The 144179-nt window shown below is 41.7% G+C and overlaps 1 protein-coding gene and 2 long non-coding RNA genes across 3 annotated transcripts; 1 reads left to right on the top strand and 2 right to left on the bottom strand.

Annotated features, from left to right (window-relative positions):
• Positions 1-16795: 16795 nt before the first annotated feature.
• On the bottom strand, positions 16796-26505 carry LOC142107001 (uncharacterized). Its single transcript, XR_012679841.1, has 4 exons — positions 26272-26505; positions 17865-17924; positions 17178-17276; positions 16796-16993 (listed from the first exon to the last, which is right to left on the bottom strand). It is a non-coding gene; the product is annotated as an uncharacterized LOC142107001 (long non-coding RNA).
• Positions 26506-50355: 23850 nt separating this feature from the next.
• Positions 50356-114584, top strand: LOC142107952 (uncharacterized). The gene is made up of 3 exons (XR_012680052.1): positions 50356-50442; positions 61021-61151; positions 114274-114584. It is a non-coding gene; the product is annotated as an uncharacterized LOC142107952 (long non-coding RNA).
• A 16823-nt stretch (positions 114585-131407) lies between these two features.
• On the bottom strand, positions 131408-135100 carry RNF26 (ring finger protein 26). The gene has a single exon (XM_075191619.1). It carries the CDS (start codon positions 134559-134561, stop codon positions 133224-133226), a length of 1338 nt encoding a protein of 445 aa, XP_075047720.1. The 5' UTR covers positions 134562-135100; the 3' UTR covers positions 131408-133223.
• Positions 135101-144179: the final 9079 nt, after the last annotated feature.

The following is a 144179-nucleotide window of genomic DNA, read 5'->3' as shown; positions in this document are numbered from 1 at the left end:
CGGTCTCACAGTATTGGCGTCATAAGTTTGAATACCAGACATGACCTTAGCAACTGTGTGCAGCTTGTGGCCCTGAAACATTAAGGAAAGGAATACAAGAGGAACTGCGTCCAAACCAGCAGATGTTTTTAATTAGCAAGGGTGTCACGGGCACTAGGAGTCTTTACCCAGGGATCACCAGGTGATGGACTTACCAGAGCAATATAGGTGGTAATATGGTACTCTGGAAGCGGGGTGATCACGGAACAGGAGACAGCAGATGGTGGAGAATGCTCGAGGAAAGTCTATGACTAGCAGCACTGGTAATATATACACGAGGAACTGAATGGACAAAGGAAACGTGAGGGTAGTCAGTGGTCTGCGGATAGCAAGTTGTACCACTGCTATAGTGAGGAGGAATGTCCAGAAATAACGAGGAGGTGATGAGAGTCAGCGGTCTGCGTTAAGCAAGTTGTACCGCTGTCTAGGTGAAGGAATGGAATCCTAGGTGGAGGTATCCGGAGAGTCAGTGGTCTGCGTTAGCAAGTTGTAACAAGGTAACACAGTCAAATGATGGCAATAGTCTCAGTGGATAGGCAACTCCAGAGAAGAATAACTCAGTCCAGCAAGGTATGCAATACACGAGCACAGTCAATGATAAGTATGCATACCGTGGTTCAGAAGAGCAGGTTGTCAGAAAGGAGTGCAGGGATACCTGAGCGGCAGGAGGCCGGCAGGATGCGAAGTCCCAGGGAAATGGAAGCGGAATCCAAGTAGGTGCAGCGCACAGGTAGGTAGACCAGCAACGATGGAAACAATACTCAGGAAGCAGTAGTATATAGGACTGGTCGCCTGGAGATCACTGAAGAGTAGAAGTGGTATGGCAGAGAAGACAGCAGCGGAGCGTTGATCCAATGCAGTCAGGCGAGTTGACACAGGCAGGAACACTGTAGAAGCACGGAGAGCGGATTAGCTGGCTGCAGACACGAGGAGTACTGTAGAGTAGCGATAAGCAGGACACTGCAGATACACTGAGGTAGCGGATAGGAATCAGCAGGTGCAGTCACGATGAAACACGAGAGAGTTGAGGTAAGCTGGAACTGTTGAACACGGAGATAGCGGATAGGAATCAGCTGGTGCAGTCTCGATGAAACACGGGAGAGTTGAAGTGAGCTGGTAACTGTAGTGCACGGAGGCAGCGGATAGGAATCAGCTAGAGCAGTCACGATGAAACACGGGAGAGTTGAAGTGAGCTGACAACTGTAGTGCACGGAGGCAGCGGATAGGAATCAGCTGGAGTAGTCACGATGAAACACAGGAGAGTTGAAGTGAGCTGGTAACTGTAGTGCACGGAGGCAGCGGATAGGAATCAGCTAGAGCAGTCACGATGAAACACGGGAGAGTTGAAGTGAGCTGACAACTGTAGTGCACGGAGGCAGCGGATAGGAATCAGCTGGTGCAGTCACGATGAAACACAGGAGAGTTGAAGTGAGCTGACAACTGTAGTGCACGGAGGCAGCGGATAGGAATCAGCTGGTGCAGTCTCGATGAAACACAGGAGAGTTGAAGTGAGCTGATAACTGTAGTGCACGGAGGCAGCGGATAGGAATCAGCTGGAGAAGACACGATGAAACACAGGAGAGTAGAAGTGGTCTGGAAACCACAGGAGAGTTGAAGTGGTCTGGAAACCACAAGGGAGTTGAAGTGGTCTGGAAACCACAGGAATCAGCTGGGCTGAATACACGAGGAAACACAGGAACAGCTTCAGAGGCTCATGGGGAATGAGACTCCAAGATCAGGCAACGAGGTATAGACAGCAGGTACTTTAAATAGGGAGTGTTGCCTGATCAGCCAATTAACTCAAAGGAACAGATACTGAAGGTTTGAAAGGGCTGCACATGCGCAGACCCTCAGGATGGTGGACGGCCACGGTTCCTAAACATACGGGAAGAAGCACTCACAGTCTGGTGAGTGACAAAGGGGTAGTGTTCGGCTATTACTTAGCACAAAACAGAAGTAATGGCTTTTTTCATGCAACACACAAACTCAAAAAATTTTTACTCTGACATTCAAAGTTGTACTACAACATGCTATATTCCCATTATATTTCTGTCCTCATATTTTACATTTATCTCCCCCGCAAATGCAAGTTTGTATGCTGCATGCTGCCATCTATTTCTATGAATTTCCTAAGTCTTTTGGAGGGTAGGGGGTTGATTTGGAGGGGACATGCTCTGTTGAGGTTGATGCAATTATTGTCTGCAAACCTTTTATTTTGTATTCATCTACCGCTTGTATGTTATGTACTCAGCTTCCCTACAAATCAATGCAGACAACATTTGAGCAGCACAGTGACTTAGTGGCTAGCACTTCTGCCTTACAGTGCCGGGGTCATGAGTTTGTTTCCCAAACATGGCCTTATCTGTGTAGACTGTGTGGCCAATTAAGCAATGTAAAGTCCAAAATAGAGGAAATTTGAATCTTGCAAAAGTCGGGGAAAAATATTTAATTTTTAACCACCTAAGTAAACTAATGGCTGTTTTTTCAGGTACCACACAGATACATTGAAAGTTGATCTAGGACATGCCTTACCCCAATTATAAATATATATACCATCTTTTTCAATAGACTTCCAATCAAAAATGCTCCTTTTATTGCCTAACTTTTCTTTTTTTTTTCATCAATATATTTATTGAACCTTTTTAAAGCTATATGGGGTACAGAAAAAAAAGAGGGGAAGAGAAGAATACAAACAAAGGGGAGCACATAGGGGGTCCCCGCGCAGGGGGAAAGGAATCACTCGATTAACATAAGGCACACTATATAAACAATGTACAATTAACATTTAGTGTTAAAGGAAAAAAAAAATGATACATCAAAACATATCAACCTTCATTTTGACCTCCACATGATGTTTCTACCATGAAAGGGGTATCGGGGGGTCGGAACTGCTCGACAGGCTGGGGGTATTCTATGAGGGCCGCTGGAGAGTGAGCTGCTGGGAAGTCGGGAATCTCTTGAGGAGCCCCAGGGCCATCTGTGATGTATTCATGCCACCTAAACCATCTCATGATGGGGGCTGATGCAGATGAGGAATAGGGCGTATCTATTGTTTCCATCTCAAAACTATATTGTATCTTAGAGATGATTTGGGTAGTGGTTGGGGGGGCCTGAGACTTCCAGTTTTGTGCTATTGCTGCTCTAGCAGCTATCAATATATGGCCCAAGAGGTAGCGGTCGTGCTTCAGAATGGAAGTCGGGTAGACATGGAGAAGAGCCAGGGCTGGGTCTAGGGCAAGCGGAGTCTTTAAGACAGTTGAGATCAGAGCAAATACCTCACCCCACAGCGGCTGAATCACTGGGCAAGCCCAGAAAACATGGAAAATATTGGCTATTTGGGTACATTGGCGCCAGCAAAATTTTGAATGACTTGGCCAGAACCTGTGTAACCGCTCCGGGGTAAGGTACAGCCGGTTGAGAAGTTTGACCTGCATCTCTGTATGGTTAATGCATTTGGACATACGGTAGGAAGTTATATATATTCTTTCCCATTGCTGTTCAGTGAGCCTTAGGTTCACATCCGTTTCCCACTGGGTTTGTGCAGGAGTTTTAGCAGGGGGAATCAGAGAGTACATGTAGTGATACCAAAACGTTATTCCACCTCTACCACTACCCTTTGTCAGTCTATTTATGACAGACGATGGGAGCGAAATAAGAGAGTAGGGGGTCCTAGAGACAGTTCTGACCCAATGTCGGATTTGCAAGTATCTATATGTTTCTGAGGATGGCAAGCGATCTTGGATCTGAGAAAAGGAAAGAAAAAGGTCTTGGGCAAACAAATCTGATACTGAAGAAATCCCTCTGGCTTTCCAAACAGCAAGGTTTAGATCTGAGATGAGTTTACCTACTGCCTGGAGAGAGAGATTACGAGATTGGAGTACAAAGTTGGCACGCAACCCAATGATTCTATCCCATACCTGCATGGCATCCGAGATGGACCGTAACCTGTATACAACAGATGGGCGAGCCGGCCCAGGTGTCCAGAGAAGATCCAACAGCGGGTAGCTAGGGCACAAGGCTCTCTCCAAATCCACCCATGGCTTAGAGGTAGGAGGGAGTACCCAATTCCGCAGTTGGCTCAATATGCAGGCCTCTTGGTAGTGAGTTAAGTTAGGAAGCATCAGACCCCCGAGTTGTTTAGATAGGGCCATACGTTTATGGGAGAGAAGGGGGCGTTTCTGCCGCCACACATATGCGTATGAAATCGGGCCATCAATCTTTTAGGTACAGTATAAGGAATAGTGCGAAAAATATACATCAGTTTAGGTAGTAACATCATTTTAAAAATAGCTATGCGACCAAGCCAAGAGACCTCAAAGTTAAGCCAATTTTTAGTTAGGGAAGAAAGCTGCAAAAGTATTGGAATGAAATTAGTTTCAAATATAGTGGACAAGGTAGGGGGAACATGTATACCCAGATACGGTAAAGAATCCTTTAACCAGACAAATGGAAATTTCTTTTGCAAAAACAATAGTGAGGATTGCGGTATATTAATAGGTAAGGCTTCAGATTTAGTGATATTTAATTTATATAGCGAGGCCGAGCTATAGTCATCTAGGATGCGTTTCAAGGCTAGCAGTGAGGACTCCGGGCTGGTAACAAATAGAAATACGTCATCCGCAAATAAACATAGTTTGTGTGTATAGGAATGAAAAGTAATGGGCGGAAAATGGGAAGCCTGTCTAATTGTATGCGCTAAAGGCTCTATAGCCATGACAAACATCAGAGGGGAGAGGGGACACCCCTGCCTTGTTCCATTAGTAATGGAGAAAGGAGCGGATAGAAAACCGTTACTGAATATTCTTGCAGAAGGGCCCTGATATAAGGCTAATATAGCATGTAAGATGTTGCCCTGAATACCAAATTTAAGTAAAACCTCTTTAATATAGAGCCAATGGAGCCTATCAAATGCTTTCTCTGCGTCCAGAGAAAGCATAACGTTCTCCTCTCTGGTCTCAGACAAAAGGTCTATCACATCTAAAATGCACCGTGTGCTATCTGACGCCTGGTGACCCAGTATGAAGCCCACCTGGTCCGGGTGGATCAACTGTGGTAAGAAGGGATTCAGGAGATCGGCTATCAACCTAGCATAAATTTTTAGGTCGGTATTAAGTAGTGCTATAGTTTCTACAGTCGGAGTGATCCTTACCAGGTTTGGGGATCGTTATTATTTGCGCTTCTAACATCTCAGCTGGGAAGCTACCCCCCATCAAAACATTATTATAAAGATTGGTAAGGAGCGGGGCCAACTCCAACCGAAATGTGGTATAAAAGGCATTTACGAAGCCATCCGGACCAGGGGCCTTGTCTCTATGGAGACGCTTGATGACCTCCTCAATCTCACGTTGAGACCAAGGGAGATTAATCTGCTTCATGCTATCGCGATCTGACGAGGGGAGATTGAGGTGTTGGAGAAAGGTAGATATAGACAGTTCTGACGGCTGCACCGTGTCTTTGTCATCCTGGAGGTTGTATAAATTAGCATAGTATTTAGCGAATTGATTTGCTATATCAGCGGGATTGTGGATCTTATTACCCCTAAAGTCGTTCAGAGTTTTTATTCGGATTCTAGCTTGCTTACCTCTAAGTTTGCGGGCCAACAGCCGACTGGCTCTATTGCCCGTGGAATAAAATTTCTGACGCCATTTAGTAAGGGCTGATTTCATGCGGGTTATAAAAAGTGTATTTAGCTGTTTCCTAATGTTGTTTATTTCTTTTTGGAGGGCTTTAGAAGGACGGGTCTGGTTTTGTGACTCTAGGGTGACTAGAGTGGATTCAAGCTTACGTTGACGAAAAAGGTATTACTTTTTCAATCGTGCACCAATCTGAATAGCTGAATCACGTAAAACTGCTTTCAAAGCACACCAGTGAGTGGATAGGGAAGTATCCTCTGGGTTATTCACCTGAATATATTGTGTCAGTGCTTCCGATAAGCCGAGCTTGGCCTCAAAGGAAGTAAGTAAATAGGCCGGCATCCGCCATGGTCTCGGGGGGATTTTAGTGAGATTTAAATTCCAGGTCCACTCTATTGGGGCATGGTCTGACCATGTGATAGGAAGAATATTAACTGTATTAGTATGTTGTAGTGTCCATTTGTCCGTCAGAACCATGTCTATTCTAGAGTATGTGTTGTGTACACTAGAGTGGTAAGTATATATTGAACCCGCCAAACATCATAAAGATCATATTCCGCTAATAATTTACGAAAGGCTGTCGAAGGACCCAGGGTTGGATCAGGACCCGCCAATTTTAATGGCCTAGATTTGTCTATTTTGGGATCTAAGGTCAAATTGAAATCTCCCATCAGGACCAGGTGGCCTTTACGTACTTTCTGTATCTCCACACATAGTGACTTAAGGAAAGGAATTTGATGGGAGTTGGGAGCATATAGGGAGACTAAGGTCACCTGTTTATCCTCTAGAAGTCCAACCAGAATTATAAATCGGCCAGATTTATCCTCTACTTTTATCTGTAGATTAAAGCATACACGAGCACTGAACAGCACGGCCACCCCATTCCTTTTGAATGGGCCGTTAGCAAAGTATCCCAAGGGATATCTCGGGTCTCTAAGTTGGGGGGGGAGCACGGGATGAGAAATGAGTTTCTTGCAGGGCTATAACATCTGCTCTACGTTTATGAAATGTAGTAAGCACCAATCGGCGTTTATTTGGGGAATTAAGTCCCTTAACATTCAAGGAGTAAAACCGAACCATAAGTTACGGAACCTGGAAATGAAAAGATGTCACTAGTGAGCCAGTTCCATTCTTGTACTGTATAGTGCGAGTGATCCGGGGAGAAGGGGGATGAGGGTGGAACGGTACAAAGAAAAAAAAGAAGAGACAAACTAACCTAACCCGTTGAATGGGGTCAGAGCATTTGCCACAGAGGGAAGCATGTGGCAAACTAGGTACCATGTGGGGAGGTGGTGGAACAAGGATACGGTCCCACCCGTGTAACACTCAGGAGAGAGTAAACAACAAGAAAAAACAGAGGAAAAAATCCAAACAGCAATAATACAGTAACCATATAACATCAGACTAAACCTCTGGTGTACTATAAAAGGAAATATGTCCTACAATAATACGATACACACAATGCAAAGAGGGGAGAATTTCCAGCGGGGGCACCAGGCCCACCTACTGCGACATCCCAATCTTCGCAAGGGTCCAGGTCGTCCTCAACTAAACCTGATTGATACATTTCTAAAGTTAATAAGGTTTTTTAAGGCATATCACAAACGTATAAACGCAATATACTAAATATTCGATACCCTAAAAAAGAAAAGGGAAACCAAAAAGGAATTAGTAATAATTGTACTTATTAAACCAGACGTAGAAGTTGTAAGGCTTTACGGTTTTATCTGTAACATTAAACCTCAGTCTTTAGAAACACGAGTCCACTCTGATTGAAGCGGGGTCTTGCTAGAAGCGGTTCCAGGTGTAGGAGAAATATGCCAGTCCTCCAAGAGTTTAGTGCCAGCTTCAAGGTATGAGATCACATATGAGGACTCCTCATGGCGCACCAGTAGCTTAACTGGGAAGTCCCAACGGTAAGGGATGTCATTTGCTCGCAGGGCTGCCGTTATTGGATGAAGGGCTCTTCTTTGGTTGATGGTAATGAGTGACAAGTCCTGAAAGAGCTGCAGATCCCCCAGGATAGCCGCATTAGACACATCTCGAGCCGCTCGGAGTATAGCCTCCTTGATATGGAAAAAATGGACCCGAAGAAGAGTGTCTCTCGGTAGATTCCCCGACACAGATCGAGGGCGTGGAAGACGGTGAATACGATCAATGAGAAAGTCTCTATCATCACCCACTGAGATTAGTTTCTTGAACAAAGAAACGGCATAATCTTGCAGATCTGCATTAGAAACAGATTCTGGGATGCCCCTGATCTTAATGTTTTTTCTGCGGGACCGATCCTCCTGATCCGCCATTTTACCTCTCAAGAAAGCAACCTCACTCTGCAGAGATTGATGTGAGGAGGCAAGGTCATTGTTAAAAGCACACACTTCTCCCATCTTTGTTTCAAGGTGGTCTGTACGATCCCCGATATCAGTGATTTCTGCTTTCAAGCCTCCAATGGCCGCTCTCATTTCAGACGTCAGGTCAGCCCGGAGAGCAGTCAACATCTGGTGTAAGGTAGAATGTAGAACACGCGCAGTTAGTGGAGCATCCAGTGCGGCATCGGTTCCCAAATCAGAAACAGGAGAGCGTAGAGGGGGGATCTCTAACTCCGTAGCTCGAGCCACTGGGGGAGAATCTCTTGAGGTAGAAGGAGAACTTGACGCGGACTTTGGCTTTGGTTGGAATTTAAGTGGAGGAGCCAAGACAGTAGGCTTAATCTTTTTAGGAGCCATGACAGACTGTCTATTATGTAAAGCCAGCAAGGTTTGGAAAGTATACTCTGCTGAACGATTGATTACTTAGAGTGTCACACTAGGTGGGTATCCTGCATGTTAATTCAAAACTTCCATATTTGTGGCAGGGAGATGCCCGTGCTTCATACGAATTACAGAGATATTCTCAGCCATGCGTTAACAAGAATGTCAACACCTTGTAATACCAGGTATTTTACAGAAAACTCTGCAGCCGCAATATTATATTTGACCAGCAGATGTCAGCAGTGTCACAATCTTTGGGTGCAGGCAAATTTGTAGCTCCGGTTTTCAGCTCAGAATAGTAGTATATAGATAAGATTAAATCAGGGCACAAAGCTCTCATGTAAATTTACAAATACCTGGCAAAGGGATTCTTTGTTCTCTGACACAGAACCAGATAAGCCCACTGTGTAGAGGGTCCCTGTTGTGCCAATCAGATGCCAGTCAGCTTGATCCAGAAAGAGACCACCACTAACCTGTCACTGTTTAGTGATTATCTGGCAGGCAGTCAGAAATGATGTTTGCCCTTCAGTCCAAGTTCCTTGACTCCCGCAGATAGGCCACGCCCCCACCGGAAGTGCCGCACCGAGCACCACTGCCCGCACTCGAGGCCGAGGTTCGGAACCGGAAGTAGGCCCTCCGTGGATCGGGGGCCGCTGGAGCGGCGGGGGAGCCCAGCAGATTCGGCCAGAAGCCAGAGCGGACCCTCCCACAGGTGTCAATGGGATGATTCCAGCTGTGGGTCTCGATGGAGGCAGAAAGGGAGACTTAGTGGCGCGGGGCAGGCAGCCGATGGAGGGTCAGACACTGGAGCAGTGCGCCCGGAAACACTTCAATGGGACCAGCATAGTGTTGTTCTAAGGTAAGCCGTGTGGCAGGGTCCTAATTAGGGCAAATAACTCACGGAAAATGTGTAATTTGTAGCCAAGAGGGGAGAGCTGGCAAAACCTCCGTCCACACAGAATGGCGTCCAAACCACGCCCCCCTGCCTAACTTTTCTTAACGAATCTTGCCCTGTATGTTCTTACCATGTTTGCTTTTTTCCGCCATGAACTCCATTTGACTTTATCAATCAAAATGCATACTAGTTGTTTTGTTAATATACTTGTAAATCAGTTCATCAGGACACTGAAGCATGGGTGGGCACTGCTGAGCAGCCATTTGCAGACTCCGGGTACATTGCACACTGCCCCCACCCACTTACCAGCATTCCCCATGGTCTTAGGGACCATCACTAAAGATTCAAGCTTAAACATATAAGGGAGTGTCTACAAACATTAAGCATATCTAATGCAATTACATCACATCTTCTTTTCTTTAAAGATAAGCCCTGTATCCTTCAGTATAACAATTCAACAATATAACATTAAGAACATCATCTGACACGTTTCAATGAGTCTCTCAGGTCTGCGTATTTCTCTTATGGGTCTTTCACACAAAGTCTGTGTTTCGTCAACCATGTTGGACCTTTCTTCCATCATGGTTTGTTCACCATTATCAAGTCCATCAGATGAAGGGTATTCTTCAGTCGTGTTGCCATCACTATGGTTGGGTTGAGATCTTAAATCGACCCGAATTCTTCTTACTTCTGTTCCACGCTCTGTACGTACAATATAAGATCCTGGTGCTACTTGTGCTTGCACAATACCTTTCTGCATCCAAATGCCTTTCTCATGATCTCGGAGACGGACTTGGTCACCTGATCTTAGATCAGATAAGCTTTTTGCTCGCCTATCATGGTACAGTTTCTGTTTCTCCTGTTGACATACCTTACTCAGTCTCACCAATGCTGAGTTATGCGTATTAAGCAGTTCATCACTTATCGGAAGATTTGCTCTAATCCTCCTTCCCATCAGCATTTGTGCAGGAGAGAGTCCATTCTGTAGAGGTGTACTGCGGTAGATTAAAAGACTTTTGTAGAAATCTTCTTTGCCGTCTTGTGCTTTTTTCATTAGACTCTTTACAGTTTTTACTGAACTTTCCACCAACCCATTTGACTGTGGATAGTGGGGACTCGATGTTGCATGGACAAATTCCCACTCTTCAGCAAATTGTCTAAATTCAGCGCTGGAAAACTGAGGTCCATTGTCAGTGAACACTTCCATAGAAACACCATGTCTTGCAAAGGTTGACTTCATGCAACTGATTACGGCTTTACTAGTAGTTGTAGGTAGAGTCTGCACCTCAGGGTAATTAGAATAATAATCAGTCACGACAATGTGCTTTTTCCAATACAATCAAACAAATCTGCGCCTACCTTCTGGTATGGTCTCTCTGGCACTGCATGAGGACTCAGCGGCTCGACTTGTTGCTTTGGTCTGTACATAAGACACGGTTCACATGTAGCTGTTGTCTGTGCTATGTCCTGGTTCATTCTTGGCCAATACATCACTTCACGCGCCCTCCATTTACTTTTCTCTTCTCCTAAGTGGCCTTCATGTATCTTGCACAGCATAATTTTCTTAGTCGTGCAGGTATAATAATTCTATTGCCTTTGTAAATAATACCATTGACAACCGTAAAGTCAGTGCAGTACATCCAATAATCATGAATAGACAGTGGGCACACATTTTTTTCTGCTGGCCATCCTTTCAGAATGATGTCTTGTAACACTTTCATTGTGATGTCTGTCTCTGTTTCTTTTCTTATCTGTTCTTGTCTTGCAAGAGACATAGGTAGAGAAGCTACAATCAAATTAACATATGCGTCTATCTCTTTATCCATCAGACTTTCGGAACCTTCACTTTTGTTCACAGCACGGGAAAGTGTGTCAGCAATGTACATGTATTTACCAGGACAGAACAGCAATTGGACATCATATTTCTGTAGTCTTATAAGCATTCGTTGAATTCTCATGGGACAGTCATGTAACGATTTAGCCATGATAGCTACCAATGGCTTGTGGTCAGTTTCCACTGTAAACGCTTGACCATACACAAATTGATGAAATCGCTCACATGCATATGTGATTGCTAGAAGTTCTTTTTCTATCTGAGCATATCTTGTTTCAGCACTTGTCAATGCTCTTGATGCATAGATTACCGGTTGCCATGTATCCTCATGTTCTTGTAACAACACTGAGCCTAGGCCAAATTGCGAGGCATCTGCTGAAATTCTTATTCTTTTTGTAGGATCAAAGAATCTTAGTACCGGTTGCTCTGTGATGGTCCGTTTCAAGTTTTGCCAACTTTCTTCTTGTTCATGTGACCACATCCACTCATTATTTTTGTCCAATAACCATCTTAGAGGTGCTGTTTGTTCGGAGAGTTGAGAAATAAACTTTCCTAAGTAAGTAATCATTCCTAGGAATCTTCTCACGTCGTCTTTGTTGTTAGGACGTTCCATGTTTATTATGGCTGATATTTTCCTCGGGTCAGGCTTCACACCTTCCTCCGAGACCACGTCACCCATAAAGGTAAGTGTTTTCACACCAAATTCACATTTGTCCTTGTTCAGCTTTAGATTCACCTTCTTGATAAGTTTCATTACTTGTCTCAGTCTAGAATCATGTTCTTCTTTTGTAGATCCCCAGACAATAATGTCATCCATCATTGTTTCAACACCTGGAATGTGTTCAAAAATCATGTGTATCCTTTTGTGATATACTTCTGGAGCAGACAATATCCCATATGGTAGTCGAAGGAATCTGTATCGAACTTCTGGGGTATTAAATGTACACAGCATTGAGCTGGCTTCATCTAGCTTCATTTGCCAGAATCCTGAAGATGCATCCAATTTACTGAACCATTTTGCTCCCGCAAATTGTGACATGATTTCATCTCTGGTTGGTAGTTTGAAATGTTCTCTTTTAATAGCCTTATTTAAATCTCTTGGATCCAGACATATTCTGAGTTGTCCATTTTTCTTTTCAACAATTACTAAGGAGCTCACCCATTCAGTAGGCTCATCAACTTTCTGTATCACACCCAAAGCTTCCATGCGGTTTAACTCCTGTTTTAGTTTTTCTCTCAGCGCAAATGGCATTTTTCTACAGGGGTGTATCACTGGAGGAACTTGCGTGTCTAGATTTATCTTATGCTCGCCAGGCAGACAACCTAAACCTTCAAACATGTCTCTGTATTCTGTAAACACTGATTTGCATTCATCTTCTACTTGTGATGTCACCATGAAAACTTTCTTTATCAAGTTAAGCTTCTCACATGAACTTAATCCTAGAATCGGTTGTACATCTTTATCCACAATCAGTAGAGATGTTTTGAACTTTTGTCCTTTGTAGCTCTGGGTCACTAGGCATGTACCTTTCACAGGAATTTCCTCCCCAGTGTAGCCTGTAACTTTCACATTGGCTGGATGAATTTTAGGTTTTACTCTAAAAGTCTTATAGTCTTGAAACGATATCAAATTCACCTGCGCACCAGTATCAAGCTTAAAGGGAATGACAATCTCGTTCACTGTTAAAGGAACAATCCATTCTTTCTTGTCTGTACTGCAAAGTTCAATACAATTCACAAAAAAATCTTTAGACGTAGCTTGTTCAACGGCATGCACTTTGTTTGTTTCACTATTGGTTCTACAGCTTTTGGCAAAGTGATTAAGTCCACCACATTTCATGCAGGTTTTACCATAAGCAGGGCACATTTTAGGATTGTGAGTATTTCCACATCTACTGCAGATTTTCCTATTAGATTGCATTTTAGACTGCTTCATTTTAGAGAATGGTGGTTTGCTTGGCTCTGTTTTCTTCACCCCATGTACAGTAGTATCAGATTCCTTGTGTAACTGTTTGGCTTGCAGTCTAGTCATTTCTGCAGATCTGCACATAGTCATTGCCTTGTCTAGTGTTAGGTTGCTCTCTCAGCAATCTTTTTCTGAGTCCATTATCAGGTATTCCACAGACAATACGATCTCTAATCAGTGAGTCCTTTAAATCACCAAACTCACAGGTTTTGCTGCGTGATTGCAGTTCTGTAACATACTGATCAAATCCTTCTCCAGACTTCTGATCACAGGGGAAAAACTTATATCTTTCATATGTCACATTTTTTCTTGGCACAAAGTAATCTTCAAACTTTTGCATTATAGAAGATAGCACCATATTCTGCCCTTCAGCAAACTGAAAACTGTTATAAATGTCCAGCACATCCTCTCCTATCACATGGAGGAAGATGGATGACTTTGTTTTATCCTCCATTGCATCAGCTCCACATGCAGCAAGATATATATTAAACCTTTGTTTAAATCTTTTCCAGTTTTTAGACAAGTTGCCAGACATGAGCATGCCTGCTGGAGGAGACAGCCTATCCATAGTTACTCACTGTTTGATGTGACCAGAGCACAAGGCAGATATTCAGACACTGCGTGTCACAGCTTTACAGACTTCTGCAGGATCCTTTCACACTCTGAGCTCTAGCAGTCCAGTTAAAACTTCTTCTGACACCATGTTTTGTTAATATACTTGTAAATCAGTTCATCAGGACACTGAAGCATGGGTGGGCACTGCTGAGCTCTTTATTCAGCCATTTGCAGACTCCGGGTACATTGCACACTGCCCCCACCCACTTCCCAGCATTCCCCATGGTCTTAGGGACCATCACTAAAGATTCAAGCTTAAACTTATATAAGGGAGTGTCTACAAACATTAAGCATATCTAATGCTATAACATCACACTAGTAGTTGCATTTGTTGATATCAAACTGATGTACGTGTGTGTGTGTGTGTGTGTGTGTGTGTGTGTGTAAGTATAATCAAAATTATAATTGCTCAACTATATATCAGTGGGCATAAATAATTATTATATTATTCTTCCACTCATTTAATATAAAAACTATTTTTGCCCACTGATATATAGTGGAGCAATAATACAATGAGATTTATCAATAATAAGATTGATCTCACATTTTTATTTACATGTTATATATTAGCAGTAATTAACCTATATGTAAGGGTTTTTAAGAAGTATTATGATAAAGACTACAATGACATAGTGTATATGATACGTTCTTTTTCTCTTTTTTGTTATAAAATCAGTTATTCATTAAACAGTGATTAAATAGTCAAAGGTACATAAGAATTGAAAACAACAGTTCCAATAACATGCAAGATTGATTAACAAACTCATCTTACATAATCATCACAGATTATTACTCGTAATGCGAGTGATACAATTCTTTCATAGTTACAGACGCGATTTAACTAATAAAAACCACATAAAACATGAAAGAGTTGTGGTTTAATATAAACTCATTATCCATTGACAGAGGATACTGTCAATCACACGAGACACCTCTCCCTGATTGGTCCTCTAACGTGATGATATCTTGCAAACCCAGGACTGATAGTATATTAGAACTGTCAGTACACCCTGTCGGCTTGCCTCGATTAAGCACCATACAGCAAAACGCGAGTCGGTGTCTCCGCTGGGTGCACTTGACTCTCAATTATATGAAGGGTTCTTTATGCAGCTAAGTTCCTATAAGCCCAGATAGAATTAGGAGCATAGTAGTTAGTTAGCAATTCACCACCCATAGCCTGTTATTACGGATCATGGATTTGCACTTTATTGAGACCTTATAGCTTTCGCGGATATGACTCTTTCCGTGATTACTAGTCTCATTATACTCCTATTAGCTAGGAGCTACCATTAAGGAGACTGATTACCACGTCTTTTGATTGTGATATATTTATATAGACAAATAGTATTTGGTAGTACCGCTGAGAAGCAGTTGTATCATAGTATCTATGTCTCCTTTTCACTAGCTATAGTGGCGTGACCACTGCGGATACTAGTGTTTTCTTTATTAATAGCAACAGTATACCTTAATTAGTCATGAGTGCACATTAGGTATGCTTGATATCATCTTCCTTGCTTTGGATATGCAACAATAGATCGCAGGCTTTGGTATAACTGGTTGGATATAGCTATATTACTATATCCAGACCTTCTTCCTATTCATTCAAGTGGTAGTCCTATTTATGGCTATATAAGGGGCAAATATCCGTATATTTATGTAATTCATTTAATTGCATGTTCATTTGTCATTTATAGCCATTAAGCTGCAAATCCCTTATCTATATAGTTGTTAGCATATAGTGAACCCAGTGATTTTATTTTTCTTTCATTAGTCTGATATAATTTTATATTTCGCTGCCTTTTAGATTTATATGTAATAAAAGTAATGTTTTAAGAGGATGATCTCTTATGATTAATATATCGACCAGGTTGCAGTCTCACAGTTGGTGCGATAGTACAACTCCATTTCTTTCATAACATAACTAATGACAGATTAGAGAGACATTTGGGTAAGGCTTTGCAATATGGAAAAATGAGGTTGGAACTAATTTGTGAGTTGCCCACCTTCTAGTGTTATCTTAAAAATGTTTGAAAATTTATTATCAGCATGTTGCCTTAGTGGTTAGCACTTCAGCCTCATCGCACTGGGGTCATGAGTTTGAATCCTAAACATGCCCTTAACAAATTAACTTGACACATGGCCAAAAGCATGATGCATTGGACGGGGGATTGCTTTTATAATCTGTGGACAGATTGATATGTTTGGGTAGGCCATGTCCTGGTAAAAGTTTGGAAGTATTGTTAAAAATAAAGCAAGTGTTTGTATGACAGTATTTCATCCGCCACAAGTCGCTCCAGTGCCGCAGGAGTTGTACCACGGATCGCCGCCTGTTGAACTGAAATCTGCAAACCCTTTGGTTAGCCAGCAGTTTCATGTCATTTTAGATGTAGCAAGCTGCGGGCATGCTGTCCATTGCCTCGGCTAATACCTGCAGCTCTTTTCGTGCGAATGTGCTGGCTCTCATTTTGGAAATTACATGATGTATTTTCCAACAATCTAGTCTATGATTGGTTCTCAGATTATGTGTGGGCGAGCTCACGTCACTCGTGGATCTTTTCTACACATGTGCGCAAAATGTCTGCTTGTCATTCACTCAACGTATCCTAGTAAACAGGAGGTGGATCGATGGGAAATGTACTCCGCTATTCGCAATTATTGGCTCTTTATAACAGGAATCTGTAATTGCAGGCACCTGATAACATGCCCTAGATTTATATATGAAAGAAATAGGTCAGGCAAAGCAATCTACATTTGGGTGCCCTCGGCGTATAGGTGGTATTGGAGGCCAAATGACCAAATTAGTACCCCAAGACAAGGTATGTATAATATTAAAGTACAACATTTAGAAAAAAAAAGGAGCCTTGTGAGACCTCAATAGAGAGTGTAAGTGGAAGGGAGAATATGCCCGAGGTGGGTACACTATAGGAGCAGTTACAGAGGTGGGAAGTGACCCAGAAGAGAACTGTGTCTAGATGGACAATGGAGTGAAGGATGTGTAGGAGAAGAGGGTGTTAAACAGTGTCCAAAGCAGCAGAATTACAGGAGAATGAGTATTGGAAAGAAAAGTATTAATATTTATTTATAAACACAATTTCAGTAATCAAATGAAACACAAAATAAAAACAAACTAAAAATAAAAACTTCTTTGTAAAAAAAAATTACAAAAATCAAATGCAAACACATGCATGTTGGTTTTATCCCATTGGCTAGAGGTGTTGCAAGGCAGGTCATGCTGAAACCCATAATGGCTGTCTTCTTTATCTGTTTAAAATAATAGAGAAAAAGTGATCAACCTTAGGCCATTTTGAAACAAAATATTAGTTGACTGTGTACTTTGTACACACCTGTACTTTCAAGCTGTAAAATCTACAATTTGTTGCCTAAACTGTAATGCAGGTCCCCCAATAACATAAAAGGAATAACATTGTTAACTATAGATACTTACATGCTGCAAAAGGCAACTCCTTCATCTCTTGATCTTCCTCCATGAAATGATCCTTGCCACACCTCCTTTGTGTTCCAGCAGACAGCTGTGTCATAAGGTCTGTGGGAATAAATTACAAACATTTAGTTATTTACTAAAATGGTGCCTGTTTCTCGCTTATCTTCAAAATTAAAGCGAATGCAAGGTATCTCTATTAGAAAACATTGACAAATCAGTGCCTTGAAATCAATAAACACACAACACTTAGTTTATGTATTTGACCTGGGCAGAAAGAAAATTCACACAGTGAGTCAGATATATGTTTAACACAGACTATGCTTAATTACTGATATTTTTCAGGTGAGGCAGGCATGTCCCAAATAAGGCTTGGTAGTTTATCAATAAAAGCCTTTAGTTTGGTCTATTTTAACCTAAACGCTAACAATCAAGCTTCATCATTATTTTTCTAAGTGCTCTGGCTATAAAAGTCACATCTGATAATCTCAGCAGGGGCAGCACGATTTCAAAATTGCAGATTTCAAAGTTAGACATTTGCTTAAGTCCAATCTATCTGGTTCATGCATTTGTATATGTTTTGAAAAATGAAACAGGCCATTAGTTTCATCACCAAAATTTGGATTTTAAGGGTGTTAGAGAATTTTAGAGAGAGAGAAGTGTGATATAAACCATATTAGAAAAAGATTTGACCTTAAAATCAGTCTGGAACCTGAAGTGGCCTGCCTCCACAGTTTCAGGAGGGCTGGGGATCTGTTGGATTTAACATGCAACATGAGGAATTGCAAAAACACATATAAATCATCTTACTAGATATTAGATTGAAAAGCTTCACAACAATCCCCCCCCCCCCTCTCCAAAAAAAAATTTGGGTTAAAAATTATAATACAAACAACACACACATTAAAATGCACATTACATATGAAAATAGAGATGCACTGTTGTTGTGGAACATAAAATATCTTACAAACACAAACTTTTAAAGTGTTTATATAAGAAAGCTAAACTATAACTCTCAATAAAAATAAAAGTCCACTATAGACTCCACTAAGCTTCAAGTGTGCATGAAGGAGTCTTTTATAGTGGATTGTAATGAGACAAGTATATGCAGGTATATGTGGTATCAGATAACGAGATCTGATGCTGGGTCTATGCAACGCTGATTACAGAAGTCTGTTGTTTACTTTTATACTGATTAAAAAATGTGATTGCGAATATTCTGAGATGCATTAGCATAGACTTTCATATTTTAATATTTATTAAACAAACATGATCCTTTATGGCTGTTACTAAGAAGGTGTGTGCAATTGTTCATTTAATTATGCTCATTAACACTTTAGGTTGCCACTAGTGCCTGTGTTGTATGTTTGTTTCAATATGAAGTATGTTTTACTGGTTAGACAAATGAGCTGGCAACAATAGGGTCATGAGTTTGAATCCACAACCATGCCTGTATTTGTGCAAACTTTGTATATCCCAATGTTTCTGTGGGCTTACTCCAATGTGTCACTTATAGAAGAGTACGCTAGTATATGTTTTGGCGTTTGCTTTGTCTATAGCATTGTATCATACATGGATATTTATGTTTGCGAATTATTAGCCGTTAAATTTGCATCCACAGTTATTTACAATTCAAAATTACACATGGCACATTTTTCATGTCGGACAACAAGAGAATGCGTGTGTGTAATTCTTTATTGTTTATCCTTAAACCTTCATGTTGGCAGTAGTGCATGTGTTGTGTTGTCTGTTTTCTAAGAGCACTCTTAGCTTGGCTTATGGTTTATGTACTCACATTTATTTTTACCTAATAGGACTTTCAAACATGGTGCTTGTCATTCAAGTCTATTGTCACTCACCGGACTGTGAGTGCCATTTCTCCTGTGTTCAGGAACCGTGGCCGTCCGCCATCCTGAGGGTCTGCGCATGTGCAGCCCTTATGAAACCTTCAGTACCTGTTGCTTTTAATTGATTGGATGATCAGGCAACCCTCCCTATTTAAACCACCTGTGATCATTACCTGGTTGCCTGATCTTGGAGTCTCATTCCCCATGAGCCTCTGAAGGTGTTCCTGTGTTTCCTCGTGTATTCAGCTCCTGCTGATTCCTGTCTACTACGTTTGTGGTTTCCAGACCACTTCAACTCTCCTGTGTTCATCGTGCCTGCACTCAGCTGATTCCTATCTGCTACTGCTGCCGGATTCCAGTCCGCCTCAACTCTCCTGTGTTCATCGTGTCTGCACTCAGCTGATTCCTATCTGCTACTACTGCCGGATTCCTGTCCGCCTCAACTCTCCTGTGTTCAGCGTGTCTGCTCTCCGCTGCCTCCTTTACTACTGCCGGATTCCAGACTGTCTCTACTCTCCTGTGTTCAGCGTGTCTCCCCTCTGCTGCCTTCGCTACTACTGCCGGATTCCAGACCACCTCTACTCTCCCGTATTCAGCGTGCCTTCCCTCCGCTGCCTCTGCTACTACTGCCGGATACCAGACAGCCTCAACTCTCCCGTGTTCATCATGTTTCCAGTTTCACTTACTACTGCTTCCTGAGTATTGCTCCGTTGATTGTCGGTTACCTTCCGTGCGCTGCACCAACCTGATTACCGCTTCCATCCTCCAGTGGTCTCTCCTCCTGCCGGCGTTCAGCCGTTCAGGTATCCCTGCACATCTCTTTGACAGCCTGCTCTCCTGAACCGCGGTATGCATAATTTCCATTGACTTTGCATATCCGTCTGGACTGTGTTGTGTTCATCTCCGGAGTCTTCTATCTACGGATGCTATTGTTACTATTGACTTTGTTTCCTATTACCTGGATCTCTATAGTGACTTTGTATACTTCAAGCAGCGCTTGTCAGTTATTATTGTATTGTGGATATCATTGTGGGATCAAGTTCCGTGTGCCCTGTGTATCCTCTGCATTACATTCATCTCCTCGTGCCCCTCCTCACATATATATAGCAGTGGTACAACTTGCTGACGCAGACCACTGACTCCTGTTTCCCATTGACACCTGTTTCAAGTATCCTCTCACATAAGCAGTGGTACAACTTGCTGTACGCAGACCACTGACTTCCCCGTTACCTACTTGCACCTGGAATCCATTCCTTCACTATAGACAGTGGTATAACTTGCTATAGGCAGACCACTGACTTTCACTACCTCCTCTCTACTCCTGGACATTCCTCCTCACTATAGCAGTGGTACAACTTGCTGTACGCAGACCACTGACTCTCCCCACGTTTTCTTGTCCATCTGGTTCCTCGTGTACATATCTCTAGTCATTACCAGTTGCTGCTAGTCATAGTCTTTCCCTGAGCATTCTCTCACCATCTGCTGATTCTCCTGTTCCGTTGTCACCCTGCTACCAGAGGACCATAGTACCAGCTATATTACTCTGGTAAGAACATCATCTGGTGATATCCTGGGCAAAGACTCCTAGTGCCCGTGACATCTATATAATGTATGTAATGCTCAATCAACACGTTGACTTACTGGTTAGACAATCCACTTTTAATTAGAGATGAGCGCACTCGGATTTCCTGAATCTGAGCCCACCCGAACGTTGCCGATCCGAGTTGGATCCGAGACAGATCCGGGTATTGGCGCCAAATGAAAACTTGAAAGCGAGGCTCCGAGTCATAATCCCGTTGTCGGATCTCGCGATACTCGGAACCTATAAATTCCCCGCTAGTCGCCGCCATCTTCACTCGGGCATTGATCAGGGTAGAGGGAGGGTGTGTTAGGTGGTCCTCTGTTCTGGTAGATCTCGTGCTGTGCTGTTTAGTTCTGTGCTGTGCTGTGTTCTGTTCTGCAGTATCAGTCCAGTGGTGCTGTGTGCTGTGCTCTGTTAATTTTGAGTTCAGTGGTGCTGCTGGGTCCTGTGCTGTGTCCTGTTCAGTCCAGTCGTGCTGTGTCCTGTGGTCTGTGCATCTAAGGGCATAGTTATTTCCCCATTATTCCCAAGTGTTTAAAAAATTTAAAAAAAGTTATAAAAAAAAATACAAAAAAATAATTACATTTTTTTTTAATTACAACAAAATTTGCCAAACCAATCCTGCAGTATTAGCCCATTGGTACTGCAATATTACCAAGTTCACACATTCAGCAGTAAAAGTCCAGTGGTACTGCTGCAATATTACAAAGTTCACACATTCTGCAGTATCAGTCCAGTGGTGCTGTGTGCTGTGCTCTGTCAATTTTGAGTTCAGTGGTGCTGCTGGGTCCTGTGTGCTGTGTCCTGTTCAGTCCAGTGGTCCTGTGTCCCGTGCTCTGTGCTTCTAAGGGCATAGTTATTTCCCCAATATTCCCAAGTGTTTTAAAAATTAAAAAAAAGTTAATAAAAAAAATATACAAAAAACTAATTAAAAAAAAAATTAGTACCGGGGCCACCCCACTACACAGTCCAGAATTTTTTGGGGGGAAATTCAGAGCCGTGGAGGTTTTTTTTATTAATTATATTGTGGTGACCACTCCTCTACGCAGTCCAGGTACATTTATTGGTGTGAATCATACAAGTTCAGGGTTTTTAAATTATATTGTGGTGACCCACTCCTCTACGCAGTCCAGGTACATTTTTTGGTGCGATTAAGACCAGTTGATGGTTTTCTTATTATATTGTGGTGACCCACTCCTCTACGCAGTCCAGATACATTTATTGGTGCGAATCATGCAAGTTCAGGGTTTTTAATTTATATTGTGGTGACCCACTCCTCTACGCAGTCCAGGTACATTTTTTGGTGCGATTAAGACCAGTTGATGGTTTTCTTATTATATTCTGGTGACCCACTCCTCTAGGCAGTCCAGATACATTTATTGGTGCGAATCATACAAGTTCAGGGTTTTAAAATTATATTGTGGTGACCCACTCCTCTACGCAGTCCAGGTACATTTTTGGTGCGATTAAGACCAGTTGATGGTTTTCTTATTATATTGTGGGGACCACTCCACTACGCAGTCCAGAAAGATACCTCGTTGCAACATTTTGGACTAATAACTATATTGTGAGGTGTTCAGAATACACTGTAAATTAGTGGAAATGCTTGTTATTGAATGTTATTGAGGTTAATAATAGCGTAGGAGTGAAAATAAGCCCAAAAACTTGATTTTTGAACTTTTTATGCTTTTTTCAAAAAAAATCCGAATCCAAAACCTTAAATCCGAACCAAAACCTTTCGGCAGGTGTTTTGCGAAACAAATCCGAACCCAAAACATCGCGAAAATCCGAATCCAAAACACAAAACACGAGAAACCAAAAGTCGCCGGTGCACATCCCTACTTTTAATCAGTGGGGTCATGAGCTCGGTTACTGACCCATTTTGTGGAATATGCCTATATTGCATGTTGTAATTTGTGTTGAGCTACAACACAGACAAACAGCTGTTCCAAGTAAATTGAATCCAAACAAATAGAAAATATCCACAGACAAAAGCAAAAAAAAACAGAAGGAAAAAAATGACAATCAATTTTAAGTCAAAATATTATTATTATTATTATTATTATTATTATTATTATTATTATTATTATTATTATTATGTTATACATGAATTAATTTCCATAGCAAATTATTTAAACTATGCATGTACCAAGGATTTAGGGCTAGAATATTTCAATGTATAATTATAGACATTAATAAAAATTATAAAAGAAAAAAAGCTTGTTATGAGAGAAGTTCATGCTCAGCTTTTTGTTGTAGTCTATATCACAAGCTGATAGACTAAGGCCAAAATGTAAAAAAAGTGCTAGATTGAATTGTCCTTGGGCCTACCCATCCACGCATATGTTAAAAGGAACATGCACATAGTACAACAAACCAAGCACTTCAGTGACAGGGGCTGCCACTTTTGTTGCTGAAGTGTTTGATTTCTTTGGGCCCCCACAAAAGGGAACATTTTGGTTGTTGGTTGATACACATGCGAATGTCATCACTGATATAGTGCCTAGGTGATCAACGTTCTTACCTCTACTTATTTTGAAATGACAAAGGCTACAGATGCCTTGACAAATGTTGTCTGGGTTTAGATAAAAATATTTTCAAACAAAAGAGGTCCTTTTTGTTGTCTTCGGTCCTAGCATGATAATGTGCTTATCATGAGCATCTGCTGTTGGTAACATTGGTGGCTGGTGGCTGCCTTATTTCAACACAATCATCAACATCCATCTCATTATCTCGTCCATGTCCAACACATTCATTTTCAGATGCACAAAAATTTTATCTCACAATTCTTATGACACTGATCCACAATATACTTCTAACAAACATCTTTTATATTTTTTTGGGGGGGGATTGTGCTGCTCTGAGTCAAAGACAAGAACATCTTCTTTACATTTTTGGGGTGTGTAGCTGCTGCTGACCTTTACATGCAAACAACCTTTTATAATATGGATGCCACTGAAAGACTCTTCCAAAATTGACAAGTGTTGAATAATAGAAAAGATTAGAATATATAGCGTTTTTTTGGGGTGTGTAGTTGCTGCTCACTCTCACATGCAAACACCTTTTTTTTAGTATAGATGTCACTGAATGAGTCTTTCAAAATCTGACAAGCATTGAAAAATACTTGAATAGTTCAGAATATAATAATATATATAGTCTTCTTTTTGGGGTGTGCAACTGCTACTGAATCTCACATGCAAATACCCAGTTTTTTTCAAAATTATTTTAGTTGTCACTGCCCCACATAAGATTACGTTCACTAGAAAAACTTTCAATTTTAAAAGAAATAAATCTATTTGCTTTTTGGATTCTGCTGCTAATAGCAAGATAGCAAAAGCACACTATTTTTCTCAAATAAATAAAAATATACTATTTAGTTCAGAATGATATCTATCTAGCTCAGTACTAAGATATATATGAAATGCATTAATAACAACCAGTAGCCACTAGTCCATGTAAACTGTATTTAAGATTGAAATTGAAAAGCAATTGATCAACAAAATATTGTAGCTGACTATTCTCTATAAAACTGATTTAGATTGCTGGAAATGAGGTTCTGCCCTGCCTTGAGATCCGAGATTGGCGGGAGAAGTCGAGTCATAACTCGGTTTAACTTGGATCCCCAACGTCGGATCTTGTCGAATTTCACATAATCCGAACCGCTCATCTCTCTCTCTGAATATATATATATATATATTTATTTATATGTAAATATATGGCACGATAGAACTGCAGGAATTACCACTGACTGGTATTGGCACAACTAAGCAAGGAGGCGCGGAGTCTAACACACCCACGGTATTGATCAGGCACCCCCAAGTGGAGATATGGACTTGGCTGCATGAGTTGCGCAGGTCCCAGTTCTCCAAGTTAGTCACCAGTGTGGTAGCATGGTAAATGGTAAACAGGAATGGTCGAACAGGAATGGTCGAACGGTCCTTGACAAAGGCCAAACAGGAGTGAAGTACACAAGGATGATGCAGAGAATAATCAGGGGGAAGCCAAGGGTTAAACCAGAAAGGACAAAGTGGTACCAAGGATAACACGAGAGAGAAGTCTGGGAATCAAGCCAAGGGTCAGGAGCCAAATGCAGGAACAGGAACTGAAATGCTTGAGCTGGTGTTAACCAATACTCTCAGGGGCGCACGCAGGATTGTCAGGGGGGGTTTCCCCCTTCCTGACCACAAAAAACAAAAAAACACGAGAGAGAGCTGCTGCGCATGCGTTTGCGCATGCGTCTGCGCATGCGCAGCAGCTCCGTTTTGGCAGCGCTGTCCTATACAGCAGCCGCGGTGCTGCCAAAGAAGCGTCCGCGGCGGTGCTGTATACAATACAGCACCGCCGCGGATGCTTCTTTGACAGCGCCGCGGCTGCTGTATAGGACAGTGCCGATATGGTGGGCACTGAGTTAGCACAGGGGGGGGGGTTTCTGGAGACTCAGAAACCCACCCTGCGTGCGCCACTGACTCTGGCAAGGAACACTGACATGAAATGCTTTATATAAAGGGAAGTGGCTCCTGATAGGAGGGAAATGATTAGGTGATCAGCTGCAACGGGATGCGAACGTCATTGCGCATATATATGTATATATATATATATATATATATATATATATATATATATATATAAAGGGCACAGCCGAAAAAAGGGGGGGTTTTGAGGGGCTACATTTTAAAAAAGTATTAAAGCTATTAAACTGAGATTTGGCATGCGAATGAAGAACCGTCCATAGGTGCTGCATGCCAAATTTCAGGAAAAAAAGAATAAAAAATGACAAATTAGGAATAATCTAAATTTCAAAATCTCCCCGTTTATTTCCACTTGCTGTTTTGCAAAAGTCACCATTTTTCCGTTTTTTGGGGGAGAGCGTAACTCAGTGTACAGGAGGTCTAAAGAACTTGGGGTTTGTTTTATAAGAAAGCTATTAGGGCTGAGGAGTGCCTTTGAGGGTTTAAAATTTTGAGAAAGTTGTAGTTTTTTTTACAATTTGGTAAAATATGCCCCATTTTAAAGATAGGGGATTTCATAACGTTGTACATGTCAGTTAGAGGTTTGTGCTGGGTGTACTCAGACTGGCTTCACTTGAGAGCACAAACATGGCTGAGTCTCTGGCTAAGGCAGGGTTTCCCAAACCCAGTCCTCAGGGCTCCCCAACATTGCAGGTTTTCCGGATCACATGTGACATAATTAGGACCACCTGTGGATCTGTTACAATGTGTCAGTCAGTAATGAATACACCTGTGCTCCAGAAAAGAGATATGGAAAACCTGCACTGTTGGGGAGCCCTGAGGACTGGGTTTGGGAAACCCTGGGCTAAGGGATTTTCATCTCTAGGCTGAAGAAATTACCCACATTTTCTAGGCACAGGGGGGCTGGATAGTGTTTTGGGGATATGGGAGGGGCACCCTGTAGTACTATTAGCCCAGGCACTGCTCTCAATTGAGAGTTTAATCTCTCCCTGAGACAGCTGTTAGTGAATCCATTGTAAACCTCCCGCCCCTCAGTGACATCAGTTAATTTATTCAAAAGTGCTTTGTGGTACTTGTACTGATCACACTCAGTGGTAATCACAGCAGGCAGTAGATGTGAGGCATCTGGACATTAGCATCTGACATGTCCCTCTATACAAGTGACATGTACTGGAGAGAAGCTGCAGATAATCTATACTCACCCACTTCTCATTGCCTGCTGTGGGCTGTGTTTTAGTCATTGGTTCGTCAGCAGAATGTAGTATTTTCACACACACTGCTCCTCCCAGTGTTGTGCTGTACTGCTGTTTGAGAACTCTGCTGCTGAAACCATGGAGGGTTAATTCACAGCTGATCTGACAGTCCGTTTCATCACTTCCTGTCTTGGAGGACTTTTCTGTCAGAATCTCTGTAAAAGTCTGTCTGCTTTCACTGGTGACCAGCATCAACAAGGACTCAAGTTTAGGGACTGGGGAGGTAATTACAGTGCTGCAGGTGCTGGTGGGAAGCACATAAGCACAATGTGGTATATAATGCACCACATTTCTGACTGCCAGAACATGCATGCATACATACTGCACGCTGCCACTGACTGCCAGAACATGCATGCATACATACTGCACACCACCACTGTCTGCCAAAACATACATACTGCACCCTATCACAGCCTGCCATAACAAACATATGTACATGTTGCACCCCATCACTGCCTGCCAATACATACTTACATACATACTGCCCCACATTGCTGCCTGCAAGAACATACATTCTGCACCGCATCACTTCCTGTCAGAACATATACATACATATATTCTGTACCCCACCACTGTCTGCCACAACAGACAGAGAGACCCTACCACTGCCTGCCAGTACATACATACTTCATCCCACCACTGTCTGCCAGAACATACATATGCACCAAATCCTGCCAGTACATTCATATGTACCAATGGCTGCCAGAACATACATACTTCATCCCATCACTGCCTGCCTGCACATACATACATGTGTGACATGTGACAAAAGCTGGTGCGCAGGGAGTGACATTTGAAAGATTCGTTGGTGCAAAGGGGGTGACAAATGAAAATAGAGCTGGTGAGAATGGGGTGTCAAGTGAGAGACACTGGTACACAGGAGGTAACATGAGATTAAAGCTGGTGCAATCGCTGTTGACGTGTGCATGAGGTTACAAAGCTGGTGGTCAGTTGGGGATATGGGAAAAAAAGACATGCACTGGAAATGGAGGGTACTAGGTTTAGAAGAAATCTGAGGAAAAATTACTTTATTAAAACAGTAGGAGACAGGTGGGATAGGCATCTAACAGAGATGGTAGAGGCTAATATAGTAGAGCAATGTAAACACTCTTGTTTATTAGGGATTAAGAAGAACCACTTGGCCCATCTAGTTTCCACTATTTTTAACTGCTGTGAAATTCTAAGTTCATAAATATATTATTAATATTTTCACTTTACAAAAAGCCATGAAATTCCATAGACAAAAAACCTTACGGTTGTCCAATTAAGGTTCCTTATACACAATCTCAATCTACAATGTAAGAAAACGATTGAAACTCTTCAACTCAAACTGCAAAAACCAATGAAATTACGATGATTAAGGCAGAAACCTTAATGGATATTATTTTGTAGTTTTTTATGAAGTAATTCTCCTGTCCCTTTCTAAGATACAGAGACCCTAAACTACGATAAAGGTAAACTAAGAAAATATACTACTACTGTATGTGTGTATTCCAGAGAACACACAAATCTGTGAATTAGCAGCTCCACCATTTTGTGAGTGACAGCAAGCTCACTCCATGATAGTGCTGAATCTGCAGCTAACCACAGGATGTGATGGCACCATGTCTGTATTGCGCAAGAAACACGTCCATTAAGGTTTGTGCCTTAATCATCGTAATTTCATTGCTTTTTGCAGTTTGAGTTGAAGAGTTTCAATTGTTTTCTTAAATTGTAGATAGTGTACAAGGAACCTTAATTGGACATGTTAAACCGTAAGGTTTTTTGTCTATGGAATATATATATATATATATATATATATATATATACACACATATCCATATACCTTACATCTGTCCCAATTTTGGTAGGCCATCCAGATTCGAGTGATGCCAAGGGTGAGGCTTAACATGACAACGTTTGGAGCTTTGCCTAACTATGCTCACTTGAGGTTGGATATGGGCGGATCGGTGCTTGTTTTGTCCTGCTTCAGGGATTCTAAATGTTGGGGAGTGTTATATACAGGGAAAGGCTCGCAAATTTCAGTCCGGGGTGCAAGACTCAACTCAGCAGCCTATTTTAATGGTAAAAAATGCAGATGCCCCATGCCCTCCACCTCAGCCAGCCCTTCCCCTGATTTTATATATATATATATATATATATATATACACACATATATATATATATTAGGGATGTGCACCGGCGACTTTTGGTGTCTCGTGTTTTGTGTTTTGGATCCGGATTTTCGTGATGTTTTGGGTTCGGATTTGTTTCGCAAAACACCTGCCGAAAGGTTTTGGTTCGGATTTAAGGTTTTGGATTCGGATTTTTTTTGAAAAAAGCATAAAAAGTTCAAAAATCAAGTTTTTGGGCTTATTTTCACTCCTACGCTATTATTAACCTAAATAACATTCAATAACAAGCATTTCCACTAATTTACAGTGTATTCTGAACACCTCACAATATAGTTATTAGTCCAAAACGTTGCAACGAGGTATCTTTCTGGACTGCGTAGTGGAGTGGTCCCCACAATATAATAAGAAAACCATCAACTGGTCTTAATCGCACCAAAAAATGTACCTGGACTGCATAGAGGAGTGGTCACCACAATATAATTTAAAAACCCTGAACTTGTATGATTCGCACCAATAAATGTATCTGGACTGCATAGAGGAGTGGTCACCACAATATAATTTAAAAACCCTGAACTTGTATGATTCGCACCAATAAATGTATCTGGACTGCGTAGAGGAGTGGTCACAACAATACATATAATAAGAAAACCATCAACTGGTATGAATCGCACCGAATAATGTACCTGGACTGCGTAGAGGAGTGGGTCACCACAATATAATAAGAAAACCATCAACTGGTATGAATCGCACCGAATAATGTACCTGGACTGCGTAGAGGAGTGGGTCACCACAATATAATAAGAAAACCATCAACTGGTCTGAATCGCACCAAAAAATTTACCTGGACTGCTAGAGAAGTGGTCACCACAATATAATTAATAAACCCTCCACGGGTCTGAATTCCAAAAAAAAAGTTTCTGGACTGCGTAGTGGGGTGGCCCCGGTACACAATTTTTTACCGGGGCCACAATATTATTAAAAACCCTCCACGGGTCTGAATTCCACCCAAAAAGTTTATGGACTGCGTAGTGTAGTGTTCCCCACAATATTATTTAAAAATTTTGCAGCAACAGTCAACGTTGTTTAATATCTGATACACCTCTATCTGGACTGCATAGTGGAGTGGCCCCGGTACTAAATTTGCTATCGGGGCCACAATACCTCCTCCAACCATGGTACAGAGCATTCATCATTGAGATCCCATCAAGTATGTTAAAGACAGACAGGGTCGAAGTGTTATTGGTTGACTTTGTAAACCAAAAAACTGTCCCTGTTGCACATAGTCGTGCAATGAAGAGTGACTTTTTCATTTAAAGGCTCCATCTTTCAAGTGTAGTGTTTGTAAGTCATATTATACTTTTGGTAAAATTTGTTTAATTTGTTCCTCTTTATGGTAACTACTAATAGAATTAAAGTATTAAATAGAAGCGGCAGTTCCTCTTTATGGGAATTAGCAATAGAATTAAAGTATTAAATATAATTAAAGTATTAAATAGAGTGGTATAGAGTGGTAGTGTGGTATAGAGTGGTCCCCACAATAAAATAAATACACCCTCAACTGGTCAGAATTCCACCAAACAAGTATCTGGACTGTGTAGTGGGGTGGCCCCGGTACACAATTTGATACCGGGGCCACAATAAAATAAATACACCCTCAACTGGTCAGAATTCCACCAAACAAGTATCTGGACTGCGTAGTGGGGTGGCCCCGGTACACAATTTGATACTGGGGCCACAATAAAATAAATACACCCTCAACTGGTCAGAATTCCACCAAACAAGTATATGGACAGCGTAGTGGGGTGGCCCCAGTACACAATTTGATACCGGGGCCACAATACCTACTCCAAGTTCCAAGTGTAGTGTTTATAACATCTTAACACTACACTAATTCTAGCACGTCAAAACCTCTTGTTTTAAATAATGACAGGGCATTTAACTTTTGATTTAATTTATTGAAATTGTTGGCATTTTCTTTTACTTTTTGAATATGGCAAACGACTGTTGAATGGTCACATAATGCCAAAAAAATAGTTGCAAGATGGAATTGTCCTTGGGCCCTCCCACCCACCCTTATGTTGTTGAAATAGGACATGCACACTTTAACAAACCAATCATTTCAGCGACAGGGCCTACCAAACTACTGTGGCTGAAATGATTGGTTTGTTTGGGCCCCCACACCAAAAAAACAATTCATCTCTCCCTGTACAAACTAAACAGGCTCTACTGAGGAAAGATGTCGTCCTCATCCTCAACCTCTGATTCCTCTCCCCCTACAGTGTGTACTTCCTCCTCCTCACACATTATCAATTCGTCCCCGCTGGACTCCACAACCACAGGTCCCTCTGTACTATCTGGATGGCAGTGCTGTACTTCATTGAGAAATTGATTATTCATTTTTATAAACATCATTTTTTCAACGTTGTGAGGAAGCAACCTCCTTCGCCGCTCACTGACCAGGTTCCCCGCTGCACTAAAAACTCTTTCTGAGTACACACTGGAGGGGGGACAACTCAGGTAAAATAGAACCAGTTTGTACAGGGGCTTCCAAACTGCCTTTTGGAGTTCTACCACGTCACTACCTCTAGTTAATTTAGATTGCAAGGCTGAAAAAAAGCAGGCTGCACAGACTGTGGAGCTAGAAAGTGAAATTAAATGGACCACGTTACTTTGGTGGCTAGCTATGCCCCCCTCCCCCGCCCTACACTTGTAGTTGAATATAAAAAAAGCAGCCTGCATAGACTGTAGAACTAGAAATTCAAATATACAAAGAAATGGACAAAGGCAGTTTGGTATCTGTCTGCATCAGATCCCCTCTCCACTAGGAGTAAAATAGAAAACTATTCAGCTGTTATATAGTCTAGAATATAAATAGAAATTGAGAAAGGCAATTTGGTATCTGTCTGCATCATAATCATCAACATCCTCCTCAGCGCCAGCTACATCAATATCCTCCTCCCGGTGTACAACATTCACACCTTCATTAGCCAAATCTGTAACTGGACTGTGGGTGATCCTTCCAGCATATGCAGAGGGCGTGCTGCAAATGCTGGATGGAGTCACCTCTTCCCGTACAGTGATGGGAAGGTCAGGGTTCACAACCAACAACACCCTTGGACTCGCCTTGGGGATTTGTGATGTCATCTGTTTAGAAGGCAGAGTTCTTTGCTGTTTTATTGTTGTTGCTGACAGCATAACTCTCTTAAATTTTTTGTTGGGGGGGAGGAGGAGGGCTTAGATCCTTGGGTGAAGCTGGTCCACTAGTCATGAACACGGGCCAGGGCCTAAGCCGTTCCTTGCCACTACGTGTCATAAATGGCATATTGCCAAGTTTACGTTTCTCCTCAGATGATTTTAAGTTTCTCTTTTTGCTATTTTTTGAGAACTTGGGCTTTTTGGATTTTACATGCCCTGTACTAGGAGATTGGGCATCGGGCTTGCCAGACGACGTTGATGGCATTTCATCGTCTATGTCATGACTAGTGGCAGCAGCTTCAACATTAGGAGGAAGTGGGTCTTGATCTTTCCCTACTTTATACTCCAAATTTTGGTTTTCCATTACATGTAGCACAAGATACTGCAGAATGTGTGAACTTGGTAATATTGCAGACAGTACCAATGGACTTATACTGCTGGATTGGTTTTGCAAATTTAGTTATAATTATTTTTTTTTATTATTATTTTTTTTAGTGTGTTTTTATAACTTTTTTTTTATTTTTTAAAAACTTGGGAATAATGGGTAAATAACTATGCCCTTAGAAGCACAGAGCACAGGACACAGCACCACTGGACTGAACAGGACACAGCACAGGAGCCAGCAGCACCACTGAACTCAGCAGGACAGAGCACAGGACACAGCACCACTGGACTGGACTTTTACTGCTGAATGTGTGAACTTGGTAATATTGCAGTACCTATGGTCTTATACTGCAGGATTTGTTGTGCAAATTTTTTTTAAAACACTTGGGAATAATGGGGAAATAACTATGTCCTTAGAAGCACAGAGCACAGCACCACTGGACTGATACTGCAGAACACAGCACAGCACAGCACAGAACTAAACCGCACAGCACGAGATCTACCAGGACAGAGGACCACCTAACACACCCTCCCTCTACCCTGATCAATGCCCGAGTAAAGATGGCGGCGACTAGCGGGGAATTTATAGGAACCGAGTATCGCGAGATCCGACAGCGGGATTATGACTCAGAGCCTCGGTTTCAAGTTTTCATTTGGCGCCAATACCCGGATCTGTCTCGGATCCGACTCGGATCGGAAAGGTTCGGGTGGGCTCGCATTCAGGAAATCTGAGTGCGCTCATCTCTTTTATATATATATATATATATATATATATATATATATATATATATATAAAACATGTACGCTAGCAGCACTCACTTATTTTATCCCTAAGTACTTAGTGGTGCAAGGCAGAGGGTTAAATATACAGAAAGCTTCTAGAGACCTAAGAGGCCAGCACTCAACAAATGAACAGAAAAATATATCCTTTGTTCATGACAAGTCCATAGCTAGCAGACAGAAGACATCCTTTATCCACCAACAGCAGCTGTTTCAATGCTGCAGTGATCTTTTTCAGGGCACTTTACAATGCCTCCAGCCATCTCTTACATACCGAACCCCCCAGCAGCTGTATCAGTCAGCTGCAATGTGAACTGCCGTATCTAGGTAAATATAAACAAACCATATATATGTGTATAACATTATGTCCTGAAAATTATATTAAAATATGGGCAACTATAAAATATTTGACTAAGTTATGGGCCCCTTGTAAACAGAGGTCCAGGTACTGTACTCAGTGGAGGCAATCAGCTACCTTCTTGCACTGTTTAATAATCTGTTGACCATAAAACCTGACATTATGACAGTGTATTTGAGAATTTATAGAAACTAAGGCCGTTATTAAAGTCAACCTATGATATTAAAATGATGGGTAACTCTCTTTGTGGATGGATAATCTGTATCTATCTCAACCACAAGATGGCGTTTGGAGTATTTTACAAATTGCCTGTTGTATTAGGGAATAAAGACATTTGGAATTTAGGAAAAGCACAGTAATTACATAATTTACTGAAGGAATATTTGAATAGTTCATTTTGAAACTGTCCAGAAACAAATCCCATCTCTTCCTCTACTCTAAGACAAATGTACACTGTAAGACAATTCATTTGTTGATACTTTGGCTGCACACACAAGAAAGTTCTAAGTAAATGCATGTAATCTGTTGTAGCAAAAACATGTTACTCAATATATTATATCAAATAAGGTACAATTGTGTAGCAAATTGTGATTCCCTGACTCTTTGGTGGGGAAGCACTTTTCCAGATATACTCTGCCAATGTGGTAAAAAGTTTCAAACACACAATTGGCATATTTAATAAAAGCAGTCTTAATGTAATTAGTAGTATTCTAGATGAAAAAGAGAACATTTTATTGTATTGAAATCAGTCCAGATGTGTCTGCTAAGAACAGAAGGCCGGCATGCTCGTTGAAGAATACTGGTACAGGTGCATCTTTGCAATATGTACAGATGCACAAGTACAAAAACAAGGCTCAATAGCTACACTTTTGTAATTTACCTTCAGTCAAAGCAGCCATTTTGTGAGATGAACCAAAATTTATGAGAACACAGCCTATCTATTTTCTAAGAACCAATTACATCACTAAAGTGAAGTGATAGTTTATATTCTCATCAATATTGTTTTAGCTCACAAAATTACTGTATTCCCTGCATGTGATGCACTTAAATGTGTTCCTGTCAGAGGATAAATGAATGTCCTGTGTGGAACAGATTTTTCTTCTTCTACTGAACCACTTGTAATTTTGTTTTGTTTTGTAAGTCAGCACTTTATTATCAGTCCATTAGGTAAACATAATGGTTGTCATCCAATGACTTATATTCCACATTGATCATAGCAATATTTCTAATTGTTAGTGTTTCACATCTATACTAAAACACTAAGGGCTAGATTTACTAAGCTGCGGGTTTGAAAAAGTGGGGATGTTGCCTATGGCAACCAATCAGATTCTAGCTGTCATTTTGTAGAAGGTACTAAATAAATGAAAGCTAGAATCTGATTGGTTGCTATAGGCAACATCCCCACTTTTTCAAACCAGCAGCTTAGTAAATCTAGCCCTAAATATTTATATTAAGATATGTGAATAAGAGGAAATGAAAAAGGAAATAGAAGGAAAAAAGTGGCAGAGGGAGGTATCAGTAAATGATTGCAATCATAACTTGACATGGAGGTAACAAATCCATGCAATATACATCTACAAGAAGAATGTCCTTAGTTTTAATGCATAAATTAAACACAGTTTTAGTGATACCACCTGTAAAATAACAAACTCAACTCAAACTGCAAACTATCAAAAGCAGTGATGAAGAGATCTTCCCTCAAAGTCAACCTGCTTGTTGCTTAGTAATGTTGCTTGTGAATAGCAAACTACACTTGTTACAATGTATCATGTGTTACACCACAGGCTGATTTTAATGTATCATAGAATGCATTGAATTTTACATAATTTCCTTCCCATTGGCGCCTTAGAAATACTGTTTATATATACTGACTGTAATGAGAATATCAGTCCTAACTGCAGGGCACATTGCAATGTATCTTATACTGATCACAAACTAATTAATAGCATCATTCCTTCTAGTTTTTTCAAATATTTTTATTGTTTGCAAAAGAAAAAAACAACATAATGGTAGAAGCATTAAGCACATAAACATCCAGTATGCCTGTTGACAGTGACATAAACAGGGAATAATTTTAGATCAGTACACAGAAATTAACATATATGGACAGAATTATCAGAAATTACAGAGCTGATCAAAAGGAGAAGAATGATATTGGGAATAGATAAACCAGACTAATCAAAATATCTATCTAACTACTTCTTATGTAAAATTGTGCACAGTTATAGCATACTAAGAGGAAATAAAATAAAACAAAAAAAAGGGGAAAAAGAAATAAAAGGAGTGGAGGGCAGGGTGCACAAAGACAAAGGGACTCCAAAGGGTAGTGGTACAAAGGGGTTAAAGCCAAAAATTGTTTGTAAAGATGGGTAACTTGCCGATGGTCGGGGAAAACCAGAGTGTTGAATTGAGGGGAAAAAAATAACCCTCAGAGTAGTGAGGGGTCTGGGATACATGAGGACAATGGAGAAGGAAGATCAAGGAGAAGGGATTCCATAGTCACATTTATGTTGAGGCTGGTATTAATAAGGTTTACAACCTTATTTCAGAATATGTTGCTTTTTCTGCACACCTAGAGATTGCGTAATATATCTGTTGCTTGTATTTTACATTTCCGGCACATCCCCATCTCAACCTCAATAATGAGCCTGCTCTGAGGCTAGGAGATACAGGCTCTGTTAATTGTCTTAAATTGAACCTCATGGATCCAAGCCGAAGCTAATGATTTCCATGTAGATTCGAAATATCGGAACATGGAGTTCGAGCTGTCCATGCTCAGAAATATCCTTTTTCCATGCTTGTGTTTGTTTCCAAGTGATTAGGGTTAATTAGGGTTAGGATGAATGAAGTCAGTATATAAATATATAATCCTGTAGGATGTTGCTATGAGGAAATTGAATAAAGAATCTAAATTGTCATGGATCTGTGTTATTATCTCTGGCATTTGTAATGAGGTCATGTAGTGACGGAGTTGAGGAAACATGCACAGGAGCTGACATTGCAGGCTTTAGCCCGGGGGGCAAGCACACACCACTGGCCCATAAGGGTAAAACAAACCTCACTTTATATTGCATTTTATTTCATGTGTTCCTTCTCCCTACAGCACTTTTCTTTTTTACATACCTGTCTGATTATAATGGGTTATATATAATTTTATAGCAATAGATATAATATAATAATTTCTATTACAGCACTGAACACAGGGGCTGATTATCAAAATCATTGTCAATCTTGAGCGATTTGCATCAATTTTAAACTCTCAAATCGCCTGTGTTAAGTTGTAAAATCAGAATTTTCAAAAGAATACTCATTTCTGATTGATTGCAATTTTTAAAAAAAAGCTCACATGATTTTGACCTCACTAACAATTAGAGATGGGCGGGTCCGGTTCCCCGAGAACCGAACCCACCCGAACTTTGCCTATCCGAGTAGCTCGGTACTCTCCCGCTCCGAATACAAATCGAGGCCGAACGTCATCGTGACGTCATTGGATCTCGGGGCTCGGTTCTCGCAATACTTTAACATTATAAATACATGCCTCCACAGCAATCCATCGCCATTTGACAGAGGGAGAGAGCAGGGTGTAGTCACAGGCTAATTAGAGCAGGGACAGAGAATCCAATATTCTTCTTGCAATTGCTCTAACAAAAATCGCTAGAGAAGAGAGAAGAATAGAGGTTTATTATTTTTTTTTAAAATGTTACATTTTTATTTCTGGCTGTCAAAAGTCATATCTGTCAGCAGTATCTACCAACTAATTTTTAGCACTCCTCAGTGCTTTTGGGGTGTCACCCATAATTGTGCATAAATATTTCTGGCTGTCAAAAGTCATATCTGTCAGCAGTATCTACCAACTAATTTTTAGCACTCCCCAGTGCTTTTGGGATGTCCTCCCTAATTGTGCATAAATATTTCTGGCTGTCAAAAGTCATATCTGTCAGCAGTATCTACCAAATAATTTTTACCACTACAAGTGCTTTGCGCTGAGAATGGATTCAAAGCAGTCCACATATGATCAGAATGAGCAACCAGGTTCTGTCACCAGTCCTGATGTTAGTGTTCCCAGTACATCATCTGGCCAAGGCGATGTCAAACAACAGATTGTTTCCAAATCAGTGCAAAAAAAAAAAAAAAAAAATTACTGTATTGAAGCGAAAAAGAAGTGTTACTGAGCAAAAGTTAAGTGCCGATAAAAAAAAAAATTGCAAACATGCCATTCTACACACGCAGTGGCAAAGAGAGAATGAGGCCTTCACCTTTGGCTATTAGTGGCAGATCCCAAAAAGTTACCCAGCCTACAATTGGTGCACAACTACTGTTATGCGTCAAAGCTGAGCTGCAAGATAACAGTAAGGCATTAGAGGAGAATGTTTGCTCTGATTCATAAATGACAACAATCCCTGTGGAGAGTCCATCCAACAGTGGGATGTCTTATCGTGAGCATTCTGCTGATGTGTGCCTTAATAGCCCGAGTGTAGCCGGTGATACCCAAATTGAGGATGCCACTTTGGAATTAGAAGAGGATGAGGGGGAGATTTGTGTAGGCGATGAGGGCGCTAATGAGGATGTTGATGATGATGAGGTTGTTTGTGTAAGTCCTGCACCAGTGGCAGCATTTCTGGCACGTGACAAGAAAAAGGCCATTGTCATGCCTGGGCATAAAACAAACAAATCCACTTCTTATGTGTGGAATTATTTCTACCCAAATCCAGACAACAATTGTATAGCTATTTGTAGTGTATGTCAAGCCACAGTCAGTCGAGGGAGGGACCTTAACCATCTTGGAACCTCGTCTATGTTACGCCATTTAACGAGAGTTCATGGCAAAGTGTTGGGAAAAGCTGAAAGTTCTTCCCAAAAGAATATAAGCACTCCATCATCAGCTAAGACCCTCCACTCACCGACATCCCGATGGCTACAAAATACACCCACCACACCATCCTCATCAATATCCTCAGTAGCGCTCGGAGTTAGCCCGGCATCCCACTTAAGGCTGGATGACTCCTGCACTATTATTGATTCCTCTGAAGAAAGCGTTAGTCCCACTGCTGCTGTTGCTGCTGCTGGGGGTGAATCGTCATCCCAGAGGCAGGTCAAGAAAATGAGCAGTCCTACATTTCAGCAATTAACTGTGAAACAATCGTTTGCGAGGGGAAGCAAATATGACAGCAGTCACCCAGTCGCCAAGCGAATCACAGACGCCATGGCTGCAATGTTAGATCTGCGTCCAATCTCCACAATAAACGCAGCTGGTTTTTCACAGTTAATTGAGGTTTTGTGTCCGCGTTACAGAATTCCATCGCGACACCATTTCTCCCTTAAAGCAATTCCACAACTATACCAAAAAGTGTGTAAAAATGTAGAGATTTTGCTGAAAAATGCCATTCTGCCCACTGTCCACTTAACCACAGATATGTGGACAAGTGGAAATGGGCAAACCAAAGACTATATAACTGTGACAGCCCACTGGGTTGGTCATTCACCTTCACCAGCAGGAACAGCAGCAGCAAGTACACCACTACGTAACATTTGTCACAGGCAGGCCACTCTTTGTATCACCGGCTTCACTAACAGGCATACGGCTGACAATTTGTTACGCAAACTGAGAGATGTGATTGATGCATGGCTTATACCACTCGGACTCTCCCCAGGTTATGTCATTTCCGATAACGCCAACAATATAGTGCGAGCATTACAGCTGGGTGATTTCCAACATATTCCCTGTTTTGCTCACACCATCAACTTGGTGGTGCAGAGCTTCCTAATAATCGTGAGCTGCAGGAGATGCTTTCGGTGGCCCGTAAAATTTCAGGCCATTTCAGGCATTTAGCCACAGCATGTAGGAGATTACAGCAGCTTCAAGAGCGGTTAACTTGCCCTGCCACCAACTTAAGCAAGAGGTGGTAACTAGGTGGAATTCCACCCTGTACATGCTTCAGAGGATGGAGGAACAGCACAAAGCCATCCAAGCATATTGCACAAGCCATGACATTGGGAAAGGAGGGGGGATGTATTTCACTCTTGCACAGTGGGGAATTCTTTCAGTCCTGTGCAAGGTGCTGAAACCATTTGAAGTTGTGACGTGTGAGGTGAGTGCAGACTCTGCTAGTTTGAGCCAAGCCATTCCTTTAATTAGACTATTGGAAAAGCAGCTTGAGAAAATGAAGAAGGAGCAGAAAGCAAGCAATTCAGCAAAGTATATTGGCCTTGTCGATCAAGTACTTAATTCGCTTCACAATGATCCTCGAGTTATTAAGATCTTGAACTCGGATCAGTATGTTTTGGCCACTGTGCTTGATCCAAGGTTTAAAACCTACATAAATTGGTATGTCCCTGTCTCCTGTGCTCATTCCCCCTCTAACTAAAATCTGTAATCTATCTCTTTCTACTGGTATTTTTCCATCACTATTCAAGCATGCAGTGATTACTCCCATTTTAAAAAAACAGAATTCTGACCCCAACTCTCTCATAAATTACCGCCCCATCTCCCAGCTCCCATGCCTCTCCAAGCTTCTCGAGAGAATTGCCTACACACGCCTCACACACTTTCTTACAGCAAACAACCTTTTGGATCCTCTTCAGTCAGGCTTTCGCTCTAAACACTCCACAGAGACTGCGCTGACCAAAGTTGTCACTGATTTGATCACAGCAAAAAATAATAACCAATACTCTCTTCTAATTCTCCTGGATCTCTCTGCTGCATTTGACACTGTTGACCACTCTCTCCTCATACAAACGCTATAATCTCTAGGTCTTGAAGGCACTGTCCTATCCTGGTTCTCATCCTACATATCTAATCACTCTTTCAGTGTTCATTTCTCTGGATCCACCTCTGCTCCGCTTCCTTTATCAGTTGGAGTTCCACAAGGCTCAGTCCTAGGTTCTCTGCTATTCTCTATCTACACCACTTCTCTTGGAAAACTAATTAGCTCCTTTGGATTTCAGTATCATCTCTATGCGGATGATACACAAATTTATCTATCCTCTCCTGATCTTTCACCATCTGTGTTGTCTCGCGTTACTGACTGTCTTTCTGCCATTTCCTCTTGGATGTCTTCTCGCCAACTCAAACTCAATCTTTCAAAAACTGAATTAATAATATTCCCACCCAAAAACAAAAGCTTCCTGCCTGACATTTCTATTTCTGTTGATAACATGACCATAAATCCCACCCCGCAAGCTCGTTGCCTAGGTGTAATCCTTGATTAACAACTGTCGTTTATTCCCCACATCAACTCTATATCTAAATCATGTATACACCTAAATAACATTTCCAGAATACGCACATATCTCACGCAAGACATCGCAAAAACATTAATTCATGCACTCATCATCTCCCGCATCGACTATTGCAATTCCCTCCAGACTTGAACCCCTACAATCTATTTTGCACGCAGCGGCTAGACTGATTTTCCTTACAAACCTTTATTCCTCTGCTGAGCCACTCTGTCAGTCTCTACATTGGCTGCCTGTATTTCAACGAATCCAATATAAAATTCTTCTACTAACATATAAGGCCATCAACAAAATTGCACCGACATACATTTCCTCACTTGTCTCGAAATATCTCCCTACTCGACACCTCCGTTCTGCACAAGATCTACGTCTCTCCTCCACTATCATCACATCCTCCCATTCTCGTTACAGGATTTTTTCCGGGCTGCACCTACTTTGTGGAATTCCCTCCCACGCACAGTAAGACTTTCTTCTAGTCTTCAAACCTTCAAGCGTTCACTGAAAACCCACCTCTTCAGACAAGGTTATGATATTCCTCAACCATCATCTTAATTTCCCTAGATTACCCTATTACCATCCTCTACACTGCTAACGCATGACAACAACCTTCTGAACAACATTGCTACACACATAGCCCACTCAGTACTTTTACCTTTGCAGTCTGGCTGGTCCATTGTGCAATATAATGTAGCACATGCCCTTGTGTTTCAAACTCCCATTGTCCTATAGATTGTAAGCTTTCGAGCAGGGTTCTCTTACCTCTCTGTCTGTATGTATTACCCAGTATTGTCTTATTAATGTTTGTTCCCAATTGTAAAGCACTACGGAATTTGCTGGCGCTATATAAATAAATGTTGATGATGATACATTGAGTCTTTACTTGTAAATGAGCGAGATGTGAACTTTTGCAAGGAGCTATTGCTCAGCAAGTTGGCCGCTGAACTGGGCCTCGGCTTGACAACGTGTCCTCCCTCACTTTCTCAAGCTGCAGCTGCTCGTAAAAAATTAAATTTCCCAAAAAGAAGCAGGGAAGACACAGGGGGCAGACCAGAACAATTTAACATCTAGGTTGGTTTGAAGGATTTTTCAAAAAAATGGCTGAATTTTTTTGTATTTTCGACAAGTGGAGGGGGGCCTATAGAGCCAGAAACCAAACTGGCTTTGTGCATTTCAATTAATATTGTACAGTCTATAACGGCTGAATTTTTTTGTATTTTCGACAAGTGGAGGGGAGCCTATAGAGCCAGAAAGCAAACTTTTTCCATTTCTTTACATATTTAACTATAAGTGTAGGGTGTAATATACATCCAAAGACGATGGCTGCATTGCCAATATGCATAGATGGAGAGGAAGACAATCTGTTTTGTGTGTAGAATAAATGAAGGCCTACCAACGAAGAATTAAACTGTTTTTTGGATGATTTATTACCTCTACAATTAGATTACTTATCTCTAAAACAGTTGGAGCACTAAATTGGGTTATTTTAGGCCCAAAAACATTGATTTTCCAACAAAATAGCAAAACAAAACCAAACAAAAACAAAATCAAAACACGCAATGGCGGTTTTGCAAAACCAAAACCAAAACACGACGGTAATCCAGATCCAAAACCGAATCCAAAACCAAAACACGGGGGTCAGTGACCATCTCTACTAACAATATAAAAAGCAGGTTACTTCCTTATTTGAGTTGATAGGGTTTTCAGGAGTAGAGAGAGCAGGTAACAGTGCAGAAGAGAGGTGATATTGTGTTAAGTAGTGTGGAAAGTGAGATTTGTGAGATTTTTTGTGTGTCTTATTTGCTTTAGCTGTCCTTTTTTGTCTTATTTTCTGTGTGTTTATTAATATATCTTTTTGGATGAGTGTTGTTTTTTGGTGTTTTCTGTATTTCCCCTGTGAATTATTTGTGAGTCTGTTTGTCGTTTTAAAATAAATAATTCTTCCACATTTACATGGAGAATCTCAATATGTTAGAATCACCATTAACGGTTTTTATCACGATGCAGCTCAGCAAGGTATTGTATCATTAATCAATATTGCACGGTATATGGAACACAGCGTTAGGTAAACAAAACACTGCAATAGAGATCTAACAGCAATATTATTACTCACATCCAATCTGCTTATTGGTACACGATGGTCCGGACCACACACACACATCAAAACACGTAAATAAATTTAAAAATAATAACCGTTGAAATGGGTCACTGAAAACACGTGAAAATCACAAATCTCCTGTAGTGGGTAATTAGGGTAATTAGTTGCAGTCCAGTATGGGAATCTCCTCATTCTCACAATCCGTTTGCATATAGACTATGGACTAGATTTACTAATGGGCGTGTTTGGCGGCGTGTTTGATCCGCCATGCATCGCCGCGTTTTTCCGGCGGTTTTGCATGTCAAACAGCCGGATTTACTAATGGTCGATTTTAAGCTTCAAGATGAATCCGCTGGCGATGTAACGGCGGTATGTAAGCCTCCAAGCCGCCACCGGCTTTGAAAGAAACATGGCGCTTTTGCTTTAAAACACGACGGTTTCGTGTGATGGCGGGTTTTTTTAATAAAGCACCTGTATCATGGAGTTTTACTATTGGCTACTTTCAATGTCAGGAGATTTGACATCACAAGCCCTATATAAATCACTGGTCTGCCACTTTTTCTTTGATAGGGTTTTGAGGAGAAAAGAGATAGGAGCTTGGAGGATTTAGAATTGTGAAAGTTGCTTTTGAGGGGTGTTGTGCTGCAATTTCTGATTGGAGTGTTCTTTTACAGTCTTGTGGCTTTATTTTCTGATTTAATTTCTGTCTTGTATTTATTGTATTTGTCTAGTCCATTGTCTTTGTTACTTGTGTGTGAGTGTGTTGTGAGTGTTTCAGTAGTTAGTCTAGTTTGTCCTTTGTGTTTGACAGTACTTCAGTGTTACTTGTTTTTTGTGTCTTACTGGACATTATGGCCAGAGATAGGAGGGGGACAGAGGCTGAGGAGAGGGAGATGGAGCTGGAGGGGACAGAGGAAGGTGAGGAAGGGTTAGGGGAGACAGGACAGGGCAGGAAGACAAAGTAAGGGAGGAATGTGAGATTTTCTCATGAAGTGAATTGTGGGCTGGTGCACAATATTGTTCCCTGCTATGAAATAATTTTAGGGAACCTGGCAGCCCGTACTCCGCTCAAGCGGCGTCATCAATTATGGGGCCAAATATCTGAGGCCGTGAACGCGGTGGGGCCATTAAAGCGATCAGTGGCTCACTGACACAAAATATTTTCCGATATAAAGAGGAGACTGAAGGAAAAAATTGCTGAGGAAAGGAAGGCAGCAAGATGAACAGGTGGTGGACCCCCCCTTCGTGTGGAATACACCACATATGAGGAGGAGCTGCGGCAGATACTGCCCCGGGAAATTGTAGAGGGGGTCAATGTGCAGGACACAGATGCACCTTCGTTTGGCCAACCAGCTGGTGAGTTATTTGCAATTTTTACTCTAACTGTTTTGCAAGTACACATGATTTTGTTTAAAAATGTATTTGTTTTTTAAAAGCACATTTTTAAAATATACTGTATACATTTCAAATGATTGTCGCTGCAAATACATTGTATGCTTTTTCTAATACATCCAGATTCGCCTGTAAGAGACTCCACTCCGAGTCCAAGGTCTACTCCTCCACCTTCTGTGAGGGATTCTGCCCCACAATGGTGTTAGATTTTTTCATGTGCAAATGTTGGTGTACATGTTATATATCTTGATTTTTATATGGTTTGCAAATAAACCATCATGTACTACACAGAGGGAGAACTAAAATAGTAATACCTCACCCAAAAACACTGTCTTGCAGCATTTTGCTGCCAGCACCATCATATTAGTGTATCCAAATACTTTGCTTTTCTATCCCCCTCACCCAAACATAGTCCAAATGAGATTGTTTATTCTAAAGAAAAAAATAGCATCCCTAAGCAGGTTGCATAGGACATCTAATCAGGAGTGCAGACATTATTAAACATTCTGTAGTTGAAAAAGATTATTCTTTTCTATCCAGTGTCCAGAATGCAATATACAAACATGTTATATCCTATATACTTACCATGATTTTTCAAACACAGGTACGTCTTCATATTAGCCAGGTCAGCGGGAGTCCTTGGAAATGTCACCGCACACAGAGGATGAAAAAGTAATCACCCTCCAAGCTGTTGATGCCCCTGTGTCTAACATCCAGGATCAATCAACTGGGCCTGCGGAACACACCGAAGAGCAGCAAACTGCACCTCCTACATTGGATACAGGGAGAGAAATGACCCAATCAATTGCAAAATTTCAACTACAGCAAACCCACCTATACATTTGCCTGTAACTAAAACACCTGCAACTGCTTTTGTCCTGATAATGGTTATAAATTATGCTTTTTTCCATTTTCTTAGAAACATCACAAGGTGAAAGGGAGGACAATGAGGACACACCAGAAAGAGAGGCAGCAGACGTGGAATCTGAGGACTTCATAACCTTACAAACTGTCTCTACATTCCCCAAAGTTGAGGATATTGGTTATATCTTTGATATTGGTAAAGACAGCGGTAATTTATTCAGATACTCACAGTTGTATATAGCAGTTGTAGTACAGCAGTTGTATCAGCAGCAGACAGGTATACAGTATTATGCAGTCTTGTATCAACATGTATTCACTTGTAGATATATTTGTACCTGCAGGCAAGACCCTTTGGACACTGCACGTCCGTGCAGGTTATAGTTGTTGTGGGCAGACTAATCTGATATACATAGGGAGCCTCCGGGTTACTTGTTTGGGTTTTTGGTCACTTATACATATTAGAAGTACGCAGCTACTTGTTGTCGCGTCTTTCTCCTTCAGTATGAAACTCGGAAGTGCGAACTTCCGGGCTCACTGTTCGCGCTTACGCAGTAGTGTAGCACGGACATGAAGCTACTGCCCCACTTCCTGTCACTATGACAAGTAGGAGACGGAGCGTAGTGCTTCTATTCTAACACCTTTGTCTCCTATTGATGTCTCCAGTCACAAAGAAATTTTTTTTTACTTTATCAAACATTTCTAGATAAAGTCTCCATGTAAGCAAGGGTTAATTAAACCAAACAAGCATTTGGTGAAACATATCTAAATCAATTAAATATATTTCAGTCCACATTTTTTAGGAACACAATTAGTAAGTGTGATGTCAGTCCCTTCGTTAACACGTCAGCTGGATTATACTCACTGGCTATATAACTCACACTGACAGACTTCTTCTCCACTAATTCATGAATAAATTGTGTCTTATAGTAAGGTGTTTGGACCGACCATAGTGCTTTTAATTGAATACAAATCAATTACTCCAAGATTATCACACTCTGTGTTGATGCTCTCACTCTGACAACGAAGACTGAGTTCGCACAAAGTTTCCTTTAGACATAAAGCTTTTGCGGTTTGCCATGTACTCCGCCTCAGTGGTGGACAGGGCAACAGTAGGTTGTTTTCTGCTTGCCCAGATAATGGCTGCGTCTGCCAAGACAAACAGGTACCATGTGTAGGAATGAAGATCATTTACATATACTGTATATACATGCAGGCAGGACTCTTTGGACACTACACATCTGTACAGGTTATAGTTGTTGTGGGCAGACTTCTCTGATATACATAGGGAGCCTCCAGGTCACTTGTATGGGATTTTGGTCGCATATACATATAACAAGTATACAGCTACTTGTTGTCGTGTCTTGCTCCTTCAGTATGAATCTCGTAAGTACGAACTTCCAGTTTCGCCATTTGCGCATGCGCAGTAGCGCAGCACAGACATGAAGCTACTGCCCCACTTCCTGTCACTATGACAGGTAGGAGACGGAGCACTGCGCTCCTATTCTAACAGAGGAGTCTGTGCGGGCTGCACCAACAATTCCAACAACTTCAACACCCACCCAACCTCAACCTGCAGCAGTACCCAATTTGGCTGAATCCATTCAGCAGTTTAGTGAGGTGCAGGAAAATTTGGTGGCATCTAAGCAAGGGGTTCAGATATCTGCACAATATGCAAAACAACCAACAAAAAGATGTCTATTTCTTTGAAAAGGATCGATCCAAGCCTTATACAATTAAACACCACACTAAATCACCTACCTGGGGATGTTCGTGAACTTTAGGGTAATTTGTTGTTTGTGTGTGGCCAGTTATTGGCAGGTGCCATCATCATCAGTTGGCAGCACTGTAACACTACCCCAAGCCAGTCATTGCCCACTATTCCAGTGCGTAGGAGTGGCCATATCAGGGGTGGAAGATGGGCATCACAAGCTGGCCAAAGACACCTGAGCCTGCAGCCAAAAAAAATATAGAATAAACACTTTAATGTTTTTTCTCATGCATTTATGGCAAAGTGTCTTTTTTTCTTTCTGCAAAAGTGTCATTGTGCAGAATTTGCTCTTTATGTTGTTTTAAATTTAGTTAGAAAATAAATAATTTATTTATGCACACTGGTATTATCAAAGTTGATTGTCCTTAACAAGTTTAGATGAGCAATCTGGGAAAACGTATGATATTGTTTTAATCTTTCAATGGTGCTTTAATGGTTTTTTCAAAAAACGTACACATTCCCTTAAAATGAGGTTATTGTTTTTTTTAAAAAAATAGTCATGTGCTTATGATGTTGGTAATGATGTTGATTCTACAAGAATAGATAAAAAAAAAAACAAGGTTACTGGTAATTACGAAACAATTACACTTACTTAAAATCCATGCTCACTTGAAAACTAAGGGCCTGATTCATTAAGGATCTTAACTTGAGAAACTTCTTATTTCAGTCTCCTGGACAAAACCATGTTACAATGTAAGGGGTGAAAATTAGCATTCTGTTTTGCTCATAAGTTAAATGCTGACTGTTTTTCATGTAGCATACAAATATCAACTTTAAATTTCAGTGTACAAATAAGCTATCAAGTATTTGTGTGCTACATGATAAGACACTCAGTATTTAACTTATGTGCAAAACAGAATGCTAATTTGCACCCCTTGCATTGTAACATGGTTTTGTCCATAGGGAATTTGTGAGAGGGGGGGCATGGTGTTTGAGGGTCTACATTTTAAAAAGTATTAAAGCTATTAAACTGAAATTTGGCATGCGAATGGAGAACTGTCCACAGGTGCCGAATTTGAAATTTCAGAAAAAAAGAATAAAAAATGACAATTTAGGAACAATCTAAAGTTCAAAATCTGTCAGGTTTTTTTCTACTTCCTGTTTTGCAAAAGTCGCCGTTTTTCTGGTTTTTTTGGGGGAGCGTAACTCAGTGTACAGGGCGTTTAAAGACACGCAGTAAGTTTTGTTAGAATGCTATTAGGGCTGAGGAGTGCCTTTGAGGGTTCACAAGTTTGAGAAAGTTACAGTTTTTTTACAATTTGGTAAAACATGCCCCATTTTAAAGATAGGGGATTTCAGACAATGTCATAACGTTGACCATGTCTGATAGAGTCTTGTGCTGGGTGTACTGAAAATGGCTTCACTTGAGAGCACAAACATGGCTGACTGACCCTCTCGCTTAGAATTTTTCTTCTGTGAGCAGAAGAATTTAGCCATATTTATTGGGTACAGGGGGGGTACTGGTTGGTGTTTTGGGGCTGAGGGGGGGCACACTACACTAGTATTAGCCCTGGCACCGCTCTCATTTCACAGTTTATTAATCTTTTCGAGCGGTGCCAGAGCTGTGTTAAAGAGTCAGTTTAAACTTCCCGCCCCCTCAGTGACGTTAGTTAATTTAAAAGTGCTCTGATGTTCTTGTGGTGATCACTGAGGGGAATAGGAGTGGGGTTATCTGGACAATGTTTCAAACAATATGGAAATATATCTGAGTTCCTGCCTACAGTAAGAATGTATGTAATATGCTGGACTGTAGCACATACTCAGTGGTTTAATCTTTGTGTTCAGTGAAAGGGGCAGAGTGGACTTCCTGAGACCTGTACTGACAGGCAGCTCATACTTTGCTGCCCAGGTGTCACGGGCACTAGGAGTCTTTGCCCAGGATATCACCAGATGATGGACTTACCAGAGTTTTATACTGGTATTATGGGTCTCTGGTAGCAGGGTGACAACGGAAAAGGAGAAACAGCAGATGGTGAGAGAATGCTCAAGGAAAGTCTATGACTAGCAGCAACTGGTAATGAGTAGATGAATGTACACGAGGATCCAGATGGACAGGGAAACGTGAGGAGAGTCAGTGGTCTGCGTATAGCAAGTTGTACCACTGCTATAGTGAGGAGGAATGTCCAGGGGTAGCGAGGAGGTAGTGAGAGTCAGCGGTCTGCGTATAGCAAGTTGTACCGCTGTCTATAGTGAAGGAATGGAATCCAGGTGAAGGTAGGTAACGGGGAAGTCAGTGGTCTGCGTGTAGCAAGTTGTACCACTGCTATGTGAGAGGATACTTGAAACTGGTGTCACAGGGAACAGGAGTCAGTGGTCTGCGTCAGCAAGTTGTACCACTGCTATATAAATGTGAGGAGGGGCACGAGGAGATGAATGTAAAGCAGAGTATACACAGGGCACACAGAACTTGATCCCACGATGATATCCACAATACAACAATAACTGACCAGCGCTGCTTGAAGTATACAAAGTCTCAATAGCAATCCAGGCAATAGAAAACAAAGTCAATGGTAACAATAGCTTCAGTGGATAGGAGGCTCCGGAGAAGAACACAACTCAGTCCAGATGGATATGCAATACAAAAGCAAAGTCAATGGAAAGTATGCATACCGCGGTTCAGGAGAGCAGGCTGTCAGAGCGACATGCAGGGATACCTAAAGGCTGAAGGCCGGCAGGAGGAGAGACCACTGGAGGGTGGAAGCGGTAATCAGGTTGGTGCAGCGCACGGCAGGTAATCCAGAATCAAAGAAGCAATACTCAGGAAGCAGTAGTAAGTAAAACTGGAAACATGATGAACACGGGAGAGTTGAGGCGGTCTGGTATCCAGTAGTAGTGGTAACGGAGGCAGCGGAGAGCTGACACGATAAACACAGGAGAGTTGAGACAATCAGGAACTCTGAAGTAGTAACGGAGGCAGCGGATAGAAATCAGCTGAGTGCAGGCACGATGAACACAGGAGAGTTGAAGTGAGCAGGAACTCTGTAGTAGTAACGGAGGCAGCGGATAGGAATCAGCTGAGTGCAGGCACGATGAACACAGGAGAGTTGAAGTGGTCTGGCAACCACAATAGCAGTAAACAGGAATCAGCAGAAGCTGAATACACGAGGAACACAGGAACACCTTCAGAGGCTCATGGGGAATGAGACTCCAAGATCAGGCAACCAGGTAATGATCACAGGTGGTTTAAATAGGGAGGGTTGCCTGATCATCCAATCAATTAAAAGTAACAGGTATTGAAGGCTTGATAAGGGCTGCACATGCGCAAACCCTCAGGACGGCCACGATTCCTGAACTCACGGGAAATGGCACTCACAGTCCGGTGAGTGACACCAGGCTCCATAATGTCATAGATTATATTGTGCATAAAGCATGTGTAATATCATGCCATACAGCATGGATGACCAGGCAGACTGTTACTGAGGAGCACAGCGTAGAAAGTGACCACTTCAAAGTCCAATTTTATCACCACGTTTATCACCACGTTTATAACAGCATGACTTTAAAGGCAGGATCCCAAAATAATTAGTTTTAACAGTTTTCAAACATTAGGTTTTTGCAGGGTGAGGCTACACAGTTAGCAATGAACTCTGATACTCAGAGTGACAGACAGCACACCCTCAACTGCCCATGTGCTCAGCCTGTGGTGTGGAGGGGTTCAGGCAGTGGAAGATTCAAGGGGGAAAGGCAATCGCCCCCCCTAGCAGCAGAAGTAAATACTTTATAAAGAATAGATGTCGGTTAAAGGGGGTGGGGCCAATCGCGACCAGGAGCGGGGCCAACCGGGACTAGCTAATCAGACTAAAGGGGGCGTGACTAACAACGTTTAGTTACGCCCCTGGGTTCAGGATCCTGGGAAATGTGGCTGTGCTGTGGGTAACAGAGAACCCTGGGATGTGGTGGAGCTTTGTCAAACACACTGATGTCTAAAGTAGAGGTAAGTGCTGCCTGGCGTGGGACAGCAGTTTCAACCATAATATGTAGTGGGTACAGAGTTCACAAGGATTGCTGCTTGATTCAGCCAATAATAGTACATGGGTTAATTAGTTGTTATTGTTGGGAAGTGAGGGTTTAGAGGTACCTGTAAGTTACTTGGGCTTGTAAGGGTTCAGCATGGTGAGTGATGGGGTGTCAGGAATTATGGGTCTATAATTGTACCATAGTTTTGTGTGTCAGTTCAGACAATATTTTGAAGGTTTAAGGATGCCAGGAGCTAGTATGGAATTATAGATTATCATGCATTAGTGTGGAGACGATAGGCTGTGTAGGACTGTACCACCAGGATTCCAGTGGCATTCGTGGTGGGCTTCACTTGCTGTGGGCATTGCTGTGGCAGATTTTAATATGGGCTATTGGCTGGTCACACCCCCTTTCATGGGCCTTTACCATTGTTTTCCCCTGTGGTATATTCATTCCTCAGGCCGACGAGAGAGAGAGAGAGATATGCAGGTATACGGAGAGGTCAGGGCGTATACAGAGATGCAGGTATATACAGAGGACGCAGGTATTTAGAGAGGACGGTGGGCATAGAGAGAGCCCACTACAGCACCACACTACACCCCTACAGCTCTGAACCTACCCCCTCACACTACACCCATACAGTACTCTGCTACACCCCTCTCACTGCAGCTGTACAGCACTAAATCTACCCATGGACACTACAGTACTGTACCTACCCCCGTACACTACACCTCTACAGCACTGCACCTGCCCCCAGACACTACACCTCTACAGCTCTTCATCTACCCCCGGACACTACACCTCTACAGCACTGCATCTACCGCCTCACACTACAGCACTGCACCCCTCACACTACACCCCTACAGCACTGCACCGACCTCCTCACACTACATCTCTACGGCACTGTACTACACCTCTGCAGCACTGTACATACCTTCTCACACTGCACCCATCCCCTCACACTACTCTACACCTCTAGAGCACTGCACTACACCTTTCTCACTACACCTCTACAGCACTGCACTACCTCCTCACACTACACCTTTACAGCACTTCACTACACTCCTCACAATTTTAACATTCTGTGTACCACTGAACCCCTTAATAACACCAAAGTATCAGCCTATAACCCTGATCCTTAAACCTAACGAAGACACATGGACTGCAACTAGTATCCGTCTCCTCACACATGAGAACTGTACCCCTAAGTATACATCCCTCAATTCTCTATACTGCATCTCAATTACTAGAGATGTGCACCGGCGACTTTTGAGGTCTCGTGTTTTGTGTTTTGGATCCGGATTTTCGTTATTTTTGAGGTTCGGATTTGTCTCGCAAAACACTTGACGAAAGGTCTCGGTTCGGATTTAAGGTTTTGGATTCGGATTTTTTTGCAAAAAAACATAAAAAGTTTAAAAATCAAGTTTTTGGGCTTATTTTCACTCCTAGGCTATTATTAACCTCAATAACATTCAATAACAAGCATTTCCACTAATTTACAGTGTATTCTGAACACCTCACAATATAGTTATTAGTCCAAAACGTTGCAACAAGGTATCTTTCTGGACTGCGTAGAGGAGTGGGTCACCACAATATATATTAAAAATGCTGAACTTTTATGAATCGCACCAATAAATGTACCTGGACTGCGTAGAGGAGTGGGTCACCACAATATATATTAAAAACCCTGAACTTTTATGAATCGCACCAATAAATGTACCTGGACTGCGTAGAGGAGTGGGTCACCACAATATCTTAAAAACCCTGAACTTTTATGAATCGCACCAATAAATGTACCTGGACTGCCTAGAGGAGTGGGTCACCACAATATATATTAAAAACCCTGAACTTTTATGATTCGCACCAATAATTGTACCTGGACTGCGTAGAGGAGTGGGTCACCACAATATATATTAAAAACCCTGAACTTTTATGAATCGCACCAATAAATGTACCTGGACTGCGTAGAGGAGTGGGTCACCACAATATCTTAAAAACCCTGAACTTTTATGAATCGCACCAATAAATGTACCTGGACTGCGTAGAGGAGTGGGTCACCACAATATATATTAAAAACCCTGAACTTTTATGATTCGCACCAATAAATGTACCTGGACTGCATAGAGGAGTGGGTCACCACAATATATATTAAAAACCCTGAACTTTTATGAATCGCACCAATAAATGTACCTGGACTGCGTAGAGGAGTGGGTCACCACAATATATTAAAAACCCTGAACTTTTATGAATCGCACCAATAAATGTACCTGGACTGCGTAGAGGAGTGGGTCACCACAATATATATTAAAAACCCTGAACTTTTATGAATCGCACCAATAAATGTACCTGGACTGCGTAGAGGAGTGGGTCACCACAATATATTAAAAACCCTGAACTTTTATGAATCGCACCAATAAATGTACCTGGACTGCGTAGAGGAGTGGGTCACCACAATATATTAAAAACCCTGAACTTTTATGAATCGCACCAATAAATGTACCTGGACTGCGTAGAGGAGTGGGTCACCACAATATATATTAAAAACCCTGAACTTTTATGATTCGCACCAATAAATGTACCTGGACTGCGTAGAGGAGTGGGTCACCACAATATCTTAAAAACCCAGAACTTTTATGAATCGCACCAATAAATGTACCTGGACTGCGTAGAGGAGTGGGTCACCACAATATATATTAAAAACCCTGAACTTTTATGAATCGCACCAATAAATGTACCTGGACTGCGTAGAGGAGTGGGTCACCACAATATATTAAAAACCCTGAACTTTTATGAATCGCACCAATAAATGTACCTGGACTGCGTAGAGGAGTGGGTCACCACAATATCTTAAAAACCCTGAACTTTTATGAATCGCACCAATAAATGTACCTGGACTGCGTAGAGGAGTGGGCACTGGGCACCACAATAAAATATATAAAAAACCTTCAACAGGTCTGCATTACACTACACATACGGCTGCTCCTCCATCCTCTCCATCATATACATGTTGGAGTTTTAGCGTGTGACAACCTCTTGTTTTTGATAATGTCAGTGCATTTTGAATATTTTTCAATTTGCCCCACACCACTGAATGTACTTTATCTATGATACGCATCTATCTATCTTGACTGCGTAGTGTGGTGGCCCCGGTACACAATTTGGTACCGAGGCCACAATATAATTAAAAAACCCTCCACGTGTCAGAATTCCACCAAACAAGTATCTGGACTGCATAGTGGGGTGGCCCCGGTACCCAATTTGATACCGGGGCCACAATACCTCCTCCAAACATGGTACAGACAATTCGTCATTGAGATCCCAGACAGACAGGGTCAAAGTGTTATTGTTTGACTTTGTAAACCCAAAAAACTGTCCCTGTTGCACATAGTCGTGCAATGAAGACTGACTTTTTCATTTAAAGGCACGATCTTTCAAGTGTAGTGTTTGTAAGTCTAAGTCATATTATACTTTTGGTAAAATTGGTTTATTTTGTTCCTCTTTATGGTAATTAGTAATAGAATTAAAGTATGAAATAGAATTAAAGTATGAAATAGAATTAAAGTATTAAATAGAATTAAAGTATGAAATAGAATTAAAGTATGAAATAGAGTGGTATATAGAGTTGTAGTGTGGTATAGATAGAGTGGTCCACACAATATAATAATAATAAAACCCTCAACTGGTCTGAATTCCACCAAACAAGTATCTGGACTGCATAGTGGGGTGGCCCCGGTACCCAATTTGATACCGGGGCCACAATACCTCCTCCAAACATGGTACAGACAATTCGTCATTGAGATCCCAGACAGACAGGGTCGAAGTGTTATTGTTTGACTTTGTAAACCCAAAAAACTGTCCCTGTTGCACATAGTCGTGCAATGAAGACTGACTTTTTCATTTAAAGGCACGATCTTTCAAGTGTAGTGTTTGTAAGTCTAAGTCATATTATACTTTTGGTAAAATTGGTTTATTTTGTTCCTCTTTATGGTAATTAGTAATAGAATTAAAGTATGAAATAGAATTAAAGTATGAAATAGAATTAAAGTATTAAATAGAATTAAAGTATGAAATAGAATTAAAGTATAAATAGAGTGGTATATAGAGTTGTAGTGTGGTATAGATAGAGTGGTCCACACAATATAATAATAATAAAACCCTCAACTGGTCTGAATTCCACCAAACAAGTATCTGGACTGCATAGTGGGGTGGCCCCGGTACCCAATTTGATACCGGGGCCACAATACCTCCTCCAAACATGGTACAGACAATTCGTCATTGAGATCCCAGACAGACAGGGTCGAAGTGTTATTGTTTGACTTTGTAAACCCAAAAAACTGTCCCTGTTGCACATAGTCGTGCAATGAAGACTGACTTTTTCATTTAAAGGCACGATCTTTCAAGTGTAGTGTTTGTAAGTCTAAGTCATATTATACTTTTGGTAAAATTGGTTTATTTTGTTCCTCTTTATGGTAATTAGTAATAGAATTAAAGTATGAAATAGAATTAAAGTATGAAATAGAATTAAAGTATTAAATAGAATTAAAGTATGAAATAGAATTAAAGTATGAAATAGAGTGGTATATAGAGTTGTAGTGTGGTATAGATAGAGTGGTCCACACAATATAATAATAATAAAACCCTCAACTGGTCTGAATTCCACCAAACAAGTATCTGGACTGCGTAGTGTGGTGGCCCCGGTACACAATTTGGTACCGAGGCCACAATATAATTAAAAAATTGGGCATCAACTGTCACCGTTGTTTAATATCTGATACACCTAAATATGGACTGCACAGTGGAGTGGCCCCGGTAGTAAATTTGGTGCCGGGGCCACAATACCTCCTCCAACTTCCAAGTGTAGTGTTTATAAAGACAGACAGCGTCGAAGTGTTATTAGTTGACTTTCTTAACCCTAAAATTGTCCCTGTTGCAAATATTCGTGCAATGGACAGTTACTTTTTTATTGAAAGACTCAAGCTTTCAAGTGTAGTGTTTATAAAATATAAACAACAATACAGTAGTTTTAGAGCACGTCAATACCTCTTGTTTTAAATTATGACACGGCATTTTACTTTTGGTTTAATTTCTTGTATTTTTTTAAATTTGGTTTTACTTTTTGAACATGGCAAACGACTGTTGATTGGTCATATAATGCAAAAAAAAAGGTCCAAGATGGAATTGTCCTTGGGCCCTCACACCCACCCTTATGTTGTTGAAATAGGACATGCACACTTTAACAAACCAATCATTTCAGCGACAGGGCCTACCAAACAACTTTGGCTGAAATGATTGGTTTGTTTGGGCCCCCACACCAAAAAAGCTATTCATCTCTCCCTGTACAGACTAAACAGGCTCTACTGAGGCAAGATGTCATCCTCATCCTCAACCTCTGATTCCTCTCCCCCTACAGTGTGTACTTCCTCCTCATCACACATTATCAATTCGTCCCCGCTGGACTCCACAACCACAGGTCCCTCTGTAGTATCTGGAGGGCAGTGCTGTACTTCATTGAGGAATTGATTATTCATTTTTATAAACATCATTTTTTCAACGTTGTGAGGAAGCAACCTCCTTCGCCGCTCACTGACCAGGTTCCCCGCTGCACTAAAAACTCTTTCCGAGTACACACTGGAGGGGGGACAACTCAGGTAAAATAGAGCCAGTTTGTACAGGGGCTTCCAAACTGCCTTTTTTTCCTGCCAGTAACAATATGGACTGTCTGACATGTCTACTTGGATGGTGTCAGCAAAGTAATCATCCACAATTTTTTTCTATTGTGACAGCATCCAATGCAGCGAGAGTAGACATGTCTGCAATGGTTGGCAGGTCCTTCAGTCCGGACCAGATGTTATCAGCATCCCCGCCAGTGCCTCTTTTGGGAAAACTGAGCTTTTTCCTCGCAGCCATAGATGTGGAAGAAAATGAGGGTGGAGCTGTTGGCATGTCACGGTCCTCTTCAGAGGACAATCTCCTGACCAGCAGGTCTTTGCACCGCTGTAGACTTGTGTCCGCCGGAAACAGAGACACAACATACGCTTTAAACCGAGGATCGAGCACGTTGGCCAGAATGTATTCCTCTGACTTTAAAAGAGTGACCACCCTCGGATCCTGGCAAAGCGTACGAAGGGCTACATCCACAAGAGCTACATGCTTGGTGTAATCGCAATGGCTTACCAGCTCCTCCCTCACTTTCTCCAGCTGCTTCTGCAACAGCCTGATCAGGGGAATGACCTGACTCAAGCTGGCAGTGTCGGAACTGACTTCTCGTGTGGCAAGTTCAAATGGCTGCAGAACCTTGCACAACACGGAAATCAGTCTCCACTGCGCTTGACTGAGGCGCATCCCCACTCCTTTGCCTATGTCGTAGGTGGCTGTGTAGGCCTGAATGGCCTTTTGCTGCTCCTCCATCCTCTGCAGCATATAGAGGGTGGAGTTCCAGCGCGTCACAACCTCTTGTTTGAGGTGATGGCAGGGCAGGTTCATGCTTTTTTGATGTGCCTCTAGTCTGCGGTAGGCACTGGCTGAATGCCGAAAGTGTCCAGCAATTTTGCGCGCCACCGCAAGCATCTCCTGCACACCCCTGTCACTCTTGAGGTAATGCTGCACCACCAAATTAATGGTGTGGGCAAAACATGGGACGTGCTGGAAATTGCCCATATTTAATGCCCGCACAATGTTACTGGCATTGTCTGACACCACAAATCCCCATGAGAGTCTAAGTGGGGTAAGCCACTGGGAGATAATTTCCCTCATTTTCTCTAATATGTTGTCAGCGTTGTGCCTCTTATTAAAGCCTGTAATACACAATGTTGCCTGCCTTTGCATGAGCAGCCATTTTGTAGATGCTGCTACTGATGCAGCTGTTGCTGTTGCTGCGGAAGGGGATGCATCTACCCAGTGGGCTGTCACAGTCATATAGTCCTTCGTTTGCCCAGAACCACTTGTCCACATGTCCGTGGTTAAGTGGACAGTGGGTACAACCGCATTTTTAAGAGCACTGAGGACACTTGATCGTACTTCTCTGTACATTTTTGGTATCGCCTGCCTAGTGAAGTGGAATCTCGAGGGGATTTGGTACCGGGGACACAATACCTCCATCAACCCTCTAAATCCCACTCCACTGATGGCGGACACCGGGCGCACGTCTAACACCAACATTGCAGTTACAGCCGCAGTTATACGCTTTGCAATAGGGTGACTACTATCGTATTTTGTGGTCATGGCAAACGACTGTTGGACGGTCAATTGTTTTGTGAAAGACTTAGCGGTCTTACGACTTCCCCTCTGGGAAGATGACCGACTAACAGCAGCAACAGCAGCAGTGGCAGTAGTAGGCGTACCGCTGCAGGATTCCTCGGATGAATCCCGTATTGAGGAGGACTCAGTCTGGCTGCTGACTTGGGCTGCAGGACTGAATCTGATGGAGATTGTGGAGGAAGTTGACGAGGAGGGTGTTGCTGGTGTGTATCCAACTGGACCACGGGATTTAGGTGTCCCTGTACCGATGAGGGTCCTAGCCCCAGTTCCTGAACTAACCACTGAACTATGAAGGTTATTCAGGTGACGTATAAGGGAGGATGTTCCTAGGTGGGCAAGATCCTTACCCCTGCTTATTTGAGCTTTACATAAGCTACATATGGCCATACATTGGTTGTCTGGATTTGGATAAAAATAACTCCAGACCGAAGAGGTGCATTTTTTGGTCTTCTGACCAGGCATGACGATGGGCTTTTTCATCCCATGGACATCAGCTGTTTCCCCCCCTGGTGCCTCATTTACAATAACCACATCACCATCCTCATCATCAAGTTCCTCCACAGCGCCAGCTACATCATCAATAGCCTCCTCCCGAGCCACCTCTTCCCGTACAGTGATGGGAAGGTCAGGCTTGACAACCACCAACATCCTTGGACTCGCCTTGTGGATTTGTGATAATTTCTCTTTAGAAGGCAGAGTTGTTTGCTGTTTTGTTGCTGACAGCATAACTCTCTTCAATTTTTTGTAGGGGGGGGGAGGAGGAGGAGGGCTAAGATCCGTGGGTGAAGCTGAACCACTAGTCATGAACACGGGCCAGGGCCTAAGCCGTTCCTTGCCACTCCGTGTCGTAAATGGCATATTGGCAACTTTACGTTTCTCCTCAGATGATTTAAAGTTTCTCTTTTTGCTACTTTTTCTTAACTTGGGCTTTTTGGATTTTACATGCCCGGTACTACGAGATTGGGCATCGGGCTTGGAAGACGACGTTGATGGCATTTCATCGTCTATGTCATGACTAGTGGCAGCAGCTTCAGCATTAGGAGGAAGTGGGTCTTGATCTTTCCCTACTTTATCCTCCAAATTTTTGGTCTCCATTATATGTAGCACAAGATACTGCAGAATGTGTGAACTTGGTAATATTGCAGTACCAATGGACTTATACTGCTGGATTGGTTTTGCAAATCTGGTTATAATTATTATATATATTTTTTTTTTTTTAAATTTTTTATTTTTTTTTACTTTTTTTTTATTTTTAAAAAACTTGGGAATAGTGGGGAAATAACTATGCCCTTAGAAGCACAGAGCACAGGACACAGCACCACTGGACTGAACAGGACACGGCACAGGACCCAGCAGCACTACGGACCTCAGCAGGACAGAGCACAGGACACAGCACCACTGGACTGATACTGCAGAATGTGTGAACTTTGTAATATTGCAGTACCAATGGACTTATACTGCTGGATTGGTTTTGCAAATTTGGTTATAATTATTATATATATTTTTTTTTTTTTAAATTTTTTATTTTTTTTTACTTTTTTTTTATTTTTTAAAAACTTGGGAATAATGGGGAAATAACTATGCCCTTAGAAGCACAGAGCACAGGACACAGCACCACTGGACTGAACAGGACACGGCACAGGACCCAGCAGCACTACGGAACTCAGCAGGACAGAGCACAGGACACAGCACCACTGGACTGATACTGCAGAATGTGTAAACTTTGTAATATTGCAGTACCACTGGACTTTTACTGCTGAATGTGTGAACTTGGTAATATTGCAGTACCAATGGGCTTATACTGCAGGATTGGTTGTGCAAATTTTGTGGTAATTAAAAAAAATTAAAGTAGTTTTTGGTATCTTTTAAAAAAACTTTTTTTTATTTTTTTAAACACAGGGGAATATTGGGGAAATAACTATGCCCTTAGAAGCACAGAGCACAGGACACAGCACCACTGGACTGAACAGGACACAGCACAGGACCCAGCAGCACCACTGACCTCAGAAGGACAGAGCACAGCACACAGCACCACTGGACTGATACTGCAGAACACAGCACAGCACAGCACAGCACAGCACAGCACTAAACAGCACAGAACTAAACAGCACAGAACTAAACAGCACAGAACTAAACAGCACAGAGGACCACCTAACACACCCTCCCTCTACCCTGATCAATGCCCGAGTGAAGATGGCGGCGACTAGCGGGGAATTTATAGGATCCTAGTATCGCGAGATCCGACAACGGGATTATGAGTCAGAGCCTCAGTTTCACATTTGAATTTGGCGCCAATACCCGGATCTGTCTCGGATCCGACTCGGATCCGCAACGTTCGGGTGGGCTCGGATTTCATAAATCCGAGTGCGCTCATCCCTATCAATTACCCCTCCCACACTGCATATCAAATTTCACCGTATCCCACACTGCATCACATGCACCCATCATACACTGAACTCTGATTTCACTGCTTCACTTCTGCACCCATCACACTACACTCCACACAAACTTCCCTACACTCCTAGCCCGCTTCTCTGCTCCCCTCGCACTGCACTCATCGCCCGCTTCTCTGCTCCCCTCACACTGCACTCATCGACCCGCTTCTCTTCTCCCTTAACAATGCACTCCTCACCCACTTCTCTGCTCTTCTCGCACTGCACTCCTCACTCGCTTCTCTGCGCTCCTCACCCACTTCCAGGGCCTCCTTCAAGGGGAATACGGCCAGACACACTTGTTCCCTTGGTCTGAACGACCTGTCCCTCGTGAAGCTGCAGGTCCAAGGCGCCTGTAGGCTGGGAGCATGCGGCACAGTGACATCATCACATTCTATCAGTGATCGGGAGCCGTAGCATCGCTTCAAGTACAAGGTAAGTTAATTGGGCATTTACTATGATGGGGCGGAGGGGGGGGCATTTATTATGATAGGGAAAGGGGTGGAGCGGAGCATTTTCTGTGATAAGATGGTGAGGAGGGAAGCGGAATATTTTCTTTGCTGGGATGGTGAGGGGGGGTGCGGAGCAGTTACGGTGATGTACAAATCATTTCAAGATCTTGCTGAATATATTATATATATTCAGCAAGATTTTGAAATGATTTGTCAAAGTCGATAACAGTCTGAATGAGAAAAAGCCCACATAGTGTTAAAAAAAATATTTGCTACCCTTTAAGCGCGTTAGTATTTTTATAGACAGTTGTAGTAGCAAGGACCTTTTTTGTGGCATTTCCTTTTTTTTTTTTTTATTATTATTATTCTATGCACGTGTTTAGGGTAATTTTTTTTTTTTTTTTAATGAATGAGCCATGGCTGTGATTGGTCGATGGATGGAGACTGCTGATTGGCTGCTGTTGCGTCCTGTAGACAGGGTCTGGTCACATAGAAAGAGAATGAATCACAGAGACATCCTCCTTCTTCCACTCCTGCGCTGAAAGGTGAGCCTGAGTCCAACTTATCGCTAAGGTGTCCTTCCAATTCTGCAATTCTTTCTATAAATCACTCAGGTCTTGTAAAACTGTCACACTGCATTACTGCATTACTTCTGGATGCCTACCTATCTCTAACAAATCCCATGGTGCTGTACTAACACGCATTACTGCCTGAATTTCATATATACTGTACTAGCTCTGCATTATTAACTAACTGCCAGGTCAATTAATTAACTATTTATTTAGGTAACTATTTCAACTGAATTGACACCTATTTACCTACCAAACCTATAAGCACTGAATTATCACCTACCTACTCTGTCAAGGTAATGTATTTTCCATTTGACTCCATGTCACCCTCCTCGAAATATGCATCAAAACAGCATATACCAGTCTGTCTTACCTGTAACAGTAACACGGCTAACCATTAACTCCTCACTCGCTTCTCTGCGCTCCTCACCCACTTCCAGGGCCTCCTTCAAGGGGAATACGGCCAGACACACTTGTTCCCTTGGTCTGAACGACCTGTCCCTCGTGAAGCTGCAGGTCCGAGACCCGATCAGTCAGTGTAATAAGTACCCTACTAATATTGCAATACTACCTACCTTATCGGTTATTGCAGTGGTTCCCAAACTTTTTCAGTTGGCGGCACCCTTAGAGTCTCCATAATTTTTTCAAGGCACCCCCCCAAAACAATTACCAAGCAGTACCGTTTTATAAGTAGTTGGGTCAAAATAACGTAATAAATATTTAGGTCAGGACAGAAATACTTAGTAATTTGTTTGCACAAAAATAATACACATAAATCCAAGAGAAAAGAATATTTTTATATATTTTTTCAATTATATTTGTGTCAAAGAATAGTTTACAGCTAATACTAAGAGGAATAAGATCAAAAAATAAAACAACCATGAGAGGGAGTGGGAGAGGGACCTGGGTCCCCCCCCCAGAGGAAGATTGCTGGGTGACCATAAGGGAACAGGTTGCCACCAGTTCTATTTCCACTTTAGTTAAGGAGAACGCTTATAAAATATACTATAGATGGTACTACACCCCTGACAAACTTACTAAAATGTTCCCCTCTAGTTCTCCATTATGCTGGCGGGGTTGTGACCAGATGGGTTCTTTCTTACATATCTGGTGGTCCTGTCCTAAAATATCCTCCTTTTGGGACCGAGTTAGGGCCCTCCTCTCCTCCCTCCTTCCGTGCCCCGTCCGGAAAGACCCATGGTCTTTTCTTCTCTGTTACCCTCTGATTGATGATGATAGACAGTCTGCGAAATTGGCATCCCATGTCCTTGCAGCTGCGCGTTGCCTAGTAGCTAAGTCATGGAAACAAGTTGAACCCCCCACTATGGCGGCTCTGCGATCCTATATTTGGTTCATTGCACGGATGGAATGGATTACATACCACCTTCACGATAAGGACGATAAATTCCACCAGATTTGGGCTCCTTGGCTTTACTTATAACCCCTTAGCTCCTGCACCTACTCCTTCCTGTTAAGTGATGGGCATAGGGGACCTGACTCCTGAAGCGGTTACCCCTGTCCCAAATACCCAGGTAATACTCTCTCCTGAACTTCTTTTATTGGAAAAAAAATAAATAAGATAAAGGGAAGAATGTTCTCTTTTTATTGTTATTATTTATCTATTTTCTTTAGGTGACGACCAGTGCCCCCCCCTCCCTTATCCCCCTCTATACTATTATAAAATGTTATTGATGTTTGAATATCCTGAGTAACAATGGTATACTTACTGTTTCCTCAATGGCATTCTGTTGATGTCTTGCATATCCATTACTTAATTTTCTGTTACATTGTTATTTACTCATGTCTTGCTTTGCTTCCTGTTTTGTTTTGTTTGTTTTTTTTCTACTTCCGCAATGCACTAATTTGTTGACTCGTATCTGTATATCATTGCGATTTCTCAAAATAAATAGTTAAAAAAAAAATAAAAAAAAAAATAAAACAACAACATGTACAAAAATCATCACACTGTGCCCTCCTTCGTCCGCGCACACTCTGTGCCCTCCTTCGTCCGCGCACACTCTGTGCCCTCCTTCATCCCCAGACTCTGTGCCCTCCTTCGTCCACGCACACTCTGTGCCCTCCTTCATCCCCACACTCTGTGCCCTCCTTCATCCGCACACACTGTGTGCCCTCCTTCATCCCCACACTGTGTGCCCTCCTTCATCCGCACACTTTGTGCCCTCCTTCATTATTTTGTCCCTCCATTGCTGTTTCCTATCACCATTTCCCCTTCCCTTTTTTAACTTACCATACTTGGCCTTCTTTCTTCTATTTCTGCTGTCTTCTCGCCCGGGATCCGGCATCCTCCTCTCTCCTGCCGCTTCTCACTGAATATGTCAGACCTGATGAGGTCACGCCTGAGATTCAGTGAGGAGGGAGTAGGATGCTGGGTCCCAGGTGCTGCCGAATGGGTAACTTTTTGTTTTTTTCTTTTCATCCTGGCCACGGCACCCCTGTGACAGCGCTGCAGCACCCCTGGATGCTGCGGCGCACACTTTGGGAACTGCTGGGTTAGTGTATTAAATGTTAGCACTACAGTACCACATGCCTGACCTATCAGTGTTTTAAATAGCACTGCAGTATCACCTACCTACCTTAGTTACCTAATAGTACTGCCATGTTAATACAGGATTTATTACACTATCTACCTGACCTCTCAGTGGGTGGGGTGCGAATTTACGAAGGTGAATAAAATGACAGGCAGTAGAACGAAAACAAATAAGCGAAACTCACTTTCCCGACTTGTAATAAATGCTCACTGAGAATAATCAAGCAAGTCCCCGACAGTGTTTTAAGAAATCAAGATCAGCAGTAATAACAGAAGCCTGTTTTGACGTCAATTTAAATTGCGACCTGTGTATCAGTATTTTTAAAGCAGATGTTTTACTTGCTGTTATTTATCTCTTATTTTGAGGTAAACCTTCTTCTTACTTCTTTTCTGGATATTCAATTATTTCAACCTTATTACCCCCTACATATCTGCCCCAATATCATCCTCTTAGCAGATCAGTCTGGGAGACAGGATAGTAAATGTCCTAGTAATGTGTGTACTGATATTTCCATGGCGGGGATGAATGAAAGGAGCACACATCCTGCTTCTGGGCAGGGGGTTATGTGAGAAAATAGCTGGTGGTAATGGTGTATGCGAAGAAAAAACTGGGGGAATGTGTGAGAATTGCTGATAGGTAATGGGCATTAAGTGAAGGAAAATCTGATGGATAGGAAGTCATGTGAGATAAGCTGGTGGACAGTTTGGCAAGTGAGAGAAAAGCTGGTGGCAGGTTGACATGTGAGGGAAAAGCTGGTGGGTAGGGGGACATGTGGAAAATGCTGGTGGGTAGTGACCGACTTGTGAGAATAGCGGGGGGCATGTGAGGGAATAACTGGTGCGCAGAGTGCATTAGGGAAATGCTGGTGGGACCGGGGCATGTGAGAAAACCTGGTAGGCAGATAGGTATATTAGAGAAAGCTGGAGGGCAGGGTGTATGTGACTGAAAAGCTGGTGGCCCAAGGGTAACTTGTGAGGGAAAAAGCTGGCGAGCAGAGGTATATGAGGGAAAAGCTGGGGGCATGTGTGAGAAATGCTGGTAGGCAATGGTCATCAAGTGAGGTAAAATCTGGGCAGGAAGTCATGTGAGACAAGCTGGTGGACAGTTTGGCAAGTGAGGGAAAAGCTGGTGATGAGGGCGAAAGTTGTAAGAGAAAACCTGATGGACAGAGCGCATTAGGGGAAAACTGGTGGCAGGGGGGCAGGTATGGGAAACATAAGTTATGAGATTAAAGATTGCGGGCTATTAGGGATGTTAGAAAAAGCTGGTTGATACAGTGTCATTTGAGAGAAAAGCAGGTTGCCAGGGTGGCATGTTAGAGAAAAGCTGGTGGGCAGATTGACATGTTAGAGAAAGCTAGTGGCAGGTGGCATATATGAGAAGCTGGTGGGCAAGTGGTGTGAAAAAATCTGGTGGTTATATCATATGGGGTGTGGGTGCACAAGTCTGGGAAGAGCACAGGTATGAATACATAAGTGTGATATTATAGTACAGTACATGTAATACACAGAGCAGTGTATGGTGTCACAGTACAGTATTTTAGTACTGTATACATAATACACAGAGCATCTTAGGGTGTCAGATTATTGTGGCACGAAGTAGGAAGAGCAACACATGTTTAATTAATATAAATACATTGGGTAAATGTGTACATAGTAAATTAATCTGCTTGGTGGGGGCTTATTTTGACAATTCTGTTGTTTATTTACCTGTACATTGCTGGCAGAGTGGTGAAGGCGCCATTGTACGACTGCCATGGTTATAAGCCCCCAGGAAAGGTCAGACAAAGATTATGGAGAACAGGTGTAGGGTGGTCATAAATAGGTCAAGGGGCAAATTCACTGTGAGGTTTAATCTATACTAGACCAATACGGCTGACAGTGTGGAATGCACACAGCCCTGTATACAGCTGGTAGTGAGGTAGTGAGCATATTGGGTGCCATAGAGAAAAATGGGGCATATGGGGTGGCACCTTAGAGATAAGCTAGTTTGGCCGAGGAGGGTAGAAGCTCCCCTTGCCCTGTGGAGAAAAAGAACTACGTCAGGTATACAATGCACCAGGCCAAATAAATTGAATAGGCAGAATCAGCCGTTACAGTGGCACCCCCTCCCCCTGCCAGCTAATGTGTCTGCTGAACCTCTACCACACACCCTATGCCTAAGCACCTGACTGGTCACTAAACAAAAGGATGCTCACCTTCCAGGCTTGGCCCTGGACATACTCCCCTTAGTTGACGTAATAGGAAAGATGAGGGGAGATATAGAGGTCCACTGCAATGTATAATAAAAGCTTATAGCATCTATAAAAAGCCAGAGTTCAAAGTAAAGCTGCAGAGCACAATAACAAGCTGAAAGTGGGCTAAAAAACAGACACAAAGTGCAGAGCAAAACTGTCTTGCACAGTGATAAGTGTTTTCCCTCTCCCCCACACAGGGAGCTCTAGGCAACCCCAGCTGCGGCTGACGGATGCCAGTCTAAGTACAATAAAATTAAATATAAAGTAGAGGCTGCCTATGGCAGCAACGGAAGAAATTGCCCAGCTCCAACGGGCTCTTAGACAAAAAACTGAAGTTCATTACGAACTTCCAAAGTATTGAAGGGGAAGAGCTTGAGTTTTTGGAGCAAATTTAAATGTGCCCAAGCTCCTGCCACAGCATTGTGTCCTTCACTCTCCAGTGTCCCCCATAGATGTAAGAGAAAGAAATGCTGGTGGACACTGAAGAATGTGAGGTAAAGTTTGTGCGTAGGAGGGGTTGGATATGATGGAAAAGCTGGTGGGCAGGTGGGGAGATTTTTGAGAAAAGAACATATACTTGGAAGGGAGGGAACTAGGTTTAGATCATATCTGAGGAAGGATGACTTTACAAAATTGTACTGGATAGGTGGTATAGCCAGAGGTTATTATGGATATAGAAAAATAGGATAAACCAGATATCCCATTGGTTTTTATCTGCAGTCAATTTATGTTTCTGACTTTGAAATCATAAATAATGTAATTTTTTAAAAAACTATGAAATTCCATAGACAAAAAACCTTATGGTTTAACATGTCCGATTAAGGTTTCTTACACTTATGCATAATTTATAATTTAAAAAAACAATTGAAACTCTTCCACTCAAAATCCAAAAAGCAATGAAATTACGATGATTAAGGAAGAAGCCTTAATGGACGTGTTCCTTGAGCAATACAGACATGGTGCCATCACATCCTGCGGTTAGCTGCAGATTCAGCACTACCATGTAGTGAGACTGCTGTCACTCACAAAATGGTGGATCTGCTAATTCACAGATTTGTGTGTTCACTGGAATACATACATACAGTACTATTACATTTTCTTAGTTTTGCTTTATTGTAGTTTAGGGCCTGGGTGTCTTAGAAAGAGACAGTAAAGCAACTTCATAAAAAATTAGAACTACAAAATCCCTACAAAGCATTTCTCCCTCCAAGACTGTGCCTGCTCCTAAAAGATACCTGCAGAACATAGCTCATTACCAAACAGAATCTGCTCCCGAAAGATCCCTGCAGAGCATTCCTCCACCCAAAACACTTCCCGTAGCTGACAAACCCCTGCACAACATCCTTACACTCAACATACTACTCCCTCCTGACAGATCCAGTGGCGGATCCAGGGGGGGGCGATTTAAACACAATCAGAGCAGCAGGACAGCACACTGCCAATGCTGAACGGACCTGCACATACTGTGCAGCCGTCAGCAGCCTTAGAAATTAGAAAGGGGGCGGCGCCTAGATCGCCCCCCCCTAAAATCGCCCCGGGTAGAGCAGTTGCCTAGATCCGCCCCTGGACAGATCCCTGCAGAGCATTCCTCCCACCAACACTGTAGCTGCAGAATATCCCTCCTCCTGAAACACAATACCTGCTCCTGACATACCCCTGCATTGCGTTCTCCCTGCAAGACTGTGCCTGCTCCTAAAAGATACCTGCAGAACTTAGCTCATCACCAAACAGTATTTGCTCCTGAAGAAAATATCTCTATGCATTTTGATTACACTATTGTGCAATTTACTAAAATAGTCTTGATGGCTTTATGTATCCTTAAAAGTTAGCTTAGGGGTTGTGAAAGAATTTAATGTCAGATATTAATTACTGAAAACCAAACTAAATAGAGGCTTATACATCAATTTAATTTAACTCTATTGTTATTTTGTGGTTCTAATTTTTAATGAAGTTGCTTTACTGTCTCTTTCTAAGACACCCAGGCCCTAAACTACGATAAAGCTAAACTAAGAAAATGTAATAGTACTGTATGTGCGTATTCCAGTGAACACACAAATCTGTGAATTAGCAGATGCACCATTTTGTGAGTGAAAGCAGTCTCACTACATGATAGTGCTGAATCTGCAGCTAACCGCAGGATGTGATGGCACCATGTCTGTATTGCTCAAGGAACACGTCCATTAAGGCTTCTGCCTTAATTGTCGTAATTTCATTGCTTTTTGGATTTTGAGTGGAAGAGTTTCAATTGTTTTCTTAAATTATACATTATGCATAAGTGTAAGAAACCTTAATCGGACATGTTAAACCGTAAGGTTATTTGTCTATGGAATATATATATATATATATATATATATATATATATATACTAGCAGAATACCCGGCGTTGCCCAGGATTTAAAGAATTTTAAGACACAACTGTGTTACAAAGTGTTTCTCTGAGTTTGAAGAGACCAGTTACTGGATGAAGCGGCATTAAACCATTCCCAATATTTAACAAATGATCAGCAAACTTACCATCTATTGTGTTGCCATGCAGAGAAACTCTCATATTTGTGGTTAGTCGCAAAGTGCGAACATGCCTGCAAAGATGTGATGATTTAAGGCATGCATTAATTTCATCCGCCATTGTTCCTTTTGGAATGACCGGCAATGTTTGTCGAAAATCTCCAGCCAATACAACCGTGACTCCACCCATTAGTAAATCATTGCCTCTTAAAAATTATAGTGTTTGATTGAGGGCCTGTAAAGCATTTTTGTGTGACATGGTGCATTCATCCCATACAATGACCTGACATTGCTGCAGAATCTGAGCTTTTTCTGTTCGTTTAGTGATATTGCAGACGGGAGTTTCACCAGATTTTGCCAGATTAAGCGGTAACTTGAAAGCTGAATGTGCTGTTCTTCCACCAGGGAGCAAAGTTGCATCAATTCCAGAAGAGGCCACAGCAATAGCTATCTTGGAATGTACTCGAATTTTAGCAAGTAACAACTTGATGAGAAACGTCTTACCTGTTCCTCCGGGTGCATCCAGAAAAAATATATTTCCCATTTTTTTTGGAACTTCTTCCAAGACATTGTTCCAGACATTCCAGAGTTATGGTCGTTTTCGATGATTTTTAGGTGTTACCCCCCTCGCCACCCCCACCCTTAGGAGTGCTAGGGGTGTCTTGCCCCCACAATATTTGTTGTCAGACTGTAAGTCATATGTGTACCAGGTTTGGTGTAAATTGTTCCAGACATTCCAGAGTTATGGTCGTTTTAGATGATTTTTAGGTGTTCCCTCCCTCGCCACCCCCACCCTTAGGAGTGCTAGGGGTGTCTTGCCCCCACAATATTTGTTGTCAGACTGTAAGTCATATGTGTACCAGGTTTGGTGTAAATTGTTCCAGACATTCCAGAGTTATGGTCGTTTTCGATGATTTTTAGGTGTTACCCCCCTCGCCACCCCCACCATTAGGAGTACTAGGGGTGTCTTGCCCCCACAATATTTGTTGTCAGACTGTAAGTCATATGTGTACCAGGTTTGGTGTAAATTGTTCCAGACATTCCAGAGTTATGGTCGTTTTCGATGATTTTTAGGTGTTACCCCCCTCGCCACCCCCACCCTTAGGAGTGCTAGGGGTGTCTTGCCCCCACAATATTTGTTGTCAGATTGTAAGTCATATATGTACCAGGTTTGGTGTAAATTGTTCCAGACATTCCAGAGTTATGGTAGTTTTCGATGATTTTTAGGTGTTACCCCCCTCGCCACCCCCACCCTTAGGAGTGCTAGGGGTGTCTTGCCCCCACAATATTTGTTGTCAGACTGTAAATCATATGTGTACCAGGTTTGGTGTAAATTGTTCCAGACATTCCAGAGTTATGGTCGTTTTCGATGATTTTTAGGTGTTACCCCCCTCGCCACCCCCACCCCGTAATGAATTTCAATTTTACATTTTTTTAGTTGCCTCCGTCATGTTTTAATACACTCGTATGCAAAATTTCATGATCTTCGCTTGAAAAATGTGGATTTGTATACAAAGACAGACAGAAGGACAGAAGGACAAATTTTCTCTTTTATATATTAGATATATATATATATCACTACAGAAATTTGCACCACTAATTTATTATTATGTGAGGCATAATATAGATTGGGGGCATCACTGTGGCAAAATGTGAATTGGGGACAATACTGTGGCATAATATAAATTGGGGGGATTTATGTGTATCATAATGTGAATTGGGGGCATTTATGTGAGGCATGATATGGTTGGGGGCACTTATGTGACATTAACTGGCTCTACTATGAGACAAGATATGATTTGTGGGCACAACCATGAGGCATAAGATAAATAGGGGGCTCAACTATGTGGCATGATATGAAGTGGGAGCTCTACTGTGTGGCATAAGAATTGATTGGGGTAGTTGTGTGGCAGAATATAAATTGAGGGCACTACTATGTGGCAGAATATGAACTCTGGGGGCACTACGCTGTGGCATAATTTGGATATATATATATATATATATATATATATATATATAATTATTTATTTATTTATAAGGTGCCACAGATTCCGTAGCGCCCGATACAGAAGCAAGTAACAAATAGATGAGGTAATACATGTCAGCAGCACAGATGAGTGTGAATAATGCTATGGGGACTCACACAGAGTGTAGCAAAAGACGTGAAGGGACATATGAGGGACGGGATACAGGTGTGGGAAAATAGGTAGAGAGGAACCTGCCCACGAGGGCTTACATTCTAAAGGGAGGGTTGGTGAGAGACTTTAGGACCAACTGGGAGAGAAAATTTAGATGGCAGACGAGGAAGAAGAGGTGATGGATATTATGGTTAGAAGGTGGTAGGATAGGCAAGCTTGAAAAAGTGAGTTTTGAGTGAGTGTTTGAAGGACTGAAGGTTGGGGGAGAGTCGAGTCAGCTAGGGTAGGGAGTTCAAAAGAGTAGGGACAGCACGGCAGATGTCTTGGAGGCGAGCATGGGAGGAGGTAATGAGGGGTGAATTGAGGTGGAGGTCAGAAGCGGAGCGGAGTGGCTGGGTAGGTATGTACCCAGAGACAAGGTCAGAGATGTAAGGGGGAGAAGTGTTGGTAAGGTCTTTGTAAGTGAGGGTAAGGAACTTGAACTGAATTCTGAAATTGACAGGGAGCCAATGAAGGGATTTACACAAAGGAGAAGTGGAAGAGGTGTGGTGGGAGAGGAAGATGAGCCTAGCCGCAGCATTCTGCATAGATTTAAGGTCAGAGCGAGGAAGGCCAGTGAGAAGGAGGTTGCAATAGTCGAGACGAGAAATGATGAGTGAATGGACCAGGATATTGGTTGCTTCCTGAGAGAGGAAGGGACGGATTTTCATATTGTTACAGAGGCAAAAGTGGCAGGATTTGGTGAGGGACTGGATATGAGGGCTAAATATGAGGGCTGAATCAAGGGTGAATCCAAGGCAGCGGGCTTGGGTGACAGGAGAAAGAGTGATGTTGTCAACCAAGAGGGAGATATTTGGAGGAATAGCAACATTGGCAGGAGGAAAGATGATGAGCTCGGATTTGGAGCTGTTGAGTTTCAGGAAGTGCTTGGACATCCAGGTAGTTACAGCAGAGAGACAGCTAGTTACCTACCTGGGTTGGGACAGTTGGAGAGAGGTCAGGGGAGGAAAGATAGATTTGCATGTCATCAGCATATAGGTGGTATTGGAGGCTAAATGATTGATTGAGTTTACCAAGAGAAGTGGTGTAGAGAGAGAAGAGCAGAGGGCCAAGGACACAGCCTTGTGGGACTCCAAAAGAAAGCGGAAGAGGGGGGGGGAGTAGAGCCAGAAACAGACACACTAAAAGAGCGGCCAGACAGGTAAGGAGGCAAACCAGGAGAGTGCTGTTTCACAAAGACCTATGGAGTGAAGGGTGGTGAGAAGAAGAGAATGATCGATGGTGTCAAAAGCAGCAGAGAGATCGAGGAGTACGAGAAGGAAGAAGTGACCATTGGACTTAGCTGAGAGCAAGTCATTTGCTACTTTAGTGAGGGCAGTTTCAGTTGAGTGAAGGGGACGGAAGCCATACTGGAGAGGGTCAAAAAGAGAGTGGGAAGAGAGAAAGTGGGTCAGACGATTGAAGACAAATCGCTTGAGAATTTTAGAAGCAGAGATATAGCACAATAATTGGAGAGAGAGGATGTGTCAAGGGAAGGTTTCTTAAGAATAGGAGAGATGAGAGCATGCTTGAAGGCCAAGCGGAAGATACCATTGGAGAGAGAGAGGTTAAAGAGGTGAGCAAGGTGACAACAGGCATTGGAAGAGAGGGAGCTGAGGAACTTGGAGGGGACAGGATCGAGAAGACAGGTTGTGGAAGAAGAGGAGGAGAGAAGAGAGAGGATCTCAGGCACAGTAACAGGTGGGTAGGAGCCAAGGGTGGCAGAGTGAGTGAAAGTGAGGACAGGTGGGGGGAGGCAAGTCTGACGAGAACAGATATCATTGTGTATAGAGTCAATTTTGTCTTTGAAGTAGGTGGTAAAGTGAAGAGCAGTGATGGATGAGGGGGTGGATACAGTAGAGAATTAATGGTAGCAAAGAGGCGTCAGGGATTATTGGACAGGGAGGAGAAGAGAGATGTGAAATAGGTTTGTTTGGCAAGAGACAGGGCAGAATAGTAGGAGGAAAGTATGAATTTATAGTGGGAGAAGTCAGCAATGGAGCAGGATTTCCTCCATTGGCGTTCAGAGGAGCGGGAACACTTTTGGAAGAAATGAGTAAGAGGGGAGTGCCAGGGTTGGGGTTTAGATTAGTAGGGACGAAGGGGGGTGGCAGGGGCTGCAGTATTAAGGGCAACAGAGAGTGTGGTGTTGTAAAGAGAGACAGCAGCGTTGGGACATGATAGGAAAGATATGGGAGCAAGTAAGGGTTCGAGAGAGGATGCAAAGATGATGGGGTCAATGCTGCTGATGGGATGCAGCGTGCAAGTGACATTGGGTGGGAGAGGTGGGGCAAGGGGTAAAGAGGTGGAAGACAGAATTGGAGAAGTTGGAGATGTCACGGAGATAGGAGAACACTAGCTCTAGGGAGTGACCATCACGGTGGTTGGCAGAAGTTTTTCGCTTGGGAGAGGCCATGGGAGGAAGTGAGAGTGAGGAAATTAGAGGCAGGAGTAGTAATAGGAGAGTCGGTATGGATGTTAAAATCCCCAATAATAATAGTGGGAAGATCAGAAGAGAGGAAATGGAAAAGCCAGGCAGCAAAGTTATCAATAAATTGGGAGGATGGGCCAGGGGGACGATAAATGACCGCAACACGAAGGTGGAGAGGGGTGAAGATGCGGATGACGTGAACTCAAAGGAAGAGAAGGAGAGGGAGGGATCAGGAGGAATAACACTGAAGGTGTAGCCAGGAGACACCACGTGCTTGGCAGTCCCCAGAACAGTGACTGTGAGAGAAGGAGAGCGCCCGTGGAAGAGTTCAAAGGGGGAAGCTGTATCAGAGGGGGAGATCCAAGTTTCTGTAAGGGCCAGGAAACCAAAGGAATAGGTCATGAATGGGTGAGTTTGTTGCACACAGATCTTGCATTGCAGAGTGCACAGGACAAGGGAGGTGAGTAAGAGGAGTGAATAGAGGTTGGTGGGATTGGATGTTCAGGGGAGACGGTGATATGTGGTGGAGGGGGGAGCGACAGGGGATAGAGGGAATAGGCTTGGGTCTGTAGTATAGGGTAGTTATGTGGGGGACCATGAGGGGGAATGGGTGGAAGTGCTGAATGAAAAGTAATAAGGTACAGGAGATGTAATAATTGAGACCTTGCAGAGTCATTAAATAGGAGAGAAATATTGCATGGAAAAAACAAATGAGAATATGGCAGTGTCACGAAAGCCAGATAATGGGAATGGCCTTGATCTCTGCTAGAGTCACAGCTTACCCCCAGAGAGGTGCAGAGTCTAACGGAGGAGAGGTATTCACCAGGGATTTCCGCAAGGGAATATGGTCTTAGCTGCTCTCTACCACAGGTCGCGGTCCTCTAGGGGGTGCAGAGCAGATAATGTGCAGAAACGCCAAGTAGCTGTTAGGCAGAATAGAAGTAGTAGTGAAGAGATGAACTGCAGAGAGCTGGAGCACTGAGGTCCACACAGGTGTTATAACGCTGGAACAGGACCAATGATGAGCTATGCTCTGTAGTGAAGGCACAGGTCTTGACTGTGAGATAAGCTGAGCCAATAGGGTGGTGAAGCGATGAGCTGCAGAGAGCAAAAGCACTGAGATCCACACAGGTGTTATAACGCTGGAACAGGATCAATGATGAGCGATGCTCTGCAGTAATAATGCTGGGAAGCAGTGAGCTGCTCAGGGAATTGTCGAGAAGCGGTGAGCAGCACAGGTATTGTTTATTAGCGATGAGCTGCATAGGTAATGCTGAGCAGCGATGAGCTGCACAGGTAATCGCTGGGAAGCAGTGAGCAGCACAGGTAATTCTGAGAAGCAATGAGCAGCACAACTAATGCTGAGCACAGAAAATGCTGAGTAGCGATGAGCTGCACAGGTAATGCTGAGTAGCAATGAGCTGCACAGGTAATTGTTGGAAAGCAGTGAGCAGCACAGGTAATGCTGAGTAGCGATGAGCTGCACAGGTAATTGCTGGTAAGTAGTGAGCAGCACAGGAATTGCTGAGTAGCAATGAGCTGCACAGGTAATGCTGAGAAGTGGTGAGCTGCACAGGTGTTGCTGAGTAGCGATGAGCTGCACAGTTAATTGCTGAGAAGCAATGAGCAGCACAGGTATTGCTGAGAAGTGGTGAGCTGCACAGATAATGCTGTAAAGCGATGAGCTGCACAGGAAATTGCTGGGAAGCAGTGAGCAGCAAAGGTATTGCTGAGTAGCAATGAGTTGCACAGGTAATGCTGAGAAGTGGTGAGCTGCACAGGTAATGCTGAGAAGTGGTGAGCTGCACAGGTAATGCTGAGTAGCGATGAGCTGCACAGTAATGCTGAGTAATGATGAGCTCAGGAACAACAGGAGTCAGAGGAGATGCTTCCTTTCAGGTAGAGAGACCTGATGATCTGACACCCATTAAATGGAGGAGGGCCCTTATAAAGGGAACTAGCTGCAGATGATCCGATCACTGCGGAGCAGAGATTTTGAAGGTTCCCGAGGTAGTGCATGCACAGACCACTGGGCAAGATGGCGTCCGATGATAGAGGAACACCAGGCTGAACAACAGCGGTAACCAAGGGATACCAAAGCACATAATGAACAACACAGAGCTAACCTGGTGAGATGTGTGATATGCAGAAGGTAAGGACTGAGACAGGTTACAAGTCAGGTGAAGAAAGAGAACAGGAAACGTAAGTAAAGTGAGAGACAGTAGTAGGAGGGTTAGGAGGAAGAAAAGATGTAAAAGGATGAGCAAGGGAATGGGAAGTAGTTAGGACTGTAAAGATAAGGGATAAGTGAGTAAGAAACAGTAAGACAGTGACATAGGTCAGGAGTGGAGAGAGATTGTAAACCATTAGCCACAGTGGAAGGTGCACTGAGGTAGCTGTGTATGAACAGTGTCCAAGGGGGAGCAGGGGCACCACTTAGAGAATATGAGTGAGTGGAGCAACAAGTGTGTTTTGAAGGTGGAAATACAAGCAACAGCATAAGTGAAACCAACAAGTCATAATTAAACAGCAGATGCAAGAACTAAGGTTGAGAAACAAATCAACATGGTGTGTCCAGGCAGTGCACAATGCAGGTGGTGGAGGATGTCAGAACTAGTACACCTGGGTTAGACTAGATTTTGCCAACCCCTATCATAGAGGTCGTGCAATTTGGCCAGAATGTAAATTCCCAAATATTTGATTTTAATGAGAGATAATGTGAACTGAAAGGTATGCTCTGGGTATTGAACAATAGCTGTGGCTCCCGATAGGGGCATCAGCTCGGACTTGTGGAAATGGATTTTTTAGCCAGCAAAAGATCTAAACCTATGGATAGCACTCAGAATAGCGGGAATAGATCTGTGGGGGTTAGAAACCATGAGCAGTGTATTGCCTGTGAAGAGCTCCAGTTTATTGTCGCACCTTCCCAGACAAATGTTTTAATAGTGGAGGTTGGTTCTTAATGTCATTGTCAGTGGTTCCAAAGCAAGTATAAATAGCACTGGGGAAAGCGGGCAGCTCTGTCTCATACCCCTTTTCACCACAAATGGAGAAGAGATGAATCCTTTCAGCAAGACCTGGGTGTTGGGAGTCTGGTAGAGGGTTTTCAGGGTATCAATATATTGGTCAGAAAATCCAAAATTACAGAGAGTCCCGAGCAGATGATCCCATGTCACAAGATTAAATGCTTTTCCAGCATCAAGGGACATCAGTAAGGTGGGATCATCCGGCACCGATGCCTCAAAAGACTAGAGAACAGTTAGCATTTTCCTAACATTTATCACAGAGTGCCTCCGCTATATGAAAAATATGAAATTTGGTCCCTATGTATTAACCATGGCAAGACCATGTTCAACCGCTCTGCCATGATCTTGGTAAAAAGTTTATGGAAAACGTCAAGTAAAAAGATTGGTCCGTAAGACCCCAGGAGTTGAGAATTCCTTCCTGGTTTCTGTTTCTGTTGGTAATGGGCCATATCTCTGGTGTGGGTTGTTGCAATTTAAATTTTGTGAAAGAATCAGTCAAGTCCCATTGGGCCATCAAATATGTGTCTTGTTGAAAATCGCCACTGTCTTTGTCCCCCGGACGGGGTCTGTCCCTCCACCATAATCCTGATCAAAGCATGTTCAGACAACCGAACAGGATAAATGCCAGATATTACTGTCTTAACGGCAAGTCTGTGCAATAATAAAAAATTATCTATACGGGACAAGGTGTTGTGGGTTGCCAAGAGACAGGTGTATTCCAGATCATATGGGTGGCTAGACCTCAACACATCCAGGAGTCCCATCTGATATTAATGTAATTAATTCCAATGTAGCTGTGGGATTTCTTGTGTACAGAGGGACAGGAGCTTAAAGTCTCTTCCAACGATAAGTTGGGATTTCGAATAGGCAAATAATTTATTAAGCAAAGATAACAAAAATGTCTGAGAATGAACATTTGGGGGTGTATAAATTATATATAGTGTTTTTGGTATCGGCAATGGTGACGTCCAAAATAACATAAAGTCCCTCTTTATCTATCACCCTATGATGGATTGCGGCTTGTATATTCTTTCGTATCATGGATTCACTATTCTAGGATGCACATGCGAGAACAGTTTGTTTCAACATAGTCAGTTTGTCATGTTCCTTATCTGTTGAATGTGTTTCCTGGAGTAGAGTGACATCTGCCTTAACTTTGTTCAGATAAGTAATGATTTCCCTCTGTTTAATAGGTAAATTTATACCCCTTATGTTCCAAGAGCAAAATTTAAGAGCACTCATCTATATGGCATCAAGGTATATATCATATGGAGCAGATGACAAAAGTTATGATTATGTATGAATACAGTGTCCGACTGTGATAGGTAAGTACTCCTTGTAGACCACCCCACCCCCTCCCCCCCCCCCCCCACACACACACACCCTGTCCTTCAATAATACATACAATAAATAAACGTGGGGCATCAGGGACAGGGAAAGATCACCGTAGCAATCAGGGTTCCTGAGCGGCTTTAGTCATAGAAGAGCAATATGCATAGTGGAATGGGAGGGAGTTGAGACTTGACTCACTCTCCCGATCTCGATAAATATAAAAGTAACTACCCAGCACTTGGATAAATGACCTTGTATGGGACATCAAAAAAGAAAATGTGGAGTTGAGATTGAGATAAAGGTGTGCTGGATATGATTGATATAGAAAACATATTTTCCAAGAAATAGGAAACACTGAACTTGTCTGAGAACATGTGGTAAAAATAAACGGCAGAGTATAGTGTCATAGTGCTCCGACCACGACTTGTGTCAAAGGAAACCCTGAGAGGAAGTTGGTATTTTTCACCTCAGGAGCACCATAAGTACATAAGCATGTAATATAAATGATATACAATTGTACCGAAAAATTTGAGAAACCATAAACGGTTAAGCAGGATAGCTACATATTATGAGGCTCAGGCGGATTTGCGCATCTGGATAGAATCAGATAGTCACACTTATGATGTCTCAGCTAAAGGTCAGTCATTACTGTTCAGCGGCCTCTGATTCCATTTCTATTTCCAAAAGAAAGGCATGAGCATCATCTGCTGTTCCCTGTTGCTGCAGATCCTTAAACCTGCTGGATAAAGGAAAAGCAAATTTTGTCCCCACTTTCACCAAGGTGGTACAGACTGGGGAGAACTTTTTCCTTGCCCTTGCAACTTCTGCAGAGTAATCCTGTAAGAGTAAGAGGCGGCAAACATCCAAGGTGATAGAACCAAGGTTTTATATGCTTTCAAAAGAGCAGTCTTATGCATGTAATTGAGGCACTTGAAGATGACTGTTCTCGGACGGTCTTTCATATTCTCCCTTGGTGGACCAAGTCTGTTTGCCCAGTGTCGGACTGGGGCATGAAGGGCCCACCGGGGACTGCAACGCTAGGGGCCCACCAGAAGGGGTGTGACCAGCCATCATAGAGACGAGGCCAGACACTAGAGGGGGAGTGGTCAGCCCACGAAGGACAGTTAGCACCATAGTGTAGTATATAAAGGGTACACAGTGTTTACCTGCCCCTTAGATTGGGCAGAACAGTCACCAAAAATCGGGATTGTCCCACTAGACCAGGCTTGGCTAACCTGTGGCACTCCAGGTGTTGTGAAACTACAAGCCTCAGCATGCTTTGCCAATATATAGCAGCTTATTGCTGGAAGGGTATGCTGGGACTTGTAGTTTCACAACACCTGGAGTGCCACAGGTTAGAACATTTGACAGACTGTCCTACCTGTTCTTGTCACTTTTACCACCTGTGGATGCTGTTTTCTTTAGTTGCAGCTTGTCTGGATTCTGGAATGTTGGGAGCCCTATTTGGAAAAAATAATGGTTACATTTAGAAAATTCCAAACAGCCCCGGTTTAAATCAATAGGACCCACAATTAATACTTAGTCACCACCTACCACACACACATTATATTGCCACAACCCCGCTGTGCCATCACACACTACTGTGCCCCTTAATCACCATGATGTGCCTCCTTATGATCACACTGCGCCCACCATGCTGCTTTTGCTCCCCCTTTCTCCTGGCCCCCTTTCATTACCCTATGCCATGCTGCTTTGGCTCCCCTTCACACTCTGCCATGCTGCTTTGGACCCCCTTCACACTGTGCCATGCTGACCTGGCCCCCCTTCACACTGTGCCATGCTGACCTGGCCCCCCTTCACACTGTGCCATGCTGACCTGGCCCCCCTTTACACTGTGCCATGCTGACCTGGCCCCCCATTCACACTCTGCCATGCTGACCTGGCCCCCCCTTCACACTCTGCCATGCTGACCTGGCCCCCCTTCACGATCTGCCATGCTGACCTGGCCCTCCTTCACACTCTGTCATGCTGCCTCGACCCCTTCTCCCTCTTTCATCCCTCTCACCATCTCCCTCAGGGCTTCTTTGTTCTTTTCTGTTTAAAAAAAAAAAATGACAGGCTGGCTGGCTTGGGAGCGCACTCACTTACCTGTCTCCTCGGTCTGTGAAAAGCTCCATTATCCTGCTCCTCTGGGCGGCCGCAGCTAGTGATGATAACAGGAAGGCAGCAGGAACTCCTCCTCCCCTAACATTTGCTTTTGAGTTTTAAGCATGGAAGCGGTAAATCTTTTGACATTCTATCTCATGCATGTTTTCTCCAATATGTAGCATTTATTATATACAGTGTGTGTATATATATATATATATATATATATATATATATATATACATATATTTGTACATATATTTGTATATATATATACATATATTTGTATACATTTAATTCGACTTGTTTGGTCATTTGCGAGACTTGATCGTTAATTTCCTGGATTTATACTGTATGTGTGGTTGGTTGTTGATTCATTAGGAGTTCCGTATTCTCTTTGTCTCTTTGCTGGCTCTTACGACCTCCTCACATGAGAGAAAAGGAGGATTCAAAACAAAGGTTGTGGAGGTAGACTGGGAAAGGAGACAGTGATTGTCTTCTGTAGCAGTATGTGCATCACACAGGTCCTTGTTGTGGACTTTACCAGATGAGTTAGCAGTATGTTCACCCTGTTTCCTTTGAATTTTGTTGCACTGCATTTTAGCAGGTGTGGGAGCATTGACAAATTTATCCATTGTAATCAATAGAAAAGACAGGTCAGTGTCCAAATTGCATTAGAGCGATCCCATCTAAAATAGAATGGAGAGAGTACGAAATACTAGTAATGACACATCCAGAATTCCTTTGCAGGATCAATTGAGAGTTTCAATTGTTTTATTTCAAGTGTCCACAAGGAGGCACTCCAGGTACACAGTAACTCAATTAGAGTGAATGAAAGTCTGCTTGATATTGAAACTGTGAAGTCATCATCATCATCATCATCATTTATTTATATAGCGCCAGCAAATTCTGTAGCGCTTTACAATTGGGAACAAACATTTATAAAACAATACTGGGTAATACATACAGACAGAGAGGTAAGAGAACCCTGCTCGCAAGCTTACAATCTATAGGAAGTCCCATTTGAAACTGTCAGCCAGCACTAAGGACATGTGAATCTGCAACGGGATTGGCTGCTGGTAGTTTATATGGTATAGAAGAAGGGTATCTTCAAAAGCATTATCTGGGTACAATGACTTGTTGGAAAGTCACCCCACTCTACACAGTCGTGTCAGGCACATACAGCTAAGTGGGTGATTGAGTACTCACCAACTGCGACACAGGTGTTGAGGTATTCAGCCTCCAATTCGTGAAAGGGCTTTTGAGTAATATTAAATCCTCCCCAGAAGCGTGCCACAGCTTCGAGATGAGATGAAAGATTGTGGGAGCGTTGTGACTGCGGCGGAGGGATTGCCACTGGCAGAAGGAATTTGGGGCAGCAGAAGAAGTAGTATGTAGTGAGCAGAACCTGGAGTACTGTAATATGCTCCGTGACACACACAGAGCACCACCAGGACTACACTGCCTGTGGTAATCACAGCAGTGGTCCCAAAAGGATCAGTCGCCAGGACATGGTATGGAATCCTGTGGATCAATTAGCCGGGCTGGCTGTCAGAAGATGAGGTACACTTCAGCCATTGGCGGCAGATAAGGTGGTATTTCACTGTAGTAGCCCGTTCTGAACAGGATAGATTAGTAAGTAATGGCAGAGGAAAACTCTATACGCCAAGTAGAGTGTGCAAGTCCACCTCAATGGAGCCAATATTGGGCTCCGGGAGAAGAGTGATCTCCAAGAGCCTGTCCAGGTAGTTTAAGAAACATTTTAGGCTCAAACATGGACGAAGATAAGTCCTGATTCTGTAGCTAGTCTGTAGATATCACTTGGACCCTGGTAAAGGTGAATAGGAAGGTCTACTAAGAGTAGAGCTACCGGAGCTCTCATATAAAGCATTCAGCAATTTTGGCATCCAAGCCACGCCTGAACCACTTGTATTTAACGGAGGACAGCATGTTTTTTTGTAGGGGGGGTTAGCATCTTCCCCACCCATCCTCAAGGTAGTGAGGGCATCATTAAGGGGGGGCAGGCATGTCTTATTTTACTTCAGACATAAACTATATCTGCAGAAACAAAATAACTGTAAGGCGCTGCAATCACCCTTCCAACAACTTGGGCTGCTGCTCTTCTATGACAGAATCTGGATCTGTCAGATATTTGAAAAAAACTTGCCAACAAAAAGAGGAGCGCAAAGCACCAAGTACATTTAAATATAAAATTTAATTTGCATATACAATAAAAAAATATAGGATAAGCATAAACCAAATATGCTATTGACATATAAGGCAAATAGCTATACAATAATTATAACTGACCAATGATGCAAACAGGATGTGGCCAAAATTAATAACATATGGTACCATATGGAATAAAAAATAGATTGCCGTTGGAAATCCAATCCATAGACTGAAAGGATATATTATTATTAATGTATTGATCCTTTGGAGCTGAATCCAGAAGCAAGATGGTTAACATATATTGATAGTTCAGAATCAAATCCACCAATGAGGTACAGTGGAGCCCAATATCAGTCCAGCTGGTAAATAGATGTTAGATCAATTTATGCTGGATCAATCGAAAAAATCAAACAGGGAGGTTACTTGAAGCATAATTTAATAGAAGAAACCACCATAGGTGCCACACGCACCAGAAAAGAAGAATAATTGCTTTTATTTTCTGCTGCCGATATTCACTTATCAAGTATTTGGTCGGCAATAGCAATATTCATTAACTTTAGCATAGTCCAAAATCAAACATTCAAATCAAACTTCAGACCTCTGAAGATGCGGCGGTACGCCGAGAAACGCGCTAGGATCGATGCATACTGTAATCTCTATCAGGTGCTGGCCAGCCTACAACTAATAGCTGCATTTGGATCCTTTCTGGGACTATTTTTATGTTGATTGCCTATTCCATCTTACTGAAGCTATCAGAATGTCCTTATGATGGGAGCTTGATATCCACGGATGTGCATAGCGAAGCTAAGTATTCATATATATACTTCAACAGTGCTTACAGCATTTATGTTTGATTTTGGACTATGCTAAAGTTAATGAATATTGCTATTGCCGCCCAAATACTTGATAAGTGAATATCGGCAGCAGAAAATAAAAGCAATTATTCTTCTTTTCTGGTGCGTGTAGCACATATGGTGGATTCTTCTATTAAATTATGCTTCAAGTAACCTCCCTGTTTGATTTTTTCAATTGATCCAGCATAAATTGATCTAACATCTATTTACCAGCTGGACTAAAATTGGTCTCCACTGTACCTCATTGGTGGATTTGATTCTGAACTATCGATATATGTTAACCATCTTGCTTCTGGATTCAGCTCCAAAGGATCAATACATTAATAATAATTTATCCTTTAAGTCTATGGATTGGATTTCCAACGGCAATCTATTTTTTATTCCATATGGTACCATATGTTATTAATTTTGGCCACATCCTGTTTGCATCATTGGTCAGTTATAATTATTGTATAGCTATTTGCCTTATATGCCAATAGCCTATTTGGTTTATGCTTATCCTATATTTTTTTATTGTATATGCAAATTAAATTTTATAGCTAAATGTACTTGGTGCTTTGCGCTCCTTTTTTTGTTGGCAAATAAACTATATCTGCCTTCTGTCTCCTTTATGTAAAAAGTATAGACATAAGAACAAATTCAGCAAAAATGATACTGGAAATCCTTATGTCATCTATGTAAGGGTCCCTTACAGATTCAGAATGAGGAATATTTGAATTTAGGCTCAATAAAAGGGATTGATTTCCTTGTAATAATAGTGGAAAGACAACCTATTATTACAGATCAGACTGCCTGTCTCACTATATTTATGTGATATAGACAGGGCCGGATTAACCCTAGGGCTAACTGGGCTACAGCCCAGGGGCCCCGGGCATCCAGGGGGCCCTTGAAAGTGCTCAAGGGCCCCCCCCCCGACCGATCAATACTGCTGAGCACTTTAAATTCGGTCCTTCCCCGGCACGCTGTAGACTCCTTACTGAGGAGATCTCGTGAGTCTCACTCTCACGAGATCTCCTCAGTAAAGAGCGTACAGTGCGCCGGGGAAGGACTGCAATGCCAGGAGAAAGGAGGTAAGTGCCTTGGGGGTGGCTCAGATAACGGGGAGGGGGTCCCTCACGGGGGAATGGAGGTCCCCTTAGCCCAGGGGCCTCCATTCCCTTAATCCGGCCCTGGATATAGAGGACAGTTGGCTCTACATTTTGATATGAATAATTACTCAGGGGTCTATTTATTACAATTCTTTATATAGATGAAGACTTACTGTTCTATATTAATTACATTAGATTTTGGACAGGACCACAGAGCTATTGCAGTTGAACTGCAATTTTAATTCACATTGTATGTCATTGGTTTTTAACATTTCGCTAGCCTTTCTATTCTATCCTTTTACATACAATAATAAAAGTTATATTTTATTTTCAATTTATTATTCATCTATAAATTCAGTGCCCCGCTTTGTTGTCATGTCTTTTCTTCGTTCTCTTCATACTTTCATAAGATTCATTCATGTCCACTGCATAGGCCAGTGGCACTGAAGGTAGTTTGTTCCTATTATGGAGTAACACTGCTTTCAGACAACTCTTCCAGGAATCAATAAACAGTCGCCACTCACTAGTATTGTGCTGACAACCCAACTCAATCATTAAACTATAAATATCAGAGTAAATACTTTACTTTTGAATTTACATTTTTCAAAATAATCATAAACCTTACGTGTTATCAAATTTCTGAAGGTTTATTTGAATTCTACAAGCAAAAATTAGTGGGAATTGATATGCATTATATCATCTCCAACCAAAAAAAGTTTTCAGTGCTGCGTATGATTATAGCGCAAGGCTAGCAGTTGCTGAGGATCTGCTTTCCTCAATTACAAAATCTAAATAACAAAAAATGGTGCAACTGCGCTCTCTGTGCTATAACAAAATTGTGTATAGATTTGTGGATATTGATGTCAATAATATATAAAGTATAACATTCAATAAAACATAAACATCAATTGCCATATGAGCTCATATGGTCTACAAACTATTTATCCAAATTATTCAAATGACAGAAACACATGAGCAAATATAAATCAGAGCAAACAAACCTCTAATACATGTACTATATGTGTTAACCACTTCAATGCTTCTATTTAGTCAGTGGCCAGCTGACTCAAAGTTTGGGGGAACTCTTTGTTTTCAAGTTCAACCCTAATTTGTTTCCAAATGTTGAATATTGATCCACGGAAAAATGTTGTTCCACATTGCTAGAAAAAAATTATCATTCCGTACAATACCCTGCACGTGAAGGAAATAAAAACCCTGTAGTGAATGCACAGAGTTCTGTTTGTTAAAATAGTACAGAATGTGTCATCCAAAATCACAATGGGTTGGGAAACAACATATCTCTTATATGTACTTGTTAAGTTGTTCAAAGTGCCCAAGTTGTACAGAAATTATTCAGTCTCAAAAAGAAGCTATCTGACAGTCCGCGATTGTAAACAGGCTTTTTGTTTGAGGACAAGATATTATTCACATACGATCCTCTGTGCCAACAATATTTTATATCATAAAATAAAAATACAATGTACAGCACTCAATCTCTGACTATGAACCTATGACAAAATACATAATGGTTATAAGTAACAATGCTTCTACCAACCAATTGGAAAGATTGTGTTCAATGCCCAGGTAATGACTGATTATTATTACTATTATTATTATTCATTTTTATTTATAGGGCGCCACTAGGTGTCCGTAGCGCCATACAGGGACAAACAAAGTTACAATACAAGGTGAGACAGCACAGTACAGTAAACAATAAGCACAGTAACTCGGTGAGCTCAAAGCACAGCTAGAGGGGTGGGGGAGGGGAGAGGGGAAGGTCCTGCATACGGCTGAGCCCGAGAGGGAGGGCCCGGATGACAGGGAAACCCCCAGAGGGGAGAGGAAGGAGCGAGAGGGGACGAAGGGAAGAGGGTCCTCGAGGAGGAGGGCTAGGTAGCTGGAGAGCCGAGGTAAGAGTGGTGAGGACAGGAGGAGAGATGACCCTGCTCAGAGGAGCGTACAATCTAAGGGGTGGGGTAGACAGACAGAGAGACACGAGGGAGAGATAAGGATAAGGGAAGGGGAATGAAGGGGAAGAGGTAGAAGAAAAGGTAGGAAATTAAGTGGGAGACTGGAAGGCTTTAAAAAAAGGTGGGTTACCAAAAGAGTCCTACAGGTGGCTTAATAGTATAAAGTCAGTGACAACGATGATCTGGAAGTGCTGTGTCTAGCAGTATGGGCTCTACATCAAGCTCCACAACAGTATGTAGAAAGATAAAGAGATGATTTCAAGGAATTAGAGAGTTGATGACAGGTGACTGAGCAGGTGACTCAAAGTGTAATAAACACTTAGGGCTAGATTTACTATCAGGCGTGATGCATGGCGGCTTGAAGCCGCCATGCATCGCGGCGGTTTTCCGGCGGGTTTGCATTGCAAACAGCCGGATTTACTAATGGGCGCATATCAGCTTCAATTTGAAGCCGCCGGCGATGTCACGGCGGGATGTAATGCTCAAAGCCGCCGGCGGCTTTGAATAGAACATGGCGCTTTTGCTTTAAATGACGGCGCTTTTGTGTAAAGGCGGTTTTTTTGAACATTACACCTGTCTCCTGGCCTGTTACTATTGGCTATTTTCAAAGTCAGGAGATTTGACATCACAAGCCCTATATAAACCACTGGCCTGACACTTTTTTCTCTGATAGTGTTTAGAGGAGTTTTGTGAGAGGAGTTTGGAGGATAGTGGTTTGCTGAGAGTTGGTGAGAGTTGGAGTTTGGTGGATTGGTGGAGCGATATCTGTTTGAAGTGTGAGAAGTCCTGTGGTTTTTTCCTGTTTTGTACATTTATTTTCTCATTTATTTTCTTTCTTGTATTTTTTGTATTTGACTTGTCCTTTGTCTGTGTTACTTGTGTGTGACTGTGTGGAGAGTGTGTCTGTAGGTAGTGTAGTTTGTTCTTTGTGTTTGTAGGTCCTTCAGTGTTTTGTGTTTTTCTGTCTTCTGGGTAAAAATGTCCAGAGATAGGAGGGGAGAACAGGCTGAGGAGAGGGAGATGGAGGTTGAGGGGTCAGAGGAGGGAGAGGTTGAGGAGACAGGACAGGGCAGGAAGACCAAGACAGGGAGGAATGTGCGCTTCTCACATGATGAGAATTGTGTGTTGGTGCACAACATCATTCCCTGCTACGAGGTCATCCTAGGGAACCTGGCAGCCCGGACTCCTCTAAGGCGGCGTCACCAACTGTGGGGGAGAGTCTGTGATGCCGTGAACGCGGTGGGCCCACTGAAGCGGACAGTGGCACACTGCCGCAAGCGCTTCTGTGATATTAAGAGGAGGCTTAAAGAGAAGATGGCCCAGGAAAGGAGGTCGACAAGGCGCACGGGTGGTGGCCCCCCACTTCGTATGGAGTACACCACGTACGAGGAGGAGCTGCGCCAGATAATGCCGGCTGAAATTGTAGAGGGCATAAATGTCCAGGACACCGACTCGCCCTCTTTTGGCCAAGTAGTTGGTGAGTTATTTGTTTTTTTTTACCCTAACAGTATTTTAACTGCTTTTCTCTTTTTAAAACTGCCTTTTTCTTTTTAAAACTGCTTTTCTCTTTTTAAAACTGCTTTTCTCTTTGCAGATGTTTTTTCTTACATTTTTTTTTTGCTTTTGTTTTTCAAAGTGTATTTTTGCCTCTAATAGTTTGTAAAGGTTTTTTTTTCTCATAGAAAAAAAAAAAAATTGCAAACACATTTGTGCAATAAACAGTATATTTGGAAATTGTTTTTTTCTGGAAATACATTGTATGCTTTTTCTAATACATCCAGAATCGCCAGGACCGCAGTTCAGTCCCAGTGGCAGACCTACACCTCCACCTTCAGCTAGAGATTCGGGCACAGACGAGCAAGCAGGTGCGTGATTTCTGTTTAGGAGAGAAATAATGGAGTTACTTGATTTTCTGTGCAAATGTTGCGGTCAATGTTGTTTTTTTCCCCTTTTTATTGTTTGCAATGAGAAGTTAGGGCTACATTTTACTAAACTGATATGTTGCCTATAGAAACCCATCAGATTATACCTTTACTTTATTTATTGCATTCAACAAAATGACAGCTAAAATCTGATTGGTTGCTATAGGCAACATCTCCACTTTTTATAGCATGCAGTTTAGTCAAAATAACCCGGCATGTACTACACAGTCCAAATGATAATGGGTATTAAAAGGATAATAAGTGCATCCGTAAGCAGGTAGCATAGGACTAGAAATCAGGAATGCAAACATTGTGAAAGAATCTGTAGTTGCTAAAGAATATTCTTTCCTATCCAGTGTTCAGAATGCAATATACAAACATATTATATACTATATACTTACCGTCATTTTCCATACACAGGGCCCTCTTCATACCAGCCACCTCAGGCGGAGTCCCTGGAAATGTCCCCTGAGCCAGAGGATCTAACGACCATCACCCTGGTAACAGTGGATGCCCCTGTGTCTGGCCTCCAGGAAGTTTCACCTGGCCCTGCTGAACCATCACACCACCAACCTGCACCTGAAACTATGGACCCAGCCAGAGAAATGGCGCTGTCTATTGGCGCATTCCAGCAGCAACAGACATTGTTCATGGACAGGCAAACTGGCCACATGGCACAAATTGCGGCCCAGTTGAGGCGAATACACCGCTCCACTAGCCAAATCCCTGCTGCAATAAACCGGCTGGCAAGCGCTTTGGAGCAGACGAATGTGCAGCTGGCCCAAATGTCTGGGTCTGTGGACGCCATGCATTCCTCCGTTCGTGAGGGGAATGCCAATGTTATCCGGCTGGCAGGCCAACTCCAGCAGGAACTGATTGGCCGCTTGCCGGCCCCTTTTTCATCGGCCTCCACCAGTACTGCTAGTACGCCGACCAGATCGACATATAGCACTCCTCCAAGGAGAGGTGCTCGCACCAGGGGTGGGCGAGGGAGGGTAGAGAGTGGCCCTAAGCACAGTGATATGCCAGCGAAAAGACGGCGCTAGGGCAAAAAATGTATTTTTGGGGAATGTGTTGTGTAAGCGTTATACTTTTTCTTTTATTATGTTGTAATGCAATAAATGCTGTTATATTTCATTCATATCATTCTTTATTTTCTTCCCATTAAACAAGAGTATACTGTTTTCTTTAAAACGATGCACTAATTTCACGTACACATTGACCTCTAACTGTCACTTTACAGGGATTTTAACTATTACAACATTCACAGTACACACTATCCTCTGTTTAAAGGGTCCAATTTTATTAAAATATTCCATTAATAAAACCATTGCACTGACATAAAATCAAAAACCAATATATGTTTTTTATTGTATGCACTTACATTTAAAGTAGTTTGTAATGAGACAGTCTCAAATCTGCCTCCCACTGTGTGCTCTGCACATCACCAAATGGGACACGGGCCCCTACTTGTTCACTGTGTACTGCAATAATCGGTGGGGTAAATTGATGTAAAGCTAGATTATGTATCAGACAGCAAGCCAGGATAATATCAGACACCTTAACAGGTGCATACATAAGCACCCCACCAAATATATCTAGGAACCTGGTTTACATGAGTACAAACATTGGTACTACATCAGGCAAAGATTCCAGATTCATACGCACTTTAAATGCACGTGGAGTAAACCTTTACATCAGTAAATAGGATTCAATAATACAGGATGGGAAAAAAAAAAAAAAAAAAATCCTCAAATTACATGCCAGTTTGCCCATTTCCCATATACAATCGTAAAGGAGGAAACTTTGTACAAAATGGCTCTTTCTCTTATGTTAGAAATGGCTAAATAGTTCAAACAGCACATTGTTTGAACAATCTCGCTGCTCACAAGCAGCGCTTTCATTTTGGTCTATTGAATGGCGGTTTTCCGGCGGCTTTATAAACCCCCTAATAGTAAATCCGGCTGTTTGTATGTAGAACATTGTTGAAACCGTCATGGCGCTATATACAGAGGCGGGTTTGGAAACATAATTTTTGGCCGTTTGGATGGCGGGTTTAGCCTTAGTAAATCCGGCGATGGCTAAACCGCCGCCAAACCCGCCGAAAGTCGGCGGGTTTACAAACACGCCTGATAGTAAATCTAGCCCTTACAGTTCAAATCTGTAGCAGATGCATCCTGGTCATGTACAGTAGTCCGATTAATCCTCAAAATGTGTAGACCACATATGAGTCATAACCAGTCCCAATTGTGGTGTGTCACTCAAAGCATTAGCCCACAATATAAGTTTCGGGTGTCTAGCGATAGTCATACATAACAATGTCCACGCTTAGAATAAAATTCCATACATGTGTGAGGCAAGGGGTAATACTCTTTAACGCATTTTGTCTATTTTAGACTTTTTCAAGAGGGTAAATGCTCTTATCTGAACTCCGTTTTATTTATAGTAGTGTCGGCGGCCATATTGCGCATGTGCCGTGCGTGAAAAATACTGAGCATGTGCAGGTCAATCGCATCTCATCTTACTGCATTATGTCAGATGAATTCTGTAGACTTCAAGTTTCATATATATCTATACTCGAGCCTCCTATAATCATGTTTCTTTTCAGGGATCTATAATGTAATGAACAGTTATTTATAGGTAAAAATCTTTTACTAGAGAGATGATCACAAACTGGTGGCCATCTTTGATGTGGGCAAATATACAAATAGAAAATCCTTATACTCTATGATCTGTATTATATATTATCCACCCAAAAAGGGTATTCTTCCTTAATAGTCAACATCATATACATTCTGTGGATCCATATATCTAAATAAATTAACATGTAAAATGCAATAAAACTTTAAAACTACAGTCTTGAACAATACATATAAAATCAAATAATATACCATCTTTAAATATTTATGTCGGTAAACATTACTTGTTACATTTGCTGTGTTGTTATCAATACTGGATGTTCATATGTTTATTTTTCCTTACAGATGATAAAGGATATTTCCCAATCAATACTCATTTTCATTGGTGCTAACGTCTGTAATTTAAAGATTCATGCCGCATCTTCGTTGTTAATTTTTTTTTTAGGAAATCTCCCCCCTCCAGTTACGTTCTACATTGAATTTTATACCAGTCGGGTCTTGATTGTGTGATTTCAAAAAGTGATGGGAAACACTGTGTAATAAAAAGCCTTTCTGTATGTTGTTTAGATGTTCTGAGTGGGTGTATGGAGCGCTCAAAAGGTGTGGGGATTTTGATTTAAGCACTCGTTTTTTTAGTTAGCGTAGTTGTTAGGTTTTACACGTGGAGTGCACTGTGTTTAGTGTCCATTAGGGGCAAAATCCTTCCCTGTAGTGAGGTGGTGGATAGTATTCTGCACGAGGTTTGGAAAATAAGGGAAATGGAGAGGGGCCGGATGGATGCTGTGAGCTGGGGTAGACTCTGGTGGGGGTTGAGATCTTCCTAGGTGGTAGCTAACTTCTGGCAGTCTCTCGATTCTTGGCTATCCCGTTCTTTCACTATTAGATTTTGTGGAAATTTCTTTCTTTTTTTTATAGTAAGGTTTACATACATTTAAAGTTTGCTTTCATTACCTGACAGTAAAGGATGTGTGGGTGGTATTATAGATTGGTGGCGGGTTTGTGGTACTGCAGAGTATTGTGCTAGAGGTTGGCATGTTTCTCTCGTGTATAGTTTTTGTTTTGTTTTGTGTTTTTTTGTCTTTTTTATATTTGTGAAGTGGTGTATTAGTTGTTTTGTGGTGGGATTGTAGTAGAATTGGGTGTTTTAAGTTTTGTTCATAATGGTCCTTTTTACCCGTTGATAATGTATATAGTCTATTTTATCTTGGACAAAGTGATATTGGATTTATTTTTGTTGCAATTTTCAATAAAAACATCAACCCTTGAAAAACTGCAGCTACTTATTCAAAATGCTATCTGTGACCACTTTGCCACCTTAGTTCATGCCCAAAACAGCATTGGGCCAGGCAAAAGACAGATGTTTTATATGTAACTGACCACCCTGTGTTGATTCCCACTGTCAAATTGCTGGCCCAACGGCATTTAACCCTTGCAAATCTGCAGCTACTTATTCGAAATGCTCATAATGCTATCTGTGCCCATTATACCACCTGATTTCATGCCCAGAACAACGTTGGGCCAGGCAAAAGACAGATGTTTTATATGTAAATGACCACCCTGTGTTGATTCCTGGTGTCAAATTGCTGGCCCAACGGCATTTAACCCTTGAAAAACTGCAGCTACTTATTCTAAATGATAAAATATGGTGACTTTGCCAACTTTGCCCCCTGATTTCATGCCCATAACCTTGTTGGGTCAGGCGAAATACTAATGCATTTTGCATAAGGGACACCCTGTAGTGTTAATTTGATGTGAAATCAGTGATCCAAATTGATTTAATCCTTTAAAAATAAGCTCTGAATAAGAAGCTGGAGCATGAATTAGAAACGAATAAGAAGGTGGCCGAATAAGAAGCTAACTTCAGCCTCGTTAAAAAGGCACACTATCTCTTTCTCCAAACAGTAGAAGTGGGGCACATTATGGAGCACACATAAATCTGAAGCGGGGACATTTCTCTCCCTAAAAGTGCTATTTCTGGATTCCTTGGAAGATTGATTGTAGATTCAGGTTCCTAATGAACTAATTTCAAATTGGATTCCACAGTGCTGGGAATAAGTCCGGAGTTCTTTAATTGTTTTAAACTGGTGAAATGTGTGATTTTTTTGTGTTTGGTGATGGTGACATCTTATGAATATTTTATTTTACTTATCAATTGCTTTTTAAGTGAAGTTGTTTAAATGTAGTTGTTTTAATTACAAGGACCAATATATATTCCATGTGGATTCCCATCCATTTCACTAGTGCCAGAGCATATCCCTTTTTGGGATGGGTAGTTGTTATTTTCATGGTTTACACCTTCCCTTGTGACTTCTGTCCTTCTTCCCTTGCTATTTTTTTCTCCTCCTGTTATCCCCCTTGTCCTTTGCCTTTTGTTTCTAGGTTCTTCTTACTTTGTCACTTTATGCTACATACTGTTTTCTGCTCCGACCGCTCTTGTTTAACTTCGAACTGTTTTGTTTTCTGCAGCTGTGAGTTTCATTGTGCTACAGATTGGGGGTTTTCTTGTGATTTACAGATCATCAGAGGGCCCTGCAGATCTAGTGGTTGGCCACTGCTTTATTCAATGGGCTGCTTTATACTGGGCAGCAGCGGAGACTCCCTCCTTTTCTGGGCCTGTGGTAGTCTCCTGGTTGGGTCAGCAGGGTTTGCTCTGGGCAAGGTTTATGACAAAGTTGTCGAGGGAAATTGTTTGGCAGGATGTGCTGAATATTTTGGTATTCCATGAGGGGAATGATTTGGGAAATGTTAAGTCGCTGGGTTTAATTTAGAGATGCTCACTGACCTCTGTGAACTGGTTTTGGTTTTGGATCTGTATTTTTTAGACAAATTGCTAAAATCACCTAATTTTGCTCTTTTTTTGTTCCTACATTATTATTATATATATAATATATATATATATCAATGACACTAATTTTAAGTCATTTGCAGTCAATTTTGACCACCTCACAGGTCACAATATTATTTTCATACACTTTCGGACAAATACTGCAGCGACCTGGCTTGATGCTAAGCGACAGAGCAATGACTCAAACACACGGCAGTTCCTAGCACATCTAGGACATATTGGCAGAAAAGAAAAGTGGTGCAAGATCGCATTGTCCTTGGGCGCTCCCACCCACTCTTATGTTGGATCTTAAAAAGGACATGCACATTTTAACAAACTAAGCACTGCAGCCACAAAACTGCCACTCCTTGTGGCTGAAGTGCTTGGTTTGTTTGGGCCCCCACAAAACAAGCTAACAGTGGGCTTAAGGCACCTACGTTAACAGTGCTGTTAATGAACTCTACTGTGGCAAGATGCTGTTGTCATCATCCTCAGCCTCATCCTCACCCTCATCAGTGTGTACATCATCCTCACACATTATTAGTTCATCACCGCTGGAATCCAACATTACAGAAGTCTCAGTATTTTGATGTAATTGTCGAGAAAGGCCTTCCTCATGGAACTTGAAGTTCATTTTTATGAACATCATCTTTTCCACATTTTGAGGAAGTAGCCTCCTACGCCGATCACTGACAAGAATCCTGGCTGTGCTGAAAACTCTTTCCGAGTACACACTGGAGGGTGGACAGCTTAGACAGTGCAAAGTGAGTTGGTACATGGGTCTCCAAATTCCCTTTTTTTCCTCCCAGTATGTAAAGGGACTGTCTGACGTGTCTATTTCTATGCTGTCATGAAAATAATCCTCCACCATCCTTTGGATGCTGATAGTAAGATCAGGTGGAGTTATGGCAGAGGTGTCACGTTTTTTGGTCAATTCTTTTAGACCAGACCAGATGTCAAAATTTGGTTCTGAGTCATCTGCATCATCCCTGGGTCTCTTGGGAAAGCTAAGTTTTTTCAAAGCAGCAGTTGAATGAGAAACTGAAGGAGGAGACGCCGTCCTGTCACGTAACACTTGAGCTGTCATCTTGCTCACCAGGAGCTCCTTGCATCTATTCAGATCTGGGTCAGTTGGAAACAAAGAGAAGACATGTAAATGTAGTGATCCGTTTTCAAGATTTTGAGAACTCTTAGATCCTGGCGAAGCGAATAAAGTACTTGATCTACAAGTCCGACATACTTAGTGGAATTTTGCTTTATTTCATCTCCTCCTTCAGTTTCTCTAGCTGCATTTCCAAAAGTCTAATTAATGGAATCACTTGACTTTTAAAGCTAGCAGTGTCTGAACTCACTTCACAGGTGCACGTCCCTGTCATTTTTTAAAAAGCTCTGCACCACCAAGTTTATTGTGTGAGCAAAACAGGGAATGTGATGGAATTCACGCAGCTGTAATGCTCTCACAATATTGGTGGCGTTATCAGAAATGACATATCCTGAGGAGACTCCAAGCGGGATAATCCATGTTGCAATGACATCCATTAGTTTTTGTAACAGATTGTCAGCTGTATGCCTCTTAGTGAAGTTGGTGATACACAGAGTAGCCTGCCTCTGACAAATGTGACGTATTTGGGTACATGCTGCTGCTGTTCTTGCTGGTGAAGGCGAATCACCAACCCAGTGGGCTGTCACATATAATCTTCAGTTTGCCCAGTTCCGCTTGTCCACATATCTGTGGTTAAGTGTACAGTGGGTAGAATGGCATTTTGTAGCCTAATAATTACATCTTTACAAACCAGAGGTGAGGAATAGCAGTGCCGTAACTAGACATTTTAGTGCCCTGGGCGAGACAGGGCACCGGCGCCCCCCATCTAAGTGGGAGTGACATTTGCCAAGTGGGTGTGCCCAACCTAATGTGGGGTGTGGCTAGCACTTTAATGAAAGAATTCTGTTACACATATTTGCAAATGCATGATATATATATATATATATATAGATCTATATAGATATATATATATATATTTATTTACATATATAGATCTATATATATATATATATATATATATATTTATTTACACATATATATATATATATATATATATATATATATATATATAGCAATCTCTCATATACACATACTCGCAAATGTATGATAAGCCATATGCATCAGAGATATAAAGCTATAGATTTCTCTCTTTCTCTCTCTGAAAATAAATACAAGTGAAATATATACATGAAAATAAAACAGATATTTTATACAATAGAAATTAATATTAAAAAGTGTGAAAAGTGATGGGAACAGACAGGGGAAAGTGGAAAGGAGAGAATAAAAAGAACTGGGAAAGTAAAAGGCTGAAGGTACAGATGCAGGTTGCGGGCGGCTGCTGCGCCCCCTTGGGCTTACGCCCAAAGGCAACGGCACCGCCCGCACCTGCCTAGTTAGAGCTCTGAGGAATAGCTTTTCTACTAAAATGGTGTCATGATGGAATTTGGTAATAGGGACACAAGACCTCAAGTAACTATCTAAAACCAGCTGCATTAATAGTGGATATTGGACACAGATCTAATACTAGCATAATCGCCATGGCGTCTGTGATAAACTTTGCGACTGGGTGACAGCTTTCATACTTGCTTCCTCTTGCAAAGGATTGTTTAACAGTCAGTTGTTGTAAATTACTAGTAGTCTTCTTCTTGGTCTGCTTTTGGGATGAAAATTCACACCCCCAGCAGCAGCAGCAGTGGGACTAATGCGCAAGAATTCTTCTGAGGAATCCAGGATAGTGGAGGAGTCATCTAGCCTTAGCAACTTGGATGCAGGACTAACTCCGATCGCTACTGAGGATATTGATGAGGACGGTGTTGTGGGTGTAGATTGCAGGCGTCGGGATCTAGTTGAGAGAAGGGTCCTAGCTGATGATGGACTGCTTGTTGTTATTTTTTTAGCATAAGTTTCTGATTTTCCCAACAGCTTGCCATGAACTCGTTTCAAATAGTGTAACATGGATAAGGTTCCTAGATGGTTAAGGTCCCTACCTCGACTGACTGTGGCTTTACATACGCTACAACTGGCTAGACAACTGTTGCCAGGATTTGAGTAAAAATAATTCCACACATAAGAAGTGGATATTTTGGTCTTATGTCCAGGCATGACAATGGCCTTCTTCCTATCACATGTCAGAATTGCTTCCACCGGTGCAGGACTTACACAAACAACATCATCCTCATCAACATCCTCATTAGCGCCCTCGTCGGCTACACAAATATTCCCCTCATCCTGTTGCAATTCCAAAGTGGCATCCTCAATTGGTGTATCACCGGCTACACTTGGGCTGTTCAGGCACACATCTGCAGAAATGCTGAAAGGGGCCTTTTTTATGGGTACACTATCAGAATGGTCACGATTACACATAGCACTTGTGGATGGACTTTCCTCAGGGATTTGTGTCATTTCTGAATCCAAACATACATTTTCCTCTAATGCCTTACTGTTTTCTTCCAGCTCAGCTTTTACACGTAAAAGTATTTGGACACCACTTTTGGAGTCCGAATGACAAGGTCTTGCTTGGTCACGACTGACCTTACAAGAAGATGCCTCAGTGACAGTTTCAGAACTCACACTCATAGAGAAAGGCGAAGGCCTCATTCTTTCTTTGCCACTGCTCGTGTAGAATGGCATGTTGGCATTTTTTTTTTTTGCAGATAACTTTGCCTGGATTACAGGTCTTTTTTTCTTGACCAAGGTAAAAGGTGTTTTTTTACATTTTTGTTTCCCTGACTTAAAAGCACTTTGCACTTTTACATAGGCTTTACCAAATGACGTAGAGGGATTACTATCATCATGACTGGTGCCAGCAGCTGCTTGGTGCTCCTGCTCTTCTGTGTACTGCTATGAATCCATTTGGATAAAACTGTACACTTTGACTGCAAATTCAGAAGAAAAGCCTGCCAGGCCTAGTATTTCTATTCTAGCACTTACAATTAGCAATTGAGCAATGGAGCTCTTCTCTTTGTGTGTTACCTATATAACACTGTACATTATGGGACTGCAGATTTAGAAGACCAAGCCTGCCCTATTAATTCTATTTCAGCAATGACAATTAGCAATGGAGCAATGGTGCTCTCCTCTTTGTGTGTTACCTATATTACACAGTAGGATGTGACTGCAGAATTAAACCAAGCCTGCCAGCCCTAGGATTTGTATTTCAGCAATGATAATTAGCAATGGAGCTCTCCTGAATGTCACTGTACACTTTGTTGAACACTGCTACCCCCTCCTCTTTCTATTCTATCTATATTGCTGCCCAACTGCTCTACAGACTGTTATTAAAGTAATTCTATCGTTTTCAAATAAGCATTGCCCAAGCGATTGTATTGTGTTTCCGAAGCACAAGCAATTTATTTAGCAAAAGCAATTTGTTTAGCAGTTCAATAAATAAGTACAATACAGTACAATATAGCCGATACATGATACCTATTAAAGATGTTACATTAAATTAGGAAAGTATAAAACCCCCGAATACATTACATTTTCCTTATAGAGCTCCCCCGAGGACAATGGAACACAGCCATGCTCACATGTAGCCACGTTCAGAGAGAGAGAGCTAACAAAAGCCAACACATAATTAATGCTATATCAAGTACTGTTCTATATTAAAAACAGGGAATGTTAGTTCCACATATTGCAATATAAGCCTTAAGCCCAGATAAAATAGCATAGCATTTGATCATGTTAGGACTGACCAGAATGGGAAGACTTTGGTGTGAGTTGGTCAGCTTAAACATATATTGCAATATGTGGAACTAACATTCCCTGTTTTTAATATAGAACAGTACTTGATATAGCATTAATTATGTGTTTGAAGAGTGCAGAGTATTCCTGTTTTCTTGTCTATACAATGTGGGCAACCCCCTCTTGCACCCCAGTCTGTACATGGTGAGTGCAGAGGACCGATGTCTGTTTTTGTTTATACACTGATTATCTACTGTTCACTCTCTCACACCCAATTTATCAACACACAGTTCAGCAGACTGATCTGTAAATAAACTTAAACTTTTTGTGGTAAAATCATAGCTATTTCAATATACATTGCCTCTTTCCCCCTGTCCAACCCTCTACAAGCCACTTTATGAGCACAGAATTGCACCAAACATCCTACCCACATGCTATTACTTCTAAACTCGCAGCTGAGAACAGGAGGGAGGGCTACTGATAACAGCGGCAGATCTGCCTTCTGTTAACCCGTTCACTTCCAGTACTAGGAGTTGTGCAACGTGGAGGGGTAAATCTGCTCACAGTCACAGACTGTGTATTTCCATGCAATTCATACAGATTTCACTGGCAATGAGCAATAAAGAGCTGTTCCAGTCAATGACCATAGGCATCTGTTTATACAGCTTTAAATACTTGTCTCACATGTCACTTTGCCTTGCCTGGACTACCTTCCTGAATCCTCAGCCGATGGTTATGACAGATGAAGAGCACAGATCTGAAGGTAACCATGTACAGCAGGGCCGGATTTACCACTAGGCAACCTAGGCACTTGAATAGGGCCCAGCGGTCCCCAGGGGGCCTGGAGGGTGGTTGGGGCGCCAGGACAGAAAAAAAATATTGTGTCTAAGGGAGGAAAAAAAAAACACATGATTGCAGTGGCCCCGGCACCCTCCTTCCTGCTCAGTTGCGTTCCACTGAATGTCAGGCGTAACATCATCACGCCTGACGGCATATTCACTGAAGACTTTTGTGGAGCGGAGAGGAGCAGCGCACGTGATGGGGCAAGAAAGACAACAGAACAGAAGATGAGAAAACAGAAGAGAAGAGAGCAATAGAAAGGTAAGCAAACTAATGGAGGCACAATGGCACACTATGAAAAAAGGAAAACAAATTGTTCCAAAAAAATTATGAAGGGGGACAGAGGTGATGTGAAGGGGCACATGTGATATTGTGAAGGGGCAAAAGTAACACTGAAGGTGCACAGTGTGATGATGGAGTGACAAAAGTGACAATGACGGGGCACATGTGATATTGTGAAGAGGCACAGTGTTAATGTGAAGGGACACATATGATGGAGGGACAAAAGTGACAACTGCTAGGTTGTTACTAGGTACATTGGTTGTTGCTGCTAGGTACGCTAGGTTGTTGCTGCTAGATACGCCCCCAACTATGCAAGCCACGCCCCCAATTATATGGCCTCACCTCCTTTGACGGTGCGTTGCCGCTGCACAGCGGCACATAGCTTTCCTACTACTCAGCTATAGCGGTATATGGTATGCTAAAAAAAAACATAGTGCTCCCCCAACCAATATCTTGCCTAAGGCCCCATGAGGTCTAAATCAGACTCTGTTGTACAGTGTGTACATATGAATCGGTATGCTAATCAAGATTGTTTCTTATTTTCCTGTTGTTGGTAAAATCTGTCGTTGTTAGAATTTTCCTGTAGTGTGTACCCAGCCTTATATGGAACCTCATCTGCAAAACATCTGCCCAATTCATCATTTGGTCCAAGTCCTTTTGTAGTAACGTTGTATGTTGATAACCTTACAAAGCTTAGTGCTGTCTGCAATTTTGGACAACTTAACTTGTAGACATTCTACAAGATCACCATTTAAAACATTGAATAGGACAGGACCCGATACTGATATATGAGGACCCCACTAAAAATGTTAGTCCAATCAGAGTATGCTCCATTTATAAAACAAGACTCAGCCAGTTATCAAACTGTGTGCATATTTATCCCCTAGTAATTGCTTTTATCTTCTGAGCCAAACTGTAATGTGTATCAAACAGTATCAAAAAATTTCACAATAATTAAAGCACATGAACTAAATTGCCAAGATACAGTTTACAACTTTCAAATTTATTTAGATTATTTTCAGTAAAATATTTATGATTATGGACTATTTATCAAGCCCCTCGATATTGCAGTAATAGGAAATCTGTCAAACAAATTTATTTTTATTTATTTTTATTTTTTAAAAAAAAAGTAAATCATGTTTAATTTAATAATAAATCATTTATTCTTTACAGTGCCCCTGGCTATCACCATTCTGAGATGGCAGTAGCTATATAAAGACAGTGGTGGTATATGTACCTTAAGGAAGCTTTGCCGGTAGACCCCGGTGAAGGCTACTGTCAGCGATGGTTGATCTCTTTCTTATTCCTTTAACAGTTGATTCCCTTTACTATTTTATTGTTCAGGTGAAAGAACAGTGTCTCAGTCAATTAGGATAAATTCCTATTTGAGCTGTACAAAACTTCCCTTTGTAAAACTTATTTTCATTGCACCCTTAGAACTCTCAAATCAAAAGGTTTACCAAGGTATGAGCAATGTTTCCTAAATGCCCTTTAAATGTGTTTTCAATTTAATATCTGTTTGATTAGACAGATTAATCTCCAGTGTGACCCTCACTCTATTGGTTCTTTTATCACTTGGGGAAGATTGCTGTTTTTATAGTTAATTAAATCTGCTTCCTATGACAGAACCACTAGATTCACTATCCCAATTTATATTTGGGTTGTTAAAATCGCTCATAATGAGGACTGGACTATGCTCTGTTGTCCATTCCATTTGCATTATTAATTGAATTCCAGTATCTGTTATACTTGGTGACTTAACATATTATAATCATACCACCCAACTATCCCAAATTAAGAGGGCAGTCCTGAATCTAGGGAACTGCATCTTTGTAAGTCATCTTTACTCATAAATAAACAAAATGATAATAATATGACAGAAAAGAAATATCATCAACCGCAGGCACATTTTTATACACAATATATAAAAAATGTCCGAGGCTAGGATTGTATAAAAAAAGTAAAACAAATAATAATAATAGTAAGGCTTAAGAGTCCTTCTGTAGGTTTTAGTCATCCTTCCTGCTATACCCATACTTCACAGGTACATTGGTAAAAAAAAAAAAAGATAAAAGCAGAGGCGCTAAGATAGTGTAGCATTTCAGAACATGAGAACAGGGGCTTATTCTCTTTCATCATTAGACAATCTTCCCCTTACTAAGTCTGCTACAATGCAACACATAGGAAGGAACATGTTGCCTGATTTGGAAACAGTAAGCTATAAACTAACTTATTTTTCCAGGGCTGATTTTATACAACTCATGCAGGGGTTTACAGAAAAAAACAGCATAAGGAGAACTGGAAAACAGTAGACTGAAGCATATGTTAAAGTTAAGAACTATCTATCTTTTTACTATTTTGAATGTGTATGTAATAAATCTATTTATGAGTTACTGTCTAGGGGGACACGTTTTTTGGGTGTGAGGTGTTGGGCTTTTCTACACTAAGTGAGTTTGCTCACAAAGTGTTTGGAAATGCACAGTTAAGCAACACAGTTGAACACATATTGAACAACATCTGAAAAAATCCAGGAATAACGAACATCTGTTGCAGCATAACTCTGCACTACTTATCTAACTGCTCTGGACATTGCAACTAGGCATTTCCCTATAATTTGTGGCCTTTTATTCTTGAATCCCAATGTTTAAGAAATTGCTTTTATTACTCTCCTTTCATGGCATTATCTTTAGGACAAAATCATCCTTTACCCTTCCTACAGCACACACTTTTGTCCACACTGCTCCTTCATTATTCCACTTCCCTCTATTCAACACTCATGAAGTTTTGTCCAATTTATATTCACTTACTGGAATGGCCTCATTCTGTCACTAAAATATTAAAGGTTATTAATATTAAATATTCACTTTAAAATCATCTTACCTATCTTTCTCTAGCACTATGCTTCAATTAGCTGGTGATATATCCCATAATCCAGGTCCCCCAAACTCCTCCAATACACATATCAGAACTCTACCGAATCCAGCAAACCTCAAACACACCACCTGTCTCCCGTCTCTTCCAAAGTGCTTTAAATGGGTCCATTGGAATGCATGCTCTATTTGTAACAAACTTACCTCCATACACAACCTCTTCCTCTCAACCTTCTGGCGATAACTGAAACATGGCATACACAATCAGACTCTGCCTTACCTGCAGCCCCTTCACATGGCAGCCTCCATTTCACCCACACCTCCAGACCTGGAGGCAGACAATGGAGGTGGAGTTGGACTACATCACTCCCCACAGTGCATATTCACAGTTCTACCAAATTTCCCATCACTTATGTTCACATCTTTTGAAGTACATGCTACCTGGATTTTTAATCCATTCTCTATGCATGTTGCTGTGATCTATTGGCCCCCTGGACTACACCAACAGTTTATTGAAGTTTTCTCTGTATGGCTCGCTCACTTCCTATCTCTTCTGACACCTCCACCATCATCATGGGTGATTTCAACATCCCTATTGCTAATCCACGTCCCAATTCTGCTTCCAAACTACTCCCTCTAACCTCCTTCCTCTGCCTCACTTAGTGGATTGAATCCTTTACTCAGCAGGATGGCCATTGTCTTGATCAGTTTCTGATATCCTAAAAACTTCCTCCCCCCTCTCGGATCACCACCTTATTAGCTACACGGTCATCCCCAGTACTTTAACCTCTCTGCTGTCAAACTCTACCAAGCCTTCTTAACCCTATTAATTATCAACAGTTTTCCACCGCTCTCCAAACAGTCTCTCCCCAATCTCTACATTCTCCTCCCCTGATATGGCAGTACCTCATTTTCACCAAACCCTAGCAACAGCCCTTGATAAAGTGGCTTCAGATAATATTCATACTCCAAGTCGACTTCGATGTCAGCTGTGGCACATTAAAGTAACACAAAATCTTCAAAAACATTCCTGTAAAACAGAAAATCACTGGCGTAAATCTCATACCTCTTCGTATACTTCTGTCTACCACTCCTATCGAAATGCTCTGGACACTGCAAAACAAACATACTTCCAATCGCTCATCTCTGCTCAGGCTTTTATCCCCGAATGCCTTTTTTACACATTTAGATCTTTTCTCATCTCTCCCACCCCAAACCCTTCGACTACCATCAGTGCCCAGGATCTTGCTTCCTACTTCAAATACAAGATTGATAAGATCAGACTTGAAATGGTGTCATCTTCCTCAACAAGCAATCAGCTCAAATCCACCCTAACACCCTCTGACACCCTCTCTTCATTTGATTCCACAAATGAACATGAAGTATCTACTTATTTTATTGTCAGTATTGTCTTATTAATGTTTGTTCCCAATTGTAAAGAGCTACGGAATTTGCTGGCACTATATAAATAAATGTTGATGATGATGATCTTCCTACTCTACCTCCTGGCCTCTAGATCCTATTTACTCACAAACTGGAAGATCCCTGTCTCCTGTGCTCATTCCACCTCCTACTAAAATATGTAATCTTTCTCTCTTTACTGATAACTTCCTGCCTTTATTTAAGCACACATTGATTACTCCTATTCTGAAAAAAACAAAATTGTGACCCAAACTCTCTCTCAAAAACACAGAAGCGCCAAGTGCACATGTTATAAGATAAAGTGTACTATGCATCCAATACTTGGTCAACCATGGCTCTGCAATATGTCTGCCCCTGCAATGTATCAAGACAAAAAAAGTCTTTGTTAAAATATGCACATCCATTGTGCAGGAACCATACTACTGTTTTTAGTTGTCATCCCAGTTCCAGTGCTGTCAGCACACTGGGACATAAGTCTATCATTTATAGCCCAACATTAAGGAGTCTGAAGAACAAAAATAAACAATAAGTGAAAATAAAAGAGGTCAAGCGTCAAAAGCAACTGCTTCACAACTTGTGCTTCCTGTTCACGAAAAGAATATCATATTCATTCACATCCTAAACTTCCTGTTTATGAACAGGCACACATTCAGATCCTATGACAATGTGCATGTCTGGATACATAAATCTATTGTCAGTTTAAATCCAAAAATGGCAATTATGGTGAAAATGACTTACACATAATACGTAGACTTCCATTACACCCTACTTTCTTAGAGGGATGAATGTAGTGTCAAAATATGTTATTTCCAATGTAACATGTCTATTATGCTCATCCTCAGTTGCTTCTTTTACAATTCTCTATAGGACTAAATAATAAACACTCTCCTGATTATTTGCTTAGTGTACAAACATCTATCATAGGAATGAGAGCTCAACTGATAACTGCTGACAACATGTGAGATATCACCAGCCAAGATGTATAGTGCCAACTCCAAACTATTAAATAAAATATAACATATTGGGGCTCATTTAAAAATGAATGGATTTTCATTCTGAGAGTAGTAAAAGAGAATGCGTATATAGTAAACACTCCTGTTTGGTTCCTTAGTGTACAAACATTTATCAGAGAAATGAGAGTTCAACTGATAGCTGCTGAAAACATCTGAGATATCACCAGACAAGATGTATAGTGCTAACTTAAAAATATAAAATGTTTAATGTATTGGTGCAGATAAAAAAGTGAATGCACCCCTAGTTTCACTGCATCCTTGAGGCCACTTGGGAGTTCTCTACCATTCATCTCTCCCCCTATGACTTCTCTTGTCTGGCTTTTGCCAGTCACATACCTAGGCTCTCTGCCGGTCCACCTAATGATTCGCTCATCACTCCCCATCCATTCCCGGCACTGAAAATGGCTGACCATTACTTCATATGGTCACCTTCTTTCTCCTCCTTCTGTTCCCTTTCCTCTCCTCCACTGGTTGTCATCATACCTCTTCTCACCCCAATTTCTCTTATCCTGTTAATCTTACTCCATTAATATTCTCATGACTTTAAATGATGTTTTATATAATGTAAAGGGCCTCAACTCCCATCCAAAAACCTGCATGCCTCTTTCCACATTCTGAAAGGCGATTTGGTCTTTCTGCAGGAGACCCATTTTATTAAACATCTCCATCCTGAGCTTAGATCAAAAAAGTACCCCTTGACATATCATACTTGTGACTGCAAATAGAAAAAGTGCGGGATTGAGATCCTTTTTTGCCCATCACCTCAACTTGACACAGATGGCAGATTCCCGTTCCTCATAGGCCCCTTAAATAATATATCCTGCACCTTTGTCAACCTCAATATTCCTAATGTTTCGCAACCTAATTTGTTAAAAAAAATTGGGTTCTCTGCTAGCACATGTTAGCCAAGGTGAACTGATTGTTAGTGGGGACCTTAATTAGTTCCTTGATCCTGGTCTTGATAGATCTGCGTCTCCTGATGCTCAATCCATCCGGAGAGATTGCTAGAACTCCATGTCCTAAAGCTTCATAATCTATATGATTCTTGGCAAATCTTTGACCCTCTTGCCAAAGACTACACCTTCGTCTTCCTGTCCACTCCACCTATTCCAGAATCGACATGATCCTGCTCAGTTATGACCTTGCCCTCAAGCTCATCTCCTCCCATATCTACAGTACTACCAGGTACGACCACACCCCTATCCTTGCAACCCTCTCTTCTTTAGCCCTTATGCCCACTTAAAATATCTCCCTACCAAATATTCCGACATGAATGAGGCTCCTGATATCTCCTCTGCTGGTTGATAAGGATGACAAATTCCACCAGATTTGGACACGCTGGTTTTTCCTTTAATTCTTCCCTCCCCTCCATTCCTCAATCATATCCCCCCTTCCCCTTGTCATTTGATCGGATTCCCTGTCTTATCTCACTAGTCATCCTCTTACTGACCCAACCTCTCTTTTCTTCTTTTTGCTTTTACCTACCAGAGGCAAAACATGTGATGACCAGTTCCTCCCTCTACCTTTCTTCCTCCCTCACCTCCTTGTCCCATAAATATGAAAATACAGAAAATAATATGTGTACAAACTTAGTGGTATATTACTTATGGACATGTTTTTGATTCGGTTTTTGATTCTCGTACTTTTCGTGGGATTGTCACTTTCCTACCATTTTTGTATTTCTTGTATATCTTTGCAATACCCTATGATTGGTTCCTGGTTTTGATTTCCACTTGTTTCTTTCATAATAAAGTTATGAAAAAATAAAAAGTGAATGCATTTGATTTCCAAATGTAGGAATAAAAATGCGCATTTATGTGCATATCAGATTCGGGCATATCTCAACTGTGTAACAAGTATGTATAGTTCCACTCTACGTTGCACTATCCTATTTTTACAAATTATAATAATGTAATGAAGTGTCATATACTGTACACAAGACAGAATAGTGTTTTGACAATGCTATTAATAAAAGTCAGATTTTCAATATAAAGTGTAATTATATGCACTTTTTGGAATTATAACACTAATACAATATAAATTAAATTAAATACAAAAATCTTTTGCTTACCTCCTTAAAAATCAAGTGGAAATATTCTTTCCTGTTGCAATCCAAATGGAAATCTCAATTAAGTAATATGAATATACAGCTGAGACTTCTATACCGACATTAATATCATCTAGTGGGGTCCATACACAATCAGCCAATCAAAACAGCGATATGATCATCATCGCCTATTGTGGCACCTGTCCTCCATCACCTACAGCTCCTAAAGCATGTATCTGTTGCAATTACGTGAACAGGCCCTAACTTTATTGAGCTTTCCACACACATTCTATATCTCCAGGCATAAGGAGAGATATGCAAAAAAAAAAACTATACATGTATATATGTGTACACATTTCTTTTTGCTGTGCCAGTGCAGTACGGATATGCATATTTAAAAAAAAAAAAAAAGTATATATACATCTGATCCTAAATGAGCCTCACTGCCTTTATGTCTAAGTTGCCATTGTTTTTATTGCTGGTACAATTTAGTCACAGGAAACAAAAATGACAATACACAAGGAAATATGACAAACGTTCTGTGTATACAGGCTTCATTAGTGATTTCCAGGTCTTTGTAACAAGAAAACATGTTGTAGTCTGATCTTACCACATAGCTTTCTTTGAATTAGGGATCAGCAGGGCCACCGAGAGGGGGGGGCGGGTACTAATTACCCGGGCCCGGTCATGCCAGGGGGCCTGACTCGGGCCCACACTGCCCATTTTTTGGGGTTTTTTTTAACTTAATTTATTTTTTTCCAGGTTTTTTTTTTTCGGGGGGGGGGGAGGGGGGGTCTCTACGTTGGTGTGGGGAGCAGGGTATTAAAAAAAATACATACGCATACTCACGTGATCGCGGCGCCTGTGTCCCTCCTCCTTCCACTCTGCTGTTTACACTGAATGTCGGGCTTGGTGTCATCAAGTCACGCCCAACATTCAGTGAGGAGCAGCGCAGAGAGGACCAAGAAAGAAGATAGAAGGCGGAAGAGAAAAGAAAAAAAGAAAAGAAAGGAGCTAATACAAAGGTAAGTAAAAAAAGGGAGGACAGCAGAAAAGCACAAGGAGAGAGGCACAGTTTGAGGAAAAAGGGGGGAGAGAGGCACAGCATGAGAAAAAAGGGGGGAGAGAGGCACAGCATGAAGAAAAAGGGGGGAGAGAGGCACAGCATGACAAAAAAGGGGGGAGAGAGGCACAGCATGACAAAAAAGGGGGAGAGAGGCACACACACATACATCAGAACACTACCGTTCTATAGCAAACCTCAAACACATCACCTGTCTCCCCTCTCTTCCCAAGTCCTTTAAATGTGCCCTTTGGAATGCACGCTCTGTTTGTAACAAACTTACCTCCGTTCATGATCTCTTCCTCTCAAAAAACTTCAACCTTCTGGCAATAACAGAAACATGGCTCATGCAATCAGACACTGCCTCACCTGCAGCACTTTCACATGGTGGCCTCCATCTCACCCACACCTCCAGACCTGAAGGCAGACAAGGAGGTGGGGTTGGACTACTTCTCTCCCCACAGTGCACATACACAGTTCTACCAAATGTCCCATCACTCACGTTCACATCTTTTGAAGTACATGCTATTCGCATTTTTAATCCATTCTCCCTACGTGTTGCGGTGATCTATCGTCCCCCTGGAGCACACCAACAATTTATTGAGGATTTCTCTGCATGGCTCCCTCACTTCTTATCTTCAGACATCCCCACCATCATCATGGGTGACTCAACATCCCCTTTGATAACCCACCATCCAAAGCTGCTTCCAAACTACTCTCTCTAACATCCTCACTTGACCTCTCCCAGTGGATTGAATCATCTACTCATAAGGATGGCCACTGCCTTGATCTTGTTTTCTCTAGACTATGCTCAGTTTCTAATTTTATTAATACACCCTTCCCCCTCTCGGATCATCACCTTATCAGCTACACTCTCACCCCCACTGCTCTAACCTCTCTACTGTCTAACTCAACCAAGCCTCCTCATACTCGTAGAAATCTTAATTCTATTAATCTTCAACAATTTTCCACCTCTCTCCAACACCTTCTCTCCCCTATCTCTACATTCTCATCCCCTGAGATGGCAGTACCTCATTTTCACCTAACCTTAGCAACGGCCCTTGATCAAGTGGCTCCAGCGACACTTCATACTACACGTCGACTTCGATGTCAACCGTGGCACACCAAAGCAACACGAAATCTTCAAAAACTGTCCCGTAAAGCAGAACGTCACTGGCGTAAATCTCGAAGCTCTAATGACTTCTTCACATATACTTCTGTCTACCACTCCTATCGAAATGCTCTGGACACTGCAAAACAAACATACTTTCAATCTCTTATCTATGCTCAGGCTTCTAACCCCAAACGCCTTTTCAATACATTTAATCATCTTCTCAATCCTCCCACCCCGAACCCTCCATCTACTATCAGTGCTCAGGATCTTGCTTCCTACTTCAAGGACAAGATTGACAAGATCAGACTAGAAATGGTATCCTCTTCCTCAACAAGCCATCAGCTCATTTCCTTCCCACTACCCTCTGACACCCTTTCTTCATTTGACCCCACAAATGAAGAGGAAATTTCTACGCTCTTCTTATCTTCCTACTCTACCTCCTGTCCTCTTGATCCTATTCCCTCGCAAATTGGTAGATCCCTGTCTTCTGTGCTCATTTCACCTCTAACTCAAATCTGTAATCTCTCACTCTCTACTGGCATCTTTCCATCACTATACAAGCATGCAGTGATTACTCCTATTCTAAAAAAACAAAACTCCGACCCAAACTCTCTCTCAAATTACCGTCCCATCTCTCAGCTCCCTTGCCCCTCCAAGCTTCTAGAGAGACTTGCCTACACTCGCCTCACACGCTTTCTTTCCGCAAACAACCTGTTGGATCCTCTTCAGTCTGGCTTTCGTTCTCAACACTCCACAGAGACTGCGCTGACCAAGGTTGTTAATGATCTGATCACTGCTAAGACTGAACGCCATTACTCTCTCCTAATTCTCCTTGATCTCTCGGCTGCATTTGACACCGTTGACCACTCTCTTCTCATACAAACGCTGCAATCCCTAGGTCTTCAAGACACAGTTCTATCCTGGTTCTCATCTTACCTCTCTAATCGCTCTTTCACTGTTAATTTCTCTGGAGCCACCTCTGCTCCGCTTCCCCTATCAGTTGGAGTACCACAAGGCTCGGTGCTAGGTCCTCTGCTGTTCTCTATCTATACCGCTTCTCTTGGAAATCTAATAAGTTCCTTTGGCTTTCAGTATCATCTCTATGCGGATGATACCCAAATCTATCTATCCTCTCCTGATATCTCGACATCTGTGTTGTCCCGTGTAACTGACTGTCTTTCTGCCATTTCATCTTGGATGGCCTCTCGTCAACTCAAACTTAATCTTTCTATAACAGAGTTAATAATATTCCCACCCGCCAACAAGAGCATACCTGACATTTCTATCTCTGTTGATAACATGACCATAAATCCCACCCCACAAGCTCGCTGCCTAGGTGTAATCCTTGATTCACGCCTATCCTTTGTTCCCCACATTGACTCTATATCTAAATCATGTTACATACATCTAAAGAACATTTCCAGAATCCGCACATATCTCACACAAGACACTGCTAAAACCTTAATTCATGCACTAATCATCTCCCGCATTGACTATTGCAATTCCCTCCTTACTGGTCTTCCCAAAAACAGACTTGAACCCCTAAAATCTATTTTGCATGCTTCGGCAAGACTGATTTTCCTTGCAAATAGCTATTCCTCTGTTGAATCACTCTGTATGTCTCTACACTGGCTGCCTGTCTTCTACCGAATCCAATATAAAATACTTTTACTAACCTACAAGGCCATCAACAAAGCTGCACCAACATACATCTCCTCTCTTGTCTCAAAATATCTCCCAACTCGGCAACTCCGTTCTGCAAAAGATCTGCGTCTCTCATCCACCCTCATTACATCCTCCCATTCCCGGTTACAGGACTTTTTTCGGGCTGCACCCACTCTATGGAACTCTCTCCCTCGCACAATAAGACTCTCCTCTGTTCTACAAACTTTCAAGCGTTCTCTGAAAACCTACCTATTCAGACAAGCTTATAATATTCCTCAACCACCATCTTAACCTCACTACCTTTAGCCTGTTACACAATTTCACACAAGACAACTACCCCCGGACCAACATTGTTGTGTGACAGGATCATTTAGCTTATGAGTCACCCTACCTTTGCAGTCTGGCTGGGCCAAGATGCAAAATGTATACTTAACCTCATGTGTCAATCTCCCATTGTCCCATAGATTGTAAGCTTGCGAGCAGGGCCTTCTCACCTCTTTGTCTGTTTTACCCAGTTTGTTTATTACGTTTGTCCCCAATTGTAAAGCGCTACGGAATATGTTGGCGCTATATAAATAAATGATGATGATGATGATGATGAGTATGAGGAAAAAAGAGGGAGAGGCACAGCATGAGGAAAAAGGAGGGAGAGAGGCAGAGTATGAGGAAAAAGGGGGGAGACACAGTATGAGGAAAAAGGGGAGAGAGGCACAGCATGAGGAAAAAGAGGGGAGAAAGGCACAGTATGAGGAAAAAGGGGAGAGAGAGGCACAGCATGAGGAAAAAGGGGGGAGAGAGGCACAGCATGCGGAAAAAGAGGGGAGAGAGGCACAGCATGCGGAAAAAGGGGGGAGAGAGGCATAGTATGAGGAAAAAGGGGGAAAGATAGGCACAATAGTGGGACAATTAATTTAATATGGAGTGGTTTGGGGGCTACTGAATGTGGGGGTGAGTTTGGGGAGAATGTGGTATCTTTATTAAATGTGCCTATGAATTATTTAATGGCAGTGATGGTTGCGGGAAATAGGTATATTTCTGAAATGTAAATACTATTAATTTGTTGCTGGGGCTGTTTGTAGGGAGGGAAATAGGTTTAATTAGTAAATGTGAATACTATTATTTTAATTTTGGGGCTGGAGGAAGGCCTAATTATTAATCGTGGGTGCTATTGATTTTCCGCCGGGGCTGGCTGTAATTTTCTAATTGTACCCATTTTTTTTTCTCCAAATAGGGCCCCCAACATTCCAGGATTCACAGACGACGCAACTAAAGAAACCTGCAGCCACAGGTTTTGAAAGTGAGAACAGATAGGAGAGAGCAGCAGAGTCTGTGAAATGTTGTCATTCTAGTTAACCAATCCAAATTTTTGGTGAACGTTCAATGGTGTACACAACAATGCAGGATTTTTTCCTGTAGGAGGGTGGCCTGATGATACATAGCCATTCCCCCAATTGTATGAACACACCCAGTAGTAATTTTGTGGCGACGGAACATTTTTTTACATTCTCAACTATGAGGGGGCAATAATAGGAAACTGTTTAAGTGACTTGGATACAGTTCAGTCTTTTTGACAAATTATACTTTACAATTGGCTAAGTACCAAAGGACTCAGTAAAACTTGTCTCCAAGAATAACTACAAGTCTCGACACAAAATATATTATAACTAAAAGGTATAAAGAAAATACAAGTTGCCTTTATTTTTATTTTGAGAAATCGCAATGATATACAGATACGAGTCAACAAATTAGTACATTGCGTAAGTAGAAAAAACAAAAAACAAAACAGGAAGCAAAGCAAGACATGAATAAATAACAATGTAACAGAAAATTAAGTAATGGATATGCAAGACATCAACAGAATGCCATTAAGGAAACAGGTAAGTATACCATTGTTACTCAGGATATTCAAACATCAATAACATTTTATAATAGTATAGAGGGGGATAAGGGAGGGGGGGCACTGGTCGTCACCTAAAGAAAATAGATAAATAATAAAAATAAAAAGAGAACATTCTTCCCTTTATCTTATTTTTTTTTTTTCAATAAAAGAAGTTCAGGAGAGAGTATTACCTGGGTATTTGGGACAGGGGTAACCGCTTCAGGAGTCAGGTCCCCTATGCCCATCACTTAACAGGAAGGAGTTGGTGCAGGAGCTAAGGGGTTATAAGTAAAGCCAAGGAGCCCAAATCTGGTGGAATTTATCGTCCTTATCGTGAAGGTGGTATGTAATCTGTTCCATCCGTGCAATGAACCAAATATAGGATCGCAGAGCCGCCATAGTGGGGGGTTCAACTTGTTTCCATGACTTAGCTACTAGTCATCGCGCAGCTGCAAGGACATGGGATGCCAATTTCGCAGACTGTCTATCATCATCAATCAGAGGGTAACAGAGAAGAAAAGACCATGGGTCTTTCCGGATGGGGCACGGAAGGAGGGAGGAGAGGAGGGCCCTAACTCGCTCCTAAAAGGAGGATATTTTAGGGCAGGACCACCAGATATGTAAGAAAGAACCCATGTGGCCACAACCCCGCCAGCATAATGGAGAACTAGAGGGGAACATTTTAGTAAGTTTGTCAGGGGTGTAGTACCATCTAACAAGTTGCCTTTTTAAATATTTATTTTGAATAATAGAGCAAACTTTATACTTAAAATCATGGCTATATGAAAGTAGGTTGTACTCTCATTGGAACAATGGAGAGGACGGTATTACAGCAGGTTGATATGGCAAATTCTCTTTACTTTAAGGGAGGACCTTATCACTTGGTTGAAATACATTTCTTAGTATGATCTTAATGTCTACTGAACATAAAATACATTTTTATAGATGCTCCTGATTGGAAAACATGTTATAGCATGCATACGAGACTTGTATCACTAGTAATCAGGACGTAGGCTTGCCCTTCCAAACCCTGTACCCTCCCGTTAGTACGCAGTTCTCTCTGGCTCCCGTCTGCACATCGCTATCTTGTGTTACCTGTTCCATGATCAACACCTGTGGTATTATTGCAAGAAACTTGTGCCTCATCATCGGTCCCATCCTCAAGCTATTCGCTTTCCAGTGCATCAGTTCTCTGCAATTCACCACTTCTCAGTTGGTTTCCTGTGTTAACTGTTCCACGATCCGAGAGCCACAACCTGTGCACCTCTTGCAGCCGATCAAGAACTACTGTATTGTTGCAGGAAGCTCATGCCTCATAATCAGTCCTGTTCTCAGCTATTCGCTTTCTAAAGACCTCAGCGCTTTGGTTCACTGCCGTTCACCTGAACCTCTGCATTTATCGTCCAGGGGTCCTGCTCCACTCCATGGTTCCATCTCACCCTGCTTTAATCCCCTTTAGAGGACCGCAACCTGCGGCTAGAGAGCGGCTAAGTCCATATTCCCTTGCGGTAATCCCTTGTGAATACCTCTCTACAGTTAGACTCCGCACCTCTCTCGGGGTAAGTCTATCTAGAGTGGGGCTTCAAGTTCTACTCCAAACTCAGGGTCCGTGACAGTAATACTATGAGTCGATGGCTGTGTGCCTCATCTTGAACAGTAAATAATATAACAATTAAACAAAAATATCTTGTGTAGTGAGAGTGGGGTAAAGAACATCATAAAAATAAAGGTTAAGTCCACTTGGCATCCCCTCTTAGTACACTATAGTTTTTACATCTCTACTTTACTTCCCATTCTTCCATTTACCCTTAACTTAATTCATCTTCTATTCCTCACTACCTATGTAGTTGACAATCCATTATCACACATCATCACTCACCCCAAAACTACTTATGCACAAAAATTTCATCTTTGTTCAGTTAACTATTATTCTCAATATAAAAATTCATTTTCCACCAAAACATTGCCTTTTGCCCTTTCATCTTTTTTTTTGTCTTTTTTTTCATCATCTCCCTCCTTCCAGTTCTTTGACCCATCTCTCCTTTCCCTCTTCTTCCTCACTACTTCGTCTTCATCCCATTAACTCCAACTGCATACCCATTAGCTACTTCAGTCTCTCAGAAACACACCAATTGCTAATCATTTGTACTAAAGCTACAATATATTTATCAATTATTTCTCTTTTATTCCAGTAATCCAATATGTAATTTCTCTATAAGTAACATATTATCAATTATGTTACTATTTGCTATTTTCCAAAACTCATGTTGTGCATTACCATGCAACATAGCAGTCAACACTATTCACCTTTCAATCCTTCATCATTTCCTCCCCTACCATCTACAGACCCAACTTTAATGTTCAACACCACTCTGGATATCCAAATCTAGAACATCTAAGCAGTGCTCAATGGAAAAGCTAAGAGTGGAATTTTTGTGCCCTGCTCAGAGGTTTATCTGGAGAGCGATCTTTATAAACATGGTTCCAACCAGAGAGTAGGCTGCACTGGAACAGAGGGGAAGCGAAAGAGACATATCACAACGAGAAAGAGTCAGTTCCTGAGGCACTAGGTGCCCCATCATCTTAAAGGAACAGGTGAACTCAACTTTTGAGAGCTAAATGTTGAGTCACTGCAACTAAGAACTGTGCTGGAGAGAAGGAGGGGCCCGATTCATCAAAGTTCGCAAACGCATATGCATCTGCCTTGCATACTTTGAGTGACGCAAACCGAAATAAGCACCTCAAACAGCAAAAACACACCCCCATGTGGTCTAAGCGACGGAAATAAGCAGCGCAAACGTTAGAAAACACACCCACCTGCGGATCTTTAAACATGCTACACGCATAAGCGACGGCTCTCAACTGATTGACGACAAGCCAAGCAATGCAAACCTCACGCCCACTGTGGGAGGGAACAACAGTTTGTTTACACACAACACAACATAAATGCCTGGGGCTTATTTTTACGACATAGCTCTCTACTCATTAATCACTGACAAATAACAATGATGTGCAACACTCTGGACGGTTGTTTTTCCTTTGCTACTAATTAACCTAATACACACTTGTAAAAAACACATTGCTCACGATCTGTGTTTAGGATTTCTTCGATTTCAAGTCGCCGTATAGTATGCAAAATGCATGCACATGGCTACATTAAAAACACATGAATAACGAATGTATTAAAATGTATGTGGTGTGAATACATCTTTGCCTTTTCAGCAAAATGAATGCATAGCATACTCTTCCATAAAGGATACATACAAGAGTGTATACAACCTCCACACAGAGGAAGGGTTTCTGTCTGGATTACAACTCAGGAATGACTGTATGCAAATGGGGACAGCTACCCGCTACCCCAACCTGAGACATGAAAATACACAGACAACACCAACAATACAGCATGCGTGCTACACAGACACCTCACACTTAATACTACTCTACATTATTCACACAAATTACTAACAAAATACCAATCTCACAGGTAGCTCACTGGTTAGCACTTTGGACTCACAACACAGCAGACATGAGTTCAAATACTGAGCATACCCATAACTAATGTGTGGACTGGAATCATTATCCTAACAAGATATGGGACACAATGCTTTCTTTTTTTATTTTGCATTTGTTATACACGCTCAACCATATTGTAAAATATGCCCTCTGATTTATACTGTATTGAAAGTAAATATTTATTTGGAGGGAAAATCCAAGAAGCCTCACGGCCTATACTTCACATGCACAGTATTAGGTGCATGCTAACATTGAGTATTCTAAATGGACTAAGAGGGGGGGGGGTGTTGTAGGTGACAGCTTCCTTGGAGGTAAATGCAACATTGTCAGCAAATAGACTTTCATCTGGATCCATGGCGTACACGTTATGTCACGTACTCAGCTGTATCCAAACAGGCCGCTCTCCACACTCCAGTACCATGGTCCTTTGCCTCGCTTGCACTTCTGCCTTACACCACTGACGCCACTTCTGGGTACACTTTCGAGGCTCTCTTCAATGTGTCACTGGCTTTGCTCTGTTACTTGAATGTAACCTTGGACTATCACTACAATGACATTTGTATTTGGGGGAATTGGTAACTAGCTAGAGCGTTTGACATTTTTGGATTTTATCTTGCACACAGGGCCTACAGATGCAATACCTCTTATAGGGGTGGCTTGTTCATGGAGGGCACATGTTACTTTTGGATTACATGCAAACAGCTAAAGAAATCCTTTTGTGTTATACAAATGATGTTATAAGCAAAACATCTTTCTTCATTACTCTTTTCGGACTATTATATATACCCACATGTTGTGTAATGAGATGAATAAAGACACACACACCAAGGTTTGTTTTTTTATAAAGTTATATATTTTTAAAACGCAACAATGTTTTCAAACTATTTACATATACAGCAGAGAAAAAATAAATAAATTGTCATTGAAATGAGGCCCAGTAGGCCAATTTAAAACGAAGGTTGCCTACAATATTTCCAATATGTAGGTGGAGGCCTTCCAGGTCCTCCACAATTTGACCCATGTGGGCCATAAGTTCTGCTGCGGTGGGTGGTGGTGGAGGCCAATTGCCAGCTTCCTCAGTGGGTGCTGAAAGAAATCAGAAATTAAACATTACATACATGGATACATATTTCATCAAACAGACAGGATTTACTAGAGATGTTTACTGTTACATTACTTTCAATACTTAGGCCTCTGGCCACAAAACCATTTGCACGCACATTAGACATTAAGAAGGCATTCGAATCAATGTACTAAATTCTGGTGAGCCACGGGGAGAGGGCCATGTACAGGGTTGTCTTATCCAGCATTATTGGCCCCAGGTCTATGCACTACATGGGCCACTACCTATACAATCACTCACAGGAATTCCAACGATTTTGGTGTATATTAGATTTTATAAACAAGTCATTAATATACTGACGAGTTGACCAGGCTAGCGGCCACATTTTTTTGCCCAATGCCCTGCGTGCCCATGTGTTAGGATGGCTATGGCTGTGGTTTAAGTGTTTAATGCGCCTAAAATGTATAGGCAGATATTATAAGTGTTCAACCTGTGGCATTTAAGGCACCATTTAATCAACATATGTCACAGCAGGGATTATGTACAAGTATAATGCACATGTCAATCTTGTATAACTATGTCCATCACTTATCGCAAATACTTACAATCTTCCAACTCCACTGCCTCTTGGCTGCCCGATGTGGAGTCCGCAAAATCCTGGGGCTCCCGGTCAGCCTGCTCCTCGTCCTCCTCCACCGCTGCTGCCACTGGCACCGGCACTGCCACCGCCTCCTCCTCCTCCTGCTCCTCCACTGCCATTGCCACTGGCACCGCCTCCTCCTCCTCCTCCGACACTGCCACTGCCACTGCCACTGGCACCGCCTCCTCCTCCTCCTCCGACACTGCCACCGCCTCCTCCTCCTGCGACACTGCCACTGCCACCGCCTCCTCCGACACTGCCACTGGCACCGCATCCTCCTCCTCCTCCGATGACAGTGGCACTGCCACCGCCACTGGCTGCTGCAACTCCTCCTCCTCCTCAGCTGCCTGCGCCTCGACGAATGCCCGGCGGCGTTGGCGGCGTTCCCAGCGTGCCCGGTCTGTTTGAAAAAAGGAAATATAAACAAAAGGACATGTTAACACAATCACCATTTGAAAAACATTTTTGTATTTTGACAATCAGGTGATCATACATATTTAATCAACTTTACATTGTCAGCAGGCATAAATATTTGCTACTAACAATGCAAGGAGGTAAACATGATGAACACAAAGCATTTCACATGACTTGTCAGCCCAGCACAGTGGTCTAGTGGTTAGCACATCTGCCTCACAGCACTGGCGTCAGGAGTTCAACTCCCTGATGATAGTTTCATATGTGTGGAGTTTGGAGGCTTGCTCCATATTTGCATGTGTTGTCTACCACACTCCCCAAACATACTACTGGCCGCCTAATTAGATTTTGTTCACATTTGCCCGTAGTATGTTTTTTTCATGTAGGTGCTTTTAAGTCATCAAACTCCCTTGGCCCTGGTCAATTAGTTCTCTCTTTACAGGACCACCGAATTAGTGGATGGAGGTCAAAAATCTTTGAATGTTGAGTATACTTTGGAAATCACCCTTTGTTGGGAGTACCTTACAGTCTAAAAGAGTCTAAATAGGCAGTTAAGTAATGATTGATTAGCTATATCTAGCACACTATCTAATCCGTTTGCATCTTATGGGAGCTTGCAAAAATCAGTCTAAACACTAAGGTGTTTTGTCTTTGAAACGTGCCTTTTAAATCTTGACCCAATAATGACAACACATCTTCCACTCCAAAATGTTTTTAAGGTTAGACTAGCAAGTTACAGCACTCGGGTCAAGACTTAGAATGGCTGATTTCCTAAACCACACTTATTGGTAAAAATTGTCACACAAAAACATTTAGGGCAGTAAATGGATAGCACACAAATTTAGGACACAGGAGCCAAAGCTTATTGGGTGCACTGGAAGGGGCATGACCTTTATAGTGTGCTTGCACATTGTTATGTAGGCCATGTCAGGTGTTTAGGGTGAACATATTTACAAACATATAGGGCCTGATTCATGAAGGATCCTTAACTTGAGAAACTTCTTATTTCAGTCTCCTTGACAAAACCATGTTACAATGCAAGGGGTGCAAATTAGTAATCTGTTTTGAGCATAAATTAAATACTGAATGTTTTTTCATGTAGCACACAAATATCAACTTTAAACTTCCGTGTACAAATAATCTATCAAGTATCTGTGTGCTAAATGAAAAAACAGTCAGTATTTAACTTATGTGCAAAACAGAACACTAATTTGCACCCCTTGCATTGTAACATGGTTTTGTCCAGGAGACTGAAATAAGAAGTTTCTCAAGTTAAGGATCCTTCATGAATCAGGGCCATAGAGCAAATATATATATATATATGTTGACTTTTTTTTTGCGATTAGTAGAGAACTCACTTATTCTGATCTCCCTACGGAGCTCCTCCAGAAGCTGGGGCTGGCGGCGCCGGAGATCGCTCCACCGCCTTTGGAGCTGAACGGTGCTCCGCCGAATGTTGTATCGGAGGCGGGGGCGTCTGCGGACCCTTTGATAGGCCCGCACCTTTACCTCGTTGAACACATACCGTCCAGAGGGTACATTGTCCATACCCTCTGCAAGGACTCTCAGCTCACGCCTGCTGAAAATTGCAGCCCTCATTTTGGTATAATGTCTATAACACAAAATGGGGGCCTCTGCGTTCCGATTGGTTCGCTGAGCACGTATGGGCGTGCTCACGTCACACGCGGAGCTTTCACACACCTGTGTTGTGACTCTGATTGTCTCTCCCACCAAGAAAATGGCGGGCGCCTGCACTGAGACGAGTACAGTGTGCTCCGCAATTAGGAAGAAGAGTGTACACCTGGTTTATTAATTCAACACTCCATTTAAACCCACCTGTGCTTTGGTCTAGTGCCTGTTCATTCGCTTTTTAGCCTGGATAGAGCACAATCAAGATTTCATTACATTTGGATGATTGGTCTAAGAAGCCAACAACAAACAGTAAGTACCAAACTAAATCAGAGATTGTAAGATTTTAGTATTTTTTGTGTTCTCCTAATGTAGTAAACTGTTTGCTCTGCAATGTGTGTGGCCGGAATGTAAAAAAAACTGGTAAGCAAAGGGCCCCTGGCCTCACATTTAACATGTAAAGTTTTCAATAGTAGCCTACAGTATGCTAAGTTCTTTTGAAACTTATCCTTGTTCAACGGCATAATAACTAGCTCATTGCATTGATGGACACATGGGTCCAAATGTATACACTTATTTTGCCCACATACCTCCACAATTGCATTTGGAGTACACACTTAAGTGTGTTGCTGGCTGATTTGTAACCAAATATTAATAATAATTACACAATATAGGGTTTGCAACTGAGTGATATCCTTCATTTTGGTGTGTTGCTAACCTGTAAACCAATTTTATGGTTTGAAAAGTGAAGAGTAGTAGTAGTAGTAGGAGAATGTTGCTATAGTATTTGACTAATATGTCAGTCAAAATGCAGTGGTCAAACTAAATGGCCGTTAAATAGACAAACCACAATGTTTATTATAATAAGGGGCATGTGTTTTAGACCTAGTTAGAAGTTTGTGAAATTGTACCTTATGTAGGGGGTGAATGTGCTTAGATTCTGTATCACCACCTGACTGTGTGCATTGCCTATAAAGACACAACTTATCTTTGAAATAGGAATATGTCTGATGCTGGCCCAAGTAATGTGGAGACACCAGGGCTGCCAACTAGGCGTAAAAACAATTTCATAGAGGAGGAGCTGGTAGAAGAGGTTCTGGCGAGGTTCCACAGTGGGAACCGGCAAATAACCGGACGCGAGCGCCAAACGCATTGGCAGGAAATCACAAGGCTCATAAATGAAATATCTCCGTATGAGCGTACAAAGGTTGAAGTACAGAAAAGGTACGAATTATATTGAAAAATAATAGCCCTATTTAACTTTACTGACTGTGTCTATTTGTCAAATAATATATATAGATATCGCTAGAGATAAATATGGATATTGTGACATAGTAGCATTAGTCACCTGTGAGGTGAAACCACCTTGTGACTCCAATGCATTTGTTGATCAGGCCCTTTGTTTTCAGAAACTAACACCATGGCCCTTGGTCACATTGACATAATATGTTTACCACATTATACGCGCTTCAAAAGAGCAAAATCTGTATTACTGTATGTGAAGGATAAATTGGTGTAATTAGCAAACGTGCAATGTATTTTATTGAAAAATTAGTCATTTTGAGTTGAAGGTACTATGTGAGGCAATAATGTTTGTCTATTCCACAGATGGGCAGACTATAAAGGACGCCTGAAAGCGAAGCTTGTTGAGATTCACAGGCATGCTCAAGGCACTGGTGGGGGGCCTCGACTACGTACTATTTTAACACCCCTCGAGGGCTGCAATAGCCCTGGTGGAGATAGTTGGGGTGGGCGACATAGACACTGGCTCTAGCCCATCCCGAACAGGAGAGGCCGCTCCACTAGGTACATGATGAGTTTGCTTACTTAATGTCTGTAAAGCTTTGTATCTGTCTGAGTAAAAGTGTCAACTCTCAGGATGTGTGTGTGAAGGTAAACTTCAATTGCACAATGTGTTTGCCTATCACATAGTAGGAAATTAAATTTACACACTGAAGACAAATGGTCTCAATATGTAGGGCTCATCCTAAAATGTCAGACCATAAGTGGCAATGTTTGTATTTGGGGAGCGGAAAGGGCTGCTAGCACATTCAAGGGAAGCTGACACTTTACCAATGCTACATCACGCGTTGTAAGATGTTTTTACCAATATAATATCGCACCTTACTCATTGATTCTAATTACTTTATTTTACTTATTATCTCTCTACAGCATGTGAGCAGCAGGCGCCTGCTTCACCAGTGGATGATGAAGTTGCCCGTGATGTGGAGGAGCCTCAGCTGCCTCCAGCTGAATATGTAAGGCAGCGGACACTCGCACACGCAGCCCAAAATCTTAAAGACGTCACTCTTGCACAGAATGTTCATCTGTCACAAATATCAAGCACTGTCCAACACACGGATCAGCAAATCACCAGTCTCACTAACACACTCTCCGATTTCATGAGCACACACACCTCTTTACTGACGACACTCGCCACCAAAATGGATAATTTAAATACTTCAGTGACAAATATTGCAACACTCCTGGGTGATATCTTGCATGCCCACTCCCAACGCACCTCCGGCACAATCCCTTCACCCAGCTCAGATTATTTGTTCGGCAGCCCCCATACCCAGTTGTCTGTCGCCTCCGCCCTCCCTGACCCCGAACTATGTCGTCTTATGTGTTTAGCCTTTGCTCGTGGTTATGGGCAATCCCCTGTTGTGCCCACTTCCCCCTCGCCTGTCGTAGCCCCATCCCCATCCCCTGCACCTTCACCTCGTCGGACACAACCCGCTTGCCTTGCCCCATTGCCTGGTTCCTCTGACTCCTCTACATCACGGGTGACAAGAAGTCGGAGTAGGGGAGCCTCCCTTCCAACCCCCTTTAAAAAGACACGGAAAAAATAATTTGTATTGTTTTAACCTAATAAATATAGTTTAATATATGACGAAAATATGTATATATTTTTTTTTTGTAATAAAAAAAATTCCTACTACTGAAATGTGTATTTATTTTGTACGGCAGATTCCATAATGTTTTTTTTAATAACAATACTTGTTATCAAGTCTAACCAAAGTATAATCTCCAAACAAACTGGCTGATTCATTAACGTATTCAAACAAATATGTATCTAATATCAGTGTGCTGACCAAAACCATGGCATGGCCCTGATTGAGTAATGAACCTAGATGTCAAGGATACATATTTCTGAATGCTGCTCAAAAGCCTTTTAAAATGCAAGTGGTGCAAATTAGCAATAGGTTTAGAGCACGAAAAAAAAAAAATGTCTGTATCCTAATGTACCGCACAAATACTTGATAGCTTATTTGTACACTGAAATTTTCATGTCAGGTAGGACCTCTCCTACCCCAAAATTACATCTCCAATGACATTTTTGGTTTACATCCCCCTCCAAACTCACATGCTTTGCCCTTGCTTAGTTACTTTGCATTACCTTTCCAGAATGATTCTGGCCCATGGTTTGCTGAAGAAGACTTAAACAAGAAGTGTATCAAGGAAAGCTTCTTAATGCTTTTGCCACAGTGTTTCTTTATTTGCCTGACTAAATAATTGCAAACACAACGTGCAACTACAGTGCCCCTTTAGAGGTAGGGCAAATCATTCTGTCAAGAAAGTAATGCATTTGCAAACTGTAACCTGACACAAAGGAGCCACAAAAGACAGGTGTTAAGGTAACCAAAATAAATTTAATTTTTTTTTTCCCATGATGGCACAGGACAAATATTGTTAACTACTATTTTGTACAGGTAATAATCTGTGCTAATTCTAAAAATCTAATAAGGGATTTGTATTTAAGAATAGTGCTAATGCAAAGTGTGTGGTACACTGGACGTCATTTAGCATAACAGTTGTTTACATGTAACCTCATGACCTTATTGCACTAAGCACATATAGGTTGGGTCTCACATTTGGATCTTAGGTGCACTTACCCCATCAGCCGCTGTCATATCACAGCTACCTGGGTGCCTTCTGGTCGTCAGCAACATTCCCATCCTCCACAGCTCCGTTTGTAATCAAACACACACTGTTTGTTCTGCTGCATGTGCACAGGCATCTTGGATGCAGTCAGGTGATCATTCCAGATCAACCAGATTCAGCACCTGTGATCCCATTAAGTGCTCAGCCAATAGTTGCTTGGGACAAACTATTTAAAGCTGCTGCTGTGATCTGTTCATTGCCTGAACAACACACTTCTCTCCAGTGGATAGTTATTGGCCCCAGTGTTTCTGGCTGCATTACAAAATCAGTGTTTGTGTCCACATTCTCAGACTGCTCATTCCCCTGCTAGATTGGACAATCAGCAAGAACATGAGCAGGAAGATCATCCAGGCTGCTCTGTTCAGATTCAGACCTACTGCAGGTAATCCCAAGGGTCCCTGATTCGGATCAAGAAATACAGACTAACGTGACAGTTTGACACACTATAAGGGTGTATGTAGTGCTGTGTGTCTGACTAATCATGTAAGACGCAAATGAAAAAGCTTGGAGTATAGATATGGTTTGGTCAGGCAAAGAAGCACACTCTGTAATACAAGTAAGTAGACTCCAAGAGGTAGTTTATCCACCAAACTCCTCTATCCTGTAAAGACTTTTCCAAACTCTATGATCTGATCCCCCCAATCCATGATAGTTTAAACCAATCTGGAACCTTGAATACATTATTATAACAAACAGACCCTAGAGTTTCTTACGTAATGTACACTGATACATTCATTGTTAAAGTGGGCACGTCACTTGGATTTGGCTCCCTTCCAGTTTTGGAAAACATTTATGCAAGGCCAAGCTATTTTATATAATGGGCAACATATCATTTGAAGCTTGGTATGTTGTGATTTCTTGCCAATACAGACACAGGTACCCATTGCACACGTTCACCCTCTATAAGCCAAAAAAACTGGATGCCTCACCTAACAATGTAAACATCAACAATAACTACCAGACATTAATCCCTCAAAATACTGTGTGCTCGGCCCAACACTCTTGCATTAGATCAGGGGTGGGCAAACCTGTCCTCAAGGGCCATATCCAGTTCATGTTTTGAGGATTTCTGTCTGTAGAAACAGGTGGGATAATTACTGACCCAGTCAAATAGAGTAACTCAGCTGTACATGATTAAAGAAATCCTAAAAACATGAACTGGATATGGGCCTTGAGGACAGGTTTGCCCACCCCTGGATTAGATGGTGGTAAAGGAATTTGAACATGGAGCCATAATGCTAAAGGGAGGATATTTGTACATTAAGGCTTTGTACTTCCCTTGCCCAAGGCATGGACAAATGCTGCAAATTATTGTTAACATTGACTAGCATGTTTAAACAGACATAGGTGGTATTACGACACACACTTTGAAGAGAAACAAAGGTGGAATGTGAATTTGTCACTACTTTCCACTTTCAGAGGGCAATCTACATGAAAATGGTATTGAGAATAAATTTCACATTTCTACACCACAATAACATTGGAGACCTACATTATCAGGTTCAGCAAACATGTCAAGTGACTGCTGCCTAACAATGTGTAATCAGACTAATGTAACTAGTTCTCATGTGGAGTATCTATGTTGGCTGTAAGTTTACATATGGCTGCCTTGACCAATTAGCAAACTAGGGGCCTGATTCATTAAGGATCTTATCTGTCATTTTTTGCTTATCTTCAGCTAATCCACTCTGTTCATGCTCAGAAAAGGGAGATAAGAAGCAAAATCCACTGCATAAGTGAAGAATTTCTTACGTTAGGATGAAAATCCATCTTTGCTTCACTCTTATCTCCCTGTTTCTTCGTAACAATAAGCATCTTACCTTTTGCACAAGATAAGATTACTAATGAATCAGGCCCTAGGTGATGGTATTATGGCCTTGTAGCAAGACTCCACTAGCTTAGTGCCCTAATGCATTCCCCATAATTGTTAGTGTGGGGTTTGTGTCTGGCATGTGGGTGTTGGACCACTTTGAAACAAAGTGCCACTAGCACAAGCAAAAAATATTGTTATCCCATTTGGCCAAGGGCCAAAAGTTGGTAGTGTGTGACCTGACACTGCTAACATTTTTGCTTTCTTTATATACATTTACCTGTAATGTGATGCCTATATTCCTACGCACATTACATGTTCGCTCTAAAAGCTGAAAGTGTCCAAACAATTTACTACTAAGCACCAAACACACATACAAACCTCCACACTATAGACATTTTCTAAAACTATACATTTACCCCATTGAGCGTGTTTGTAGGCTATGGTGTATCTGTGGCAAAGGAGAAAATAACCACACCTAGACTTCATATATTCATTTAAAATAAAACCTGTTCCACAATAGTTTTGAAAGCACTACACATGGATTTATGGGTATTAAAATATTAATCAGTGCACTGTAGTAATGGTACAAAATGGCATGACAACTGATTGCTGACACATTTGCAGCATAGGCTAGATTTATTACATATATGAATTCAAACGTGCTGACAAAAACAAAGCAAACAAGGTAATGGTCTGTGTGTGTAAAAGTTCCTTGGATTAAGAGATGACAATCTGGCCAGACTGAAGAGAGCCATAAGCAGGCTTGGAGCTCTGGAGAAATTCAACAACATGTAGTGAGACACGAATTGCACAAATCCAAAATCCACGCCAACACACCCTGTTGAACGAAAGGCAACAAATTAATATGGCAATATTAGCTCAGACAACTTGCATTTTGATATCAAGAGATTGAGCAATGTATTGGCATGTGTAAAAAAGCCGGTATTATAGTGTATAATAATGGCTTGTGTGTTTGGACTATACCTAGGATTCTGAATGCACTATTTGACTTAATTTGAAACACCAAACCCATGTTACATAGCTAGCATCTGCCCATATGTTTTGTTTGTGCAACCACACATTGCAGGCTTAGTAACGATGACATTATTGTATGGAGCACACTCACTGGCCAATCACATTTTAGTGCAGATAGCACTATACTACTTACATTTGACAACACCCTTCACTATGGCAACATCCACCAACTCCAAAAGGAAGTGCAATGGCAGAAAAGCCAGCACTGCAGGCCAAGTGTAATCTAAAGGCTGTAGATATAGGAAAAACAAATAAAGTGTCAATAATGTGCACTTCTCAACACTATATGTGCTAATCAATAAACTGTAGAAAAACCAAACAATTATGTTGCCACATTAGGCTGTAGATTTAAACTACCCCATTAACGTGCATTTAGCTAAAGACATTAAGGCTAAAATTAGAGGCATGAAGCTATACTTTCTACACACATTGTAAATGTAAAATACAGGTAAGCCATGGTTTTTCCACTATTACACATATAAACCATTTCACTAACACCAGACCATGTCTATTCATATTCCCATTTTGAATTACCATACCTTAGATAATCAACCCTTGACTAAGCTTGCACATTATTTGACCACTGATCTTTTAAATGTGAAGATATTTATGTTTTGTTCCAAAAATAACCAAAAAATACATTGACCCATTACATTGTAACATGCTTTGTCCACTAGAACATTTACTTATTTTTTATCCTTTGCTCTCCTTAATGACTCAAGCACAGAGTGTTAATGTGTTTTTAAGGTAGGGTCTGAAAAACCACACTTCAAATAAAGGTATTAGAAAAAGAAAAAAAAACAAAAAACAGTATGGACATTCTTAATGCAAAGTGTTTTAACAAGGGGTATGTAATAAAATAATATCTGGTTTCTACTTACCACACACACAGACAAATGTGGAATGTCAATAAGCAATCACTAGACACCCAAAAAACACAATCCAGGACCAAGATCTGTGGAGGGGAGTGTAAACAGGTACAAAATAAATCAATATAGATGGATAATCTTTATGTGTGTCACTACAGTCGAGAGGTATCTATGCAGAGACACATCCCAAGTCTACACAGTTGCCTCAATATTCAAACTCTGCAGCTAATTAAAGACTTTTCCACTAACCTTCAACATAAAAATCTTAACCATTAGGACCTTTCAGCATAATTTTCTATCTGTATCTCACCAATATCTTTTCCTACAAATAAACATGAGTGTTGAGCAAGGTACAGCAATAAACTGCAGAGATTATGAAACATTTCACCATTAAGGGCTACTTACCCAGAATTGTGAATCTCCCAACACAGAAGGCCAAGCAAGGTCTTTTTAAGTAGCACTGTAATTAGTGAATTAAATGCAGGTGAGTAGGCCGGAGAGTATGCCGGACACGTCATTAGGAGCACGCAGGTGCGTTCTAATTAGCCAAGTGTGGTTTTGTGTAAAAGTGACCTGACATGTGAGCAACGTTTATTTTCTGTAGGTAAGTAGAGATTATAATGATTATTACAGATGTCATTAATGAGCTAAGCTGTTAGTGTTGTGGCAATAGTATGACGTATGATTCATTTGCATGTGCTACATTTAGATGTGCCACGATAGTGTAGTGGTTATGTATTTCACCCCCCAATACTAAGTGCAGAAGTTCGAGGCCCCAGGTCAACCCTAAGCACCAAGTGAGTTAATAAAACACATTATTAAGCATACTCCTAAAAGTAAAAAACTATATGCAACTGCTTGTATTTAGCATAAGATTCGCAAACGCGCTTAATTCGCGTTTGTTTGGTGACATTTTTGCAGCTCCTGCTGCTTTAGTAAAACAGTGTTTTTATTAATGTGTGTGTGTTTATCTAGGGTTAATATTTTAATACCACGTTATCCATCATGCTGTTCATATTAATTGCAACATGGCCAATTTATCAGGTCTAAGACAGTCATTCAGCTGTGCTAACTAGTTAATGTGCAGTTTGGTGTTGGTGTTTCAATGTGAAGTATAACTCAGTGAATAAAGAAATGAGCTTGCAACAATAAGGTAATGAGTTTGAACCCTGAATGATGTGTGTATGTGGCTAACCTTGGTATATTTACAAGTTTGAGGGTATTTATTCCACTCTGTGACTTAGTATATGTTTTGGTGTGTAAGGTGGCTATATGTAATGTTCAACAGTGTTATCAGCTACAACACAGCAAAGCAGTTGTTGGCAAAGACTTTGGATTTCAAAGACATAGGAATTCTGTACTGGCAACAGTGGAAAAAGCTAAGTGCTCCACCAAATCAAATTGTAGAAATGGGAGCAATAAATGTTCTATTTTTGATTTGTATTTATCAACATGGTTATATTTCGATATGCATAAATTGTGACTCTGCATGCACCAAATCTTTCTGGGTATAATCAGAGGGAACGCCTACTATTCTCAAGTGAAAAAGCATAACGCCTACTTTACTCAAGTACTATCTCATCTCCACCCAGTCCGCGCCTACTCTCCGCCCATTCCCACCCATATGTTCTCAAGTGGTCAGCAGTCATCTCAAATCTATTTGCGTTGCAGTTTGAGATTGAGTCGCCTTTTGAGAGCTGTATCTGCCGTGCTTGAGTAGCGTATGTAGTGTTTTGCGCTGCTTAAGCGTCGTTCCGCGCATGCGCAGAGCCATTTAGCAGATGCGTATGCGTTTGCGAACTTTGATGAATCGGGCCCCAGGTTCTGTTTTAATAATTTGCTGCAACTAAGAACTGTGCTGGAGTGTTAAGCTTGTATACGTAAATAATGTGCACCTTGTTTATTTTCATTAAGATAGATGTCTCGTTCCTATTATCACAATAAATTGCACTTCTACATCGCTACCCTTACTGTATCTGCTATAAACTTTGTTGTTACTAAACATTGACAGGGGCTCATGTTTACAAAACAAAAAGAAAGTTGTCAGCGCTTATCCTTTAAACTGCATATCTGTGTGTGTCTAGCAAAATGAAAACATGAGGGATTAGTTCATATTTTGATCAAAAGACTTAAGCCTGCATCCCAACGTCAAGGGTACCTCATTATATGCAGGTCCTACACTGACCTATATGCTTTAAACACTATTAAAATGCAGTTAAAATCATATGCACTCACCTCGCAGGTATAGGGGTTTACATCTAGCAAAGGCGGGCTTGTGAGCCACACCCAAATGTGCCTTAAATAGGCTTTATGGACAGACGCTATGACAAAAAGACAATATTTTAAAACAAAACCAGAGAAAAATAACCCCACGCTCGGTATATCCCACATTATATATGGTACCAGCTGCGTGGCAATAGAAATGCCCATATATGTATACAAAACAAAAAGACAGTTGTCAGCGCTTAGCCTTTAAATTGCATATCTGTGTGTGTCTAATAAAATGAAAACATGAGGTATTAGTTCATATTTTGATCAAAAGACTTAAGCCTGCATCCCAACGTCAAGGGTACCTCATTATATGCAGGTCCTACACTGACCTATGGCTTGTGAGTCAGCCTTTGCTAGATGTAAACCCCTATACCTGGGAGGTGAGTGCATCTGATTTTAACTGCATTTTAATGGTGTTTAAAGCATATAGGTCAGTGTAGGACCTGCATATAATGAGGTACCCTTGACGTTGGGATGCAGGCTTAAGTCTTTTGATCAAAATATGAACTAATACCTCTTGTTTTCATTTTACTAGACACACACAGATATGCAGTTTAAAGGCTAAGCGCTGACAACTGTCTTTTTGTTTTGTATACATATATGGGCATTTATATTGCCACGCAGCTGGAACCACATACAATATGGGATATACCGAGTGCGGGCTTATTGCCAAGCAGCTGGTACCATATATAATGTGGGATATACCGAGTGCGGGCTTATTTTTTTTTAGGGGCTCATGTTTGCCAATTCACCCACAAGGACCTGAGATAACAGAGACTGAGCACCTACCACACCCATCAGACAAGCAAAGAACTACACCTGTGCTAATCTAATTGATGTGAAGGATCTTTTCTTAAATCATCATACAATTAATAAACAATACATACAATAGTAAATAAAGTGGAAATTTTGGGAGTAGATAATTTTGTACTGGGTGGATGCGGTCAAGTTGGGAGGGTCTGGTAACTAAACAAGTCACACTTAGGTTAATTCCACTTGAGCCATTAAAACACCAGCGTTTAACTATTATTGCAGAACATATAGACACTAGTGCTGAGTCTCCATTAATTACTCTGTATCGATGCTTTGTCAATTAATCATAGCAGTTCAACATATGGTGTTATAACTGCTTGTGTGATATTAGCCTTGATCTGTTTTACATGGACCTAGGTGCACTCCAATCCCCATCATAATAATTTCACTCAAACTCATCCCTGCCCCACCAAAACATTTAGAATTGACTTATGTGTGTATCACATTTCACTAGTGGTTCTATTTGTAGTAATCCCATAAATGTTACTCCCAAGTAGATTTGATGTTCAAGAGGTCCCTTGGTTGTTTGTATCCACTATATGAGCAAGTTACGGAAGGAACAACACCCCAAACTTGAATCAAATTTTACTCTGTAAAAGACATTTTTACAAATAATAAAATTACTGGGCAAGCTATACACTTCTGTCTGCACCATTGCTCCCACTTGTCTGCCCAGCTCATATAAAAGAAGCCATACAACACCTTCTAACTGGATTTGTCAACTACCCTGCTAATACATATTGCATGAGCATATGTCGGCCTACCTTGAAACAAACATGGTGGAAAGGGTTACCATGTGACTGAACAAAACGAAGTTCAGCATAATGCCACTTCATTAATTTAAAATTTAATTCTGTTCTCCAAAAATACTGTTTGGTTTAACCTTATTTACACCTTAAATTAATCACGAGAGTGGGGTGACATTGGGACAATATTTGCTATGTGTCAGTTTGTGTGCTTGAATACTTTAGTTCTAGAAATGTACGTAAAAGTGTGGTTTCCTGCATAATGTACAAAAAGCATCCAATTAAAAGCAAACATAGTGGACTGGTATCCAAAATTGAGTAGTTTAGCAAGGACAAAAATGTTCTACAGCCCCCTACTATACATCCCCATAAATGCTCAAATATTTAAAATTCTTAAAATGTTTAATATAAATGGTTGTGATATCATTCCACAAATTGTAATGTATATTAAAGTAGTTCGTAATAGACAATTTATATGATGATAGTGCCTATGGGCATTGAAAAGTCAATGTATAATAATGAGAAGCGCAACATATGAAGGGATGCATTGTATGTTCTTGATTAATGCACAAGCTAACATCTAACTGGATACCGTCATTTTGTCAGACTAAGACTTATTTGGAGCATTCTAAAAGTACACAACAAGGAAGTGAGCAAATCCAACAGTAAAAGAAACTCCTACAAACCAAAAGAAATGCAGTTCTATAAAAAATTAAGTTCACACAGCCAACAATTTTTTTTTTTATTTATTCAAACAGAAATGTAATCAGCTGTTGACTTGTTAAACTTTATTTGCAGAGAATGGAGACTAATGTGTACAAAGTACCAAAGTATGCTGTACTGTCAAATTTAGAGAAGTAGTCCGCCTTGGGCAATTCCCTGCTATTTTAGTACACAACATCTCAAGCGGGTCAAGCTACATGGAACATTGAAGTTATTCAAGGGAAGTTAAAGGCCTAGAAGAGCTGACTGCAAGTATAAAGAGCCAAGGAACTCTCAGCACTGGTAGATCAAACCTGTTGATGGAGCTAGGACAGAGATGTGAGGTGAATATGGCTCATGTTCAGTCAGGAGCTGTATTCTCTGTATAAATACTAAGCAAGAGTTCAATTTTCACTTATAGCTCTCTTCTCTGATGGGTCTGGTACTGGACTCGCTACATACCCACATCTTAAATGCTTGAGAGTTTTCTTATATAACTGCTGCCAGTCTCATGGCTGCATTCTTGTAACAGTGGGGATCCATGGAGGTAGGGATTTACACATAAGGTGTACATGGGTTGTTGGGATGGAAGAAGGACTAAATACCCCTAAATAGCAGTCAATGTCCAAAGTCAATATCTTTAACCTGTGATGATCATGTGTCAACTTTTTTCAGGGGTGGGTGATTATAAATTACAACCAGAAAAATATACTATTTTAAAGAGAAGTAGGACTACCTATTTTTATAGTAGATGGCATGACAGACAAAAATGTAGGCGAAACTCAAAGTAACAGAGTGTTTCTAATTGTTTATAAGGCATGATAGAAACTATTGTAAGCATTCAATTGCTTCTGTGAAAGTTTAACATTAGACAGGGTGTAATATATATCAAATGGGACCTTGGTTTAGTGCCATTATCAATAAGTTGTTTCTCCACAGATAAGTTTTATATCATTGTGATTAACAAGGAGATATGATATAAGATTCTTAACAATTACATAACATTGTTTTTTTCCCCATACAAAGTAAGGTAGGTTCATTCCACCTTTTCTGACCAACGAATCAACTTATTAGAAGTTAGTGCGTCCTTAAAACTAAAGTTCTTTGCTTTAGACTCAGGAGCATGTAAGGTTAAATCTAATTATAAACAGTATGGCGTATATTTACTAAACTGTGGATTTGAAAAAAGTGGAGATGTTGCCTATAGCAACCAATCAGGTCATTTTGTAGAACATACTAAATAAATGACAGCTAAAATCTGTTTGGTTGCTATAGGGAACATCTCCACTATTTCAAACCCGCAGTTTAGTAAATATACTCCATTTTTTTCGTTGATCCAACTGCAAATGACACAGTTACAAAACATCCATAACAGTTATAACATAAACATACATAACACAGATTTATACAGTGAAAAGGTGCATAACAATGTATTTGAACAGGAAAGACCAACTTGACTAACATTTTTAACATTTAAGCCATGGTGAATAATGGGAGACACTGCCCGAAACTTGTGGAATGTTTAGAAGCCACTATTGCTGCCTTTAGAGGAATACTTGACAGACATTCACGTCACAGCTTGTAATGTTATAGGTTTATAATAATGCATAACCAGCATTTATAATCCTTTTCACAGCTTCATCTGGTAGTTTACAGACCTTCAAAAAGTACAAAAATATTTTTTCTGTCTCTTTTGAATTATGATGATTTGCATATAGATTATGCCTTTGGAAACGTTATATATTTTTGGAAAATAAAAGTTTCACATATGGCTTTGCATACTTCCCAGAACTCTATTTCCAGTTTTGTTCATTCAGTTGCATCACTGAGGTGAGCAATTTTATTACATATAAACTGTGAGGGTCTGCAGAATCATTTTCCTGCACAGAGGGCAGTTGCGTTGAAGAATTGGCTGCTGCAGCAGAATGTGGGTGCAGTGAGCACATAGACAAAGATGACGGCAAGGCAGTAAAAGAACAGTTTTGTTCTCATCTTGGCAGATTACACACTTCTTGCTCTCTTCCTGTTGCTTTAATAGTTTCCAGGGATCTGGTGTTCCGGGCTCTCTCTCTATAGAGGTTGATGCACTGTTCTGAGGCCTGGATGGTACCTGCTGTGGTATCTGAACATTATTAGGCACTGAATTCAGAGGTGAAGCAGGCTGCACAGAAGGGTTCTGTATCCTCACAGCTGGTGGGTTGAGCACCTGGGTAGATCTTGCAGTATTTTGTGACCTGGCCACTCTTAATGGTGTGTTCTGTGCCACAGTCCTTCTACGGTTCCAGTCTCTGTCCCAGGCTTCTCTGTGCATTCTGACAAGCTGAAGACACCTAGCTGCTGCTCTTCTCCAGACCTCAGAATTTAATAATGCACGGACGAATATTAGGACAATGTGGAAGAGCCTGCTTAATTTTTCTTGGAATAAAAGTAATGTAGGTGAGGGTCTGAGAACCATGCGAGAGACCCAAATTAAGAACATCAGCAGGAGAACTTCATAAAGATATCTGAAAAGGATTATTCCTATTCCCATGCTGCAAGATACCAGAATATCCACAGCTAGCTGAAACGGGGTCCAGAAAAGTATAACGACAGCTACTGCAGTACTAGAAAGTTCAGAGAACAATGCTGTGATTAATTCTTTACCAGTGAAAATCACATTAAGTATAGAAAACCACAGAGCCAATGCTGATGAGAAAACTTGTTGCACACCAATTAGACACATATTTATGAGACTGTTCACCAGGTAGGCTACTAAACTACTTACTATACTCAGTGCATCCCAAACTTGCCGATTAAGATTCTGTCCAGACATTGCAATATTGAGAAGCCCACGCTGCATCATCTCCCTGCTGCGGATCAGCAAGTGGCACATTAAATTCCACACAAGTTGCAAACTGTCTAATCCTGTCAAAACGCCTCTCACGGCATCACCTGCTACATGCATAGTGCCCAGTGCCAGGTGCCAGCAGGAGTCACTCATTAAGGAAATATATATCAGCACACTTTCCCAGCATTGTAGCAGTCCAAGGGTTATAGTTCCTGGCATGTTGAGAACAAAATGAAGGGTCGAAAATAGAAAGGAGACAAGGAAAGAAACCAGCCAGTAATTCAAGTCCAGCACTAGGAGCATCATATCCAGGGTCCAACCGAGACCACTGAGGATCAGGAAAATTATCTGCATGACTCAAGATATGTAAACTTGCTCGCCTACAGTGAGTATTTGGTGGCCTCTTCATCGACAAGACAATTTTGGTCTCAATAAGCGATTGGGGGAAAAATCACATGGAATTATTATTAACTGCAGCATTTTACGTTATTTGGACAAAGCTGATATGCAACTTCAGCTAAATCTATTTCAGTTAGGATAATAGTCAGTGCTTACGGTAGATTTGTTATCCAGCTTAACGACCGTTTGGATGCACTTAATAAACTGTAAGCTTAATAGTCACGTTGTAGTAGCGAAACAGTGTTTTTCCAGGCTCTGGGAACTGACACAATTAGCTTCAGTCTGTTTCTAAAAACACACAGCACATGGAATATTTTGGTTATAATTGTAGCATGCTTTCACCACCAGCTCGATCCAACATCTCACCAAACAGTAACGTGTTTCCTATGCAACAAACCCTCCGGTCGAGGCCATATTGGTCCCTCAACAGCTTGTTTGCGGAAGTACTATAAAATGCTATTCAGACCGGAGCAATTGAAAAGTAGACTGCATCGATGCATTGCCGAAAACGACAGCTTCACAAGCTTTGAATGCTTCCATAATAGGGTTAACGCCTGGCCACTGGTGATTGGTGGAAACGTAACCAATGGAAGATTGAGTGATTTCAAAAGTTTGAGCAACGTGCTTTGCTTAATCTAACAGGATTTAAACAATGCAGTGGGCATGGTTGCATACGATATTGGTGTATGCTAACCTTCATATTAAAGATACCTACATTCTCAGCGATATGTTCTATAATTAAGGTGTGCTTTTGTGTGTGAAAAAGCATATAGCTATTTAGGGGCGTATAATAAACGGAATAAAAGTGAAACTTAATAATATTTCTATATATGTTGCAGGGGATGATCTGTGTATTGTTTCGCCGTTCTTTAACTGTCACAGCTCCCGTAGTTAATCAGATAATATCAGCTAAAATATTAAGAAGTTGGTTAGTGTATGCTCGAACGGTTTTAACCCTGAGATTCTAGGTACGTTTTATATATGGTTATCAGTTTAATGTTGCATTCCTTACATATTTTATATATATTTTTTAAAATCAGAATGGTATATAGTGTATATATATATATATATATATATATATATATATATATATGTATGTATATCTCTATCAATCAAATGGCATATATGCAGCAGGCGCATGTGCCAGATGCGCATGTTCACAAACTGGCATTTCTTCACCACTACCCCTGTTGCATCTGTTATAAATAACCGGTTTTTGTTATCAAACCTGCATTTACCAGGGGATCCTGTTTCCAATTCACCCATGAAGACCTGAAGTGCGAGAGACAGCTGTAACCGGGTGGCAGACTGATGGCAGGGGAACACACTAGTGCTGAATTTATGTGCAATATGTTTTCTTAAAATATCTTATAATTAATAAGTACAATAGTAAATCAAGTGGGTATTTCAGGAGCTGAGCATATTGTACTGTGTGGAAGGGTTCATCTAAGCATGTCTCCCTCGCACCACAAGCTTTCCTCTAGTCTTCAAACCTTCAAGCTTTCTCTAAAAACCCACCCCTTCATACAAAGTTATAATATTCCTCTATTACCCTCTTAATCTCCCTAGTAGTGATGGGTAGTTCACGAATGATTAGTTCAATTGAACTAATCTTCAAAGTGAACTAGATCATTTAGTTGACAGCTCTGGCAAAGATTAGTTCACCAGGAACTAAAACAAGTGGGAGGAGTTAGAGATAAAGCCGAGCAGCTCCAGCAGCCTCACTCACTGTCTCATTCACACTGGCTCTTTTGTTTCTATTCAGCTCTCTCATTTAATACTCATGAGTACCTCTAAACTACCAAAGATGGCACTGCTGTGCTCAGACATTGTGTGAGACTCTGGAGCTGATCACTGACTATGAGTCATGAGTCATTCTCCTCGCTCAGGAGTTCAATAGTTCATCTAGTTCATTTAACTGTTCGAATCATTTCACTCTCCGACTCATTTCACTCTCCGACTCATTTCACTCTTCGAATCATTTCACTCTTCGAATCATTTCACTCTCAGAATCATTTCAGTCATTTAGATCATTTAGCTCATGAGTCACAGGAAACATTATCTTCCCTGTCAGCTCAAGACACACTGCACTGCTGAGTGCTACATGCTATATACTGTAGCTCTGTTTACTGCACCATATATACAGGGGAGATGTATTAAACCTCCAAGAGAGATAAAGTGCAAACGTTGCCCATAGCAACTAATCATTTTCTGCCATTTTATAGACTCTGCTAGATATATGACAGAAGCTGATTAGTCATAATTGCCAACATTATGTTGGTTACGTCTGGGAGTTCCTGGAACGAGGTATAGGCGTAGAGGGCGGGGCTTCATGAATTGCGCCATTTTGGCCCCGCCACCAGTGATGTGATGCCTATTTTGGGTCTTTTTACAGCTGTAAAAATTCTCCCCTAAGGTTTGATACATCTCCCCTATATCCTGATTGTACTGATCTCAATTTTAAAAGCAAATAAATGACACTTTATAATACTCTGAATTTGGGTCTTTTTCATTTGCATATTATGGAAATAAAAAATAATAATGAAAATGTAATTAACTTTGCAGAGCTCAACATGTCACTACTAGTTTTTGTATAAGTGATTGCCCTTTTTAAAATATTAAAAATGATCTGACATATTAAACTTATCTGATAATTTTAACAGGACTATAACTCATCTACAGTATGTGTAATAGACTAATTCTATGTCTCCAATCACTTCTCTCAGCAGTGTTCCAGAGCCAGTGATCTAACTGAACTACTGAGTGAAATGAACTACTGAGTGAAATGAACTAATGAGTGAAATGAACTACTGAGTGAAATGAACTACTGAGTCAAATGAGTGAAATTAACTAATCTTTTGAACTAATCTTTTTGTGTGAACTAGATCAGAATGAACTAATCTTCAAAATGAACTAGATTTCCCATCACTACTCCCTAGGTTACCCTATTAGCACCCTGTACACAGCTAACAAAAGACAACAACCCTCTGACCAGCATAGTTGTGTGACTGAGGATACAGCCCACTAGATACTATGTAACCTTTGCATTCTAGCTGGACAAATATTCAATATGATGTAGCACTTACCCTTGTGTATCAAACCATTGTCCCATAGATTGTAAGCTGGCAAGAAGGGCCCTCTTATCTCTTTGTATCTATGTATTACCCAGTATTGTTTTTTTACTGTTTGTTGCCAATTGTAAAGCGCTACCGAATCTGCTGGCGCTATATAAATAAATGATGATGTTACAGTTAATGTGTGACATCATCACACATTAAGGGTAATGCCACATGTGTGATATAAGTGCTGCGTTTAGTCTTTGACAACTAATACACAGTAATTCTTGGAAACTTTGAGCTAGCATTTGTAGAGTGTATAAACAATGCTTCCGAGCTCCGAAATCTATTCATTACTATGTGTAAATTCTAAATTTAGTGATCAACTCATTGTATTTGCTTGTGTGGCATTACTCCTTGCCCTATCTACATGGACCTTAGTGCACTGCAAATAACTTGATTATGGAAGGTTTGATGAATTTGGCTATATTATCATTATTATTTGTAAAAGTAAATAAATCAAAAGTACTCCAAAAGAAAAATGCAATCCACTCAACCTCAGGATCACACCCACAAAACTCAGTTGGAACAAATAACACAAAAATTAGAATGACGGTGCTAATGTCTGTAAAAAAAAAGTGAAGAAAAGTCAAAGTTCAGAAATTATTGCAAAGTCTCCTTCTTCCTTAAGGAAGGTACGACATTGGTATTGCCTTGTTTCATAATGTGTTATATTTGACTCATATAGGAAAAGGGGATGTATTTTGTTATTTTATAAAGTTTACCATATATCTTTATTATTCGATCAGAGGGTTTGCCTTATTGTGTTAAACATTAGTGCTGTTTCCCTTACGATGAATTATTTATATATTCAAGCAATACTGTTATAGTTTCTATACCCGTTTGAGTACATGAGTGTTTTGATAATGCACGTTTATATTTTACATACTATATTGCTGTGATATTCATACATTTGAGTTGAGGTATAGATTGTGTAATAAATCTATGCAGACTCAGACTGGGGGCTAGATTTAAACTGCCAGTTTTTTCCCGTTTTTCTGGCGGTTTTAAAAGCGCTACGTTTACTACAGACCAAAATCGACAATAACAATTTTATAAACCATCACTTTACAGATCTCCATCCTGATTTTAAAAATGATGAACATACAAACAGCCGGATTTACTAAGCTGGGGTTTGCAAAAATGTCATCCAAATGGTCAAAACAAAAGAGGTGGTTTTAAGAGGCAAGATTGCTCAAGCTGCACCATTGACATAAATTATGAGTGCAAGCATTATTTATTGATTAAGGGCAAAATTAATTTTCAATTAACATATGAGGGCAAATTTTATTTTTCATTGTATTATGGGGGACAATATAATTGTATTACTGTTAGCAGTCGCGACGGCCGCGGGCACCACCGCGACTCTCACCTCCTGTCTGCAGGCGTCCCGGCCGTCGCTATGACGACCGGGACGTCACTTCCAGGATTTATCCGACCTAGGCAACGGCAGGACGCTAACTACAGCAGCGCCACGTCCGGGCGGCTGGGGACAGCCGGGCGCAGGCGCAGGAATAGGCAAGCCTGTGGGCTAATTAAGTAGCTAATTTGTATCAGGACCTCTGTCCATGTGATCCCACTGCCAGGCTCTGATTGGCTGGTACTGATATTTAAGGCAATGAGGTCCACTACCTCATTGCCGGTTTTAGCTTCTGCATTCCAGTCTGCTGACCTGCTTGTTCCCGTTCCTGTCTTCTGAACCTCTACTGATTTCCCGTGTATGACCCTTGGCTTTGAATTGGACTTCGCTTGTGTATCCTGTGACCCTGATCTCTGGCTTGTTTACCGTTTCTGCTATCCGCTTGTGACCCCTGACCTTGGCTTGTTTACTGGTACTGTTGTCTGCTGCCGGCCCTTGACCTCTGCGTGGACCTCACTCCGCTTGCCTGGGTTCTCCCCAGCCGGTACACACTTCACGACCCTCTGTCAGTCTGCGGCCCAGTCTGTCCCCACCATCAGGGGCTCCAGTGAACACCTGATTGGCAGAGTAGATTCTGGGTTGTGTTGTGCCGGCTGGAGGGGTTCCTAACATTATAACCGGCCCTACACTGAGACGAGGTTGTGATGGATGAAAGCGGATCCACACCGTCTCCGGCACAAGTCTTAGCAGGCCATGTTGAGTCCTTGTACCAGATGATCCAGGGATTGGCTGAGCGGTTGTCCGTTCAAGAAGAAGCCGCGAAAACTTCACAACCCACTCCAAGTTCCACCTGTGAACCTAAGGTGAATTTGCCGGATCGGTTCTCTGGAGATAGATCCCTGTTTCGGAATTTCAGGGAGAGCTGCAAGCTCTATTTCCGGTTGAGACCCCGCTCCTCTGGTTCAGAGTAACAAAGAGTCGGGATTATCATTTCCCTCCTACAATGTGACCCCCAGTCCTGGGCCTTTTCTTTGCCACAGACCAGTCCTGCCATGCAGTCCGTAGACGCTTTCTTTGAGGCATTAGGTCTACTATATGATGACCTGGATCGAATGGCCTCCACAGAAGCTCATCTACGGGCCTTGAAACAAGGCCGGAGGTCGGCAGAAGAATATTGCGCTGAATTCCGTAGATGGTCACCTGATAGTGGATGGAATGACCCCGCCTTACGTAGTCAGTTCCGTCTCGGCCTGTCGGAACAGATTAAAGACTCTTTGGTGCAATATCCATCTCCTACTTCTCTGGAGGATCTGATGCACCTCTCCATCAAAATGGACAGGAGATTTAAGGAGCGGAAAACCGAAAAGGAGGCATCTTCACCTCCATCCGCCTTCATTCCTGTTTCCACGGATGGTGAGGAGCCTATGCAATTAGGAGCGTATCGTCTCTCCCCTGAGGAAAGAGACAGGAGATGATCACAAGGCCTATATCTCTATTGTGGCACAAAAGGCCACTTCTCCCGTTCCTGCCCAAATAAGCCGGGAAAAGAGCATGCCTAGGGAACGAGGGGAAAGTTCACCTAGGTCTGCAGATTGTCTCCCCGAAAAATGCTGTATTGATCCCTGCTCAGCTCACGTTCAGTGCTCGTACTGTGGACCTGTCTGCTTTCATTGATAGTGGAGCTGCAGGCAACTTCCTTGACATCGGGTTCGCCCGCGCTGCTGGAATTCCGATGGTAAAACTCAAGTCTGCTATTACTGTCTGTGGTTTAGATGACAGTCCATTGCCAGGCGGCAAGATTACCTGGGAGACCCCGCCACTACAATTGAACATTGGAGCTCTCCACTCTGAATCCATAGTCTTCCTCCTTATCGAATGTCCGTCAGTTCCTTTGATTCTGGGCCACCCCTGGCTATCCCGCCATAACCCTGTCATGGATTGGGTGAAAGGAGAAATTGTCCAGTGGAGCTCTTATTGCTTGACCCTACCCCTGCGTGTGATTCAGCCTATTCCGGAGCAACTTCCTTCACAGTATCATGACTTCTGGGATGTTTTCTCCAAAAAGGCTGCTGACACTCTACCACCGCACCGGGATTTCGACTGTGCCATTGAGCTCATTCCGGGTTCTAAATTACCCAAGGGACGCTTGTACTCTCTCTCCGGTCCAGAGACCAAATCCATGCAGGATTACATTGACGAAAACTTAGAGAAAGGCTTCATCAGGCCATCCAAGTCTCCAGTAGGAGCAGGGTGCTTCTTTGTATCCAAGAAGGACGGTGGACTCAGACCCTGTATCGACTACCGAGGGCTGAATCTCATTACGGTCAAGAACACCTATCCCCTTCCTCTCATCTCCGTACTTTTTGACCAACTAAAAGGGGCAACTATCTTCACGAAAATTGATCTTCGTGGTGCCTATAACCTCATACGTATTAGAGCAGGTGATGAGTGGAAGATGGCATTCAACACGCTCTCGGGCTACTACGAATATCTGGTCATGCCGTTTGGTCTTAGTAATGCCCCTGCAGTATTCCAGGATTTGATTAATGAGGTTTTACGTGAGTTTCTGGGACACTTCGTTGTGGTTTACTTGGACGACATCCTCATATATTCAGAATCGTTGTCAGTACACCAGGGTCATGTCAGACAAGTCCTACAGAAATTGCGAAAACACCATTTCTACGCTAAACTCGAGAAATGCGAGTTTGAGGTCCAGAAGGTATCCTTCCTAGGTTATATAATCTCCTCAGAAGGTTTCTCCATGGACCCAACCAAGGTCCAAGCAATCCTCGACTGGGTACAGCCGAATAACCTCAAGGCGGTCCAGAGATTCCTGGGATTTGCCAATTATTAGAGGAGATTTATTGGCGGCTTTGCTGATATCGTGGCCCCTATCGTCACCTTGACCTGCAAGGGAAGCAATCCAGCTAATTGGTCTCCACAAACAATAATGGCATTTGAAACCCTGAAGAAAGCCTTTGTGTCTGCTCAGGTCCTTAGACACCCGGATCCTAAGGTACCGTTTATTCTTGAAGTTGATGCCTCTGACGTCGGTGCCGGGGCCATCTTGTCACAAAAAGATCCCCATACTCACCGCCTACATCCATGTGCCTATTTTTCCCCGTCAGTTCTCTTCAGCGGAAACCAACTATGATGTTGGAAATCGAGAACTGTTAGCAATTAAATAGGCCTTTGAGGAATGGCGACATTGGTTGGAAGGCGCTGCACATCAGATCTCCGTTATAACGGATCATAAAAATCTACAGTATATACAGTCGGCCAAACAACTGAACCCTTGACAGGCTCGTTGGTCACTGTTCTTCACCCGTTTTAACTTTATTATCACCTATCATCCAGGTTCTAAAAATGTCCGGGCAGACGGCCTGTCCAGAAGTTTCCTGGCACACTATGCCCCGGTTACTAGTCCAGAGCCTATTGTTCCTGTGTCTATGATCCATGCCGGGTTAACCCAAGACTTGAGCTGTACCTTACAAAGGTTGGCTCCTGATAATACTCCGGTAGGATGCTTGTTTGTCCCAGTTCATCTAAGAAAAGCAGTCCTTGCTGAAGCACACAATAGTCAGTCTGCTGGACATCCTGGAGTCTTCAAAACATTGGAAATCCTTTCCCGTACTGTATGGTGGCCGTCTTTGTCTGCTGACGTCAAGAGTCACGTCCTGTCTTGTGAAGTTTGTGCCAGGAACAAAGTTCCCAGGACTCGCCCGGTAGGTCAGTTAGTTCCGTTGGCCGCTCCTGCAAAACCTTGGACACATTTGTCCATGGACTTTATAGTTGATCTGCCACCCTCTGCGGGACGCAATATCATTTGGGTCGTGGTAGACCGGTTCAGCAAAATGTCGCATTTCATTCCATTAACCAGGCTTCCTACTGCTCGAGATTTGGCCGTCTTGTTCATTCAACACATTTTCCGTCTCCATGGACTCCCTACTGACATCGTCTCCGATCGAGGTTCTCAGTTCATAGCGCAGTTCTGGAAATCCTTCTGTACCCTCCTTGGAATCAAGATCAGTTTGTCTTCCGCATACCACCCTCAGTCAAATGGGCAAACTGAAAGGGTTAACCAGTCTTTGGAGAAGTTTTTACGATGCTACACATTAGAGTTCCATGACAACTGGTCCTCCTTGTTGCCCTGGGCGGAATTTGCCTGTAACAACTCCTGTCACTCATCTACCAAAACCTCTCCGTTTTTTTGCAATTATGGTTTTCACCCCAGATCTAACTCCTTGTATTCACTTCAGTCCGTTGGTATCCAGGAGATCCGCTCCACTGCCAGGGTTCTCAGAGTTATCTGGAGGAAAGTACACTCATCATTGAGACAAGCCTCACTTGTTGCAAAAAAAAATTCGGACCGACACCGTACCACCTGCTCCCTTAAGGTTGGCCAGAAAGTGTGGCTGTCTACAAAAAATATCAGGCTCAAACAGCCTTGCAATAAGTTGGGTCCCAAGTTCATCGGGCCGTTTCCCATCATCAAGCAGGAGAACTCCGTCGCATTTAGGTTAAAAATTCCGGGCTCGTTGAGAATCCCAACACATTTCATTGTTCTCTATTGAAGCCAGTACTTTATCCAGCTCAAGCCCAGTCTTCAAGCAAGCCACAGAGATACATTGTTCAGAAAATCCTGGATTCTAAAAAAGTGCAAGGGCAGGTACACTTCTTGGTGCAGTGGAGGAACCGCGGGTTAGAAGAGCAGTCTTGGGTTCCGCGGAGGCAACTCCATGCCCCCAGACAGTTGAAGGAGTTCTTTAGCAAATTTCAAAAAAAAAACTGGATGTCGGGGTGCCTTGAGCCCTCCATCTTTGCCCTGATCCTGTTAGTGGCACCAACACTAATGGGCACAGGTTCAGCCTCCATTTTTCACTCCCCTCCTCTCTCCCCACTCTATCTGTGCACTGATAATCACTTATCTCTTTGCCTGTATACCTGCTTTTTGCTAATTTTTACACATTATATGTACTTTTTCTACGTATTGCACTTTGTAATGCCTGTACCCTGCGTACTGTTACCCTGTACTGTTGTCACATGCTCTATGTATAGCACTGCGGACCCTTTGTGGCGCCTCATAAATAAACAATA

This window comes from Mixophyes fleayi, chromosome 11, assembly GCF_038048845.1.
Source record: "Mixophyes fleayi isolate aMixFle1 chromosome 11, aMixFle1.hap1, whole genome shotgun sequence".
Lineage (NCBI taxonomy): Eukaryota > Metazoa > Chordata > Amphibia > Anura > Limnodynastidae > Mixophyes > Mixophyes fleayi.
The sequence above is the reverse complement of the archived record's forward strand: the minus strand, read 5'-3'. Positions and strand labels throughout refer to the sequence as shown.

Bases quoted from the DNA above. Each gene is read 5' to 3' on its own strand.
- RNF26 (XM_075191619.1), bottom strand. From the start codon at position 134,561: ATGCAGATAATTTTCCTGATCCTCAGTGGTCTCGGTTGGACCCTGGAT.